This window comes from Equus caballus, chromosome 4, assembly GCF_041296265.1.
Source record: "Equus caballus isolate H_3958 breed thoroughbred chromosome 4, TB-T2T, whole genome shotgun sequence".
NCBI lineage: Eukaryota > Metazoa > Chordata > Mammalia > Perissodactyla > Equidae > Equus > Equus caballus.
Genome location: NC_091687.1, coordinates 34,942,336 through 35,061,980, shown reverse-complemented (window position 1 = coordinate 35,061,980; position 119,645 = coordinate 34,942,336). Strand labels below are relative to the sequence as shown.

Here is a 119,645-nt window from a genome sequence, read left to right as displayed (position 1 = left end):
GAAAAACCTGCTAGGAATTTGATTAAGATTACATTAAATCTATATTAAATTATAATTAGTTAAGGGAGAATCGGTATCTTAATATTATCAATTTTTCTAATTATTTTAAAATGTTTGGATACTTTTATAAAGTGTATTTTTTATTTACTTTTTCAACTTTTTGTTGTTAATATTTTGAAATACATTTAACTTTTGGTTGCTGCTCTTGTATCCTATAACTTGTAAAAATCACTGACTGGTTGTAGTAACTGTTTTGTAGATTCCTTAGGATTTTCTATATACATGAGATTTTCCATCTTTCTTTCCATCTCCATGTCTTTTATTTCTTTTTATTGCCTTGGTGCACTGTATAGGACTTCCATTACCATGTGTAATAGCAATGGTGAGAATGATATGCTTTCATTTTTCCCTGATCTTAATGGGAAAACATTCAGTTTTTCACCATTAATTTTTTTCACAGATATCCTTTATCAGGTTGAGGAAGTTTCTTTATATTCCCAGTGTCTATTATTCTATTCTATTCTAGGGAATACAAATTTTCTTTCCATTCCTAGTATTTATTGCTATAAAAACACTTGTCTGTAGTTTGCTTTCTTGTAATATCTTTGTATGTTTTTAATTTCAGGGTGATGCTGGCCTCACAAAATGAATTGTGAAGTTTTTTTCTACTCCAACATTTCTGAGACATTTTTGTATTGTTTCTTCCTTAAATACTTAATAGAATTCACCAGTGAGGCCTATAGATACTGTTACAGCTGTACTCTGCAAATGTTGATATGTTATGTTTTCATTATTATTCAATTCAATATATCTACCGATTTTCTGCTGTGAATTCTCAGACACAATGGTATTATTTAAAAGTGTGAGACTCAATTTCCAACTATCTGAGGATTTTCTGTATTTCTCAGTGATTTATACTTTAATTCAGTTGTTGGAAGATTTAATTCATTTTCAATATATTAAGACATTTAAAGCCCAATCAATGGTCTATCTCCATGACTATTCCATGTAAACTTGAAAAGAATGTGTATTCTGCTGTGGTGTAGTGAGGTGTTTTATCAGTGTTAATTAGGTTAACTTGGTTGGCAGTTTTGCCCAAGTCTTATACATCATTACTAATTTTATGTTTACTTGTATTATTAATTACTGACAGTGGAACATTGACATCTCTGACTTACAATTTTGGGTTTGTCTACTTACATTTCATTTTTTCAGTTATTGCTTCACATATTTTGAAGCTATTATTAGTGGCATATGAATGTAGAATTTTTATATCTTCTTGATGAATTTAACTTTTATCATTATAAAACATCTTTCTTTATTCCTGGTGGTATTCTTCTTCTGAAGTATATTTTTTTCTGATATTATATAGCCACTCCAGCTTTCTTATAATTAGGGTCTGTGTGGTAAGTCTCTTTAACCCGTGTCTCTATTTTTAAAATAGGTTTCTTTTTTTTTTTAAGATTTTATTTTTTTTCCTTTTTTTTCCCCAAAGCCCCCCGGTACATAGTTGTATATTCTTCGTTGTGGGTCCTTCTAGTTGTGGCATGTGGGACGCTGCCTTAGCGTGGTTTGATGAGCAGTGTCATGTCCGCGCCCAGGATTAGAACCAACGAAACACTGGGCTGCCTGCAGCACAGCACGCGAACTTAACCACTCAGCCACGAGGCCAGCCCCTAAAATAGGTTTCTTATAGACAAGATACAATGGGTATTTATTTTTTTATCCAGTCTGAAAATTTCTGCTTTTTAATTGGAATTAGACTATTTACATTTAATATGATTATTGCTATGATTATGTCTAAGTCTATAACATTGCAAGTTATTTTTCATTTGTCTTGTCTGTTCTTTGTTCCATTTTTTTCTCTTTTCATGCCTTGTGTTGGATAAAGTATTTTTTTAGTATTCTATTTTATCTGCAGAAATAGTTGAATCTCTCTCTCTTTTTTTTAATTTTATTTTTCCTTTTTCTCCCCAAAGCCCCCTGGTACATAGTTGTGTATTTTCTGTTGTGGGTCCTTCTAGTTGTGGCATGTGGGATGCCGCCTCAGCATGGCCTGACAAGCAGTGCCATTTCTGTGCCCAGGATTCAAACCGGCGAAACCCTGGGCTGCTGAAGCAGAGCGCACGAACTTAACCATTCCACCATGGGGCTGGCCCCGAATCTCTCTTTTTAAAAAAAAATTTTAGTGGTTATATTAGGGTTTACAATATGAACTTACCACACTCTACTTTTGAATAGTATTATACCACTTCACATATAATGAAAGAAAAATAACAGTATAGTCCAATTTTTCCACCTTGTCTTTGAGCTATTGCTGTCATAGTTTTATTTCCACATAAGCTGTAATTTCCACATTGTGAGGTTTTTGCTATCACCAATTATCTTCTAAAGAAATTTAAAAATGAGAATTTTTTTTAATATTCACATACATTTTCATCGTTCTCTTGCTCTTCATTCCTTTGTATAGAACGAAGTATGCATCTGGCATCAACTTTTCTCTTCAACTTTCTTTGATATCTGGTCTCCCCCGCCCCCTCCCATTGATTCCTCTTTTATTAATTTCCAAACTTTCATTGAGTATGAAGTATTCTGAATTATTATTTTGTAGATGAAATTATGTGGGATGTATTAACAAGTATGTGCAATCCACAAACAACAGTTTACTAGTATTCTAAATGCCAAAGCCTTTTATGTATGAATTTAGATTCATAACTTGGGAAGAAACTGAAAGACAAGTTATGTTTTGCTGAGGTTGTGAGTTAAATAACCATTTTCTATACTGCCTAAAATAGGATGTGAAATCTTTCTGGAAAAAATGAGCCTTTATTGAACTTACTTGAAGCTTGTTAAAAGGATTTAAGGAATAGACTTTTTAAAAATCTCTGAAGTACATGCTGAGGAGAGGTTTCCTCCATTTAGATAGCTAGTAATGCTCTAGTCGTTTTTCATGATGTAGATTTGAGTTTACCTAGTAAGGCTGTTAATTCATGAACTATTTTTTCTCTTCCTATTTGGTACTACTGTATGTGTCCCTTTGGTTTCTATGCAGGAAAAATCATAACAGAGGCCCAGTTCTCAATAGGAATATATTGATGCAAAAGTGCTTCATATCGTATTACTCTCAGGAAATAGAAATAATCATTTTAGATGAATTTGGGGTAACTTTTCATGGGGAGAGAAAATACACAGACTAAAAAAATACGTTTGAGAATTCCTGAGCCAGTTTATTGACGTCGAGAATCTAGTTTCCTTTCTCGTTCGTTAAACAGCCTCAGTTTATTTTATTTGCTTAGTAATACCTAACAGTTAAGAAAAAGGAAGAAAAATATGCTAGACATTTTATGTTCTCTTATGAAATTCTCTAAACAACCTCTTAATAAATAGATGATATGTACTTTTTGAGACATGTAAACTGGAGGTCAGCAAGTTAAATGATTTCCCTAATAAATGGAAAAACTAGTATTCACATTCAGCTCTTTCTTTCCACTTATACCACTCAGTAGTGAAAATGTATAATGTTCAATTTTTTCATCTAATTTTCCTTTTTTTCTTCTTTTGTCTTTGTCTCCATCTTTCTGTCTCTGTCTCTGTTTCTCTCTTTCTTTCCATGTACTTATAATGATGGTTAATGAATACAATCAATAATTTCTCATGTGTAGAACCTTACAGCCTTCCTTTCCTCTTCATCTTAGTCACCCCACAGCTGTCTGGTTTGGAAATCCTGTTGGTTCTTACTGCAAAATATCTTCATTTTATGACCATTTCTTATCACTTCTGCTGAAATAGTTCAACCACTTGATCTGAGCGCCCATTAGCTCTTCCCTAGATTATTGCGGTAACCTCTTATTTGTAGTCCCTACTTCTGCATCCTACTTTCAAAACAGGAACTTGAAAACTTAAGATGGATCAGGTCAATAGTATTGGCTTCCGTTGTTTCAGAGTAGAAGCCACATTCCTTTCAGCGGCCTCTAAGGTCTTACATGATCTGACTCACCTCTCTAGCCTTCTTCATCTTATTTACTCTCTCCAAGCTTAAGGACCTTCTTTATCCTCTTAGAGCTTGTTAGATTTATTTCTGCCTTAGGCCTTTGTGCTGGCTGCTACCTCTGCATGGCAGTTTCTTCCCCGAGCTATCTGTAGGGATAATCACCTCACTTCATTTAAGATTTATTTGTGTCTTTTTTCAACCAGGCCTACGCTGACTACTGTATTTAAAATTAAAATCCACATTCCCAAACTTCCTTATCCTTTGTTTTATTTCCATAATACACATTACTTTCTAATATACTATATAATTTAATTTTTAACCCTCTTATTTATCGCTGTACACCCCCTTCAGAATATAAGCTTGAAAAGGGGAGAGATCTTTGTTTTAATCATTGATCTCTCCCATATCCAGGAATGGCTTGGGACAGTTCACACTCAAGTAATGAATGAACAAATAAGTGCTAGAACAGAGCGAGTTGTTGGAATAGGGAGTTGTTTTAGGTAGGGGTGTGGGGACTGTAAGCAGGGCAGAGTGAGTTTAAATCCTGAAATGGGTGGCATAGTTCCAAATCATATCTGTGTAATTTAGATCTGAAGGGATGTAACTAAAAACGCTGAAATGCTTAGGTCTTTGCAGGTCCCTGATATAATAATGATTTGGAGAGGTGTCTTCTTTTCGAGATGGTCAGTTACATATTAGATCTAAAAGAAGTACTCAATTCTTCCTGGCCTTTATTGAACCAGCAGAAGGAGGGAGTGAAATCCCCCCAAATCTCCTGATGTTTAGCTTGGATTATGGCTGACAGCACATCTTATTTCCTAGATTCTTTACTATTTAAAGAAAAGGAAGAAAAAGCTTTCTTTATAGGGTCCAGAAAGAAGAATTTTGTTGTTTTAGGACTTTTGAGTGATGAAGTTGTAGAACACAAGCACTCCTCTGACAACCCAATAGATTTTGTAGAGGGGAAAAAACCACATATAAATAACAACAGTTTATCCTGCACCGTCACAGGATGCAGTTTTAGAGACTCACCGGGAGTCAAGAGGTCGAGACTGTGTTCCTGGAGGGAAACTGATATTACTTTATGTGCCTGGGCAATAGCTATTCAACTCAGCAAAACTACCATTTAGCAAATCAACCAGGGGAAAAAAGCCAGACGTGTTTCCTTTTCTAATTCAAAAGTTGCCCTATTTGAAAAGAAATGTTTAGTGAAGATGTATTAAATTGAATTGGCTCAAAAATGGCCATCTTAAAACATGGCCCTTAAATCAGCCATAAATATCACTATTTTTTACCTTGTGGAGGTTGGTACTAAATCTGTCTTTAACAATGAAAAAAATTAGACTATCTTTATAATTAAAATACCCTCAGAAAAATCTAGTGCAATATTATTGAAATTGCACTTTCACTCACTTTTATTATATGTATTTACAAAGCTGACAAAACATTACTCTCATTTACTATGTATTGCAGCAACATTTAGATACTTATTCCAATAATTTGCATCTGAATTTCATATATTAGTAGGAATCAATTTCTGAACTTACAAATGGGAAATATTTCCTCCTTTATCTCAACCTCTGATTTTCCACAACCTAAGGCATCTCACGGGTAAAATATCCCCATCATTCCATCTTAACTTTACAGAATTTCTAAGACATAAAAATTTATAAAATTCTTTACCTTTCAACCTGTCTTGATTGACTATATGCACAGATTATTCCACTTCTAGAGCTTGAACTTCTGTATGTATTTGTTCCTGAAGTTGATCTTCAAATTGTCTGAAGAGCAACTGTGTTCAGAATAACTTGACGCCCATTTTCTAGAAGAGAAGCAGATTCCTCATCCACCCCAAGTCCTGCTAATGGACAGTGCTCAGCGTTTTAAAATCGAAACACCACCAAACCAAGAAAATACTTTTTAAAATCTCTCTCTCCCTGCTGTATATATTTCTGTTAAGTGTGAAGACCCACTTTAAAAACAGGGTTTTGGAGCATGTAGTGTGTGTCTGAATTCAAATATATGGTACAGAGGGGTGATAGAGTTCATGAAAATTTTTAATTAGCAGCTTTGCTTGATGGAAATGTCAAAAAAGGTCTAGCTTTGGAGCAAAGCAAAACAATGATAAGAAGTGGTGAATACAAAGAGCGTTCCTTTACGTATATTTAAATATAACTAATACTTGCAAGTTCTCAATATTAACTCCTAAAAATATTGTAGATTAGCGATGCTAACTCTCTCAAATGTAAGTAGGATGATTTTGTAAATCTCAAAATTTTCACAGCACTTTGGACAAAACACAGGCAAAATTTTGTGTGCTTTCTTTCACAAAATATTTTATTAAGCATGTGATCAAATATTAATGCAAATTTAGTCAATTCTCTTTTTAAGTTATCTCAAGATATTTAATATTTTCTAACTCCTATTAACAAAACTTAAAATTTATGCTAGCTGCCAGACTGTTTAGTTTTTAGCTACACATATCTTTTTCCTTCACTAAATAAAAAAGCAACATTTGTTATTGATACAGATAAAAACTAACATAGTTATTTCTGCATTTTGTTCTTGCTTCACATTGAAGTAATTCCCAAAGGTAAATGATAGAGTTCCATACACACAGTGACATCTCATTATGGTATTAATTTGCATTTCCATGATGACTAATACCTTTGAACAACATTTCCTATTTTTTTGGTTATTTGGATATCCTCTTTCATAAAGTGCCTATTCAAGTATTTTTCCCATTTTTCAATTGAGTTGTTTTTTCTTATTGGTTTGTAGAAATGCTTTATATATTCTAAATATTAGTCCTTCTTTTGATACGTGTACTGAATATTTTCTCCCAACCTGTAGTTTATCTTTTCACTCTCCTAGTGGAGTCTTTTAACAGACAAAAATACTTGATTTTAACATGGTCCAATTAATTATCTTTTTCCTTCATTGTTAGCGTTTTTTTGTATCCTATTAAAGAAATATTTGCATTACCTAATGTAAACTGATATTAAGAGTATTTATTATTTTATCTTTCACATTTGGGCCTGTGGTCCATCGTGAACTAATTTTTATGCATGGTGTGAGAAAAGAGTCAGGATTCATTTATTTATCTTTTATCTATCCATTGTTCCAATATCATTCATTGAAAGTACCATCCTTTCCCGACTGAACTGTGCTAGTTCCTTTTCTATAACTCAAGTGACTGTGTGTATGTGAGTCTACTGCTGATCTTTCTACTCTACATCAATATTTGAAAAATTCTGAACACTTAAAAGTAGGTGTATTAAAGCGCACATTATTTAACTTTAAATATTTTATTCATATCCAATACAGAATATTATAATTTTATTTTCCTGGATTTAATCTGAGTAAACTAATCAATAATATTTTCAAAGTTTATTTTTTTGCTTATCTCATTTTTGGTTTTGAGTTATTTGTTAAAATAAACAAAAATAACTTGTTTGATGAATGTAAACTTTATCAAGACAATGGATATACCTCCTGGATATTTAAACTTAAAATAGTATTGTGAGTTTTAATGTAAACACTTTCAATTTTTCGGTATTTTTTCAAATACTCCACTATTCTGGAAAAAAACTATTAAAGAAATACATAAAAACATATATATGGGGCTCACATTTTTCCTTTTGCCTCAGACTCCAGTATGGTTTGGCAAAGCATCTTTGAATGTTTCCTTTAAAATTTTGTATTATGTTAATCATGAATTTTTTTGCATAATTATGATTTTTTTAAAATATTGCATTAAAATGTTATTTATCTTGATATTGAGTTTTTTGCACCCCCTTAAATTTTGCATCTGAGGCAGTGCCTATCCAGGCCCTAACTTTGACGTTGTAGTTTTGATCTCTAGGAGTTCAGTTTGTCTTGTTTGTATCTTCCATGTCACTAACACTTTTTAAATAAACTTCTTATTTTAGAATACTTTTAGATTTACAAAACGCTTTGAAGATAGCATAATTCCCATATACTCCACTCTCAGTTTCCCCATTGTTAACATCTTATATTAGTATGGTACATTTGTTACAATTAATAAATCAATAGTGATAGATATTAAAATAAAGTTCAGACTTTATTAAGATTCCTTGCTTTTTACCTATTATCTTTTATCTGTTCCATCATCCCATCCAGGTTATCACATTACATTTAGTCTTTGTGTCTCCTTAGGCTCCTCAGACTTCCCATATTTTGGCGACATTTTTTGCGTACTGGTCAGGTATTTATAGACTGTCCCTCAATTGTCATTTGTCTGATATTTTTCTCATGGATAGACTGGGGTTCTGTAAGGAGGCCCACATAGGTAAAGTGCCATTTTCCTCAAAATGAAGAAGAGTATGAAGAGTCCATACTGTTCACCTGCCATATCACTATCGGTGTTAGCTTCAATCATCCGGCTGAGGTAACGTTTGTCAGATTGCTCCCCTGTGAAGTTACTCTTTCTTCCTTTTTTTCTACACTATACTCTTTGGAAGGAAATCACTATATGCAGCTCACACTTAAGGAGTGGCGAATTATGCTTTTGCCCTTGAAGGTGGGGTGTCTACACAAATTATGTGGAATTCTTCTGCACAGGAGACGTGTCTATTCTCTCCTATTTATTTATTGAAACACTTATTCATATCAGTATGGACTCATGGATATTTATTTTATACGTTGTGTTATAATCCAATGCTACTTTATTAATTGTTGCTCAAATTGTTTCAGCCTTGGCTGTTGAGAACTCTTTTAAGTTAGATCTTGTGTCCTTTAACATATCCCCATCATTGTGAGGGGTTTTGGGGGATGTTCTTTATCTGATAATTTTCTTACTTTCTGGCACTAAAAGATGCTCCAGAATCATTTTGTGTATTCTTTCCTTGAGCTCTAGTGTCAGACACTTCTCCAAGAAGTTCTTATCCCTCTTAAAGGAGAATATTATTAGAAACCAAGATGTGGGCATTAATTGTACTTGTTGATACTGCAGTGTCATTGCTTCTAGGGCCTCAGGTGACAGAGCAAGGAAATTTATGTGTGTATACTAACTTGTGTATACACACACACATGTATTCATATATGCATCCATTTGTATCTATATTAAGATAATCATGAGTTAATATTGAGTTGTCTGACTTTAATCATTGACCACATGAATCATTCTAACCTCACCCCTTTGCTTATCTGTAAATTCACACTCCAACCGTGAGAAAGCTAGCTCCTTCCTCCATTCACGTACTTAGTTGTGCAGCTTTAGTATACATGTATAGTAATTTCAGAATTGTTAACCTGTACTCCCACTATAAAGAAATACGTGAGCTAGAATAGTGTCCTATGTACAGTTTCCTTTGCCTTTTGTCTTACAGTCAGACTCTTTTTCCTTTGTCCTTTCAGTTAGGTGATTTCATAGTTTTGTAATAGAGTTAGATTGTGTTGTCCCAGTGTGTATCATTTTATGAGATCCCTTGACCTCTTAAATATATTTTAAAAATTTTTCATACATTAAATTTCACTCTTTTTGCTGTGAATTTTTATGGGTTTTGACAAATATATAGTGTCATATATCTACCATTACTGTATCATACGGAATAGTTTCACCACCCTAAAACTCCACTATGCTTCACTGTTTCTTCCTTCCCTCCATCTCCCTGAACACCTGCAACCACTGATCTTTTTGCTATGTCTCTAGTTTAGCCTTTTCCAGGATGTCATATGATTGGAATCATTCAGTATGCAACATCTATGTCATGTCTGAATCTGGTTCTGTTGATTACTTTGTCTCTTCAGAGTATGTTTTCCCCCTTGCTTTTGTCATACTTTGCAATTTTTTGTTGAAAGCCAGACATGTTATGTTGGGTAATAGGAACTGAGGTAAATAAACTTTTAGTTTAAGGATTTATGTTAATACGGCTAGGAATAGGGCTGTGAATATTGGTTGTAGCTATAGGTTCCTGAGGCTTCAATTCCTGTAGTGTTCTTGTTTTTCCTTCCCTCTTGGTTTTGGGTTTTCTTATGTACTCCTCATCAGAGAGAGTCTGGGTCTTGCAGGTTTCAGCTGTAATCCATTGTTATTATACTGGAGCCTGTGGATGTGGTAATAAGATGTGTCTGTGTGTGGGAAGCAGTGTATAATCTTCCAATTAAGCCTGCCTTTTGATAAACCTGTGTCTCAAGGTTATGATCTTCACAACTGTTTCTTCAGCGGTATAGCTTCCCCCCCCACTATACCCTACTCCTTTCCTTGGCTGCAGTGTTCACAAACTATATCCTTGAAGCTCCGATGTGTGTTGATTACGTTTCCCACTGATCCTCTTAGATGAAACAGGAAGGCTGGAGAGGGCTGGAGAGGGCAGAAATTCCCTACCCCTTTCTTAACCTGGCATAAAAGTTTAAAATTGTGCTCTAGTAAAGTTCTCACTCTTGGAGAGAAGGCCTTTGTTGTGGAGAAGACTCTGTATGTATTTCACAGTGTTTACTTTCTCCCATTCCCTACTAGAGCCACCAGGAGATCTTTCTCTAATCCTCAAAGTGAGACTTGGCGAGGTTTCTGGAGAAAAAGCCCTAAAAAGTGTGGGGCTTCCTAGAATTACCCCCAAGGAGCTTCTGGGTCTCATACTAGTTCTCCTTCAGTCTCCAGCAATTCATCAAAATTACCATTTATGTGTACCTACAAGTTTATAGCTCTGGCAGCTTCTTCTCCGTTAGGTAGATCTCAAGTGTTGTGTCTCTGGTTGCACCTCTCTCTGCAGATTTCAGGGTGGTGGTTTGTCTGTGACTTCAGTTCCTTGATGTGTGCCAGACAAGTCACTGACTTTCAACTTGTCCCATGTTTTCTTATTGTTTTCAGTACAGGAGTGACAACTTCTAAGCTTTTTGCTTTTTGGATCTGAAATTAGAACTTGCATTTTGAACTTATAGAATATAGTTACAACTGCTCTAATGTTCTTGTCTGACAATTCCAATATTGGTGTCCATTCTGGATTGGTGTCAGTGGACTAATTTTTTCCTCATTATTGGGTGTACTTTCTTGCTTATTAGCAAGCCCTGTAAGTTTTGATTGGAGGCCAGACATGAATTGTACCAATTTGCTGGATGTTTTTGTAGTCCAATAAATATTCTTGAGTTTTATTCTAAGAAGCAGTTAAGTCATTTGGAAATAGTTTGATCCCTTTGGGTCTTGCTTTTTACATTTTTTAGGCAAGACCACCGCAGCGTCTATTCTAGATCTAATTATTACCCACTACTGAAGCAAGACACTTTAGTGTGTTCTCCCCAGTGCCCATTATATCTTGAAATTTTCCAATCTGTCTGGTGGGAATGAACACTATTCCTGGATTTACCTTAGTGTGTATTTCCTCTCATCCTTCCATGTGATTATTTGTCTGACTTAGCTAGCTTCCTTACACATGTGTGACGAGCCTTTGAAGATCTTAGAGTACTCTTTCTGTGCAGCATTCTCCTTTTTGGTTCTCTTTCCTGAGAACTGTGTCTGCCTTGGTCTTCTTGGACTCTCAGGCCTTCTCCTCAAATCAGGAAATCCGCTAAATTCCTCTTGGATTCCCTTGTGCAGCATCCTAGAAACTCTTTCAAGGTAGTAAGCTGGGGCAATCATAGGGATGACCTCATTTGTTTCCCATCTCTAAGGGATCCCTGTCCTTTGTTCCCTAATAGGCAGTGTCTTGAAAACCATTATTTCCCATATTTTGTCCAGTTTTTTGGTTGACAGGAGGGTAATTCTGGTCCCTGGAACTCCATCTTGGCAAAAGTCTAAGTTCACACATAGCTAGTGAGCACCTGAAATGTGGCCAGTGCAAACCGAAATGCGCTATTTGTATAAAAAACATTCTTGATTTTCATCTTAGTACCAAAGAATAATGTAAAATATCTCTAATTAGTATTTTCACAGTGATTGCATTTGGAAATAAGAGTTTGGCTATTGGGTTAAATAATATATATTTTTAAAACTCATTTCACCTGTTCCTGCTTTTGAAATGTGACTGTTGGAAAATTTAAAATTACTTTTTATTCCCATTATATTTCTTTTGGACAGTACTGATTTAGACATTCCATAGAACATGATGTTGTCACTGTAATTAAGTACTGGGGGAGCAGGAAGTGGAAACTGCTCTGGACATTGTAGTAAAATACTTGTGCTCCAGAGAGTGAAACATACTGTAGTAGGATATAAGAACCTGCTACAATGATGAATTTTTTAGGTGTCCAACATTTTGTGTATGCTCACACCTTGTGATGGGTTTCTATGACCAGAAGATATAGGTGGAAAATACCTGAGCCTGGATCATGGCTGGGTTAGCTTGATAAATTGGTATGAGCCAAAAATGGACTGCTGCTGCCTTACAGCAGATGTGGCCCTTAAAGTGTTGAAGGAAAATTCTTCTACTTGGGATATCCTTTAGCAATACACTTGGTCTTTTACTTTATGTGGAGAAAGAATTAGTTTGAAGTAAAAATATATGTGGAATCCTTGGCTATGACAAATAGCATGGCTAGTTAGTCAGGAGCCTGGAACGAAAAATATTGAGACATTTGAGATGAAGAGCTTTGTGGAAGGATAGGCTTATGAGAGTGGGCTCAAAAAGCTTGCAGATTTTTGTATCCACAGCAATGCCTAAAGTACAGCATTACTACAGAGGTGGCATTGAACAACCAACCAGCTGGATGTAATGATTTGTCCAGCCTCTATCCTTATATACGCCAGTGCTTGTATTATAGGACCATATAGAGTAATTATGGTTGCAGAGTGGAGACTTTGCTTAAGCCCAAAGCATGATTTTCCTATCATAGGTTCATTTAGCATTTGCTGCAGCTGTGTGTTTGACCTGTCAACAGCAGAGACCGGTACTGAGCCATTGAAACCAGCCAGCCCCTGTGGCATGTAGGTTCTATTGGATCCCTTCTACATTAGAGGGGGAAAATATTTGTCTTTTTGTTATTTTTTTTTTTTTTTTTTTAAAGATTTTATTTTTTCCTTTTTCTCCCCAAAGCCCCCTGGTACATAGTTGTGTATTCTTCGTTGTGGGTTCTTCTAGTTGTGGCATGTGGGACGCTGCCTCAGCGTGGTCTGATGAGCAGTGCCACGTCCGCGCCCAGGATTCGAACCGACGAAACACTGGGCCGCCTGCAGCGGAGCGCGCGAACTTAACCACTCGGCCACGGGGCCAGCCCCCTATCTTTTTGTTATTGACGTGTATTTGGATATGAGTTTACTTTCCTTGCCTGCAGTGCCTCAACTGGCGCCACTATCTGAGGGCTCAGACATTCTGAATGCTTACTTTATCGTTATGGGTTCCTATAAAACATTGCATAAGATCAAGTGATCTACTTTGTAATGAGGGTCTGACGGTGGCACGTGATGGAGAAATAGAAGATTTCCCAGATAAGCAAAAGCTGAGGGAGTTCATTGCCACTAGACATCCCTTCCAAGAAATGTTGAAGGAAGCCCTCATACATGAAAAAAAAAAAGGGCAAAGGTTTACAAAGCTTTGAGGAAGGAGATATAGTCAGACAAAAACCAGAAAATTGCAGCTCGACATAAGAACAGATTAGCAAACAATTATAACATAAAAGATAAAGGGAAGGAAAGCATTGAATATAACTATAAACACTTTGATTTAGTCACAAACACAACAGAAAACAGAATAATTTTTGACAACAATAACTCAGGAACAAGACAAGTGGGCCCACTCTCACCACTCCTATTCAACATAGTACTGGAGGTTTTGGCAGGAGCAATTAGGCGAAGAAGTAAAACGTATCCAAATTGGAAAGGAAGAAGTGAAACTCTCTGTGTGTGCAGGCATGATTCTATATGTAGAAAACCCTAAAGCACCCCTGGAAAGCTATTAGAAATAGTCAATAACTACAGAAAAGTTGCAAGTAAAACATCAGCTTACAAAAATTAGTTGCATTTCTATACATTAATAACGAAGTAGAAGAAATAGAAGTCAAGAATACAATCCCATTTATAATTGCAACAAAAGAATAAAATATCTAAGAATAAATTTAACCAAGGAAGTGAAATATCTATACACCAAAAACTATAAGACATTATTGAAAGAAATTGAAGAAGACATAAAGAAATGGAAGGATATTCCATGCTCATAGATTAGAAGAATAAACATAGTTAAAATGTTCATACTACCTACAGCAATCTACAGATTCAATGCAATCCCAATCAGAATCCCAATGACATTCTTCATGGAATAAATCCTAAAATTATATGAAACAACAAAAGACCCAGAATAGCCAAAGAAATCCCAAGAAAAAAAGAACAAAGCTGGAAGAATCACAATCCCTGACTTCAAAATATACTACAAAGCTATAGTAATCAAAACAGCATGGTACTGGCACAAAAACAGACACATAGATCCATGGAACAGAATTGAAAGCCCATAAATAAAACCACACATCTGTGGACAGCTAATCTTTCACAAAGGCACCAAGAACATACAATGGAGAAATGAAAGTCTCTTTCAATAAATGGTGTTGGGAAAACTGGACAGTCACGTGCAAAGAAATGAAAGTAGACCATTATCTTACCATACACATAAATGAATTCAATATGGATTAAAGGTTTGAATGTAAGATGTGAAACCCTAAAAATCCTAGAAGAATATATAGGTAGTACTCTTTGACATTGGTCTTAGAAGCATCTTTTCAAATACCATGTCTACTCAGACAAGGGAAACAGAAGAAAAAATAAACAAATGGGAATTTGTCAGACTACAGAGCTTCTGCAAGGCAAAGGAAACCAAGAACAAAATGAAAAGGCAACCTACCAACTGAGAGAAAATATTTGTAAATCATATATCCAACAAGGGGTAATCTCCAAAATATACAAAGAACTTACACAACTCAACAACAAGAAAACAAACACCTGATCAAAAAATGGGCCAAGGATATGAACAGACATTTTTCCAAAGAAGATATGCAGATGGCCAATAGGCACAGGAAAAGATGTTCCACATCACTAACTATTAGGGAAATGTAAATCAAAACTACAATGAGATATCACCTTACACCTGTCAGAATAGCTATAATTAACAAGACCAAAAAATAACAAATGTTGGAGAGGACATGGAGAAAAGGGAACCCTCATACACTGCTTTTGGGAATGCACACTGGTACAGCCACTGTGGAAAACTGTACGGAGATTTCTCAAAAATTAAAAATAGAAATACCATATTATCCAGTTTTCCCACTACTGAGTATTTATCCAAAGAACTTAAAATCAACAATTCAGAGATTTATGCACCCCTATGTTCATTGCAGCATTATTCACAATGGGAAGCAACCCAAGTGCCCATCAATCAATGACTGGATAAAGAGGATGTATTATATATGCACAATGGGATGCTACTCAGCCACAATAAAAGACAAAAGCATCCCATTTGCAACAACATGGATGGACCTTGAGGGTATGATGTTAAGCAAAATAAGCCAGACAGAGAAAGACAATCACCACATGATTTCACTCATATGTGGAAGATAAACACATGAGTAAAGAGAACAGATTAGTGGTTATCAGAGGGGAACAGTGTAGAGGAATAGGCAAAAGGGTGTATGGTGACAGATAAAAATTAGACTATTGGCAGTGAGCATGATGCAGTCTATACAAACTGATTACTATAACGTACACCTGAAATTACCCAATGTTATAAACCATATGAGCTCAATAAAACAATTGACTAAAAAAAAAGAAAAAGGAAAGAAATAGCCAAATATGGTGCTGTGCCTCTGATAGATAGAATACATGGGTCCAGGTGTCAGGTTACTCTTGGTGATTCACTAGGAATTTGCATTCCATACCCCTGAAAATTTAGTCTCGGGATTATAAGTCTTGGTTCTCAGGGAAAGGATGCTTTTGCGAGCAGATATAATAAAGTTACATTTGTGCCTTCTAGGGAACATAGGTAAGGAAATGAGGCAAAAAGACTATTCCATAATATTAATGGTTGCAATTCAAAATTAAGATAAACCTATGTAATTAAAAATGTAGCAAAACTATTCATAAAATATAATTTATTGGAAAATGTAGTTTATAAAGCTGACTCTAGAAGAGATAGAAAATATACACTTATTATCATAGAAGAAAAAAAGTTTTAATTTTTATGTAAAAAATATTGAGTCTGATTTCTCTGATTGATTTGAAAATGGAAATTAAGTTTACCTCTTAGTTTATATGGAAGACACTTTCCAAAAATTGAATCAGATAATTTTGCAGTTCTGAAGTTTTCACAAAAATATATTTAAATCATATGAAATAAAATTATTTTTATAAAAACTGTTGTATTTGCAAAGGAGTAATGAAGCATACAATATTTTGATTTTCCTAATCTTTCCTATGTCAAGTTAAATTAGCTGCCTCTAAAAGAATGTATGACAAGTATGATTAACTCTAATTTGATAATCCTTATTACAACATACTCCTCAGAAATTGAGATAGTGAAGGAGTTGTGCCTGGTCAACAATCCTTTCACTCCACTTGTACTTTGTGTATATAGTCCACGAGTAGAGGACTTCTCTCAGTCTTGGATAGTCTATGGAAAGCTAGTTAGTCTATTGGATGACAATCATGCAAAATATAAGGTTTAAACTTATGATTGGAAGGGAACAATCAGAGTCAAACGTGTTTTTTCTTTTCACTCCCCCTGCTCATAGAATTAGTAGTAGAATCAAGTTACTGAGACTCATTTTTAAAAATACTCAATGGAAGTTCAATTTGAAATAAATCTAAACTGCTTTTTTGAGAAAAATGTATGACTTTTAAACTGCTTTTTGAGAATATGTATGAAAATATAGTAACACTTTAATACTTCAAATCCTCATTTTTAAAGATTTTAATGAATATGGTATAATTTAAGATAACCATAATTCACAAGAAAATTTTATAATCAAGTATGTAGAAAGGGCCATTTTTGAATTAAGGAGATTATTTTTCAGGCTAGCAAAATGTTACAATTACAAATCCTTTAATTTTGTAGGTATGTCTCCTATATATGACTTTATAGCTATTATTTTGTCAAATAAAATTATTCCTTTAACCCATGTGAATTTTAAAATAATCCCATATGAACTAAGGGCAGATTTCTTGCTAATTACGTCATAAGGTAGTTGTTTTCTGGGATTTCTATATAGGTATACTCACATATGTCACTCTTCTGAGATTGAGTTTTGAAAGAAATACTAAAATAGATAATAAATTAAAAAAAAAAAACTAACCAACCATTTCAATTCAGAATCTTTAGAAAGAAGATAGCATTTTCTGTTTAGTACGGAAGCAAGAAAACTTATTCTCCACTTCTCACGCTTCCAAAGGGAAGGAGAAGGAATTTCCTTTTCTCTCCTCAGGACAGATATGTGTGGAGAAAACAATTCCAGTTTCTTGCAGCTCCTTCTGTTATTTTCTCTTCGGGACAGGGAGTCATATTTTTGGCTGCCGAGTTGGGAAAAGGAACTGAGATGCTTAGAGTGTCCATTTCTAGTCATCTTTGTATCTCTCTTCTTTTTGATAATATATTCTGGTCAGCTGTCTGCTTTGTAATAAATTGCCTTCTTCCACGGGGTGATCTGGGTCGTCTTAGCTTGTTCCAGGAACTGATTGTGTGAATCGAGGGGGAAGCATCAGCAAGTCTGTTGCAACCACCACACATCCCTGCCATTTTCCTCTCTGTCTGACTACTATATTTCTCATTGTTTCCAAACTTGGAAGAGAAGTAGAGTATTACTTACTGAGCCCGAATCCTTCAGTATGAACTATACTGTCCCATTGAGAATATTAAATCTTCACCACCAAATAAGTGAAGCCTATAACTTAGACACCGTATATGTGGCTACATTACCAGGTCACTGTTCTAATGTGATTTGGGGTTTGATTTTATGTTTGTTCTCCACTAAGATGGTCAGTTGATTTCAGTGCATTTTGAGAACTTTAATCCCATCCAGTAAATCAATGTCTGGTAAAAAGGAGTAAAATAGGGAAAAAAAATCCTCACCACTGATGGAAAAATACTGCAATGACTCACTCATAATGGATTACAGTATCATATTCAGAATTAGGACAGTGCATTTCTATGGTATTTGTAGACTTCCTCAGTGTAGAGAAATAGACGGCCTGTTTTCTTGAGATTCCTCTTAGCCCTTGATCAGGGGAAGAATGACATTCATATTCATTTCATATCCAAATAATTGACTGTATGACCTTGGATTTTCTTGTTTCCACAGTTTATGACTGAGATTTCAGGCCACAAAATGAGAACCTAATAACAAATTATTAAATATTAATTGTGCAGTTTCAACTATCTAAAAGGTATACTCTAGTCCAATAGCTGAACTTTATTTTTAGGCTAAATTAAATCATCACTGTTACAGTCATGATTTTAACATTTACCTTTATCTTGTGCAGATTTATTTTTCAAGCAATTTACAGAGAGAAGAGCTTGTGATTCTGCAAGGCTCTGAATCAAGTAGTGTGCAATGTATCGTAATTATTTTCCAGGCAAATATATGTTCCAGAGAGTGTGTTAGAAAATATGATAGTGTCATGGAAGTGGTAAGTGTGAGGTTGACCTTACACAATGTTTAATGTTATCCCTACAGAGTGTCATAGTTGTGGATGGATGAAGATATGCTGAGTACTGGGCTTCAACAATTTGGGCTGCATCACTTCCAATATTAGTTAAAAAGAAAATATTCAATCCAAATTTCTCATATTATAGAGTGGTAATCTAAATTTTGATTTTTTTCGTATATTATCTACAGAGTTTAGGCATTTCTAGTTATGTCTATAGCAATGATGGAGTGGGGCTTACTTAGGACTTATTTTAATAGATCTTAAAGATCTTACAGTGAGCTCATTCTGAAGGAATAGACATGAAACACACACACTAGATCTTAGCACTAACTTTCAGAATTAGAGGAGAGAGACAGTGAAATATATTGCACAATATATAAGAATCAGATCATTGCTAAAACTATTCCGGTGAACTACAATCTAAATCCTTAGAGGAAGATGCAAAGAACATATAAAAGGAGCATATAATTTCTGAAAGAGAGGATCTCAACATCAATACTGTCTTATAATTTTAAGAGTTTTAAGAGTTCAGCCTGTTGGTGCTGAGAAAAGGGGGTGAAAATTTAAAGGTATTTCCCTCCTCTGGGATCACTGCTAAAACCCAGGATGGATATTAATTGCTTGAGCATAAGGCTGCACCCAAATATTTAGACATTATAAATAGTAGTAGGATTAATAGCAGTAGTAGTAGCAGAGGTAGCAGCAGCTACCTCTTCTATTACACTTTGTATATACCATATACAACTCTAAGCTTTTTGGTAAACCATATTTTCATGGACAAGCATCAGAGCATCAGAAAGAGATAGTGTTGGCAAGCTTAAAGACCAACTGGTGCCTCTAAGTCACTCTGGAGGCATTTAAACCTTAGCAGAAGCTATGGATTAAATAGAAGGAAAATGACGGAATCATAATATAGCTGAGAAAGCTATGTGCATGAGCACACTTGAAACTTTAGGACTTTAGAAAGAGTCACTGGTGGTCATCCTAAAGAGAGAGGTCAAAGTTTCTATCACGGTGAGTGGGCATTATTTACTCTTAGGTTGGCAAGATGGGAGATTAACGTTATGTGAAGGAAAATGCTGGAAAAGTCTTCTGAGCCAGGAACCAGCTCCCTATTACGCTTGCCTGAAATGTTCACTTCTCCACCCGTGATCTGGATCTGGGGACGTTACAGCAGGGACTCAGGCTGCCGTCTAGTTTGCTCCAGCCTTTCGGTTTCCTAGCTCTCTACTTTATGTCTCTTCTTAGTAAAAACAGTACTATTGTTGTGATAAAGGCAAAAAATAGATCATATATATTCTCATTTATAGTAAATATTCATTAAAGGGTGTCAAATACCTATACTGCTAGTTAGTGTTTTTGCAACTCACTGCAGTCAGCTGCTCTGGAAGATGTCTGCTATCTTTGGCGTACTCTCCAGACTCTCCCAAAGTATTATTTCAGCGTACTACATAGTTTACATTTAAGACAAAATATCTGAAACTTAAACTCAATTTAGTATAATCTGACCCACTATTTTTTGGTGATAGTGTAATGAATGGATAAATAAACAGGGACTTAATTTTCATATTTATTATGTGTAGTACATTGTATAATCAGATGACTGAATTTCACAGAAGAATTAGATTCAGTGTGATGAAGTAGGTATTAGAAAATTCCCTTGTTCTTTGGAAACTTTTACTAAACTTGCATAAGAGGAAAGACAGTGGGTGCAAATATTTTTAGAATTATAATTCTGAAACTTAACAGAAGCTTTCTAACACAATAAACAACTCCAAAGCTAAACTTGGGCAAATTGCTCTTCTCATTTGCCTCTTAGATTAAGAAAATGATTCTTACAAAAATATAGAGAAATGATGAATGGGGATGGTGTACTACACTGGAGAGAAAGTGAATTAACCACAATAAAATTACAGTCTTATATTACGGTACATCTTTAATGAATGTTTACTTTACAAAATCGTAATGTTAATGACCTTCCCACTCAGAGGATAGTTAAGCCCGCAATGAACACTATATTTCCTATCGCCCTCACAAAGAAAAGTTATTCTTAAGGGTATTTACACATTCTAATGATATTTTCTGCTTATGCTGAAAGATTCCTCAGGAAATACTCTTGTTTGCAGTGTCATTGGCTCAATCATTACACAGGTTAATTTGCTTTGCTTATATATGAACTTGTCCCCAGACACAAGCTGTACCCTTAATCCTCAAAGTCTTTGCTCTTCTTGCTTTCTCTCTTTGAAATGCTCTTTCCCTAAATCTTCCAAAGGCTGGCTCTATCTCATCCATGTCTCAACTCAAATGTCAGCTTCCCTGTAAGGCCTCTACTAACTCCTCCATCTAAAGTAACAATTCTAGTCACTCAGTTACATTATGTTGTCTTGATTTTCTTCATTTCACTAGCTTCTACTTATTTATTCATCAAATATTTTTTGAGTACCTTCAATCGATCAGGCACTATCGAAGGGTTTGGGGATAATGCAACAGTGAAAGGGGGTAAATTCCTGCTGTCCTGGAACTTACATTCAGAAATCTTTTTAAATTTGTTTACTTTTTACTATATTCCCACAAGAATGTAAGCTACATGACAGCCAGGACTTTGTCTTATTCTCCATTATGCAGCCAGTTTCTAGGATTGTGCCAATTAACAGGTGCTCAACACACTGTTGAATGAATGAGCCAAATTTGTAAGAGTGTTTGAAACTTTCAATATGCCTCTACTTCACTGACTTACCAGAATCCAATGCTATCCATTCCTTCTGCAAAAAATGCTGACTGAAGATCTGAAAGCGCCACGATGGTGGATTATTCCCTAGTACATCTGATTACTTTGCTCTTTTTATTTGAGCATATCTAGAATTAGTTTTGATTTTTCTCAAACTTCTTTATGACAGATGTACTACATTTTTGTTGGTGTATAACAAGTCACCATAAGCTTAATGACTTAAAACAATAAGCATTTATTATCCGATAGCTTCAGTGGGCACAGCTTAGCCTGATCTCTTTCTGGCACTCTCACAAGGCTACAATTAAGATGTTAGCCAGGGTTGCAGTCTCATGTGAAGGCTGTGCTTCAAACTCATGTGGTTTTTGTAAGGATTTACTTCCTCAAGTGTTATTGGAATGAGGGCCTCAGTTCCTAGCTGGCTACTGGTTGGAGCCCACCCTTAGTTCGTTGCCGTGTTGGCTTCTGCAACATGGCACCTTGTTTCATCAAAGCATGTAAGCCAACAAGGCAATAGAGTCTGATAGCAAGAAAGAAGTCACAATTTTATGTAGATTAATCATAGAAGTGACATCTCATCTCCTTTGCCATCTTATCTTGACTAGAAGCAAGTTGCTAGATAGCCCACATTCAAGGGGAAGGAATTAAATAACACTGTGAATTTTAGAAGGTTGGGATCGTTGAGGGCATCATAGAGTCTGCCTGCCACAACAATTTTACATGTACTATCTTAATCATTTCATTTAATTAATAATAGATGCCAATGATATATGACTGGGAAAAGAGTTTTTGGCAGAAAAACTGTTATATGTTTTGAGGAGACATAATAAAGTCAATTTGTGAAATAAAGAGATTTGAATTATGTGTGGGCTAGACCGTTGTGCAAAAACAATAACAATCTGTAATTTTGTATACAGGTTTTTTCAGAAGTGTCTCATTTCTAGTCCTATTTCAGAAATGCAAATTATAACTGGTCCATATGGATGCTTCTTATGCAACAGAGACAAATTCCATCAACCACACTCAAAAAGGTCCTGCCATTGCATCAGAAATATGAGTAGCCCACATGTTTTTAACAAACTGACTTTGGTGTAGATATTGGAAAAAAAATTCGTGGGATCCATATATTGAACAGCAACTGGGAGAAATTACCTGCTGATATGCATGCTACTCAAAGACTTACAGAAGAGTTAAAGTCATTTATCAACAGAGAAAATTGGATTAGAGAGCATCTCTACAAAATTGGAGAAATAGGCCTAAATGAGAATATGTCACATTTGCTTACAAAAGTAATGGCATCAAGGGGCTGGCCCCGTGGCCGAGTGGTTAAGTTCGCGCGCTCCGCTGCAGGCGGCCCAGTGTTTCATCGGTTCGAATCCTGGGCGCGGACATGGCACTGCTCGTCAGACCACGCTGAGGCAGCGTCCCACATGCCACAACTAGAGGAACCCACAACAAAGAATACACAACTACGTACCGGGGGGCTTTGGGGAGAAAAAGGAAAAAAATAAAATCTTTAAAAAAAAAAAAAAGTAGTGGCATCAAAATCAGAGCATGCAGCATCTAGGATCAGAAGTTCAAAGAAGAAATCACAGCAACTACTTGCAGCCACGCAGCTTGTTTCCAAAATGGCTGGTTTTGAAATCAGCAAATCCTCGAGCTCTAAAAACATAAATCTTTCATCTTTAACAGTTTAGTGCAGCTCACAAAAATTAGCATGGATATGTGATGAATTATTCAAAGAAATATATAAAAAAAACTTACATGAAAAGTGAAATTCCTTTTAGATAACATACTTTCGCAATTCATCACAATACCTTTTTATTTTTCTCTTCGACATTTTTTCAAATTGAAGTATAGTTGACATACAATAGTATACTAGTTTTAAGTGCACAACATAGTGATTCAACATTTATTTACATTACAAAGTAATTACCGTGGTAAGCCTAGTAACCATCTGTCCCACACAAAGTTATTACAGTATTATTGGCTCTATTCCCTATGCTGTGATTACAGCCTCATGATTTACTTATTTTACAACTGGAAGTTTGTACCTCTTAATCACTTTGACCTATTTTGCCCATCCACCATCTTTTTCCCCTCCGGCAACTACCAGTTTGTTCTCTATATCTATGAGTCTGTTTCTGGTTTGTTTTGTTTGTTCATTTGTTTTGTCTTTTAGATTCTACTTATAAGTGAAATCATATAGTATTTGTCTTTCTCTCTCTGACTTACTTCACTTAATGTAATACTGTCTAGGTCCATCCATGTTGGCACAAATGGCAAGATTTCATTCTTTTTTATGGCTAAGTAATATTCCATTGTATATTTATACCACATCTTCTTTACCCATTTATCTACTTATGGACATTTAGGTTGCTTCAATATCTTAGCTATTGTAAATAACTCTTCAATGAGCAGAGGCATCCATATATCTTTTCAAGTTAGTGTTTTTGTTTTCTTTGGGTAAATACCAAGAAGTGGAATTGCTAGATTGTATGGCACTTCTATTTTTAGTTTTCTGAGGAATCTCCATAGTTTTTCATAGTGGCTGCACCAATTTACCTTCCCGGCAACAGTGTACAAGGCTTACTTTTTCTCCACATCCTCATCAACACTTGTTATTTGTTGTCTTTTTGATGATATCCATTCTGACAGACGTGAGGTGATATCTCATTATGATTTTGATTTGTATTTCCCTGATGATTAGTGATGTTGAGCATCTTTTCATGTGTTCGTTGGCCATCTGTACATCTTCTTTGGAAAAATGTCTATTTAAGTCCTCTACCCATTTTTTAATCAGATTGTCTTTTTGTTTTTGTTTTTTGGTGAGGAAGATTGGCCATGAGCTAACATCCACTGTCAATCGTCCTCTTTTTGCTTGATTTCCTTTTTGTTTCAGATTTCCCTGAGCTAAAATCTCTGCCAGTCTTCCTCTATTTTGTATGGGGGATGCTGCCACAGCATAGCTTGATGAGTGGTATGTAGGTCCAGGCCTGGGATCTGAACCTACAAACCCTGAGCCACCAAAGCAGAGTGTGCGAACTTGACCACTATGCCACCGGACCAGCACCTAGATTGTTTGTCTTTTTGATATTGAGTTATATGAATTCTTTATGTATTTTGGAGTATTAACCCCTTATCCAAAATGTCTTTGCAAACATGTTCTCCTATTCAGTAGGTTGTCTTTTCATTTTGTTGATGGTTTCCTTTGCTGTGCAAAAACCTTTTAGTTTGATGTAGACACTTTTGTTTATTTTTGCTTTTGTTGCCCTTGTCTGAGGAGATACATCCAAAAAAATATTAAGACCTATGTCAAAGAGTTTACTGCCTGGGTTTTCTTCTAGAGTTTTATGGTTTCAGGTCTTACATTTAAGTCTTTAATCTGTTTTGAGTTTAGTTTTGTATATCATGTAAAAAAGTGGTTCCATTTCATTCTTTTGCATGTATCTGTCCAGATTTCTGAACACCATTTATTGAAGAGTCTGTCTTTTGTCCACTGTATATTCTTGACTACTTAGTTGTAGATTTGATGATATAAGCATAGTTTTGTTTCTGGGTTCTCTATTCTGTTCCGTTGATCTATGTGTCTGTTTTTGCTCCAGTACCATACTATTTTGATTACTATATCTTTGTAGTACAGTTTGAAATCAGGGAGCATGATATCTCCAGCTTTGTTCTGCTGTCTCAAGATTGCTTTGGCTCAATGTGATGTTCCTGATTTAGCCTATACAGTAAGGAATTCTAGAATATTCTTAAAAGATGATGCAGGCAGGGGCTGGCCCCATGGCTGAGTGGTTAAGTTCGTATGCTCCGCTGCAGGTGGCCCAGTGTTTCGTTGGTTCGAATCCTGGGCATGGACATGGCACTGCTCATCAAACCACGCTGAGGCAATGTCCCACATGCCACAACTAGAAGGACTCACAACGAAGAATATACAACTATGTACTGGGGGGCTTTGGGGAGAAAAAGGAAAAAAAATAAAATCTTAAAAAAAAAAAAAAGATGATGCAGGCAAACATTTTCCCGTTTTAGGGGAAAATATACGGGATGATATTATGTCTTATGGACTCATTAGCATTCATTAAACAAAGACTTTTACAATGCATCATTATTATAGATGTAAATTTTTTCTCAGCCTTTGATAAGTATAGGTGAAAAATATCACCTGACAGTTATAGTGCTATAATAAACTCCAAACTACAAGAAATAATTAAAACTGTAGAGTATTAGCCGACTTGGGGCCAGTTAATGAGTGCAAAGATTTACTGGACAATAGTACACAGCAGAGGGTTTGTGGTAAATGTTCTGGCAAATTAAATTACTGAAAATGAAGAATTATCTAGCTGTATTAACATAAAAAAAAAGTTAAATATGAAGGAGTTATAAAATTGAATCCAGAACCAAAAACTGTTCATGCATTACTCAAAAATGTCATAGATATAATTATATATTATATTTATAGTTGAATGAACCAACAATATTCTGGTAAAATGTTGGAGGTAAACTCCTGGAAAAGTGTATTCCTTCTTCAAAATAACTAAACATTGTTAAATAAATGTTAAGTTAAATAAGTATTAGGTTAAAATAATAAATCTTAAATTCTCTTTTTAATGTACCCTTTTAACCAACACTTTCCATTATTTGAACAAATACTAACCCATATAGCACTAGATATGAGAACTTCTGCTCATACAGCTTATAATCAAATTGGACAGCTGAATCAGCTGGAGCCTTAATGATATTTGTGAAAACAATGTCGCTGTGTTTATCCTACTGATGGTGGTTTAGCTGCTGAAGATACAAGGAAATGATGCTTTTGATGGGAACAAGAACCTCACACCTGACTCCATGATAGCGGCTAAGAGAAAAACAGCAATGTTGAAGTAATCCTTTTCATTGATCAGTGGAGAAAACATATTTTGGGGAGCACTAATATCTAATTTACAGTAATTGGTTAAAATCTGAAATCACAATAGACTTGAAATACTTGTTTTGTATATAATACCAAGCACAGAAATGTAAACTCTACTAAACTGTGGAAATGGTATCACTCACTTAAAAAAAAAGAATTTATTCCCTCTTCATCATCCATTTTGCCTTTGTCCGACTCTGTAGGACCCACAACCACTCAGCAAAAACGCATCCCTCTTGCAGAGTAATTGATCAGGGGTGGACCTGTGACCTAATTTGATCCTAACTGAGTGGAGCTCAGAGCTTTGATCCATGGTTGCGGAAGAGAAACTACTTGTCTTTTGGAAGATGTGTTATGTGGCAGGTGGAACCTAATACGGTTTCAGCTAATTTGCTACATGATAGACACCAGGCTGAAAATGAAATGCAATGGATGAGACTGGAGCGAGAACCAAAGATAAATGGAGCTAAAGGTGTGGTAAAACATCTGAAGCCAATCCTCCCTCTGAATGTTTCAGTAACCAGAACCAAAGCATGTGTAAAACAGTGTAAGTTGTATTTTCTGTTACTTGCAGCAAAAAAATCCTTGTATTGTCAAGAAGTCAAGACACAAAGAACCGTGCAGGATGACTTTAGGCTGTGTGTAGTGAGCTTCTGAGCAAGTGAACGCTATCACCGTGAGTGCCTGGTAATGACCACGCTGACTGAACCGTATCTGTGGTGGTGCTGCGGCAATGGAATGCTGATTGCCTTTGATATGTAATGGCCAGTTCTGCTGGAGACATGCAGAGTTTTTCCCTTCAAAATAATCTGTACTTCTATTTGTCAATGCTATTTTCTTCTCTACCTTGATAATTTTTTGCTAAAATGTTAAATATTTATTGAAGCTACACATAAGTGAGAATTATTGGTGATTGACCACAGCTATAACCCATAAAACATTCATCATCTTTAAATTATTGATTGATATTACAAATGTACAAGCATCATAATAGAATGAAAGTTTAGCATGTTTTTCTACTGATAAGGATTATATAGAAATTCTTCACCCACTTTTTTTCTTACTATAGGAAGCTGACAATATTAGTAAACTATATAGTTTTATTTCTTTTGATAATGTCTTGCCAGATATCAAGAAACATAAATGAGAGACTGATGGATAGGTAAAATAACGCTAATAACAACAAATATTAAAAATAATAGCTAACGCCTATGTGGCACATACCATGAGACAGGTACCATGTCAGCACTTTCCATGTTTCAGCTCATATAATCCTTATGACAACAACAAGAAATTAATATTATTATCTCCTCTTTCGAGCTGGGAAAGTTGAGACAGAAAGAGTCGAGTCACTTGCCCAAGAATACAATGCTTGAAAGTGACAGAGCTGGGAGTTGAACCCAGGCAGTCTAGTTCTAAAGCCCATGCACATAACCACTGCTCACTCTACCTGTAATCCTAGAGATTACTAGATATAGGAGAGCAGACACCTGCTGATCCACATGACTGTGAATCATGGAAAATGAAACTGACATTGTGATTTTGTAGCTAGAGAGCACATAAACTTTGTATTCTTCACTTTGGCTTACAGGAAGTTTGTGATGTGGCAGTGAGTGGAAGTTCAAAGGGAAGTAACCAAGTCATTTGTAAGATTATAATAGACAAAGAAGTTAAATTTTGGAATATTCAGATGTGGACACAGTTTTCATTAAAGTAGGTCTTCTCCTGAACGGAGGCTCTGAGGGGGTAGAAGTCTGACACTCAGTTTCCAATGATGCCAGTGAGAAAGCAGATGGGAAGGCTTTAACAGCACCAATTTGACTTCATGGAAGCCATCCATCTTCAGCTTTTACAAGATCATGTGGTTTCAACTGCCAATTTACATAATTTTAGGAACTGTGAGTGAATTTCTCGTCGAAATTTCCCTTCCAAGCCCTGGCTTATATATCCAGCTGCATGTTAGATATCTACATGTGATGGTGTAAATCTCTCTTGGTAAATGATATCACATATATCAATTTCTACTTAAAATTTTTAAAGCTTTAACTGGCTTTATAAATTAAAATGAGTTTATCTTTTCTTTTAAATGTATAAGCATTTTATAATTTTGTATAAATATCTATTTTAAGTGTTTTGCTTTCAGTAAAATGCTTTCTAACTCTGTCTAGATTATTGATATTGTCTATATTGATATCTGTCTATATTGATTACCAGTGGATTAACAGAATTGCTTTTTATTGACTAGTAAAACTTATTGCCTATGCTGTTTACCTCAGGCTTGCAAAATTAGATAAAAATTACTAGCCATGCCCTCCCCTCCAAAAAATGTGAGATGAAGCCTGGCATGATCCTTGTTGCCTCTTCCTCTCTTACTTACCACATCAAATTTGACTCAAATTCTGTCTATATCTCAATTCTGGCCTTTCTCTACAAGTTTACCACATTAGATTACAACATCACCATTTTTCTCATAGATGATTGTAACAGTCTCTCAGTATATACTCTTGCCTCTTCTTTTGTTATCATTCAAGCCATATCTTTCCCAGTCATCAGAGTGATGCTTATATGCACCAATCTTTATTTGCATTCTATAGGCAATGAACAGAGTCAGTACTCCTGAGGATGACACATAGGATGCTTTGATTTGACTCTTGTTCAGTAACCAGACTTATCTGTTATCATCCTGCATTGCCATGTTTTCTTTCTGAAAGCCATCCTCCAGATATTTGCTGAATACTTATTCCTGTAACTTCTCTCTCTCTTATTCTATCATAGTGAGTGTGTACGTGTACGTGTGGGTGTGTGCACATGAACTCAATGATGCATTGAGTGTTTTATTGTGACAATTATATGCTATGGTGAAATTTGTGGAGATATAGGATACATTTTCTTAGAAAGCTCCCCTTCTGGTTAGACTATATCTGAAGCAGTCTTTAGTATTTGGTGCCAAATTTTAAGGAATATATCAACAAGTAAGAGCATGAAAAAAATGAGAAGTCTAAAAAAGATTAGCCTGGTTGTGCTCACAATAACTCCCATGCAGTGGTTGAAGACCTGTTTTGTAGACGAAAGCCTTGGCTAAATTTGTGTAGCTTCTTGTATAACTTGGGAGAAGTCATTAGGGACATTGTAAATGTAAAAACACATTTTGATTTAGTAGGCTGCCTTGTGAGGAAGAGTTTAAATGGAAATTCACCTTAGAAGAGAGAGAGGTGGGATGAAAGAAATCCCCACACCTCCTTTCAGTCTGAATATTCTTTTAATATTTAATCCATTTTTCATTTTAAAATGACTGCCTCAGTGCATCAGTCAGAGCCTCCATTCTGGAACCATCAACAATCGGTTACAAACAAGTAAGTGCATCTTTACTTACTTTCTCTGAGAAGCGGTGCCTGTAGACCTTACTCAATTTCTTATTTTCTATGTGTTCAGATTGTGATCTCACAAGTTCTGTTGTTTTCTCTCATATCATGTGACTAATAGTATATATATAGAAAGGTGATTGATTAAAAAAGTGAAGCAAATGTCTCCTTTAAATTCTAATATTCCCCACTGACTGTTTCATTTGTTTTAAAATAGTATTGCTCCTTAAGCTTGAAGTTCAGCATGTCTAAGTTTTTTTGGTTATTTGGCCTTGGGCTGTCAGCTTAACTTTTCCTCATTTCAAATTATTTAGCTTTATTTTACATTCTAACTGTATATTCTTTTGGGATTACTATATTTTAATGAACAGGTAATTTTTTGAAATAAACATTTTGTAAAGTAGGAAGTAATGCAGAAGTAACTTAAAAAATCATTCTTAATTCTTGCACTCAGAGACAAGTATTCACAACCACTAATTTTGGTATATTTATTTTCAGTAAGTTTTCCTAGGCATATGTGTTTATTTTGAGATAGTTACTATCTTACTTTATTTATAAGTTTGTATCCCACTGTTTTAGTTAACATTATGTACTGTACATTATTACATGTAATTAGAAAATCTTCCTAAATGATTTTATCAATCCAAAATTATTAAGGATGAGATTTCTGAGCAAATTGGTTTTTAATACTTATACATAAATGCCTTTTATCCAGAAGAATGGATGGAAAATGGCTGCTCTGCGACTACCATTCTAACTAACCTGGATAAACTTAATTAGAGAAAGAGAAATTTAGGACAGAAAGTGTAAGTCAGCTCTGAACCATGCAGGATGTCTCTGATGAAATGTCCGACATCCACTAATTTCTTCTACTTCTTTTGCATCAATTTTTGTCCTGTTTCTCACCTTTAAACCTCCTTTGTCATTAACTTGCAGCTCTTTCTCAAAAATAAAATCACTTGAGCTGTCTTTGGTTCTAAATGCTACTTATATTTCATATTAATAAACAGAAGTTTCCTTAATTATGAGGTCCTAAATTAAGGATAATTATTGGACACCAAATCTTTTCTGTTGCTCTATAAAAACAGAGAAATCAGTGGAGATGTGAAAGTTGCCTCATTCTTGCCTGGGTACAGGCTCTGGAAGAGGAAGGGCCGCACACTTTGTTTCATAAACGTTAGCAGCTTAGTGCGTTGCCGGCACCCAATGGCGTTTAACAAAAGACCATAATTAAATTTGTTTATTTGGCTAAATTACTATTAAAAATGAAAGATGAGCACAGAAGAAAAAAAGAGGAGAAAAATTAGAAACTGAGTAGATAAAATGGAAGTTGGCATGTGGATGCTTTGCTGCATCTTCTTGAACATATTTGCCTTCCTGGGCTCTGTGAATGTGTGAATCCAACTCACGAAGATGCATAAACCAAATTAATGCGGCTTAGATCATTTCTGCTAAGGGAAAAAGAGGCAAACCAGTCCTCCTTTAATTTAACAATTCAACAATTAGAAAATTGTGGGTAAAATAAGTAGTTTTACATCATTTTAAAATAAAAATAATACATAGTGTTTTTAAAAAAACAAACCTAATGTAAAAATTTTTTATAAATCATTTTGACTTACAAAGCCCATTTGGAAGTAATCTAGCATCCTAATGAATGCAACATCCACTGAGGGAAAATCTGGAAAGTACAGAAAATAAGATCACTTGCACTCGTCACCTAGCAGTAAGCAATGTTAACATTTTTTTACGTCCTTTGTCTTTTTCCCATTTTTCCCAATAAAACTGAGATTATATCACACATATATTTCAATGAGAATTTCACACTTTTTAAATAGTCTTCCATATTATTTCTAAAATAATCTTGATTTGATATGTTAAAAGCAAGATATGCCAGCCTGGAAATTATTTTTATTTTTATTTAAAGTGTGTTATGCCTTTAAGTTTTAAGATATTTCAGATAATATATTCAAAAACTGGGCTTTTTCTAAAGGTTGGCACTGAGCTAACATCTGTTGCCAATCTTCTTTTTTTCTTCTTCTTCTCCCCAAAGCCCCTCAGTACATAGTTGTATATTCTACTTGTGAGTGCCTCTGGTTGTGCTGTGTGGGACACTGCCTCAGCATGGCCTGATGAACAGTGCCATGTCTGCGCCCAGGATCCGAACCAATGAAACCCCCAGCTGCCAAAGTGGAGCATGAGAACTTAACCACTCAGCCACGGGACGACCCCATGAAAACCACTTAAGATAAATTTTATGATACCTAACAAGTCAAGGGCTATCGCCAGCTGATTTTCTTACTAATATTTGGTGGTAGAGACAATTTGGACATGTAAGGGGAAATTTGACTTTTACTGTAACGTCTAGTCAGGCCTAAGATAGACGGGTATGAAGAACGAAACATTCAGAAATGGGTATATATTTCTTTTTATTTTTTATTGCAATAACATTGGATTATAACATTATATAACTTCAGCTATATGTCGTAATATATTTTGAATTCTGTGTGGATTACATCCTGTTCACCACCCAAAGACTAATTACAATCCATCACACACGTGAGCCTCATCACCTCTTTTGCCCTTCTCCCTGCCCCCTTCCCCTCTGGTAACTACCAGTCCAATCTCTGCCTCTATGTGTTTGTTTGTCATTGTTTTTATCTTTTACTTATGAGTGAAATCATATGGTATTTGACTTTCTTCCTCCGACTTATTTCACTTAGCATAATTCCTTCAGGGTCCATCCACGTTGTCACAAATGGCTGGATTTCATCCTTTCTTATGGCTGAATAGTATTCCATTGTGTATATATACCACATCTTCTTCGTCCATTTGTCCCTTGCTGGGCACCTAGGTTGTTTCCAAGTCTTGGCTATTGTGAATAATGCTGCAATGAACATAGGGGTGCATGTATCTTTATGCATTTGTATTTTAAAGTTCTTTGGATAAATACCTAGCAGTGGAATAGCTGGATCATATGGTACATCTATTCTTGATTTCCTGAGGAAACTCCACACTGCTTTCCATAGTGCTGTACCAGTTTACACCACCAACAGCAGTGTATAAGGGTTCCCTTCTCTCCACGTCCTCTCCAACACTTGTTGTTTCCTGTCTTGTTGATTATAGCCATTCTGACTGGAATGAGGAAATATCTAATTGTAGTTTTGATTTGCATTTCCCTGATACCTAATGATGTTGAACATATTTCATGTGCTTGTTGGGCATCCATATATCTTCTTTGGAGAAATCTCTGTCCAGATATTTTGCCGATTTTTTAATTGGGTTGTTGATTTTTTTGTTGTTGAGCTGCTGCATGAATTCTTTGTATATTTTGGATATTAACCCCTTATCTGATATATGGTTTGCAAATATCTTCTCCCAATTGTTAGGTTGTGTCTTTGTTTTGTTGATGGTTTCCTTTGCTGTGCAGAAGCTTTTTAGTTTGATGTAGTCTCATTTCTTTATTTTTTTTTTGTTTCCCTTGCCTGCTCAGACATGATACTTGAAAATATGCTGATAAGACCAATGTTAAAGAGTGCACAGCCTATGTTTTCTTCTAGAAGTTTCATGGTTTCAGGTCTTACATTCAAGTATTTAATCCATTTTGAGTTGATTTTAGTGCTTGGTGTAAGATAATGGCCTACTTTCTTTCATTCTTTTGAATGTGGCTGTCCAGTTTTTCCACCACCACTTGTGGAAGATACTCTCCTTTCTCCAATGGATGCTCTTGGCTCCTTTGTCAGAAATTAGCTTTCCATAACTGTGTGTGTTTATTTCTGAGCTCTTGATTCTGTTCCATTGATCTGTGTGTCTGTTTTTGTGCCAATACCATGCTGTTTTGGTTACTATGGCTTTGTAGTATATTTTGAAATCAGAGTGTGTGATACCTCCAGCTTTGTTCTTTTTTTCTGAGGATTGCTTTGGATATTTGGGGTCTTTTGTTGTTCCATATAAATTTTAAGATCCTTGGTTCTATTTCAGTGAAAAACGTTGTTGGAACTTTGATAGGGATTGCATTGCATCTATAGATTGCTTTAGGAAGTATGGGCATTTTAACTATGTTACTTCTTCCAATCCAAGAGCACAGAATATCTTTCCACTTCTTTGTGTCTTCTTCGATTTCTTTCAACAATGTTTTATAGTTTTCAGTGTACAGATGTTTCACCTCTTTGGTTTAGTTTATTCCTAGATATTTTATTCCTTTTGTTGCAGTTGCAAATGGGGTTGCATTGTTAATTTCTCTTTCTGCTACATCACTGTTAGTGTATAGAAATGGAACTGATTTTTGTATATTGATTTTGTACCCTGTGACTTTACTGTATTCATTTATTATTTCTAAAAGTTTTAGTGAATTTGTTAGTGTTTTCTATATATAAAATCAAGTCATCTGCAAAGAGTGACAGTTTCACTTCTTTTCCAATTTGGATGCATTTTATTTCTTTTTCTTGCCTGATTGCTCTGGCTAGGACCACCAATACTGTGTTAAATAATAGTGGTAACAGTGGGCATCCTTGTCTGGTTTCTGTTTTTAGAGGGATAGCTTTCAGTTTTTCTCCATTGAGAATGATATTAGCAGTGGGTTTGTCATATATGGGCTTTATTATGTTGAGGTATTTTCCTTCTATACCCATTTTATTTAGAGTTTTTATCATAAATGGATGCTGTATCTTGTCAAATGCTTTCTTTGCTTCTATTGAGATGATCATGTGATTTTTATTCTTCATTTTTTTAATGTGGTGTATGATGTTGATTGATTTGCAGATGTTGAACCATCCCTGCATTCCTGGAATAAAACCCACTTGGTCATGATTTTTGATCTTCTTAATGTATGCTGTATTCAATTTGCTAGTATTTTGTTGAGGATTTTTTCATCCCCGTTCATCTGTGATATTGTCCTATAATGTTCTTTTTTGTGTTGTCCTTGTCTGGTTTTGGTCTCAGGATGATGTTGGCTTCATAGAATGAGTTAGGAAGCTTCATCTCCTCTTCAATTTTTTGCAACACTTTGAGAAGGATAGATATTAACTCTTCTTTGAATGTTTGGTAGAATTCACCAGGGAAACCATCTGGTCCTGGACTTTTTTTTGGGAGGTTTTTGATTACTGTTTCGATAGCCTTGCTGTTGATCAGTCTATTCAAATTCCCTACTCCTTGGTTAAGTTTCAGAAGGTTGTACGATTCTAAGAATTTATCCATTTCTTCTAGATTATCCAGTTTGTTGGCATATAGCTTTTCATAGTATTCTCTTAAAATCTTTTGTGTTTCTGAGGTGTCTGTTGTAATTTCTCCTCTTTCATTTCTGATTTTATTTATTTGAGCCTTCTCTCTTTTGTGCTTGGTGAGTCTAGCTAAGGGTTTGTCAATTTTATTTATCTTTTCCAAGAATCAGCTCTTGGTTTAATTAATTTTTTTCTTGTCATTTTAGTCTCTATTTCATTTATTTCTTCTCTGATTTTTATTATTTCATTCCTTCTGCTGATTTTGGGCTTTGTTTCTTCTTCTTTTTCCAGTTCCTTTGTGTGCACTGTCAGATTGTTTATTTGGGATTTTTCTTGTTTGCTGAGGTAGGCCTGAATTGCTATAAACTTCCTTCTTAGAACCACTTTTGCTTTATACCATAGATTTTGGCATGTTGTATTTTCATTTTCATTTTTCTCCAGGAATTTTGTGATTTCTCCTTTGAATTTTTCATTGACCCAATCTTTGTTTAGTAGCATTTTGTTTAATTCCACATTTTTGTGGCTTTTATGATTTTCTTCCTGTAGTTGATTTCTACTTTCGTAACTTTGTGGTAAGAAACATGGTTGGTATTATTTTGATCTTCTTAAATTTACTGAGACTGGTTTTATAGCTTAATGTGTGATCAATCCTGGAGAATGTTCCATGTGCATTTGAAAAGAATGTGTATTATGTAGTTTTCAGATGGAAAGTTCTATATATATCTATTAACTCCATCTGGTCTAAGGTGTTGTTTAATGTTGGCATTTCCTTATTGATCTTCTGTTTGGATGAACTATCCATTGGTGTAAGTGGAATGTTAAAGTTCCCTACTATTATTGTGTCACTGTCTATTAGTCCTTTCATGTCTGTTAATAATTGATTTACATATTTAGGTGCTCTTATGTGAGGTGCATAGATATTTACAAGTGTTATATCTTCTTGTTGGATTGTTCCTTTATCATTATGGAGTGCCCTTCTTTGTCTCTTGTGATAGTTTTTGTTTTAAAGTCTATTTTGTCTGATATAAGGATTGTTACCCCCACTTTCTTTTTTCTTTGCCACTGGCATGGAGTATCTTTTTCCATCCTTTCACTTTCAGTTTGTGAGTGTCTTTAGGTCTGAAATGTGCCTCTTGTATGCAGCATATGTATGGGTCTTGTTTTTCATCCAATCAACCACCATATGGCTTTTGATTGGAACATTTATTCTGTTGACGTTTAAAGTAGCTATCAATAAATATGTATTTATTGCCATTTTGTTACCTTTTTTCCGGGTGTTTTAGTAGTTCTTCTCTGTTCCTTTCTTCTTCTCTTGCTCTCCTCCCTTGTGGTTTGATGGCTTTCTTTAGTAATATGCTTGATTTCTTTCCTCTTACTTATTTGTTTACTTATTATAGGTTTCTGGTTTGTGATTACCGTGAGGTTCCTATATAATATTCTACATATATAGCAATCTATATTGAGTTGATAGTCTCTTTAGGTTGACCTCTTTCTAAAAGCTCTACTCCTTTACTCCCCTCTTTCCACTTTTTATGTTTTTGAAATTATATCTTATCTCTTGTTTTGTGTGTCTCTATCCATTACCATCATCATTGAATAGGTAATTTTAGTATTTTTGTTTTTTAACCATCATATTATCCTCATAGGTGGTTGATCTGTTATCTTTACTAAATTTTTGCCTTTAACATTGATTTTATTGCCTTTTTTGGGTAATTTTCTCATGCCTATTTGTGGTCTTCTCTTTCCCACTTACATAAATCCCTTCAGCATTTCTTGTAGAACTGGTTTCTTGATGATAAACTCCTTTAGTTTTTGCTTGTCTGGGAAGCTCTTTATCTCTCCTTCCATTCTGAATGACATCCTTGCTGGATAGAGTATTCTTGGCTGTAGTTTTTTTTTCCATTCTGCACTTTAAATATGTCATGCCACTCTCTTCTAGCCTGTAGGGTTTCAGTTGATAAGTCCGCCAATACCCTTATCGGCTTTCCTTTGTATGTCTCTTGTGGCCTTTCTCTTGACACTTTTAGGATTCTCTGTTTATTTTTAATTTTGGACATTTTAATTATAAAGTGTCTTCATGCAGGCCTCTTTGGGCTTCTCTTGTTTGGTGCTCTCTGTGCTTCCTTTACTTTGATGTCTGTTTCTTTCCTTATGTTAGGAAAGTTTTCAGCTACTATTTCAACAAATAGATTCTCTGCCCCTTTGTCTCTCTCATATCCTTCTGGGACACCCATAAAATGAACATTAGTGTACTTGATATTGTCCCAGAGTTCCCTTAGACTGTTCTCATTCTTTTTAATTCCTTTTACTTTTATCTCTTTAGCTTGGGTGATTTCTGCTAGTCTTTCTTCCAGCTCGCTGATCCATTCTTCTGTATCATCTCCTCTGCTATTGTGTCCCTCTAGTGAATTTTTCATTTCTAGTATTGTATTATTCATTTCTGATTGGTTCTTTTTTATATTTTCCAATTCTTTGTTGACATTCTCACTGTGTTCATCCAGTCTCCTCCCAATATTAGTGAGCATCCTTATGAGTTTTGTTTGAACTCTTTGTCATGTAGATGGCTTATTTCTGTTTCATTTACTTCTTTTTCTGGGGTGTTGTCCTGTTCCCTTGCTTGGAATGTATTCCTTTGCTTCCTCATAATGACTTTTTTTCCTGTGCTTATGCTTATGTATTAGGTGAGTCAGCTATGTCTCCTGATCTTTGAGAAGTGGCCTTATATAAGAGCTGCCTTTTGAGGACCAGCACTGTGCTTCCCTCTTGTCACCAGTCTAAATGTTCCGGGAATGCCCCTGTGTGGCCTACTTGTGTCCTTCTGCTGTGGCAGGGTTACTCTTACTGCAGGTACCCAGGGAGTCTAGTCTTTCCTTCCCTGTCCAGCTCCTTGTAAATTGAGTTTGGGAGCCCCAGCACTGTTGGCTATGAGATCTAATAGCATATTCCTGTTGCAGTTTTCCTGTTAATTGGGTAGGTCCTAGTGTAACTGGTTGTTAGGCTCAGAGGCTTACAGTTGCTGTAGGCCTCAGGCCTGCAAGGCCATTGTCAGCTCTCTTAGGATTGCAGCTGAGTGGGGCTGGCCCTAGGCATGGGAGCACCCAATTGTTTCAGGCTTTGGTAGGTGGGGCTGATACTCTTTGTGGTTGTTGGTGAAGCACAGGTCTTCTGCCACTGATAAGCCCCACCCCCCACAGATCCACACACACTGTCAATACAGTACTGGCCTGTGCACACTTTCTGACCCCCTAGAGCATGTCCAATTGCCCCACTGCAGAGTCCCCCACCTCTCCACCAACAGCCCCCATAATTCACCTGGTCCTCTCACAAGCCCTGCCCCACAGAAGTGGACACACTTGCCTGCCTGTAGAGGATCAAAGTGCCCAGTCTATGCAGGCTGACAAGTAGTGGGGCAGGTCCCTAGGGTGAGCTGCCTGCCCTGGCCAAACTGGATTAAATCTGTGCTCTAGTGGGTGTGGCAGACCCCTGGGCTAAGAGGCCAGGGGAAGAGCTTCAATGGCATCTGCCAATGTCTGTGTCAGCACGGCTGAAATAGGTCACAACAATGGCTGCCAAGACTGTATTAGCCTCTGGAGAGGTCTCACCTGTCACCGAGATGCACCCAGAGCCTACCAGGTGAGTCTTTTTACAGGAAGGACTGTGCAGCCTTATTTCTGGTGATTTTAGGTTGCTCTCTGAGACAGGTGAAAGTGTGCATGGGTCATTTAAGAGCTGAGTCTTTTTGGCTTTTTTCTGATAGCTTTTCTGGGAGTATTCTCTGCTGCAGTTAATAACCAGTGAAGCCTGATAGTAGGACACTCGTCTCAGTTGTGCTGAGTCTGAAGGATGCTTAGAGTGGTAACGGGTCCCCACTCAGGACCCCACTCCTCCAGGGAGGGCTGCATACCTTAGAGTGCTCCCGCATGGCCAGCTGTGAATCTCTGTGGCTCACAAAGGTGGCTTTTTTTCTCTCCAGAAGGAATTTCTGCCTCTTCTGCCTCAGTCAGGACTGTCCCTTGTTGGAGGAATTCTTCTCATCTAGTTTTCAGTTTTCTCTTCAGGTTAATTTTTCCAAAAATAGTTGTAACCTGGCTGTGTTTGTGGGAGGAGGTGAGTTCGGTCTGCCTATGCTACCTTCTTGATGAGATCTCTGTGAAATGTGTCCAATGCTAAAAACAAGCAAATGAACAAATCCCAACACATACATGCACATACACATACATACACAAACAAATAATACCAGTAAGCAAGTGTCAGTAGCTTACACAGTTTGAGTGAATTGATGGAAGTTACTCATGTGGTAAGTCAATCTAGCAACAGCAGAGTCTTCTGCACATAAAGAACTGATGTCTTTTTTCTCTAAACCAGATATCTCAACCTTGGCCAGACGTTAGAATTACCCAACGAGTTTCTAAAATACATAGTAGTCAGAAAAGTTGCATGGTATTATTTCGATGTTCTTAAATTTATTGAGACTTGTTTTGTGGCCTAATATGTGATTAATCCTGGAGAATGTTCCATGGGCATTTACAAAGAATGTGTATTCTGTGGTTTTTGGATGGATGTTCTGTATCTATCTACTAAGTCCATCTGGTCCTTTAAGGCGAGTGTTTCCTTATTGATCTTCTGTTTGGATGATTTATTCATTGGTGTAAGTGGAGTGTTAAAGTCCTCTACTATTATTGTGTTACTGTCTATTTCTCCTCTTATGTCTGTTAATAATTGCTTTATATATTTAGGTGCTCCTATGTTGGGTGCATAGGTATTTATAAGTGTTATATCTTCTTGTTGGATTGTTCCTTTTATCATTATGTAGTGCCCATCTTTGTCCCTTTATCATTATGTAGTGCCCATCTTTGTCTCTTATTACAGTTTTTGATTTAAAGTCTATTTTCTCTGATATAAGTATTGCTACCCCTGCTTTCTTTTCTTTGCCATTGGCATGGAATATCTTTTTCCATCCTTTCACTTTCAGTTTGTGAGTTTCTGTAGGTCTGAAGTGTGTCTCTTGTATGCAGCATATACATGGATCTTGTTTTTTTTTTATCCTGTTGGCCACCCTATGGCATTTGATTGGAGCATTTAGTCCATTGACATTTAAAGTAGCTATTGATAAATATGCATTTATTGCCATTTTGTCACTTTTTCTTTTTTTGGGTGTTTTAGTAGTTCTTCTCAGTTCCTTTCTTTTGCTCTTGATCTCTTCACTTGTGGTTTGATGGCTACCATGCATCTTTTCTGACCACAAAGGTATGAAACTGGAAATCAACTACAGAGAGAAAACCAGAAAAGCCACAAAAATGTGGAGATTGAACAAAATGCTACTGAACAATGATTGGGTCAATGAAGAAATCAAAGAAAAAAATAAAAAAAATTCCTGGAGACAAATGAAAATGAAAACATGACGTGCCAAAATATGTGGGATACAGCAAAAGCAGTTCTACAAGGGAAGTTTATAGCAACTCAGGCCTACAGCAACAAAGAAGAAAAACCCCAAATAGATAATCTAAAAGTGCACCTAAAGGTACTGGAAAAAGAACAACAAACAAAGCCCAAAATCAGCAGAAGGAAGGAAATAATAAAAATCAGAGCAGAAATAAATGAAATAGAGACTTAAAAAACAATAGAAAAAATTAATGAAACCAAGTGCTGGTTCTTTGAAAAGATAAACAAAATTGACAAACCCTTAGCTAGACTCACCAAGAAAAAAAGAGAGAAGGCTCAAATAAATAAAATCAGAAGTGAAAGAGGAGAGATTACAATGGACGCCTCAGAAATACAAAAGATAATAAGAGAATACTATGAAAAGCTATACGCCAACAAATTGGATAATCTAGAAGAAATGGATAAATTCTTAGAAACATACAACCTTCCAAAACTGGACCAAGAAGATATAGAAAATTTGAATAGACTGATCACCAGTAGGGAGATTGAAACAGCAATTAAAAACCTCCCAAAAAATAAAAGTCCAGGACCAGATGGCTTCCCTGGTGAATTCTACCAAACATTCAAAGAAGACTTAATACCTATCCTTCTGAAACTCTTCCAAAAAATTGAAGAGGAGGGGAGGCTTCCTAACTCCTTCTACAAAGCAAACATTATCCTGATACTGAAACCAGACAAGGGCAACACAAAAAAGAAAATGACAGGCCAATATCACTGATGAACATCGATGCAAAAATCCTCAACAAAATTCTAGCAAATCAATTACAACAATACATTAAAAAGATCACACATCATGATCAAGTGGGTTTCATTCCTGGGATGCAGGGATGGTTCAACATCTGCAAATCAATCAACATCATACACCACATTAACAAAATGAAGAATAAAAATCACATGATCATCTCAATAGATGCAGAGAAAGCATTTGACAAGATACAGCATGCATTTATGATAAAAACTCTAAATAAAATGGGTATAGAAGGAAAATACCTCAACATAATAAAGCCCATATATGACAAACCATCAGCAAATATCATTTTCAACAGAGAAAAACTGAAAGCTATCCCTCTAAGAACAGGAACCAGACAAGGATGCCCACTGTCACCACTCTTATTTAACATAGTATTGGAAGTCCTAGCCACAGCAATCAGGCAAGAAAAAGAAATAAAAGGGATCCACATTGGAAAAGAAGAAGTGAAACTGTCACTCTTTGCAGATGACATGATTTTATATCTAGAAAACTCTAAAGAGTCCACTAAAAAACTTTTAGAAATAATAAAGGAATACAGTCAAGTTGCGGGATACAAAATCAATGTACAAAAATTGGTTGGGTTTCTATACACTAACAACGAAGTAGCAGAAAGAGAAATTAAGAAGACAATCACATTTACAATTGCAACAAAAAGAATAAAATACCTAGGAATAAACTTAACCAAAGAAGTGAAAGATCTGTACACCGAAAACTATAAAACATTGTTGAAAGAAATCGAAGAAGACACAAAGAAATGGAAAGATATTCCATGCTCTTGGATTGGAAGAATTAACATTGTTAAAATGTCCATTCTTCCTAAAGCAATCTATAGATTCAACGCAATCCCTATCAAAGTTCCAACAACATTTTTTACAGAAATAGAACAAAGAATCCTAAAATTTATCTGGAATAACAAAAGACCCTGAATAGCCAAAGGATTCCTGAGAAAAAGAACAAAGCTGGAGGTATCACAGTCCCCGATTTCAAATTATACTACAAAGCCATAGTCACCAAAACAGCATGGTACTGGCACAAAAACAGACACACAGATCAATGGAACAAAATTGAGAGCCCAGAAGTAAACCCACACGTTTATGGACAGCTAATATTTGACAAGAGAGCCAAGAGCATACAATGGAGAAAGGGGAGTCTCTTCAATATATGGTGTTGGGAAAATTGGACAGCCACATGCAAAAGAATGAAAGTAGACCATTCCCTTACACCATGCACAAAAATCAACTCAAAATGGATTAAAGACTTGAATGTAAGACCCGAAACCATGAGACTTCTAGAAGAAAACATAGGCAGTACACTCTTTGACATGGGTCTTAGCAGCATATTTTCCAGTCCCATGTCTGACCGGGCAAGGGAAACAAAAGAAAAAATGAACAAATGGGACTACATCAAACTAAAAAGTTTCTGCACAGCAAAGGAAACCATCAACAAAACGGAAAGACAACCTAACAATTGGGAGAAGATATTTGCAAACCACATATCAGATAAGGGGTTAATATCCAAAATATACAAAGAATTCATACAGCTCAACAAGAAAAAAACCAACAATCCAATTAGGAAATGGGCAAAAGATCTGAACAGAGATTTCTCAAAAGAAGATATACAGATGGCCAACAGGCATATGAAAAGATGCTCAACATCATTAGCTATCAGGGAAATGCAAATCAAAACTACAATGAGGTATCACCTCACTCCAGTCAGAATGGCTATAATTAACAAGACAAGTAACAACAAATGTTGCAGAGGGTGTGGAGAGAAGGGAACACTTGTTCACTGCTGGTGGCAGTGCAAACTGGTGCAGCCACTATGGAAAGCAGATTGGAGTATCCTCAGAAAATTAAGGATAGATATACCATATGATCCAGCTATTTCACTGCTAGGTATTTATCCAAAGAACTTGAAAACACAAAGGCATAAAGATACTTGCACCCCTATGTTCATTGCAGCCTTGTACACAATAGCCAAGACTTGGAAGCAACCTAGGTGTCCATCAAGGGACGAATGGATAAAGAAGATGTAGTATTTATACATGATGGACTACTACTCACCCATAAGAAATGACAAAATCTGGCCATTTGTGACAACATGGATGGACCTTGGGGGTATTATGCTGAGTGAAATAAGCCAGAGGGAGAAAGTCAAATACCATATGATCTCACTCATAAGCAGAAGATAAAAAAGACAAAAAAAAAACAAACCACATAGCATTGGAGATTGGACTATTCGTTACCATTGGGGAAGGGGGGAGGGGGGAGGGCAAAAAGGGTGATTAGGGTCACATGTGAGGGGATGAACTATAATTAGTGTTCGGGTGGTGAACACGATGTAATGTATCCAGAATTTGAAATATGATGTACATCTGAAAAAAATAAAAATTAAAAAAAAATTTTAAAAAATAAATAAATAAAATAAAATACATAGTAGTCTATCTCTACCCCTCAAATTGGCCTGTGGTGGAGGTTGAGCATTAGTTCATTTTAAGAAGTTCCCTGATGATCTTTATTTTTAGACAGGGATAGATGTGTTGCTTAAATGAATACTAGATTGCAAAAGTGAGTTTTCAGTCAGTAAAATATAGTTTTCTTTTTCTAATCAGAGGATAAACAAAAGGAATAAAGTGAAGGCAATTAACAGGGTAAAAATATACTTTTAATTTTTCATGTTCACCTGGGCTGATAACATGTATACAACATTTATTTATGAATTGATTTTTCAAGATTAGCCCTGAGCTAATATCTGTTGCCAATATTCTTTTTTCTTCTTCTTCTTCTCCCCAAAGGCCCCCAGTACATACTAGTATATTCTAGTTGTAGGTCCTTCAGTCTGCTACGTGGGATGCCACCTCAGCATGGCTTGATGAGCAGTGCTAAGTCCATGCCCAGGTCCGAACTGGTGAAATCCTGGGCCAGTGCAGCAGAGCTTTCGAACTTAACCACTCAGCCACAGGGGCGGCCCCTACACAACATTTGAAATGAACACAGAACACTTTTCTCTAGAAAAGTTTAAATTCAACTCACAACCTATTTCTAAATAACTTTACATATATGTTGATATCTGTTCTTTATTAATGGAAAAATCCAAAATGCAAATAATTTGTTTTTTATATTAAAAAATAAATCTATGTGCCACTTGTGACAACATGGATGGACCTTGAGAGTTTTATGCTAAGTTAAATAAATCAGATGAAGAAAGAAAATTACCATATGGCTTCACTCATATGTGGTAAAAAAATAAAAACATAGGTATGAAGAAGAGATTGGTGATTACCCTAGGGGAAGGGGGTGGGAGAAGGGTAAAAGGGGTAAATGGGTACATATGTGTAGTGACAGATAAAAACTAGGCTTTTGGTGGTAAACACAATGCAGTCTATACAAAAGCCGAAATATAATGATGTACACCTGAAATTTACATAATGTTATAAACCAATGTGATGTTGATAAAATAAAAATAAATAAATAAATTGATGTTTTTATAATGGAGACGGTAAGGTGATGTAACCTCAATAAGATAAAAATAAAAATAAATCTATGTATTTATAATGGAGAGGGTTAACTCACAGAGTCTCATATTTATCTACCAATGGCAAACAAAATGATCATTCATTTGGTGATGTTGAGAAAGTACTTAAAAATAATTATTTTAAAATTTACATTTTTTATGTTTCACAAAATAATCTTCATCTATTTCAGATTTGTGAACAACGAACAGAGGCAATGTCAAATAATTGGATACTTTTTTGGTTAAAATTTGATTAAATTGACTAGCTATTTTAAATTGGAATGATTCAAATTAAATCCTTTCTTAAATCAAGATAATAAAAATGTTCCAAGCTGATTCTAAATCAATTTTGAAAAATACTGGTAAAGCCTTCCATAATTAACTTACCCAACAAGTTTAGAGTCAAATTTGCTTTCTTGCTTCCCTATTATTGCCAACAAAAATAGTCCCAAATCCAATAAACCAAATCTTATTTCCCTATATTTTATATTAAGCCTTCTACCTAATATAATTTCCATATGTTTTATTTAGCCAATAGTTCTTGAATATTAGTGTTCATAAGGCATTCTTTAGGGGGTGTTGGTTAAAAATTTGGATTCATGGTCTCCAACCTAGAGGTTCCTAGGGATGGAGTCTAAGAATCTGTGTGTTTTAAACAAACTTCTCTGTTTATCCTGATGTAAATAATTGTGGCTGACACTTGAGGTAATGTTCATCCATTGTCCTTATCCCCAAAAAATGTTTTGGGAAGATGGTGTTGTGACGTGTACTCCAGAGTTGTTTGGAGCAAAGTTGACTGGCTGTTACTTTTATTCCCCCTGGCAAGTTCAGAGTGAAGCTTAACAAGGAATGGGGCGTCACCTGTGCCCTGTGATTTTTTTAGGGCAATTCCAACTTTTTGTTTTTCACTAAGCATTTATACTGCTTCCCTTTGTTGATGTACTTTATATCTAAAAGGCAGAGCCTTTAATGTGTATAAGAGCTAAGTCTTAAATTAGAAATATCCAGGTGAAAAATGCATGTATTTAAATTCACATTTAGATGTAAATGAATGGAATATTTTCTGGAAAAACAAGTGCAATGGAAAAAGGAATGTCAGGGTGCTGATGTAGAACATTGAGAGAGTGGGCTCCACAGGGACAGGAAAAATGGGTCAGCAAGCAAAGTCCGTGAAGACTGAAGAAGCCAGGCCTCGAAAAGACTTGCTCTGTTTTCGGTTTGGCATTCCTACCTATTGATAAGTTACTGGGGACAGTGTTTCTCTCATACTTTGAATTTTTCTGAAACGTTTTTGTGTTTGACAGCTAAAAGGAAGACAACTACCTGATTTTAAGTGATAATACCACTGAGTCACTTTAAACTTTCTCTCCCTCTTACTCCACCTTCAATCAAACACGGTGTCCTGTTGCTTCTCCCTACTAATGACTTTATTATTGACATCTCACTACCATTTCCTTACTTAGCAGTCTAGACATTTCCTTCCTGGTCTCCCTGACTGAGTCCTTTTTCTTCTGAAATTTGTCTTCCATATCAAAAGGAAAGGTACCCTCTATTGTCTACAACAGCTTTCTCTGAACTGTGTTCCTGGGGACACATTTCCACCAAATGGAATTCCATTTGAATTTGCCTATTCAAATAAGTTAGAAAAATAGTTCCTTTTCTTTGTGACTTCTTAGAGCTTTTATGTACAATATACTCTAAAGGAGATGTGCTATTCAGCGTTTCTGAAGCTTATTGACCACGAGTCCATCTTTTGGTGGAGCATTTCTTGGCCTTTAAGAAGAGTATGCATTTTTTCACCATGGCACACAAACCCTTTCAAGACCCTCCCACTGCCTATGTATCTGTGTTCTTTTTCACCACTTTCTCCCATATAGTCCACAAACAGCAATACTGAGATTATTTTAATTTCTGAGACATGCTATACTCATGTGCTTGTCCATGTTTTGCAGAGTCTGATTGCTCTGCTGGGAATGTCACCCGCCTTTAGCTATCACTCCAACCTTTACTGTGCTTTTGTGTCTTTATGGTTTTACTTCTTTTGAGAAGCGTACATTTGTTATCTCGTCCATATTATCCTCCTCTTCTCACTACATTGTCATTACATCTGCTATGTGTCTCCATTAGAGCATACAACACAATCTGTTTTTATGAATACTTGCCCTTTCTCTAGAGTTAAGCTTCCTAAAGCCAGTAACTATTCATCTTGCTCTCCCAAGAAATTTGGTCCTCAATATAGGCGAGATTTATGAATAAATGTACAAATAAATTTTCACCTCAGCTGATATTTGCTTACTGGCCAGAAATCCTAAATTAAAGTAAAAATTCCACTTGCATTCACGTTAGTGTGATTAGAGCATAGTATATTTGATTCCAAATTATTCACATCATCCAATCAAGTACCCACTTGTTTCAACCACTGGTGTCTCCTGGGCAGTCCTGGAGTGTCTACTGTATATCTGTTGGGCTTACATATTCTTGGAAGAGTGTGCTGTGTTTGAGAGCAGATCAGTCATTCTTTATAGGACCCTGAGATGGAACACAAGATTATCAAGAAGCTCTCCTTTCTCTTTTATGGTCTGGTTTCTTTAAATAAAATCTATCTCAGAGAGCTCTAAATCTCACTCTTTATTTTCTACTTGTCTAACACACACATGTGAGATATATACCATGTACCAGATTTTAAGCAACTTGATATTAACATTTAATCATTATAAAAACTTTACCAGGCAGATACTCTGTTACCCATATTTCGCAGATGAGGAAAAGCAGGCACGAGAGATGAAGTAAATTGCCAAGGTAGTGCTATTAAGAAATAAGAATAGAATTTTATTCCAAGGTTTGGCAGGTTTGGCACTCTGGCACCCAGCCATGCCACTTCTCACTGCGATCTAAGTTTGTAATATTTTTCAACTCTGTGCAAAAACCACTGAACAATTCTTAGGAGTACATATCACTTCACTGAAATTGCTTAAATGCTCTATGAAAAAGATTTGTTTTCAGTTTAACTAGTTGGTAAAAAAAGGAGATAAATCCATAAAGAAATTTAAAGGTTATTAATAGGATAAGATCTATGTTTCCAAATGTAATCATATGGACTTCTAATGTCAAGAAAGTAAACAGATTTTAAAATGAGTGCGAACATTTCGTCAGTTATAAAATACTAAAACCTTTTAAAAAATATATCTGGACTGGGCTTTGACTGAGCCTCAGTGATCTTAAAGATATTAAGCCAATGCCAGAAACTCTTACATGAGGAAGATGAATGTGTCTGTTGGCGACAGACTATTTCTATGCCCGATAAATCTTTTTAATGATAAAATAATCAAGGCAATGTGGCTTCAAAAATACAGGGTGCAGCGGTGATGAGGAAGAATGGCAGAAAGCAAAACATGAGAGGGAGGGCAGAGAATTAGAAGCCTTAAGAGGGCTGGGCTCCATTCAGCTATTGTCTATATAACGGTAGTCTTTATAAGAGCAAGTCATGGGAGTTCAGTAAATATTTCTTGAAAAATACTTAAAGGCAGGGGAAAATGAGATAAATAGATGTAAAACAGAGGAGAAAAGGAGAACTGAGGTGAAGAATATAAACATAGGGAGGTAAAGAAGGCATAATCAAAGCAGCTACAATCCCAGAACACAAAGGATCAATGAGGAAATTTAGAGTTTCATCTCTTTTAATGGGATAGGTGCTATTACCGCCCTGTTTTCAGTTCTAAGAGTCAGAGCAACGCTTCACACTCAGATGTCGTGCCTCAGAGTCAGTGCTCTTAACCACTATGGCATCCTACCTCAGAGGAGAGGGAGCCTAGAGGCGACCCTGTGAGAGTAGAAGTCAAATAAATAATGGCATCTTTCTTGGAGTTTATTGTTGTACTAGTTAGAAATTACTCCAAAATTTAGCAACTTAAAGTATCAAATATTAATTCTCTCTCAGATTCTGTGGATTAGGAATTGAGGTGTGGCTTAGTGAGGCACTTCTGGCCCAGGGTGTCACATGAGGCTGCAGACAAGTTGTCGGTCAGGACTGAAGCTGTCTCAATGCTCAGCTGGAGCTGTAGGATCCTCTTCTATGCTGGCTTACACAGCTACTGCAGGCCTCCTCCAGGTCCTGTCCCAGCTCACTCATGTGGGCCCTGGCAGACTTGTACACCAAGCTTAGCATGTGGGCCTCTATTAGGCTGCCTGAGTGTCTCTACAGCAGGGCAACTGGCAACACTAAAGAGAGACAGAGTGTGCCCAAGATGAAAGCCATAGTCTTTCTCTAACCTATTCTTGGAAGTAACATTTCATCACCTGTGCATATTTTGTTTGTTAGAGTGAATTGATAGGCTGAGCCCATGGTCACGGCAAAGAGATTACACGTGAGAGAGAATACTAGGAGGTGGGGATCTGTGGGGGCCACTTTAGAGTTTGCTGGCCAAAATTGTCACGGGTTTGTTAGATACTGTTCATTCTGCCTGAATCATATTTCTGATATCTTCAGGATTCTAATGGAGGATACTTGGAGTTGAAAGAGTTAATGTTCATTAAGTCTAACTTAATTACTTTTAAAACTAGAGTATCAGAGACATATTCAGTTTGATTTTCTCTGTGGTGTCATTTTTAACTTTTGTCACAATGAAAGATGTAAGAACTTGTCAGATATCTCAAGACTAAAATTACAATAAGAGGATTATAAATATCTGGATGTATTACCCGGTGAGGTTCACAGGTTTAAAAATAAAAAATTTTGTCTGTCCCTTCGTTAGTATCAAGAAGCATCTTGCACCAAATAATTATCTGAATCATTTTTACATAGAAAATTTAGAGTAAAATCAACGCTGAAAACATAGTCACATTTAATGGTAGCTTGTGGAGAAATTTATTGGAATGAAACAATCATTTCCTTTTGACAGATATAATAATAATATCTAATTAATATTCATGTAAGATGAGTCATATAGTTTGGAAATTGGGTGAATGTGGAAAATATCATTGATCTCAGGGGATCATCGATCAATAATTATTTTAAGCCCCTTTTGTGTGTAAGGCATCATGGAAATGTGAACGTGATCTCTGACCTCTCATGAGTTGCAGTTCCTTCATTCATATACTTATTTATCAGGATGTTAGTAGACACACTATTATCTATACAATATATACTACTATATATCTGCTGGAATTTAATAGTAGGGTGGAAAAAAGATTTTAAAAATCCACCTATCTGATTTCTGCCTTCCAGGATGTCATTCTCTTGGATTTCAACCTGAGTCGTCTTTGTGTATTTTATAGCTCAATTATAGCACTTGGTTCCTAGTGGAAATTTAGTAGACCCATGCTGAATTATCTATGAAGCTTCTTTCACTTTGTCAGTGTGCTATACTCTGAGCACTTTCTACCACCTGTCTGCTGGAAGATGTCTACTCATTTCAGCTCTTAGTTTAGAATCATTTCCTCTAGGAAGTCTTCTCTGAGCACTGCAGGATGGGTCTCTTGCACTTCCTTTGAGCTCTCTTAGACATACTGATTGTTCTTCTTATATTATTTTGTGCCCTTTTCCTTTTTATTTTTTATTTATTTATTTTTTGCTGAGGAAGATTGGCCCTGAGCTAACATCTGTGCCAATCTTCCTCCACTTTATTTGTGGGTTGTCACCACAGCATGGCTGATGAGTAGTGCAGGTCTATGCCAGGGATCTGCACCCACGAACCTGGGCCACCAAAGTGGAGTGTGCTGAATTTAACCACTACATCATGAGGCTGGCCCTTCCATTTCCCTTTTAAATCTTTGAATCCCATTCAAAGGTAAGGTGGCATGAGACAAGAAGGCATGCTCATCTCGTTATCATTATATCCTCATCTGTTCAACAATGTTTATTTAGTGTCTATTATATGCCAAAAATGTCTCCAGCCATTGGGAATATAACAGAGAACAAAACATAGACTCTACTTTCATGGGATTTATGTTCAGTGGGATGAGACAGACAATAAATAAACAAATGTGTACTAACTCAGGTAGTACTAAGCACTATGAAGACAGAAAAATAAGGATGAGGGGATAAAGTGAGTGGACTGGAGGTAAGGCAGGGCTCTTTTAAATAAAGGGCAGGAGAAGTTCTCTTTGAAATGATGCTATTGGAGCTGAGAATTAGAGGAAGGAAAGAAGGAAGGAAGCTTTGGGGCAGAATGTTCCTGGAAGAGGGAGGGATAGTGAGTGCAGTGGCCCTGATTTGGAAGTAGACTTGATCTTGACATACTGAAGGAATAGAAGGAGGGCTTTTGACGCTGGAGCAGAGTGTTAGTAGGCAGGTCAGGCAGAGAGTGTTAAGATGTGAAGTCAGAAAGATTTCCAGGGATAAGATCACATAGGACTTTGCAGGCCAGGGTACTGTTAGCACCTACCACACATGATTGGTGTTTAATGAATGTACATTAAATATTGTTAGATTAAGGTTGGGAGTGTAAGAGCAGTGTTGTCCAATTATATATTATTAGTATCATCATCATTCAAGTACTTTGAGTGTTGGACCAAAAACTTTGCTGCATCTAGGGATCTTTTAAAAAGACTGATTTTAGATCACATGGCAGACACATGACATCAGGATCTCTGTGGGTGGCATCCATATTTTTTAAGCTCCTTAAGAGATTTCAGACAAGCATGAGACATTAACTTAGATCAATGGTTCCCAAAGTGTGCCCACCAACCAGCAGCATTGGAGATAATTAGAAATACAAATTCTTCAGCCCCATCTCACACCTACTGAATCAGAAACTCTGGGGGTGGTGCTAAGCAATCTGTTTTAAGAAGTCCTCCAGGTGCTTCTGACGCATGCTAAAATTGGGGGACCACAGTCTTAGAGGAACGAGCCACATGCTGGCAAAACAGATGATATGCTTTTTGATATTAATTGTAGAGGGTCATGTTTCTATAATATGTGTGCACTGGCAAGAATACCTACAATTTTATCATTTGAGAGTTATTTCTTTGGATTAAACTTTCTCTCTCATAGTCCCTTGTTTAAATAAAACATTCCTCTGGGTAAAATATCAAGCCTTTGTTACTTAGTAGCACTTTAAAGAAAATGAGCTCATTAGAATGATTTAGCTGACAGAATGGGCCATTTTGAAGGTAAGAATGGCTGAAGATAGAAAAGGTTTCTAGAGAAGGATGGAGATGGGATGATGGCACAATTTCCTATAGTCTCAAAAGTATGATTAGTAATCATTAGTATTTAATAGGATTCAGAAAGTATTCAATCACATTTAAAATAATCTAATTTTTTTTTGTATTTTTTAGGGATGTTTTGAGAAATGCCTTTCCTTTGCTTTTAGTTAATTGTGTGCCTGATTCTATATTACGTAAGTCTGGAAATTATGATTTAGACAGCTACAAATCTGAAGTAACAACAATATTTGCAACGATTTAAGTATGGAAGATTTGTCCAGATGCCTTTTTTTTCTTTTAAGAAATCAAAGCCTTGCTGCTTAAGTTTCTATCTAAATCACTTGTCTAGAGATTTCCATATGGAAAATCTCATCAACATTCATCCTCCTAGAGAAAGATACATTTCCTTTCACAATACTCCAATATTAATATGTACATTGGAGTTTCTTTTTCCTTTCTCCTTATCTGAGAACAATACTGAATAAGAGAAAGTGAGTTATATAGCTCAGGGGCACTGCTGAAAGGCCAGAGTTTGAGCCATATGCTAATTCTGGTTTTAGTGTTCTTATCAAGTCAGCAGGTTCATGCAGATTTAAGAAGGCAGTGTGAAAGTCTTTTGTTGTCCTGCTACATAAGTTTTCTCTTAGATAGAAAAATCAGCTTTTTTCATAAAGCCTTAACCAGAGGCAATACGCAATATTGTCTGCAAAGTGCAAGCAATATAGCTTTGAAGCACTTGAACAATATTTGTATCTCGGCTGAGAGTAGGAGGAAAAATAATCTATAAATATAAGGATATACATTTTTAAAAGGCAACCTTCACATACCAGAGGATTTCATTCAGCTTGGTGACAAAGGACTCCAGATATAAGTAGTGCTTGAGATGCAGAAAATGTAATTGCAGAAAGTATATCTTGATATCTCCAGTTTGTATGCACTTATGTTCCTGATATATCTGACTGAGCAAAGCTTTGCTGAGATCTGTAACCATGCATCAAAAGCTGTCTGCAGGATTTTTAAATAAACAATTTCCCTCTGTATCATTCAACCAAGCAATACACTTTCTTAATTTTCCCTTATATTATTTCTTTCAGGATAAATCCACACCCTTGCTGGGGAGGTGAATGTAACCTTTTCAATGTTATATTGCCTTCCTGGTGTATGGGAGGAAGACATTTCCTCTACCCACTCCAGGTCCTTCTGGCTAGGCTATGAATTAAATTCACATGAGACAGAGTAACAGGAGAAAATCAACCAAGCTTTATAACATGTCCACAAGGGAGAGACTCAGGAAAACTGAGCAACTCGCCAAAATGGTGAGGCTTTCATCTTAAATACCATCCTCAGGTAAACACAAACGAGGATGTTGGGGCTGGGGGGAGTCAGTTATGGGACATGACCAGAAAAACACAGTAAACACGAGTAAGGTTATTATGCAGATTTAAGTCCTTGTCTTCTGCATCGATAAGAGTTTCTAGAGATAAGGTCATCCCTCCTTCTTCCTGGCACAGAGAGGGAGACATTTTCGATGGAAATTTCCCTTACAAATGTAAATGTCTCTTCCAAAGGGTTAAGTTCCACTTTTCAGAGCTTCTCCAATGTCTGCAATTTTTAAAAGTAACCAGCCCAAAATAATCATCATGCCAAAAAGACACATTTTGGGGTGGCCAATTCAGATCCCCCACACTGGGAATCCTTCTTTTGAAAAAATGATGCTTCCTTAAATGTCAAATTCCCCTCATCTACTATTTTTGCATCAGAAACTTTCCAATTTTGCTAAAGTCTTTTTTTTTCTTCCTTTATTTCTTTTCAATCCACCTAAAGCAGTGTCATTTAATGTAGCACTACATAGTTTGGTGTCTGACTTCTCCAAATATAAGTAGCATAAAGCTGTCAATTGTCTTTTCTCCTTTGCATATTTGAATGCCTTATTATATTTTATTACTCCTCGGCATCTATTAGAAACCATTAGGAGCCTAGCACTGTTTATCATTGGATCACAATGGACAAGTGTAAATGCTCCAAAAGCTAATAACTCTCCCAAAAGCTAATGTAGGTTACCCCAAAAACCAATATAAAGGTAATTTTTATATAATAAAAAGTAAAATCATTGTACAACTGACTTGAACTACAGAGTTAATGAAATAGTGAAACAACTGTATTAATTCATAATTCAAAATTATGTATCTGTGCTTTCTATGAAAAATGAGACTACACATTCTCACACTTAACGGAACCTATGTAACAGACCTATGTAAGTTTCTTGGTGACGGAAGACAAAGACTTAGACAAAAACTGTGAGAACACACATACCAAAGATAGGTTTGGAAGATAGAACAAGATTAGCTATTCACAGTTGCCATACTGATTTACTTAACTACTCTTCTTAGACAATCTTAACAGTACAAAGGATATTCCTTTTGAATATCTAAAATATTACCTTGGAACAAAGATTACTAACTCTCAAGGAAATCTTTTGGATAAAATTAGTTATTTAATAAAAATAGTGGCAAATGGATAAAATAGCCTTAATTTAAGACCCAGTATTCCAATATATGCATCTTAAGTTTAGTTCTCTATATCATGGTAGAGTTGAACTATTGCAGCAGGAAAGATATAACTTTATACGCATGCACACACATACACACACAGACACACACTCGTGTTTTATATTCACCATATCTTCAGGAAGGAGGCATCATCACCTGACATTTAGGCAATTTCAGAAAGTGCCGTATTTGCCTCTGTTGTGGACTAAACATTTGTGTCCCCTCAAAATTCACGCTGAAATCCTAACTCACAAGGTGACGGTATTAGGAAATGAAGCCTTTGGAAGCTGATTAGTGCCCTATAAAAGAGGCCCAAGAGAGATCCCTTGCTGCTTAAGCCACATGAGGTTACAGCGAGAAGACAGCCATTAAATATCAGCAAATTAGAAATTGTGGTTTCAACTTTTGATGGTCGTTGAAAACAGCACATCTAGACTAACTCAGAGATGTGAGAAAAATCATACATATCTTCATCTGGAATGCGGCATCACTGTCCAAGAGCTACAGGTAGGCTTACAATACATGCAGATGGTCTCCTGGGAACATTAGTTCAGACTGATGATCCAAGAAGAACTATATGATGCAAAAATGGAAGCAACACAACTAGAGGTATTAATTTGATAAATAAAAATATGACTGCGAAGAGAGAAGGGACCATGTGCAGTGAAGAAGAGCCTGAGTTTTATGTATATCTCTACAACCTGCCTGTTTCTGTGTGAGATTAGGCAGGTTGCTTTACCTCTGTGAGCTGGGGTTACTTATGTGTATCATGAAGGTAACAATCCCCAAAGGCTATGAAGGAAAAAGGGATAAAACAACATACAGAAATTGTTTAGCAAAGGTCAGATGAAGGTCTCCCCAGTGACCTTACTTAGAATTGTAATTCCTCTACCTCTCCCAGTACTCATTTGTTTTTTCTTTTGGATATAAGCTTATCTTTCTTTTGATTTGTTTTTATTCCTGTTAGGGTGTGCTTTTCCCATCTTTTGTAGTTTATTTTTTTCATTTTATTTATTTATTTTATTTTATTGCAATAACATTGGATTATAACATTATACAGCTTTCAGATGTACATCGTAATATATTTTCAAATTTTGTGTAGATTACATCTTGTTCACCACACAAAAATTGACTATAGTCTATCACCTCGCATGTGAGCCTAATCTCCTCTTTTGCCCTCCCCTCTCCCCCCTTTCCCTATGGTAACCACCAATCCAATCTCCGTTGCTGTGTGTTTGTCTGTCATTGTTTTTATCTTCTACTTATGAGTGAGATCATATGGTATTTGACTTTCTCCCTCTGACTTATTTCACTTAGCATAACACCCTCAAGCTCCATCCATGTTGTCACAAATGGCCGGATTTCATCATTTCTGTGCCTGAGTAGTATTCCATTGTGTATATATACCACATCTTCTTTATCCATTCGTCCCTTGATGGGCACCTAGGTTGCTTCCAAGTCTTGCCTATTGTGGATAATGCTGTGATGAACATAGGGGTGCAAGTATCTGTATGCATTTGTGTTTTCAACTTCTTTGGTTAAATAACCAGAAGTGGGATAGCTGGATCATAGTGTAGCTCTATTCTTAATTTTCTGAGGATACTCCATACCGCTTTCCATAGTGGCTGCACCAGTTTGCACTCCCACCAGCAGTGGACAAGTGTTCCCTTTTCTCCATATCCTCTCCAACACTTTGTTGTTTGCTGTCTTGTTAATTATTGCCATTCTGACCAGAGTGAGGTGATAATTTATAGTAGTTTTGATTTGCATTTCCCTGATAGCTAATGATGTTGAGCATCTTTTCATATGCATGTTGGCCATCCGTACACCTTCTTTGGAGAAATCTCTGTTGAGATCTTTTGCCCATTTTTTAACTGCATGGTTGGGTTTTTTGTTGAGATGTATGAGCTCTTTGTATATTTTGGATATTAACCCCTTATCTGATATATAGTTTGCAAATATCTTCTTCCAATTGTTAGGTTGTCTTTTCGTTTTGTCGATGGTTTCCTTTGCTGTGCAGAAGGTTTTTAGTTTGATGTAGTCCCATTTGCTCATTTTTTCTTTTGTTTCCCTTGCCCGGTCAGACATGGTAACAAAAATACGCTGCTCAGACCAATGTCAAAGAGTGTCCTGCTTATGTTTTCTTCTAGAAGTCTCATGGTTTCGGGTCTTACATTCAAGTCTTTAATCCATTTTGAGTTGATTTTTGTGCATGGTGTAAGGGAATGGTCTACTTTCATTCTTTTGCATGTGGCTGTCTATTTTTCCCAACACCATTTATTGAAGAGATTCTCCTTTCTCCATTGTATGCTCTTGGCTCTCTTGTCGAATATTAGCTGTCCATAACTGTGTGAGTTTTTTTCTGGGCTCTCAATTCTGTTCCGTTGATCTGTGTGTCTGTTTTTGTGCCAGTACCATGCTGTTTTGGTTACTATGGCTTTGTAGTATATTTTGAAATCAGGGAGTGTGATACTTCCAGCTTTATTCTTTTTTCTCAGGATTCCTTTGGCTATTCAGGGTCTTTTGTTGTTCCATGTAAATTTTAGGATTCTTTGTTCTATTTCTGTGAAAAATGTTTTGAAACTTTGATAGAGATTGCCTTGAATCTGTAGATTGCTTTAGGAAGTATGGACATTTTAAATACATCAATTCTTCCAATGCAAGAGCATGGAATATCTTTCCATTTCTTTGTGTATTCTTCGATTTCTTTCAACAATATTTTATAATTTTCGGTGTACAGATCTTTCACCTCTTTGGTTAAGTTTATTTCTAGGTATGCTATTCTTTTTGTTGCAGTTGTAAATGGGATTGCATTCTTAATTTCTCTTTCTGCTCTTCGTTGTTAGTGTATAGAAATGCAACCCATTTTTGTATGTTGATTTTGTATCCTGTGGCTTTACTGTATTATTATTTCTAAAAGTTTTTTAGTGTATTCATTAGGGTTTTCTAGATATAAAATCATGTCATCTGCAAAGAGTGACAGTTTCATTTCTTCTTTTCCAATATGGATCCCTTTTATTTCTTTTTCTTGCCTGATTGCTCTGACTAGGACTTCCACTACTATGTTAAATAAGAGTGGTGACAGTGGGCATCCTTGTCTGGTTCCGGTCCTTAGAGGAATAGCTTTAAGTTTTTCTCTGTTGAGAATGATATTTGTTGTGGGTTTGTCATATATGGGCTTTATTATGTTGAGGTATTTTCCTTCTAGTCCATCTGGTCAAATGTGTTGTTTAAGGCCAGTGTTTCCTTATTGATTTTCTGTTTGGATGATCTATCCATTGGTGTAAGCGGAGTGTTAAAGTCCCCTACTATTATTGTATTACTGTCTATTTCTCCTTTTATGTCTGTTAATAACTGCTTTATATATTTAGGTGCTCCTATGTTGGATGCATAGATATTTACAAGTGTTATATCGTCTTGTTGGATTGTTCCCTTTATCTTTATGGAGTGTTCTTCTTTGTCTCTTGTTACAGTTTTTGTTTTAAAGTCTATTTTTTCTGATATAATTATTGCTACCCCCGCTTTCTCTTCTTTGCCATTGGCATGGAATATCTTTTTCCATCCTTTCACTTTCTGTTTGTGAGTGTCTTTAGGTCTGAAGTGTGTCTCTGGTGTGCAGCATACATATGAGTCTTGTTTTTTTATCCAATCGACCACTCTATGGCTTTTGATTGGAGCATTTAGTCCATTGACATTTAAAGTAGCTATTCATAAATATGTGTTTATTACCATTTTGTTGCTTTTTTTTTCTAGGTGTTTTAGTAGTTCTTCTCTGTTCCTTTCTTTTTCTCTTGCTCTCTTCCCTTGTGCTTTGATGGCTTTCTTTAGTAATATGTTTGATTTCTTTTATCTTACTTATTTGCTTTCGTATTATAGGTTTCTGATTTTTGATTACCATGAGGAACCTATATAATATTCTATGTATATAATAGTCTCTATCAAGTTGATATGCTCTTTAGCTTAACCTCATTCTAAAAGCTTTACTTTTTTCATTCCCCTCCTCTCACATTTTACGTCTTTGAAATCATACATAACCTCTTGTTTTGTGTATGTCTATCCATTACCCACTTATCATTGAAATAGCTAATTTTAGTACTTTTGTCTTTTAACCTTCTTCTTATCTTCACAGGTGGTTGATCCACTACCTTTACTATATTTTTACTTTTACCAGTGATTTTACTGCAAGGCTTTTTTGGGGAGCTTTTTTTTTTTTTGATAATTTTTTTATCCCTATTTGTGGTCACTGCTATCCCACTTAAATAAGTTCCTTCAGCATTTTGTAGAACTGGTTTCTTGGTGATAAGCTCCTTTAATTTTTGCTTGTCTGGGAAGCTCTTTATCCCTCCTTCCATTCTGAATGACTTCCTTGTTGGATAGAGTATTCTTGGCTGTAGATTTTTTCCTTTTAGCACTTTAACTAGGTCATACCATTCTCGTCTCGCCTGTAGAGTCTCGACTGAGAAGTCTGCTGATAGCCTGATGGGCTTTCCTTTGTCTGTCACTTGTGGCCTTTCTCTTGCTGCTTTTAGAATTCTCTCTTTATCTCTAAGTTTGGGCATTTTAATTATAATGTATCTTGGTGTGGGCCTCTTTCGGCTTATCTTATTTGGATCTCTCTGCTTCCTGTGCTTGAATGTCTGTTTCCTTCCTTAGATTAGGAAAATTTTCATCTATTATTTCTTCAAATAAATTTTCTGCCTCTTTGTCTCTCTCTTCTCCTTCTGTGCCACCGATAATGCAAATGTTAGTGCACTTGATACTGTCCCAGAGTTCCCTTACACTGTTCTCATTCTGTCTAATCTAATTCTTTTTACTTTTTTCTGTTGTGCTTGGGTGATGTCCTCTAGTCTTTCATCTAGCTCGCTGATCTGTTCTTCTGTATCCTCTACTCTGTTATCAAGCCCCTCTACTGCATTTTTCATTTCCAGTTTGTATTCTTCATTTCTGATTGGTTCTTTTTTGTGTTTTCCAGTTCTTTGTTGATGAGCTCACTGTGTTCATCCATTCTTCTCCTAATATCTGTGAACACCCTCATGAGATTTTGTTTGAACTCTTTGTTGGATAGGTCACTTATTTCTGTTTCATTTAGTCCTGTTCCCTTACTTGGAATGTATTCCTTTGTCTCCTTATTATGCCTGTCTCTCTGTGCTTATTTCTATGTATTAGGTGAGTTGGCTATGTCTCCTGATCTTGGAGAAGTGGGCTTATGTACGAAATGCCTTTTGAGGCCCAGTAGTGTCCTTCCCTCTCATCACCAGTCCAGAAGATCTAGGAGTGACCCCTGTGTGGGCTACTTGTGTCCTTCTGCTGTGGCAGGGTTGTTCTTCATGCAGGAACCCAGGGAGTCTAGTCTTTCCTTCCCTGGTCAGCTGTTTGTAAATCCAGTTTAGGGAGCCTCAGCACTGTTGGTTACAAAGTCTATCAGCACACTGTTATTGCAGTTTTCCTCTTAATTTGGTTGGTACCCAGTGTAGCTGGTTGCTAGGCTCAAGGGCTTACAGTTGCTATAGGCCTCAGGCTTACAAAGTTGTTGTTAGTTCTCTTAGGAGTGCAGCTGAGTGGGGCTGGCCCTAGGCACGGGAGCACTCAATTGTTTCAGGTTTTGGAAGGTGGGGCTGATCCTTGTTATGGCTATTTGTGAAGCACAGTTCCTCTGCTGCTGAAAAGCCTCACCCCCCCACAGGACCACACACACTGTCAACACAGTCCTGGTCCGTGCACACTTCCCAAACCCCCTGGAGCATACCCCCATGCTGCACTGCAGAGGCTGCCACCTCTTCATCAATGCCTCCCACAGTTCACCTGGTCCTCACACAGCCTCTGCCCCACTGAGGTGGACACACTCGCCTGCCTATAGAGGATCAAGGCACAGAGCCAATGCAGGCCAACAAGTAGCCTGAGGCCTTGCTGTTGTGTGGGGTGTGTCCCAAGGGCAGGCTGCCTGCCTTGGCTGAACTGGATTAAATCTGAGCTCTAGTGGGTGTGGCAGCCCCCTGGGCTAACAGGCCAGGGGAAGAACCTCGATGGCACCTGCTATAGTCTGTGTCATCACACCTGGACCAGGTCAGAGCAATGTCCCCCACCAATGTCTCAGTCTCTGGAGAGGTCCCTCCTCTCACTGAGATACCCCCAGAGCCCACCAGGTGAGTCTCTTTTCACCATAGGACTGTCAGCCTTCTCTCTTGTGATTTTAGTTTGCTGAGATGGATGAGTTTGTGCGTGGGCCCTTTAAGACCTGGGTCTTTTTGGCTTTTGGCTGATGGCTTTTCTGGGGGTATCCCTCTAACAGTTAATAGCCAGTGAAGCCATATAGTAAGACCCTCATTTCAGTTGTGCTGAGTCTGAAGGGTGCTTATAGCAGTATCAGGCCCCGCTTTTTGGACCTCACCCCTCCAGGGAGGGCTGTATACCTTAGGGTGGCCCCCGCCTGGCCAGCTGATAAACTCCACTGCTCCTGAAGTTGACTTTTTTCCTCTCCAGCAGGAATTTCTACCCCGCCCACCTTTGTCAGGACTGTCTCTCATTGTGGGGGTTCTTTTTATCCAGTTTTCAGCTTTCTATCCAGGGTAGTTTTTTCAAAAATAGTTGTAATCTGGTTGTGTTCATGGGAGGAGGTGAGTTCAGAGTCTGCTTATGCTGCCATCTTGACAAGATCCGTCTCTTTCGTAATTTAATTATGTGTTTTGGAATAAGTAGAATAGTTACAGGTTTCAAAAGTTAAAACTATATAAAATGGTACATTCAGAGATGATCCATTTCACCCTATCCCCTTCACCCTATGCCCCCACATATTGGAAGTAACTGTTTTTGTTAGTTTCTGGTTTTCACAATGAAAAAATATGTGAGAAATAAGTAAACATATACATGATCTTATTTAGCTACTTTCTTAGAACAAGCAACACATTATATGTATTGTTCTGCATCTTGCTATCCATCTTTCTAGTTTTCTGTTGCTCCTGTAACAAATAACCACAAACAGTGTTGAAAACAACATATTCATGACCCTACAGTCTATAACTTAGAAGTCTGACATAGGTCCCATTCGGCTAAATTCAAGGTGTCTGCAGAGCTGGGTTCTTTCTCGGATGCTCCAGGAGTGAATCCATCCCCCTGCCTTTTCCAATGTCTACAGTTCACCCACATTCCTCAGCTCGGGGCCTTTCCTCCATCTTCAAAGCCAACTAAGGGGGCAAAGTTCTCATGCTGCTTCTCGCTGACCCCGTTTCCATCATCACGTCTTTTCTCTGACCCTCGCCTCCTGCTTCCCTCTTCCACTTTCAAGGACTGTTGTGATTACATTAGGGCTCCCCCGGTGAATCCAAGGTCTTCTCTCCATCTCAACGTCCTTAATTCAGTCACATCTGCCAAGTCTCTTTTGCCAGGTTAGTAAATTACTCACAGACTCTGGCCTCTCCCAGTACTCTTGATCCCCCTTACCTTGGTTTATTTTTCCTTTTTTATATAGCACTGTATCACCATTTAATATACAATGACTTTTATTTGTTGATTTTATTAATTGTTTATTTTGTCTCTCCTGGCTAATGTAAGCTTCACAAGAGAAGAGGCTTTTGTTTGTTTGTTCACTGTGTATTTCAAGACTCTAGAACAATGCTTGACACATCATAAACACGAATGGATATATTCAATGAACATAATAAAGTCCAGCTAATAAGTAATAATCAGTGTTGACTCTTAATTCTAACCCCCTGAATTCTCACTCACCTCTTGAAGAGGGTCCAACTCCCTGGACAATAGAAAGAGAGCAAGGAGAAATAGCCAAACTCATGGTGCTCAGCCTCAGCTGCACATGAGAATCACCTAGGGAGCTTTTGAAAAATATAGATTTTTTTTTACAATTATTTTATTGAGATCATAATGGTTTATGACTGTGTAATTTCAGGTGTTCATTATTATTTATCACTTCCTGAATAGACTTCATCATGCTTACCACCAGTAGTCTAATTTTTATCCATCACCGTACATATGTACCCCTTTACACCTTTCACGCACCCCCAGCCCACTTCCTCTCTGGTCACTACTAATTTGTTCTCCTTATCCATGTATTTGTTTATCTTCCACGAATGAGTGAAATCATGCAGCATTTGTCTTTTTCTGTATGGTTTATTTCACTTTACATCATACCCTCAAGGACCATCCGTGTTGTTGCAAATGGGACGATTTTGTCTTTTTTGTGGCTAAGTAATATTCCACAATGCATACCACATCTTCTTTATCCATTCATCCAGAGAAGGGCACTTGGGTTGCTTCCACGTCTTGGCTATTATGAATAATACTGCAATGAACATAGGGATGCATACCTCTCTTTGGATCATTGATTTCAAGTTCTTTGGATAAATACCCAGTAGTGGGATAGCAAGATAGTATGATATTTCTATTTTTAATTTTTTGAGAAAGCTCCATACCATTTTACATAGTGGCTATACCAGTTTGCACTCCTACCAGCAGTGTATGAGGGTTCCCTTTTCTCCACATCCTCTCCAACATTTGTTGTTTTTTGTCTTGGTAATTACAGCCATTCTAACAGGTGTAAGGTGATATCTCATTGTAGTTTTGATCTGTATTTCATTAATAATGAGTGATGTGGAACATCTTTTCATGTGCCTATTGGCCATCTGTTTATCTTCTTTGGAAAAATGTCTGTTCATATCCTCTGCCTACTTTTTGATTGGTTTGTTTGTTTTTTGTTGTTGAATTGTATGAATTCTTTATATGTTTTGGAAATTAACCCGTTGTCAGATACATGATTTCCAAATATTTTCTCCCAGTTGGTGTGTTGTCTTTTCATTTTGTTCATGATTTCCTTTGCCTTGCAGAAGCTTTTTAGTCTAATGTAGTCCAGAAAAATCAGAATTGACAGGGATGGGAATCAGGCATCAGTATTTACATTTTTTCCCTATATTTCAATATGTAGACAAGCTTGAGAATCACTAGTTTAGATAGGCTGCTGCAACTGCAACAACTCCCATCTGAGTTATGCTGGTCAGTGAGACCTATTATTTCCCACGCCAGCTCTTTCTTCTTGGCAGCAAACAGTGAAAGGGCGATGGTACGATGGTGTAAGCATGAAATCTCCTGACGTTTTCATACTACTTTTAAGCAAGTTGATGGGAGAAACAATAACTATGTTCAGGACCCAGAAGCTGAGAGCCTGCTAACTCAATTTTAATCCTTTTTAATTCAAATTTTTTCCTTTCATTCTCTCATACCCTCTTAAAAGACACATTGTACTAGACTTCTCTTCAGATGTTCCCCCAAGTAAGACACTCATTTCTCTGATTCGAATGACTTTTTGCTTCCTCTGCATGTGATTTGTCTCATTTCAATGCTATTATGCTTAACGTGTGGCCTCATTGCTAGGACGACCAGGAGTGGTGCTTGTTCACCTTTACCTGAAACTCTAATTCTCCCGGGTCAGCTGTTTGTTGTTTATTCTCACTCAAGTAGTCCAAAGAATGTGAAATACTCTGTGATGTTTCTAGCTTTCTTCCTTGTTTTGCCTGTTTTGCCACAAAGAATGAGCGAATGGTACATTGGTTCATTTAACTTATTATATTTCTACCAAACACAATATAACAAATTGCATTTCTGTTAAATATTACTCACAAATGTTTTTAATATAATATTTATTCTATCACCAGTATTATTATAATTATTAATAAGGGAAATGTGATTTGGTGAACTTCATATACTCAGTGGCAGGATTAAAGCTAGAATGTAAGCATTTTGATGAAAAGTGAAAAAAATAATTCCACATCCATATGAGTACCATAAAAAATTAAATGTTGAAATTTTATCTGGTTCCCATCCCTTCATAATTATCATCGTTAATCCCCAGATTATCTAACTAGCTGCCCACAGAACCAGATTCTTCTTCTTCCTGAGCCTATGGATTATATATCCCAAATATGCTTGCAGATAAGCCCACATGACTGAGTTCTAGCCAATAGGATGTGAGGAAAAGTCACACACACTCACACACACATACACACCGTTTCCAGGTTTGGCCCATAAAACCTCCAACATAAACTTTATTCTCTTCTCCCATCTATTGGCCTAATGCAGGGGAGTCTGAAGCTCTAGAAGAGAGAGAAACCACAAGATAAACGGTTCCAGGACATGACCACTTGGAACGCTGACCACCAATCAAGGAATATCTGTTTTGGACTTCCTGAGAGCAAGAAATATGCTTCTCTTAGGTAAGGCCCATGGGATTTGGAGGTTATTTATTTATTTATTTATTTTGAGGAAGATTAGCCCTGAGCTAACTGCTGCCAATCCACCTCTTTTTGCTGAGCAAGTCTGGCCCTGAGCTAACCTCCGTGCCCATCTTCCTTTACTTTATGTGTGGGACGCCTACCACAGTATGGCCTGCCAAGCCGTGTCATGTCCGCACCTGGGATCCAAACCGGCAAACCCTGGGCTTCCGAGAAGCGGAACGTGTGAACTTAACTGCTGTGCCACCAGACCGCCCCCTGCAGGTTATTTTTTATAGCTACTCATCAAAAAATTTCTCTCTTTATAAAAATATATTTTATTCCAAAAAGGGATAGTGCATTTTATTTTATTTTTTTCTTTTCCGAGGAAGATTAGCCCTGAGCTAACTACTGCCAGTCCTCCTCTCTTTGCTGAGGAAGCCTGGCCCTGAGCTAACATCTGTGCCTATCTTGCTCTACTTTCTATGTGGGATACCTACCACAGCATAGTGTGCCAAGCAGTGCCATGTCTGCACCTGGGATCTGAACCGGTGAACCCCGGGCCGCTGGGAAGTGGAACATGCGCACTTACCCACTGTGCCATGGGGCTGCCCCAGGGATAGTGCATTTTAAAAATGTCCAATAGAGCTTAAGGCTAAAGTGGCCCCTTCTCTAGATTTCTTTTACACTACACGATTCTCTGCCTTCCACTATTCCATTCTTTCTTTCTTTTCCTACTCCTCTGTTCTCTATGGAGACAACCTCCAAGGTAATCCATGGCTAGCTGTTCTTCTCTATTTTGGGCACATCTTCAACCCTCAAGAACTACAGAGTCTTTCTGTTAATGCTTCCCAAAGCTTTGGTATCTAGCAAAACCACTCATCCAAGATTTACTCACACATTTCAAACTGCCTGTAGATAACACCCACTTGGATATTTCTTAATTACATTATATGTCTCCTTTGAACTCTATAATCCACTCCCCAAATTTTTCCACATCCACTCCCCTTCTTATACCACAAATTTACTTAATTGCATTTTTTTTGTATTCTCATAGTCCTGAAAATTTGGATCATACAACTCACATCTTGATCACATATCCAGTTTATTATCAATATATGATCAGATTAAACCATCTCTTCATTTGAAATGCATTTCATATTTGCCTTTGACTCTCAAATCCTATTGCTACCACCTTAATGAAAGCTCCTATTACTGCACAGATGAACACATACTATAGTTTCTTAACTCACTAAGTCTAGTCTTTTCTCCCACCGATTTATTACTAGATTGGTATGCCGTTGAGTTTTTCACCTACTCTACTCAAGAACTGTCTCACTTACTAGCTTTATATTAATTTTAGAATTTATCTGCTTGAAATAATTCTTACTTAGCTTTACAATAAAGCTAAGTTCTAGGTGTCCTGGCCACTGCATTTTCATGTTTCTCCTTTGTCTCTCCTTTTCTGCATCTGTACAAAATTTATTTTATTAATAGAGATACAAATTTTACACATTCTTCTACATTTTAAGTCATGTTCAAATTTCTCTCAGTACTTTTCTTCAGTGTATTCAGTATTTACTGTGAATAAGTCTTGGAATTTGCTCCGTCTAGACAGCTCTCTGAGGTCAGGAGCTCAGTATTACATTTCTTTCATCATAAGAAGTATATATGCACACATAATAGAAGCAAGAATACCAAAAGTCACCAACTCCAGTTTATGTATTAAAACACTTTAATTAATAAGGAGACACTTACTGAGGTTGGAAAAATATTTATCACATTCAAATTCATCACAAAATCTAGAAAAACAAATGAAGTATCCTCAGTGTCCAGCACAGTACCTGTCATTTTAGAAGCCCTCAATATGCTCTATTGAATGAGAATTCATTATAGAATGTTAGCAGCTTAATCACTTCAAATAAAAAATAGCTTAAGGTAGGAAACATTATCTGAATAAAATCTCTCTTTATTAGTGGATTAAAACAAGTTGTTTTAGCAAATTTGGAAACTAGATGCAGAGACTCACATTAAGTAAATGGGTATGCATAAGGATCTTTTTAAAATTGAGCTTCCTCTTACACTATTATACTATTTATTTGCTTACATATTCTTTCACCAAGAATGGATGCTGAAATAATGCTGTGTCAGACTGAGTGCTAGACAAATAATTGGGTGAGCCTCATGATTGGAACACCACCTTGTAATGACATCGAAGCCTCAGACTGAGGTCACTGCACAGCTATTTGATAGGAATTACATGCCAGTGACTCGGGAGGGCTTTGCTGGGTCGCTTATTACTGGAGCAGTGGGGAGAAATAATGAGAAGATAAAGGGAAGTAAACTAAGAGAAAGACAGTCATATTGAGAAAAAAATAATTTATGGAAGGGTGAAATTGATGTGCAGTTTTAGAGACACTGCCAATTTGGCATTTTTTTTAATTGGTGTGAAACATCTACGCAATATATACCAGAGAGTTTGTCACATCGTTGCCTAGGCTGACTCTCTCATTCAAGTTTAACTCCAGAGCATATTTCAATTGTATCTGAACAACATCATCATTTTCTATTCTAACAAAAAATATCCAAAGGAAACACATCTAAAACATAAAAACACTAGCTTAAAAATACTTGTATATTTTGCTCCTCAGTGTGTTTAAAATTGTTGATTTATGAGTAATTAGAACTGACCTCCACTTTCTCTTTTACAGGACATTGACCCTTGCATATTGAAGACAGAATTCTTCATTTTTCCTCAACAAATGTTGAGCAAAGCACTTATCAGAATCTGTGGGAACTGAAAAGATAAGTGAGACACACGTTGTATCCTCTAAGTGCTCACAGTTTAGTGGGGGCTAAAAATCACTCCTCAAATTAATATACACTGTAAGTGTCAAAACGGAGATAGTACAAGGTTTTATGGATGAGAGAGATTGTATTTAGCTGATCCCGGAACAGGCCATGCTTGAACGGAGCAGCAGCATTTAATGTACATCCTGAAAGAGTAAGTGTTGGGCAAATCAAAACAAAGCAGGGGGCATTGAAAGGTGAAGGCAAACGTGTCTTAGTAAACACAAAGCATATCTAAGAAATTGTAAGTGGTTCTGTTTTGGAGGGTATGCTGAACTAGAATACAGAGTTTCATGTGTATTTTGAAAATGTGAGGGAATCCACTTACAGATTTTACTTTCTTTTTTAAAATTTTAGATGTTGAAGTAATTATGGACTCTTAGGAAACACATAGTTTAAAGAGTCTCATGTAGCCATCACTCAGCTTCCCACAATGGCGGCATCGTACACAGCTATAGTATAGCACCAAAACCAGGAAATTGACATTGATACGTCACTGTTAGCTAGAATGCATTCAGTTTTCACTATTTTTTTAACCTGTATTAATCTGTATGTTTGTGTATGTGTGGAATTTTTAATTTTTAATCAGGGGAATAATATAATTGGCATTGGGCCTTCAGAAGATTATCTGGCAACAGTATACAGGCAAGACTGGAAGCAGGAAAACCAAATCAAAAATTACTGCAACAGTACAGGAGAGGGAAAATGAGAGCCTGTAATAGATAATGCCCAGTGCAGGGCTGTATATAGGTAAACAGTGTGGTGAGTGAATTGGGGTTTATATTTTCACACTACGTTTTTTTGAATGTAAAAATAATATGATCCTTTTTCAGTTTGGCAATGTGTGTACACTGGCAGGAGTCAGAAGGATAACATAGAACCCAGCGAGTTTCTGTATGGCACATTCAACAGTGTACTGGAAGATGTCCAATATAAGGAGACTGGAGAAACAAGACAATTCTCATTTGGAGTGAGGTAAATAGCTCAGGTCAGAGAAGATTAGATCAAGAATCCCAGGCCATAAATCAGCAATCAGAGTGATACTGTGAGAAAAGTGAAGAGGCAGGTGCTTCTTGCCCTAACTGCTGGTAGACAGCTTATTGTTCTTTCTACATTAGCTTGCTAATAGCTAATTGTAATTTCAAAATAAAAAATCTTCTTTTTAAATTCAAGACCTTTTAAAATCTGATATCCCATGAGAGTTCAGAAATGGGTTCCTTACTATTTTTTAATTGAAATAAATGCTAAGAAAATTCTCCGATACTACATTTCTCCTCCTTTACTCACATAAGATTGAGATGACCTTGCTTCCCTTGTGTCTCAACATGTCCTGTGAAGGTCAATATTTGATGGGTAGGTAAACTGGGAGTTGTAGAACTTAAATATGTCATTTCCTGGCTGAGGAATTATGAGCAAGTTATTTAAATATTTTCTAAAACTTGATGACCTTGTCAGTAATATAAAAACGTGGGAGTTAAAGGACCCTTTCCATTCTAACACTCAAAAAAATCTCGATTTATTAATTCCCATATACCTTTTTATCACTGTTCAATTTTGTTCATCATTTAGTACGGTGACTAATGATGCACACAGCAAATATTCAGTGCATGTTTTCTGAATATATTATTTAGAGAATCTTAAGTAAAAAAGCCTCTTTCAAGAATTTTAAGTAGCTTTTAGATCTTAGAGTAAAATTGCTTAAGTGTGAAATCTTTGCAACTGTGCCTTTTTGTCCTTTATTTTTTATGTGTTTAAAAAATATGAAAGTCACTTAACCTCTTTTGGACTCAATGTTTTGATCTGTGAATATGGAAACTGAGCTTTTAAAATTGCTTCTAAAAATCAATGGCAATAATTAATAGAAAAATTATGCATATCTCATGTAGCAGTATTTCAGATTAAATTCCACTCAGTTCCTTAACTTCTTATATAAGTTGCAAACATACTTTTAATAAAATTTGCAAAACCACATTTAAATTCAATTTGTCTAAGCATTTAATCATCTTACTTTTATGGTAAGTGTAAATACAATGAACTAAAAATAAGAGCTAACATTTAGTGAGTCTTCTATTAAGTTACGTGCATGGAGGTATCACTATTTTACACAGGAAATCCAAGTCCATAGAGGTTAGATAACCTACCCAAGGTCACACATCCAGTAAGAGGTATGGTCAGGGTTTTAACATGAGTATCTGGGCTCCAGAGCTGTGTACTTAACCACCTCTGTACATTATATGTCACTGTGTGCCACTTCCAAGAGAGGAAATAAGCCCTGGACAGTGTTTTTTGAGTTAGGCAGCAGCGCAGTGGTTGAACATTTTCTTGGTAACCTTGAACAATAGCTTGAACTCTGAACTTTCGCAGACAGTCTCTATTACTACCCATAGAACCTCTGCTGAACTGTAAATCCAGTTTGCATCTGAGGACAGTGCAACCCTGGGATGTAGATAATTCAGTAACCAGAAATAATCATTTGCCTTAGTTTATTCAAAGGGAGAATCTTTCATGAGTAGCCTGCTTGCTCTTTTACCACCCAAACTGCTTATTCAGTCTCTCTGATCATTTGTTCTGAATTATCCCTCTTCTGAAAGATGAGACTACCACTGGAACATTACTTCAGTTATTAATCATGAGTCTCTTTTCAAGGGATACAAAATTTTCCAAACACTATGTCCTCCACGTTTACTGCTACTCAAAGAGGTAGATTTCTGCTGAGAAGTTCAAAGAAAATAGATAATACCTTATATACTTGTGAGTCTTCTGGAAAATATGGACCTAATTTTCACAGTTTTTTAGGTATGGCTTAACTGTCTTCACAGTATATACATAGAAAATAGAGTGACTCACTTTTCTTTATGGAGTTGTCATTATATGATTTTGTGTAAACAAATCAGTCCTCAGATGTTAGACGGGGAAAGCAATTTTTTATTTAATAAAACAGCTCTATTTTGGGGTCTGTCTAACTCTCTCTTTCTCTCCCTCCTCAAAGGATAATTAAATTATACCATATTGACCGTTTGCTTCTTATTAACGTGTGCGGTAATACAATACTGAATAGATAGTCTTGAATTTGAATTTTAAGCTCTTGACATGTCCTGAATTCAACAGATAGTTTAATAGCAAAACGAAAAAATTTTTAAAAAGCATCTGAGTAAAGAAAACAAAATAAAATAAGTGCTATTAACACTAATTTTTCTCCCTAGAACATTAGATCTCAAAAGACATAGTAAAATAATTCCTCTTAATAGGAGTTACTCCAAAAAGTTTGAGATACTGGTTAAATAGGGGCAGGCAAATTTCTCTCTTATAGAAATTCTTACTGTTTTTAACATTTAATTTATTTAATTAAATACTTTCCAAATCTAATTTGAGCATTATTGAACATTTCATGGACATAATGTTTCATGGATCCCTGATAATATTTAGATCAGCAGTTCTCAAGTGAAGCTGGACATTAAAATCACTTAGTGAGTTTGTGAAGCTTATCTGTGCCGAGAGCAATGAAATTTGAGTCTTTGGAGGATGGGAGCCTGCAGTAAGCAGAATAACAGCCTCCCAAAGATGTTTATGTCCTAGTTCCTGGAATCTGTGAATTCATTACAGGGCAAAGGAGAATTAAGGTAACAGATGGGTTAAGGTTGTTAATCAGCTGACCTTAAATTACATTATTCTGGAAATCCAGGTGCACTTAATGTAATCACAGGGGTCTTTAAATGTGGTAGAGAGAAGGAAGCAGATGAGTCAGAGTCAGAGGGATGAAGTGTGAGAAAGATTTAACCAGACATTGCAGGCTTGGAAGATGGAAGAAGGGGGCCACTGGCCAAAGAATGCAGGCAGCCGGAAAAAGTAAGAGAGTGGATTCTCCCCTCTAGAACCTCTAGAAAGGAACTCAGCCCTGCTGACATCTTGAGGTTCATCCAGTGAGACTCATTTTGAACTTCTGACCTCCAAAACTGTAAGTTAATAAATTTGTGTTGTTTTGACTACTGTTTGTGGTAATTTACTACAGAAGCAATGGTAAATAATCCAGGGCCTAACTGTTGGTCATTTTTAAGAGATACCAGGTGATCCTAATGTGTACCCAGGCTGAGAACCACTGATTTAGACTAATCGCTGCTCATTGGAATCACCTACGAAATTTTTTATTGAACGCTAATATCTGGCACCCACCACTGGGGATTCAAATTCACAATCAAAATATTGACTTATTTAACCCTCATAACAACTTCATAAAATGAGGATTGCTATTATCAGAAGCACAAATTCTTTTTTAAGTAAGTTGTCCAATGTTCCCCAGCTACTAAGTGGTAAGCTTCAAAGCCACGCCGGCTGGCTCCCGTAACCTCCATCACGTTAACTTGACTCTTGTGTAGAGCCTGGTTAGTCCTATTTTAAACATCATACTTAGAACTATTGGCTATTTTCTGAGTCCCCTCTTCACAGAAAAGCATGAAGTTAGAAATGAAAGGTTCTGGTAAGAATTAAAATATTGATGGCAGTAAACTTATGATTGGCAAACTGATGGTGAGACCTAAGAATAAAGAATATAAAATCCTTCAATGTTTAAAAACTGGAAATTTGAGCGTTTTCTTGGGTGTAAATGTTATTAAATATAGTAATATTTAGTCTCATTGAGAGTATTACTGTATATCGTCTTAATTCCAATCAAGAAAGATTCATTTTTGTTCTGTATACCTCATTCAAAAGAGGAGGTATATTTTTCTAATTTCCTAGTAGTAACAAAATAAATGTTAATACTGTAAGAGATAAGCATCAATTGTCTGAGTATTTAATAGGCGGGCCAGGACTTTTCAGAAAATTCAATAAATGTAGTATATACATATGTTATGTACCATATAAAAAACCTGTCTGTTTGCATATTGAACCTATTCAATTTTTAAAACCTCAATGATCACTCAAAACCAACTGAAATGTCAACATACTTTGACATTTTGGTGACATACTTGGAAGCACAAAGATACCAAAACAAAGCTATAAAATCCAGCAGAAGATTTATATATGAAGCATTCAGATTTTAAGAGCTAGGAAGGCAAAGATAAATAGCAAAACCAATTCCCTTGTGTTCAGGTACTTGCCGCTTCTATTCATCCACATTAAAGACTAATCCTAGTATATGTTAAAACTTTCAAATTTGCAGGCTTCTATTCCTCGGAGTGTCATAATGAAAGGAGCACTGAACTCAACACAAAATGCTAGCTGGTTGTGTGACACTGAGTATAAACCATAAAACCACAGCAATTTCTCCTGCTTTATAAAATGAGTATTTCACTTGCCTTTTCTGCCTCAAAGGATTGTTAACAATCAAATGATAATGCATGGGAAAGTGCTTCTGAAAATGGTAAAGCACCATGTAAATAATTATTCCATGCAATAATCTATAGTCAATCTGGACTGCAAAAGTTGTCTATGCCTGCATAAAATATTACCTCAAAACTTAGAGGCTTAAAACAACAGTTATCTCATGGTATCTTAGAATAGAAATCTGCAAGTAGCTAAATTGAATCCTCTGCTACAGGGTCTCTCAAAGGTTGCAATCAAGGTGTCTGCTGTGGCTATCACTCTCAAGGTTCAACCGGAGAAGGATCTGCTTCCAAACTCACTCACATTGTTGTTGACAGGATTCCATTCCTCGCAGGTTATTGGACTGAGGACCTAGTCTCTAACTCACTGTTGGCTGGAGACTGCCTTCAGTTCCTTGACACATGGGCCTCTCCATTATAGCATCTTGCTTCCTCACGTTTGCAAGCCAAGAAGGCAAAAGAAGGAATACAGCAAGATGGAAGTTAAAGTCACTTGTAACCTAACCGAGGAAATGACCTCCCATCACTTTTGCCTTATTCTATTCAGTAAAAACAAGTTACTGGGTCCATCTCACACTCAAAGGGCGGGGGTGAGAATATGATGATGTGAATATTAGGAGGTGGAGATCACTGAGGGTCATCTTGAAAGCTGCCTTTCACATGAACCATCCCTTATCTCCTAGACTTATCCTGGACTTGGCTCTCTCTGTGTTATTGTTTGAGGATTTCTTTCTTTAAACGTTCCCGCAAACAGCTCATGCTTCAAGGTCCAACTCAATTATGATCTCTTTTTTTTGGGGTGAATTACCTTGAAATCTTCAGTTGGATGGGATCCTCCCAACATCTAAATTCCCAAAGTATTTGGCACACATTTCTGCTTACGTCACATACAGTCTCCTGATTTTTATAATAGTAGTCATAGTTTCAGACCTATCCATTTATAAGAGCCCTAAAGGCAGGAATTGGATCTTATACCTCTTCATATTCTCCCATGGGGCAAAGGACAATAAAGACTACAAAATGAGCTATCTATACATATTTATTGAATTGAGCGAGTTTTTTTAATGCAAATGGTAAAATCTTTTGATCTTCTTTCTGCTAAAAGGCTTATTACTTGAAGCCACCAAGAATCAATCAATAATGTCAGTTCTAAAATAGTCTCATTTCAGGGATTCCTGCCAGTTTCTTGTTTTTCAAAGGGCATCTGTGGTCTGCTCTTCTAGTGGCTTGATTCACTGATAGCATGAACCTGCAGAAAATAATGGAACCATTTGACCTAACAGTAAGGTCCTAGATTTTCTGGTGCCTATGCATGATAAGTGCACACGTTTGTTCCAAGAATTTTTCTAGAGCTATACATTTCCATTTTTCAAAATATTCTAGAGCAAGCTCAATTTTAAGGCAATGTTTCCCTTGAGTATGAAGGTTTAATAAGAAATCTTTCATTTACATTAACTTATTAAAAAAACATTATATGGCCGATTATGTTTTAGCCATACCCTGTTTGTGTGTAAATAGACCTATACGCCAAAGAAATCACTTAGATAATAGCCTGTATGAAAGAGTATCTGGGGATCTATAAAATTATATCGGCATAAGAGAGCCTGAGGCAAGATTTCTACTTCTTTGGGGTATTTATTTTTATGAAGGTTGGCCTGACATTCTTAATATTACTATCTTAGAAGCTAATGAAAGATTAATTTATTTCAGTTCAAAGGATTTCAAAGGTTTCACTGGCCTTTACTCAAGAACACTTGTATGGCTTGCTAATCTGTTGAAACTGGCCCCCAGGGGTTTTGGTTTAGACTCAATCTACTTTTAGTTCTCTTTACTAAACTTAATCCAAAGAAAACTTGGGGAGAGTTTATTTCAGGGAAGCTCACTATTAAGTTCTTTACAAATCTTTTCTCCAACCTCTTCCACTCCCCACTTTCTACTTGTTATTCCTATTTATTCTGGGGAGAATTTCAGGTGGACTGGGCTGAGTTTGGCTTCTCCTCGAGGCTCTCCTCCATGGTCAATGTTCAAAGTTAAACTTTTGGCTAGGCAAATGGAGCTTAATCCATTTGTTCAGTGGTCCATGTACTCCAAAGCATCATGGGGTTTGATTCAGTGTGCTGAGTGCCAAGTCACAGGAAATAGTTCTCTCTCTTGTGATAGTTCATTGCGTTTTATGCTTCAGTGTGTGAGAGAGAAGAATTGTGAACTGACGGAAAAATAAAATTGGGCAAAAAATTGGGAGATACGATTTTAGTCCAGGCTGCCTTGATAGCTTTCATTATATTGTTGGTTATTATGCTTTCATTTATTTGATGAAAAATATTTGAGCATTACTGAGTTTACTACTGTTGCACGAAGTGGGCTCAAGCAGTGAACCAAAAAAGTTCCAGCTCTCATGAATCTTACATTCAGTCAAGAAATAGATAATGACAAATAATCAAGTAGACCTATGCTATGCCAGATGGTGATAAGTGCCATGGGAAAAAAAAATTACATCTTGTAAAGCAACAGAGAGTAACAGTTGGAGGTGAGGGTATGTGCTATTATAGACAGGACAGTATTTGAGCAATGACCTGAAGAAAGTGAGAGAGTGATTTTATATGACTATTTGGGAAGGGAAAAGTTCTGAAAGGAGCAGAAAGTATGTAGACACTAAAGTGGGGAAATTTTTCTTTTTAAAGTTTGGCACCTGAGCTAACATCTGTTGCCAATCTCTTTTTTTCTTCTTTTTCTTCCCAAAGCCCCCAAGTACGTAGTTATATACTCTAGTTGTGAGTGCCTCTGATTGTGCCATGTGGGATGCCGCCTCAGCATGGCCTGTCACGCGTCGCCATGCCCATGCCCAGGATCCGAACTGTCGACACCCTGGGCCGCTGATGTGGAGCGCGCGAACTTAACCACTTGGCCATGGGGCTGGCCTCTAAAGTGGGGAAATTTTGAATGTTTAAAGAATATCAAAGAAGCTGTATTGGAGAGAAGGAGTGAAGGATAAGAAATGAAATCAGAATAGTGGAGGTTGGGTGTGGATCATATTGGGACAGGTAGGTCATTGTAAGGACTTCAAATTTGACTCTGAATGAGATACTAAGCCATTAGAAGGTTTTAAGTAAAGAAGTGATTTGTCTTATATTTCAAAAGGATCAATTTGCCTGTCTATGGAGAATAGACTTCAGGAGAATAGAGATGGAAGAAAACAGGAAGCTATAGTAATAATGTAGGTGCAATAATAATGACTATTGGAGCAGGGTAGTAGCAATTGGGATGGGAGAGTCAGATTATTGATCTGGTTCATGTTTCCTGATGGATTGGTCTTTGGGTGTTAGAGAAAATGAAGTGTCAAGGATGACCCCAGTGAAGTTGCCATTAGTGTAGATGTATGACTGTGGGAGGAACATATTGTAGGGGCTCAGTTTTATACATTTTAATTGTGAGATATATTATTAAATAAAGTGATGTTAAATTCAAAGTTGAATATATGAGTCTGAGTATATGAATCTCAGACTGAAGAAATAAATATAACTGTCCTCAGCATTTAGATAGTATTTAGAGTCAAGGGACTGGTTGAAATCATCTAAGAAGCAAGTATATAAATCAAAAAATAAAAGAATACAAATAAAGAAATTCAAGGACTGAGCTCTGGGGCATGCTAACATTTAGAGATAAGGTAGTTATGGAGGGCACCATGAAATAGGGGAAATGAAATAATGATTAAAAGATTTTGAAAGATTTATTGAAACCCTTATATATAGTGGGCATAACGATTCAGTGATGAATAAAATAGTGTCTGCCCTTGAGGATTTCACAATTTACTGGTGCTTTAATACTTACTTATATAAAGAGTTATACAGAATATGTCTGGGCTCAGGGAAGACAAAGCTGCTATCTCTGCGTTTGGACATCAAAAATCCTTCAGAAAAGAGGTGACATTTGAGCTGGCAGAGAGTGAGTTTTCCATGTAGGTCAGGGAGTGAAGGGTATTCCAGGTGTGAGGAATGTCGTGTACAGAACAGGAACACTTATGTGTTGTCGAGAGTGCGAGAAGGCAGCATAGTCAAAGGAATAAACACAGACTTTGGAGTCACAGTGAACTGGCGTCTGCCACTTAGTGGCTGTCATTTGGGGCAACCTGGTAACCTGCATTGACCCTTTGGTTCCTTATTTATAGATCATGGTAATAATATCTTCCTTTCACGATTGCTATGAGGATTAAGAGCAACTATCTCTAGTACTGGTCTCCATGATTACAGTACAGTAGCTGCACAGTACAGGGTAGTTTTGCTGATACTGTTATTACTGCATCTAGCATGCTCCAGAAGAGTTACATTGAGAGCCAGGAGTGAAGGAGTTGGATATTTATCTTTACTTCACTGGGGAGAATTTGAAAAATTTAAACCAGGAGTATTATGATCAGACCTTCATTATATTAGAGTACTTATCACAATTGCAAAGGAGGAATTAGAAGGGGAAGGAATGAGGAATGAGGAGAGGAATGGAGGAAGGGAGAGAGGGCATATATGCATAGTCAAGGAAAGGAGGGAATACAGTCACATGTCATTAAACCACGGGGATGTGTTCTGAGAAATATGTCATTATGTGATCATCACAGAGTGTACTTAAAGAAACCTAGATCGTATAGCCTACTACACACCTAAGCTATATGGTATAGCCTATTGCTCTTGGGCTACAAACCTGTACAGCATGTTATTGTGCTGAATACCATAGGCAATTGTAACACAATGATAAGTATTTGTGTATCTAAACATATCTAAACATAAAAAAGGTACAGTAAAACTACGGTACAAAAGATAAAAAATGGTACACCTGCATAGGTTGCTTACCATGAATGGAGCTTGCAGGACTGGCAGATGCTCTGGGTGAGTCAGTGAGCGGGTGGTGAGTGGATGAGAAGGCCAGGACTTCACTGTACACCACCGCAGCCTTTGTAAACGCTGTACACTCAGGCTACACTCGATTTATAAAAAGTATTTTTCTTGATATAAATTAAATTTGACTTACTTTAACTTTTTTACTTTATGTACTTTTTCTTGGCTTTTTGACACTTTCAATAATGCTAAGCTTAAAACACAAAAATATTGTAGAGCTATAAAATACAGAATGTTTTTCTTTTCAATTTACTTATAACCAAAAGATTCCAAGCCCTGGGAGTGTATTTAAAACTTTGAAATCTCTCAGCATTAGTTTTTAAAAGCAAGTAGTCACCCCTCCCGCCACATGCACAAAGATGAAAGCTGTACCCGGAGGTAGTTCTCTCCTGGAAAAGAGGGCACAGGAATTTAAATTCTGGGGATTAGTAGGATGCAAGGAAAGACAAGGCTTTAGCAATAAAAGAGATTAAAATAATTACAATAAAAACGCAATTTAAAGTTTCTGATGCTTGAAGCTGGAAATTTTGATACAAAGCTGAAGTTTTAATGCTCAGACTTCTCTCCTGAGTTCCAGACTTAAATATCTTCCCTCTGGGAACCTATCTGTGAATGGTCCCCAGAAAGCTTGAATGTCTCTGAGGTATTGGACTCAACATGTCCAAAACTGAATTCGCTATAGTTTTTGTAAGATTTCTTTCTCTTTTTTATCTAAAAGGTCAAGTCTTAGGGAAGGTGGAAACGTCGAAGCAGTCAAAACACTTCAATTGTTCCTTGACTCCTTCATTCTCTTTAACTTCTTTGTTCTCCAAATTCACTTAGCTATCCAGTGCAGGAGCCAGTTTTCCTAGTGCATGCTCAACTTTCTTAGTTTACCCAGACCAGGGTGAACCCCTGTGCTCAACCCTTACCTTCAGAGTGCTTGTCATATGAAGTGTCCAGGATTGAGGTGTGGCGTCTATATGATGTGTGTGGGTGGTGGACTCATACATATATTTTTTGTACCTTACTCATGAGAAGAGACATCTCTGAAGATAAATAGGTCTCCTGTAAATCCACTTTGGTTTTTCCATGAGCTTCTCTATGGGAAAAAGTTGAGGTGATCTTTAAGGTTAATTAGGAAAAAAAATGATAGAAGTCTCTTAGATGCTTTTGTAATTCTTCTAGGGTACAAAGAGTTTATGAGAGATTAAATGACTTATATGCACAGTGATATATTAAAATATTGTATTTGGCATTTCATGTTTAACTGATTATTATTAGTAGTAGTAATATTTGCTATAGACTCACCAGAGTGGCCAGAATTTTATATATATATATATATATATATATATATATATTTTGGGGGGAGATTTTAAAGGAAAATTTTAATTCTTTGCTCTATATCCATCTATACTAATTTTTTTAAAATGATACATATGTATTCATACATTACTAATAAGACTTTTTAGTTACGCTGTTAAACTTTAGTATGTAAATGGACATCATAAAATTTAACAACTACCACCTAGGGTAAATTTTGACAGCAGATACAGTAGACAAATGATGTAATAATGTTTAAAGAGCTCTTATAAATTAATAAGAAAACCTGTAACTCTCCATTTTTTCATATTAGTTAGACACCCAACTACAAAAAGCTAATAAATATATGAAAAGTATTCAATTTCACTAATCATCAAAGAAACAAAAATTTAATTATTCTGATACTGTTTTAACCTCTCAGATTGGCTGTGATGTTTTAATAACAGAGTAGTGCTTGTTGAGATGTGGTGAGATGCTGATTCTCATACCTCATAGATCTTTCTCAGAGATGAGTTTGGGAGTATGTATCCAAAACCTTGTAATTTATAATATTGTAGAAATGTTAACCTAAACAAATACCCAACGGTAGGAGAATGGTCCTTAAAATGAAATGGTCCTTAAAAATGGTCCTTAAAAAAGCACCTTAAAATGGTGCTTTCAAGCAAATGTTTGATGATGTAAGAAAATGCTCATATTGTGTTATTCAGTGAAAATGTCATAAAAGTGTATATGATTCTAGCTTTTTCTCTATGTATATAACTGAAGATAATTGAAGACTATACACTAAAATGAACTTTATTTTCTTCTGTTTTTGCTTTCCCCTATTTTCCAAGTACATTAAAGTAAGCAATATTTTATAATCAAACAAGATCAGTGAATGCAATGAAAAAGTTTATGTCTATATAAGACACGATAATGTTATTTGAGAAAATATTATGCAAATGTAAGATCTTATTATTCCCACATTTATACATATAAAAGATCTTGTGAAACTTAATTCTAATTTCCTTTTTAACATAAAAAACAACTTTATTATTTATACTTTGAGACTTATTATGAAGATTTATGTAAACCAGAGGAGTTATTTGTGCTTGAAGAGATGCTTTCCCAATAATGAAAATACTAAATTCCTCTCTCAGAACCTTGGTGCCATGATGGCTGGGAAATAAAATTAATAATTATGAAGTATCTAGACAACCTTGGTCTCAAGAAGAAAGAAAAAAAGCTGTGTACTTTACTGAGCCCGTGGTGAGGCCAGGAGGAGGATCGCGACTTGTGTGCGGGTTGCACCAGGGTGTGTTGTCCGTCTCACATGGTGCTGTTCAGTGGCTGCCGGTGCCTGTCCCGTCTGCTTTTCCTGAACTCCACTAGCACCGTCCTTGGAGCAGGACTGCAGGTTTCGGCTTATTTAGAGTTCTGGTGGGCTCTAGGGGCTCCTTGGTGAGAGGAGGGACCTCTCTGGAGACTGAAACATTGGTGGGGCCCTTTGTTCTGAACTGGTCCAGGGGTGCTGACACGGACCCAGTGGGTGCCATGGAGGTTCATCCCTTGGCCCGATGTCCAGGGATCTGCCATGCCCACTAGCCAGAATTATATTTTTGATGTCTGGGTTCTCCTTGCTCCAAGGGGAGTAAATGGCCTTTTGGAATTTTAGAGAAAGAAAAGTTTTCCATACAATGTGAGGGAAAATTAAGCAATACCTAATCTATGTGTTCTTTGGTTTAGAAGGTGTAAGTTTTGGTCCATTAAGCAGATTTGTTGGATGTTGAGAGAGAGAGACTGAGAGAGGAGGGGAGGAGAGATACTATTGTGCTTTGAGGTTTGGGGAGAAAAGTAGCCTGTCACAAACAATTGGAATTCCTGAGATGGGAACACCTAAAACAGGAGGGGTGGAACCTTCTGAAATTTTGAGAATTGGTTCTTGAATCATTGAAACATCGCTGGAGTGACAGAGCCTTGAAAGTGACAGCTGTATGGGTCCCTGAGGAGACTTGTGTGTTGATAGCCATAACTCAGGGGTCTTTGAAAAGGTTCCACGGCCTGATCTGGAACTGACCCGAGGAATGCAGAGGGCTATCTCTAATTAACACATAGGCCTGAGCAAGGGCCAACAGTTCCAGTGACCAACATGAAGAAGCATGGGTAGGGGGTGGGAGGCAGAGCTTCATTAATTGAACTATGTAAATTTCAGTGTTGTCATCTGATCGATAGTGGGGAATGAGACTTGAAAATGGATTGATATTGACTTTGTCAACTATGTTGATGGTAGCTGGAATCCAGCTTTGATTCGATTGAAAATAAAGAAAGGTGATATGTCCGGCATTCTGAATATTGTGGAGCAATTCATACTTATTACACAAAATTCATAGTAATCAATAGTTCAGCTGAAATCTGATGTCCAGAAAAATAAATGACTCATTTTAAATGTTGATGGAGTATTTAAGAACATGAGCTCTTGAGATGGTGTTAGCACTAATTTGTTTTATAGCCGGAGGAATAGTGAATTCAAGCTTTTGATGCTGAAAAACAATTAACTCTGGATATTGTCCAGGCACCTCACTGAATTCTTTCCAATTTTACTTCATTTGTGAACCTCCATCAATCAGTGTCCTCAATGAAGTTGAATTGGTTTTCTTACTTTATGCTCAGGGCTGGAAATTCCAAGTGCTATTTCTTAAGATATCTCTTTCCAAAGGGAATTAGTAAAATAGAAAATCAATGACTTGCTTTTCCTTACCTTGGAAATGAAGCTATCTTTCCAGTTCAATTACACAAATATATATTGAGCGCATACTATGTACATTCAGCAGAGTAGGCATTGGGATCAAATGTAAAGAGCATGGGATTGGAATTTGTAGTATCTGGTGGTGCAATCTAAGCCCAAATATTTACCAGATGAGTGTCTATCAGAAAATCATTTAATTTTATTTCCTACATTTATGCTGTTATAAGAGTAATGCCTGTCTCACAATGATATGACAAACAAGATAATATTTGAAAAATCTTTGTGACTATTTTGGGCTCTGTTGTTACCATGTGCAAGACTTTATGCTCAATTTTCAAAGTGTAATTTTTCTTATTTGTTCAGTTTATAAAATGAGGCAAAATTATTACCCCACTAGTCCTACATTCTGTGATTCCCACAAAAAGAAGAAATTTTCAAAATTCACAAAAGGAGTATTTCTGAGGACAATTTATTCAGGAGATAGAGTCCTTGCAATGAAAATGTGCTTAAGCTTAACCCATTGCATTTGGGGTCTATAATGATAATCTAGAGAAAATAAATAATGGTTACAAATGGAGATATTAACAAGTAAATAACTTGTTTAAGATCATAGAAAAGACCACAAAGGCATAATAGAATTGGTTATATTGTGCCCTCCATAGGGTTAAGGATCATTTATTTGTTTACATTTTCTAAAAATAGTGAGTATTTGATAAATCTTACTGAATTAAATGAACCCTCGATTTTCAAATTATTTTTTGGAACCAAACATTACCTTCGGTGTGATTCAGCATCACCTGGAGCACTTGTTAAAATGCAGATTTCCGGGCCCTGCCTGCAGACTTTCTGATTCAGTTGGTCTGAATGAGGTCTGGTAATTTGCATTTCCAAAAAGTTCCCAGGTGATGTTGAAACAGCTGCTCTGAGGATCACACTTGGAGAACCAATTCTTCTCAAACACGAGTTTACTCACTTGTCTAAAATGAAAAAGGTAGGAATCATCTGGAAAGCTTTTAAAATAGATTGCAGGGGGTCAGCCCCATGGCTGAGTGGTTGGGGTTCCATGCTCTGCATCAATGGCCCAGGTTCACGAGTTTGGATCTAGGGTGCGGACCTGCTCCACTCATCTGCTGTGCTGTCGAGGCATCCCACATATAAAGTAGAGGAGGATTGGTGCAGGTGTTGGCTCAGGGCTTATCTTCCTCAAGCAGAAAAAAAAGAGAACGATTGGCAATCAATTTTTGATCAGGGCAAATCTTCCTTACACACACACACAAGGTAGGTTCCAGGCCTTGCTCTCAGAGATTTATTTCTATAGATCTTGGCTGGGACCAAGGCATCTATGTATTTTAAGAGCTCCTAGAACATATTAATAATCAAGGTTTGGAAACTACTTCTCTATACAGAGCTAAAGGCTTGCTGGGTGTGTATGATAACACTGGGCTTTTCTTAGATTTGAAAGTTCAGTATAAACCTAGCAATAAAAAATAATAAAATATCTTTCTGATATAAAGGCAGAGAGCGATAAATAGAGCTAGTTCCTATTTAGGGAAATATTGGTTTATTTGATTTTGATTAAATTTAAGACAACTTTGCATTTATTTTTAATATAAATTCCTTTCCAAAGGAAGATTACATTGCTTTGGATTTTAAGTCCTTAAAAGCATGTGGAAGCCACTATGCTAAGATTTCACATAAATGTTGTGATATACATGGTACTTTATAGTAATTCATATGATCCTTTTCTTTATCTCTCTTAAAACTTATCAAACAAATTATCACAGAAGGTATTTTGTTTATTCTAAACAATCAAGGTTATCTGCCAAACAGTCATCCAAGACATGAGAAATGAGGTAGGTGAGCTCTCACATAAGAACATTTTGATGATGGATTGTATTTAACTATTTGCCAAAGAGTGTCACACTTAATCATTTATTACAGCCCTTTAAGCTTTTGCTATTTATACTTCTCCATATCAAATGTCCCATCTACGTGCAAAGGTAGTTTTGTTTCATAGCCAATAGTTTTTCAAACTCCACATGACAACTTCAAACATCGAACTTTATCTTAGCTATAGCATATCTCTGGACAACATAAATTCTAAACTGGGATTTAGCTGTAAGCTCAGCAGATAATGAAAGAATAATCTGAGCTGACTCTTCCATAATTATTTCAGTTATGCAGTACCGAAATGAGTAAATGTTTATTTTGGTCAATACAGCAAGCAGGTGTGGCATGAAGATAGGCCAGGAGGAGCTAAATTACAAGATGGCATTTTTATATAATTACTTTTCTGACAACCATGGTACTGTACATTGCACATTTGAGATTAAAGATTTTTTTACAAATTGAAGACTAATCTAGGGACTTTTATTTTCCAAATAAAATATATATACTTTCTAGTTTTATTTTTCACTTCACCCACTGACAGAATGAAACTTGAAATGTTTACAATTTCTGTAGATTTTCTTTTACAATCAATTTTTTAAAAAAATTTCTAGCACTGCTCAAGATTCCATTGCTTGTAGGGCCAAGGATCCAAAGTTGCCTTATGTTTGACATGAATGCACTTAAATCATGTGAAAACACTGAGAAGTCCAAATTGTGAAGCCTTAGAAGACCCTGCTTGGAAAATAGTTTTCAGTAAATGTTTGCTTCATTCATGTATAACAATAATTGTGCTAAAGTGAGAACTAAACACTCCTTCCAAAGGGTCACACACATCCAAACATAGATACAATGTATGGGCCAGAGGCACAGGAAGTACTGAGGCAATCCAAAGATGTAAAGGTAAAATCCTTGCCTTCAAAGGACCATACCTGCTAGAAGACAGCTATGCAAAGGATAGTCAGAATGGCATCAGTTCTACGACAAAGTAACACATGGCAAATTGACTAAGAGTCACTGCAGGTTCATGGGGACATAATCATCAAGTTAAAAGATGTAGGAATGTTCAGAGCAGCCAAGATGAGTGAGGGAATTATGCACCCAGAGAAGCAGCTCATGAGAGAATATGGTACGTTTGGGTGACAGCAGGTTGATCTTTTTGGAGGGATGTGGCAGGGGATAAGTTGGGCAGTGCACAGAGAGATCAGATCATGAAGGGCCTCACCTGTCTTACATATTAAATATAAATTTGTGTTTATCTTTTTAAACCTGGGTAATTTCTTTATTCACATGGTGGAAAGTGATTTGCCCAGCTTTTGCTGGCCATTCCCAGCATTACTGTTTTCATTGCACATGTAGCCAGAACATACTCAAGTGTAAATGCTGCCATGTCACGTGTGAGAAAGCAACCACTAGGTGGTAGAACTGTATCACATTCTGTGGCTAGGGCCAAAAAGCTGATCTCTTGAAACACGCTACTCTGTTCAAAGCCAGGGAGGCTCTAGGCTGATGCTAGGAGTCTAGGTTTGTCCAGAAGCTTTGTGGAAGAGTAAACAGCAAGTTATAAGGACCGCTTTCACTGCAGACAACCTGCAGCCACCAGCCCTGCTCGATTTCCCTCCCCACAGTGGACATAAGTTACTGGATGAATGTGGCATGGAAATATATCTTAAATTATTTCTTTGATTAAAAACATAATCAAGGCTTATACATCAACAGACACACACCATATTTCACATATAATTAGCTCATAACTAAACTTAGCAGTGTGCAAAGATTAAAAAAAAGTCAATTTAACTTATCTTCTGTAAAATTTTCCTGCTGCCACCAAGAATAAATCCAGAACCATATGGCCCATCAATGCGCAGAAAACATGTGGTCTAATGGCATTTTGTTAGCAAACTTTTGTAGTTGATTTATTTTCCTAAGTTACCGGCTGGATTGTTATTGTGTGTTTTGGGTTATACTATCAGTAGCTATATTTAACTACTTTTTTTGTCGGTGTTCCTATTTTAAAGAGCATACAATCAAAGTTCAAGAATTCTACAGTAGTTTCAGATTTGCCTATTTACAATGGGAAAGTGTAGAGAACAGGTTGATGATATCGAGTATTTCAATGTTTCTCTTCAATATAATGTAAACATATGTCTAAATTTAGGCAGCTTCTAGGTTTAGGCAACAATTAGTCATGGATGATCCGTTATTTGGACTATCTGTTAGTTGATGATGCATTAATTAACTTAATTCATGCTTTAAATCCATTAATCAAATTGTTAATTTGGTTAGTTGTTCCATGAGCATGCTCCTTTGGTGATAGTCATGATCTTAGCATGGTTTTTATTAACTGATTAATCTGAAGGTAATTAACACCTTGAAGAGGTAATTAAGATCTTGCTATTCCAGGTAACATTCCAAATAGTTTTATATCTAAACTATAGGACTTTTTATAGGCATATCCAACATAGAAAAAAGATACAGGAATGTGAGCTTATTTTACATGTGTATATAGGCATACAGGTGTGAGACTTCCAAAAATTCTTCTTAAGCGAGACACATGGTAGTATTTTAAATATAGCTTTTTCTTTTTTAACTATAAATTCTGTAAAAACTATACTGTAATTAGACTTTTCTGTAGGGAGAGACTTTCAGACTCTCCAAAAGTCAGTTAATTTGTAGTGCTAGCTGAGATACACATATGTGCTTGAGAGTGTACGTGCACACACACACAAACACACCCACACACATACACATGCCACCCATTTTAAGTATAATAATCCCACTATCTTTATGACCAACCAGAAATTAAAAGTGTGGGCTTTCAAATTACACATTACTAAAAAGAACTAGAATATATCATTGAAATCTAAAACTGTTTTTGTTATATATAAACTCTTTAGGTTGTATCTATATCTATATCTATGTTTTATTGTTGCCTACTATATCGAGTCTCAATTTTTTTAGGAAATCATTATGTCTTGTTGGAAATACATAATTATACAAAGCTTAGATTTCTCTCTACTCAAGAAAGAATTACTCAAGGTGAAATGGAAGAGCTATAGGTCAGCATATTCTCCTATTATAATCTGTTTCTTTCCTTCTTTCTTTCCCTTTTGCTATTCCTTTTCCCATCCCTTTCATCTTCTTTTTTTCTTTTGCTTTCTACAATCAAGACAAAAAATTTAAGAACTGGAATGAGAAAAATATCTTATCCAGGATAAATATAATACGCTGAAAGCTTTATAAGTTATTAACAAGCAAACTAGGTATATAAAATTTAATTAATGCTATGTGAAAAACAAATAAAAATCTTTTAAGGCCATAAAATCATACAACTTTCTGAATTCAGAGTCTTTATGGCTGGAATTTTAGTCTTCTGAATAAAACTAAAGTCTATATGATTTTAACAATAATGTGTTTCTAGTCTGCGAAATCTCTATTTCACCTCATTTATCATATACGAAGTAACTCGAACTAACCTTTGGCTGTCTTAAGGAAGACAGAAACATTTGTACACATATCCAAGTGACTTTCAAATAAAGTGAAGCACAATGCAAATTACCTTGTATTGACCCTGCTTCTAATTTCTCTAAATTGCTTTAGGCAAAAAGAAAGCTACATGCTATGTATTTCAGGAGCATACAACGCAGTGTAACTGTGGACACTATTAAGTTGCTCAATGATACAGTTCCGAATGGAAACATTTGAATTTCAGCTTTATAAGTGGTATAAATTATTCTCCATCCAGCATTCTTGATGGGTACATCCTGATTTCATATCTCTCCACCCATAGACAAGGTCATGTATAATGTCTTTGTCTGGTTAGACCCTCACCCTATTTTTAAACGCTTCCAGTACATACAAGTCTTCCATTCTCCCACTCCTACGCAACAACACATGCCATAATTTCTCAGCCAACTTTCACTATCCCTGCAGTCAAAACAATAGATTTAGGTTTGAAGGATAAAACCCATGTGTGAGATAGATAGGAAAGAATTTTTCTGTTCTAGAGGACCTTGCAGAACTGTCAATATTTTAGCCATTCTGTGTATATGTATATACTTTTGGAAGATACATACTTTTAAAACTTCTCATTATATGAAATATATACCATACACAGATGTAGAAGGATTAATGTCATGAACCCAACCACCCAGGTTTAAAAATAAGCTCAAGCCTCACCTATTTCCTGAGACTCAGATCATTTTAAAGCAAATCTGAGACACTTTTCCATTTTATCTATAAATATTTTAGTATGTATCCCTAAATGATGTTTTAAAAATAACCATAATGTCATTACCATACCTAAAAACTGATAAGAATTACTTAATATTATCAAATCTATAGTCATTGTCTAAAATTTTCCGATTGTTTAATAAATACTTTTTACAGTTTATTTGTGCAAATGGGATATCAGAATAGGTCTATATATTCAACTGGTTAAGTCTTAAGTATTTTCCTTTTACCTTTACTTGTTGAATAGACCTGTAAATGTATCTTGTGGAGTTTCTCACAGTCTATGTTTTACTAATTACATTCTTCTTGTGTCATGTAAAGTATTACACTGTCCCCGGTTATTTCTTGTGAATTGGTAGGTAGAGCCAAAAGCTCAGTCAGATTTGGGTGTGAATATTTTTGGCAAATATATTTCATATGCAATGTTTTGTTTTAAACATATAATTCCTATTTATACCATTTTTTATATTTTTAACAGTCATTAATGATCATGGCTTAGATCCATTATTTCCTTTGGGGTTGTATAATAGTGTCATTTTACTTCAATCTTTCCTTTTTTGTTAGCAAGAATACCTCTACAGAGAGGAAATTTGCTTCATATTTTGTTGATATATGGTTACCTCAAGGAATGGATGAATACTTGATGGCTTCCCTTTATTGACTAGTTTTAAAAATAGCATCTGCCAATAGTGGCTAGTCCTCCAATGGTTGCTACGAGTTCATGCATTTAAACATTAAAGTCTATAAAACAATACGTGTTTAGAGAAGTCTAGCTTTTGTTACTATAGGGGGAATTTCTTCCCTCTTTTTAATTCAAAAGTATGACTTAACCTTCTGTTTTAGTTAAAAGCATATACCTTTGTAACTTATTTTTTTAGATACCCATTTTTCTCCATCTTTTTTTCACATAAAAATACATCTTGGAGATCTTTCAATCATAAAGCAGGTGTTCCTTTACCTTTTTTTTTTTACAGCTGCATAGTATTCCACTCTGAGGACAAACTATAGTTCAGCCAGCAAGTCCCCTATTGTTGGACATTTGCTGTGTGAAGATCCTTAGACATATGCCTCTTTAAAATTTTTGGCAGTATACCTTTGGGGTTGATCACTAGAAGTACCATTCTGGGTCAAAGGGCAAATGCTTACATGTTGTGCCAGGTGTTGCTTCATCAATTTCCTTATCACATGGGTTCTACTGCTTTGTGTCCCTACTACAAATACCTGAGAATGACCATTTACCCAACCAAGTGTGTCAAAAGTTTTGATATTTTCTAATCTATAGGTGAGAAATGAAAACTCAATTTCATTTTAATTTGCATTCGGTTATAATGAACCAGGTTGAGCATCTTCTCATATGGTTAAGAGACATTTATATCTTTATCTGTGAAGCTTCCATTTTTATATCTCGCCAGTTTTTCTATTGTATTTTTAGAAGTTCATATATTCTGGTGAGATTGGTATTTTGTCTATAAGTTGGATATATATAATTATATATAAAACACCACTATCGTGTTTTATTTCATACATCACGATGGTGGTTATTTGTTTGCCATGAAACATATTTTTATTTTTGTATAATCTGTCAAATTTACCCATCTTTTCTCTTTGCATCTGCATTTGAGTTATAGTTAGGGAGGTTTTTCCCAACAGTAAATTTCTAGGAGAATTTGCCCATGTTTTTGTCTAATGTTTATATGGTTTCACTTTTTACTATTTAAATTTCTGATCTCTTTGGAATTTATACTAGTGAATGGTATAAGGAATGGATTGTGTTTATCTTTTCATGACTATAATGATATTAATTACACTTGTACACAAAATTTATAGAGAAAATTGGATCAATTTTGAGCCTTTTTTTCAGCTTTATTGATGTATAATTGACAAAATTGTAAGATACTTGAAGTGAACACTGTGATGATTTGATAGACACATACATTACATGTGGAAGGATTCCTCCCATCTAGTTAATTAACACAGTCATCACCTCATATACTTCCCTTGTGTGTATGGATGTGATATTTATGTGCTAATAGCATGCAGTTTCAATTATGGTAGATTTATAATGTTTATGAACATCTGGTGGAGCTATTTCTCTGTTTATTGGGGTCGGGGTAGGGGTCAGGTTTTCCTGGATATTATTGCCTGATTGTCTTTTAGATGAACTTTGTAATAGACCCACCTAGCTCCTGAATATTTATTTTTATTGGGATTATAAATTAACTCAGGGAGAACAGATACCTTAACAATGTTGAGTCTCTTGTCCAAGATCATAGTGTATTTTAAATCTATTTTTCTCAATTTAGTTTTATGTCAGGAAGATACATATTTGAATTTTAAACATTTTTAATCCCTGTTAAGTATATTCCACTCCAAATCCTAGGTACTCTTAACACAGAATGAAATACTTTAATGTAAATATCTGTAGGTCAAAGTTGTAAACTCTAGCAGTTTTTCTTTTTGTTTTTGAGGAAGATTAGCCCTGAGCTAATATCTGCTGCCAATCCTCCTCTTTTTGCTGAGGAAGACTGGCCCTGAGCTAATAACTGTGCCCATATTCTATTTCATGTGGGATGCCTGCCACAGCATGGTGTGACAAGCAGCACATAGGTCCACACCCAGGATCTAAACCAGGGAACCCAGGCCGCTGAAGTGGAATATTCGAACTTCACCACTGTGCCACTGGGCCAGCCCCTCTAGCAGTTTTTTTTAACCTTTTCTAAACTTGTAGGGTTGAAGAAATAAATTTGTCTTACCAGTTCTCTCCTATAGGGTTTTTCATATATTGGAAAATCTTGCATGGCATGGAGAGTTGAGAGACTGGCTTTCGGAACTGGGTCACTAATTAAAAGTAGAGGAAGAACTTAGTGAGGGAAGCCGCTCAACTTCCTTTACCTCCATTTTCTTCTCTGTAAAAAGAGGTTTTGTGGAGGCATTGCCTGTATCATGTAGGAGTAAGTTTGGTGACATATAAAATTCACCTTAATCAAATGAGGTGATTTGTTTTGTTTTTCACATAACAAGCAGTTCAGATTTAGGAAATACAGGGTTGGCTTGGTAGCTCCAGGAAGCCATCAGGGCTCAGGCTCCACCTAGCTTTCTGCTCCACCAACCTTAGCGTTGTTCTCATGCTTTTGTTATTATGCTTATAACCTGTGGTTGCAAAATGGCTACTCTGACTCCAGCACTGTGTCTATATTCAAGGAAAGCATAGCATAAAAATCATAGCCAGATTGCATCAGCTTCTTATTAAGATTTTCCCATAAGCTCTGTCCAGCCATTCTGCTTATATCTCATTGACCAGAACTGTGCCATGTGGCCACTCCTCATGGCAAAGGAGGTTGAAGAATAAAGTAGAGTTATTGTATTTGTTGGATTTTCAGCTGAAAGTAATGCCATACCAAGCAAAATTATGATTCTATTAACAGAGAAAGAGGGGAAAGATGGATCTAACAGTTTACCACAGTGCTATAAAATATCTAAAGTCCCTTCTATCAATATCAAAATAAAAATAAAGAAAATATTGACCTCTTTTCCTTTCTCCCTAATATTTCCTTACTCATTTATAAAAGGTATTTCCTACAAAGAACCCCATTTTTTTAAATGCATTAAACTTCTAAACTGTTAAACTAACTTTCAGGTGATAAGCATTTTTAAATGTCAGAAGCTTGAGGAGAGAGTAGGAGTGGGGACAGGAAGAATGCTGTACGCAAATGAAGGAGAAACGGAGAAGGCAAGAACTGTTCAAATATCAAATAGAAGACATGTTTTTTAGTCACAAGTATTTCTGAGTTTGCTATTTTAAAAGAGCTGGATTATGTAAATAATTTTTTAAAGGCATATGAAAAACTACTTTTGAATCACTCCAATGAACTACGTTATCGTCTACTTTCTGATATCCATTTTAGAGAGGCATAGTCTGTAATACAGTAAACTGCGCCATGTTAAGTGTGCAGTTTGATGAGTTCTGACAAATGTACATACACCTGTATAACAACCACTCCACTCAGAATACAGATCAATTCTATCACCCAAAAAGTTTTCTCATTTCCCTTTGCAGTCTGCCTCTCCCAACCCGGGAAATTACTGATCTGCTTTCTGTCACTATAGATTAGTTTGTGTTTTCTAGAATTTCATACAAAAGTGATAATACAGTATTAGTGTCCTGTATCTAGCTTCTTTAACTCAGCTTAATGACTTTGAAATGTATCCATGTTGTTGTTCTATCAGCTGTTCAATCATTTTATATTGTTTAGTAGTATTCCACTGTACAAAAAATACCACAACAGGTTTTATCCGTTCACTTATTGATGGACATTTGGATTATCTCCAGTTTTGAGCTATTATGATTAGTTGCTATGAACATTCATATACAGACCTTTGTGTGGACATGCGTTTTCATTCTTGGGTGAATATCTACGAATGTGATGGATAGGTCATAGGTAATTGCACATTTCCATTTCTCATATAGCCAAATTCTTTTATAAAGTAACAGGACAAATTTCTATTCCCAACAGCAATGTGTGAGTGTTCTAGTTGCACTACATTCTCACTAGTTCATAGTATTGTCAGTTTTTAAAACTTTAACTATCTACTATTTACTGGATGCTCTGAGTTGTAAAAGCACCAAACTCACAGCTCTCTCCTCAGTTCTGCCTTTAAAGAGTAGATTCCGCTGGTCTCTGTCTAATCTCCCACTCTGCTGCAGGAGCTCTGCCCCATTCACGAGTAATTTAACTATCAGCCAGGGATTTTGGCAGAGTTTATGCTTAGATTTGGGGCCTCATTACTTCAGTTCTCTTTCTGCCAGGATTTCTTCTTTAAATTTCCAGCTGTTTCCCCAGCCCTGAACTCGATGTTCTCTGGCACCTTGAGTTGGTAAGGCTGAGGTTTTCCACACCTCCTCTTCCTACCCCTGTAGCTGTGGTGGCTGAGAAGCCCCGTTTTCTTTATAATGGCTTGAACCTTTATGCATTTAGCCACTGTTCTCTGAACTGTGCTCATTTTTCTCCATTCCAGTTGCTTTTTGTAAGCTCTTCTCTAGCTTTTGTCAATTAAAACCTTTTTTTCCTAATGACTTTAAATAGATATTGGATACACAGTCCCCCAAAATGGAGACATAATTAGGTTCAAAACGAGTGTTCAGAAGCCTGTTAACTAATCATGAAAGTAACTGAAACAAAGTATTCATTTAAAAATCTAATCCAGGTTCTGGGGGACACACAGTTTAGAATGGAATCATAAAGAGAAGAGTTTCTTTACTTTCTTGGGTCAGGGATGGTCCAAAGGAAATGTTAAAATTTAGGCAAAATTTAACAGTGATTCTCCTCTATTTCCCTTTCTGCTTCTTTCTTCGCTTCCTTATGTACCCAGTGGATGCTATTCTGTCAGTCAATGTGCTCACGGCAACCCATATTGAGGTCTGACTTGACTCCTTGAATTTTTCTTAATTCCGAGTTTTTACCCGCATTCTGCTTTGATGAGCACTCCAATTCTCCAATGGAGTTCATCTCTGCCAAATATTTGGGAGGCAAGTTAATTCACATTCTGAGAGGCATTTTTAATTTTAGAAGTAGATATTTAATATCTCAAATTTCTAATTGAGAAAATTCAGCTAATGGAATAGATCATATTGAATTGTTCGGTTCATATGTTCAGAAAATGTATTTTGCCTCAGAGGGCAAAATTGCAGGCAGTCCCTGAATGTGGATCCTTACTAATGGTCAGCTCTCTTGGGACATTCCTGATTGTTATGTGTTCTTACCTATTTTCACTTTTAAATCTAGAGATTTGTTGAAAGCTTCATTGTTTGGTTTGTATGTCTGATTGATTGATTTCAAATTTCAGCCCATGGCAGTGGCTCTGGGGGTTCGTGGATGGCGGATGGCGGGTAGTAGCAGTAATAGTGAAAGACGTTTTTTGCAGTAGATGTACTTGTTTCTGGAACTTTCCTATATTCTATGCTGCTTTTCTCTACTTTCCATACCTCTCTTTCCAGGCTCTTAATGTGTGAATTTCTCCTCACTGAAAATAAGAGTGTTATCAACTATAATTCTATTTGATCATGTCTCAACATTTCGGGAGAAAGGATCTCTTCCAAAATTAGTTTGGTCCTTCAAAATTTTACTCTCAGCAGTGCATTGTGCACTTAAACCAATTTAAAATAGAGTTCTCTGCTTAACCATAATTCTTCCTTCATCTATAATATTCCTAACTTTTGCCTTAATTACTCTTGCTTTTAAGGCAGCTGCTGGATTATTGTATTTTATCATTGCAACTCATTGTTTCTAATCCATTTAGCAATCTTTTTTTATTGTTATTATTTTCTTCTGTAAGGTCTCATGGAATTTTATCCTCTCTGATTCTGAGGAGTCATTTTGAATTCTCAAGATTTCCTTAGTGTTCCAGCCTTCTCTTTTCTCTTGTCTCTCACTTTATGCAGTTGGTGAACACTGCCTGGTTTGACCACTACCTACTTGGTTATGCAAGGAATGAATGCAATATCAAACACATGGCCCTTCTACTAGCCTCATATGAATCCTATTTTCTCATGTCTTAAAGAATATGACAAGGAATCTCTTCTTGGCACATATGATGCAACACAATAACATCAAATGTTTCAGAAGTGCAGCTGAATCCCGACTTACAGTGTGGTTCAACTCACCATTTTTCAGCTTTATGATGGTGCAAAAGCAATACACATTCAGTAGAAACCGTACTTCAAATTTTGAATTTTTGCCTTTTCCCTGGTTAGTGATATGGTACAATAGTCTCATGATGCTGGGTAGTGGCAGCAAGTTTCAGCTCCCAGTGAGCCATGTGATGACGAGGGTAAACAACCAGTACACTTACAATCATTCTGTATCTAGACAACTATTCTGTTTTCACTTTCAATACAGTTTCATGTTACATAAGATATTCAACAGTTTATTATAAAATAAGCTATGTTTTAGATGATTTTATCCAACTGTATGCTAATGTCAGTGTTCTGAGCACATTTGGGGTAGGCTAGGCTGGGGTATGGTGTTTGGGAGGTTAGGTGTATCAGATGCATTTCCGACTGAAGATATTTTTAACTTATGATGGGTTTATTGGCATGTAACCCCATCGTAAGTTGAGGAAGATCTGTGCTAAGTGAATTACAAAGCAATTTCATCTACAAAACTGAATGTGTCAGGCATTCTTTTATATACTTAATATGCATTGCTCATTTAATCATATGAGCAGTTAGGTAGGTACTGTAATTATTCTCTTCTTGCTCCGTAGAAACCTAAGCAAGAGAAGCAAAGTGGGTTAATGTAGTCCACAAAGCTACAAGTTAACAGAGCAAGGTCCAGGCTTCAGAAGTGTGGCTTTGGAGCTGGACCTCTACCTCTTACACTCTTTAGCGTATGTGAAGCTGAGTGCTCTAGACAATGGCCCAGTGAGCTGCTAGTGTTATCATTTGGAATTGAGGAAGTAGCTACAAAGTGAGGTTAATTTATTACTCCCAGTTGCATGACTAAAGCTGTTCAAATAACTCTAGAATATGATGCATTAATACCTTTAGAAAAGCCTGTTACTGCCAAGAATTCACGTTGCTTCTCTCTCCCTAGATATCCTAGAGGAGACAAGAAAGACAATAACAGCTTCAAATTGAGGTTATCTTCATTTCAGCCTTGGAAGCAACAGCATTTGAATAGTACAGAAAGAAGATTAGAAACATGACAAATGCATTTATTAAGAACTGAATGAAATTCCCCCAGCAAACAATGTTCTCCCAAATGTTATAGCAACTGCTTCAAAGCATGCCAGTAATAATCACTGGGAAAAAAAATACCGTGTAGCACAATGCTTAGTTGTCTCTTTGGACTAAATATATTTGACTATTTGAGAGCCATGACCTGCTGAATGAAGCAAGCAGAGCCTTCAGCCCCAATGTCACTCTACCAGAAAAATGATGCTTAGCCCAGAAATTTTAGCTTAGGAAATCCTTCATTAGTTAAGGCTGTTTTCTCCTCTGTAAATATGTGTACTCCTTGGAGGGAAAGCATATTAAGTCTCACTCATTATTCAGGCTCTGGTGGAACTACTTAATTCAATCCAATTGTTGGCCAACTGAGAATAAGTCTGGACAGGAAAGCAGAGGGAGAGACAGGACAGTGCATGGAAAAGACGCGGGGTTTTCAGGTCAGATAAAACTAGACCTCTCTCCCCTCTCATCCGTCACTTGTTTTCCTTTGTACAACTCTCTCTTTATTTAACAATATTACATTATAGATTCAGGATCCCCATAAAATAATCCTCAAAAGTCCAATTCCTTATTTTTTTGCACTGCTAATACATTTCTATTGTAGAGACACAGTTATTCATGAAGTTACATTTTCAGGACTGGTTAGTTTAGACACAATGCTGGGATGTGAAAGGAAAAAAACATCTTGTGGGGGGGAGACAGAAACCATCTACTTTACATAACAATATGCTAGGTTTAGTGGTATTTTTTTCAAGCTCTGGGAATGATTCAAGGCTATGCATATTGTAATTGTATTGTCATTTTTATTTGCAGTGAAATTCTTGCATCTATCGCATTTTAAAACAGACCTGAATGTTGTAGAGAACAAAACAAATGAAAAAGCCTAAAGCATACCTAGTACTTTCTTTCTTTCTTTTCTTTTTTTTTAGGTAACATTGGTTTATAGCATTCTATTCATTTCAGGTGTGCATCATTATATTTCAATTTCTGTGTAGACTAATCACATTCACCACCCAAACACTAACTACCATATGCATGTTCCCAGTCGCCCCTTTTACTCCTTCCCTCTCCTCTCTTCCCCTCTGGTACCACCAATCTAATCTCTGTGTCTATGTGTTTGTGTGCTGTTGTTATCATTTTTATCTTCTATTTATGAGTGAAATTATTTAGTATTTAACTTTCTCCATCTGACATACTTCTCTTGGTATAATACCCTCAAAGTCCATCCATGGTGTTACAAATAGCAAGATTTCATCCTTTTTTATGTCTGAGTAGTATTCCATTGTGTATCTATACCACATCTTCTTTATCCATTCATCCATTGATGGACACTTAGGTTGTTTCCAAGTCTTGGCTATTGTGAATAATGCTTCAATGAACATAGGGGTGCAAATACATTTTCGCATTCATGTTTTTGTGTTCTTTGGATAAATATCCAGAAGTGGAATAGCTGGATCATATGTTAGTTGAATAACTTTGAGGAATCTTTGTACTGGTTTCCATAGTGGCTGCACCAGTTTCCATTCCCACCAGCAGTGTATGAGTGTTCCCTTTTCTCCACATTTGTCATTGCTTGACTTTAGAGAAAGGAAAGAGAGGAGAGTGACAAATGGAAATGGCAAGCAATAGGATATATTGGAGTATATCAGGAAGCCATTTGTTGTAAACCTAATTTGGCTTCACTTTGTTTTTCCAAAAGGGCCTGACATGGCCATTGAGCATGCGTTGTATATCTGCTTTAAACATTTCCTATGGCAATAACAAATTGCCTTAAGATAAAGGTGCAACTTCCCCCCCAAATTGGCATTTCCTTAAGGATAAGCATCTTTCCTTAGGCTAGGAACTGATTGCTATGCTCACCTTTGACCACCCAGCTCACCTGTGACCACCAGCTTGAGATAGACCTACCTGCTGTGTCCATCAATCGCCATGTTGACAGAGCAGTCTCGTGACTATCGTAAAAGGGACATTTCAATCATATGTGAAACATCTTCTTTGAGGGTACATAACCACTCTGTACAGCCTACTTCTTTGGTGTCCTTTCTTCCTTCGGGAAGAAAGGCCCCAGGCCATGGTCCTCACATTTTAGCTCAGAATAAACTCACCCAAATTTTCATTTATAGATTGGTTATGGATTATTTTTGTCAACAAGAGTAAAAGTTAACACATTGTGGTATATGAAATACTCTTTTAAGTTTCACTAGTCACTGTATTTTAAATGCAGCCCTTCTGGTTTTTCTTTTATATTCCTCCCTCTTCCATAAATAAGGTTAATCAGTCAAATTAAGGTCAAAATTCCTCCAGGATCTGTGTTTGGATCATGGCCTTCTATGAAATCACCCTCACAAAGGCAGTAATCATTTCCACCTGTGTGTGCTTTGTGACTGGGTCTAGCTAAGTGTTGCCTCCATTTCTACCTTTTTCTCTCTTTGATGCTTTCATATCTTCTCTCCCTTAGGAAGGTGAGCAATTAATTGCATAGAAGACCCAGGTCTTCCCAGAGGCTTTCTCGAAGGTAAAACTTATGTTTATATTTGGGAATTTAAATGTTAATTGACATAAATGACATCTTAAATGCTTTTTTTTTGTTTTTGACTTTAATATATTTATGACTTCAGTTGTATATTTGACAAAATTTAGGGAGATTTCTGATGCTAAGCTTCATTTAAACTGAAGAAAGCCACTAGGTGAGTTCTATACAGAAACCAGCAATGCAGATTAGAAGAGCTTTATATCATGAGCTCCTCAGGAGATCAAGAGGAGGTTTCATCTGTTACCAATTCTTTCCTTCCCTTACGTGCTGTTGCATGTTGGTGCTATTGTGAAGACATTTACCATCGTGAATATGTTCTAACGTTTTAAGATAATATTCAGTATTGGAGAAGATAACCTCCTGGATGAGGCCAGTGCTAGATAATAACTTTCTCCCCACATCCACAAATGCATATCAGAAGCAGACATTATGTGCCTTGTTCTCTGGAGAGATGGGTCAACTCAAAGACATTAAAGATTGAACAGAGAAGGAATGTTTTATTGAGGAGATAGTGATAAATTTGTGTACTTTAGCTCTTTTTTTTATTATAATGACTCAAATGTTTTTTTTGAGGAGGAAGTAAGAATAAGATTTTCCAAAGCAGCTGAAAAGCATACATTTTAAAAATTCTGACTGAAATGTGATACACTTATATGAAAGTAACCAGCTGTGATCATTCATTCAACAACCACATGAGCATCTTTTGTGTGGCAGACGTTCTTCTGGGGACTGGGGTACAGGGATGAATAAAGCAGATGTTGTCTCAGTCCCCATTAGCTTAAATTATTAGGAGGAGAGAAGCACAGAGTAACCTAGTAGACGAATACACAGATAACATTCTTTCAGATAAGAAAAAACTATGAAGAAATAAAGCAATGTAAAGGATGAAGTAACTTCTCCATAGAGAGGGGCTACGCTTTTAAATTGGGCAGTTAGAAAATGCTTCTTTGAGAGGGTAAATGTTGAGAAGCCACATAAATGTAAAGTATCATAAAGAATTGTATTTAACTATACAAAATACAGTGCAATGTTGTGATGATTTGTATATAATTATTTTGGCTTGATCTTAATACATAAAGACGATAAATTGTCTTTTCCAGTTTTAATGAATTACTTAGGTGTTTGCCTGCAGTCTAAATTTATAAACAGCTGTTATGTGCAGTGCTTTTTGGCCTTCCTTCATGCAGACCTCAGATTTTCCTCAGTGTCCCAAGTATACATGGTGAGAAATATTGCTTTGGTTGCCAAATTTTTAGCCTTCTAGGGTGTCTACAAGTCATAGCTGTGTCTTTATTGAGTATTAAAATATAAAAGCAAGCCTAGCGATTTAGAACTTAGTTTTTCTATAACATTACCAAATAGATTCTGCATCTGGGATATGATTTTCTTACTAATACTACTTCTTTCCTTGTAGTAGGTAATAACTTTTTTTACACCACTTTGTACTCTCTGATTTTTCTTGAGTCAATATCCAAAAAATGACTGATCTTTCACGTGATTTTCTCAACTGACATAACCATTAAAATGCTTGTCTTAAAACAGCTATCTGGTCTCTACCCACATTAGTTATTGCAATAACTGGATTATAATTTTCACAATATATAAAAGATATTGTGTGATGGTGTGGCTGAAGGTATTTACAAAGAGAATTTAGCACAGCGTTGTCACTGTGGGTGATAAAAGACAATGAACAGAAATTTCTCATTCAAGTTAAATTCCTCTGAGACTTATTAGCATCCATTGTAATGGTGCATTTTCTTGATGTGGATACTTGCTATTCTAGAGGGAGGCTACGGATGCATTTCACACAGGCTGCCAGAGGGCTGTGTGTAAGTGCTTCCCCTCCCTGCCAACTAGTAATTGGTCAAATGGTTCCTGCAAGGCCAAAGCTGTTTGGTCTGTTGCTGGGCTTAGTAACAGGATAAATTAAAGTGATGCAGCATGAATAAAGGAAAAATCAGACTTGTAAAGGCTATGAAAACTAGAAGTTAAAACATCAAAAGCCGTACCTTTGTGCAGTGTTTGAAGTGTTTTAATATTAATTAGAGCATAAAAATGTTATTTGCTCTTTCCTAATGGCAGGAACATAGGTTTTTCTGATATAAATCAGTGATTTAAAAAGACAAAGAAAATACGATAAAATTGTTTAGCTACCTGATTGTGTAAATCCTTTGAACATTCACATATCATGTGGATTGTTGATGTTGTAAGCACATACACATGTAGTTTTAATGACAATATATGCAGAAGTGTTGCCAGAGCAACAGACTATATAGCTATCCAGATCCATTTTTATTACATTTCTTAGAAAATAAAGTCAAAATTGTGTAGAAAAATTCAATAAAATAAAGTATTTCAAAGACATTATATCATTAACCCTAAGAGCTTATAACAAAGCATGCTCCAATCTAAAAGTGGAAGGTGAGAGGCACTCTGCCAAAACACAGAGGTTTAAATATATCTTAGGTGAAAGAAACCTTCTGAATCTTTAGGAACTTGGTTTTAGGAAAGAAAGTTTTTGTTTTTGAGGAAGATTAGCCCTGAGCTAACTACTGCCAGTCCTCGTCTTTTTGCTGAGGAAGCCTGGCCTTGAGCTAACATCCGTGCCCATCTTCCTCTACTTTATATGTGGGACGCCCACCACAGCATGGCGTGCCAAGTGATGCCATGTTCACACCCCGGATCCGAACCGGCAAACACCGGGCTGCCAAGAAGTGGAATGTGCAAACTTAACCGCTGCACCATGGGGCCGGCCCTGGAAAAAAAGTTTTAATTAGAAACAATGCCAAGCTCTTAGAAGTAAAAACCCCCCAATGCAATATATTATAGCTAGCATTTAATTTTATTTTCCTGTGTTTATTACAGATTTATAATTTAGACATAAAGCATAACTTTTGCTAAGGTGATCATTTGCTTTATAAGCAACTTCTAACTAATCTTTAAAACATCCGAATTGGGGATGAGATGCTGAAATTGTTAGGTCAGATAATGAAGGGAAAGTTAATTTTAAAGGAATTAGGTGACTCCAGTAAGGAAAGATCATTCTACATTCCCTAAATAAGGCTGTTTTTTAGTAAAAATAAAAAATACGTTACAACGATCTCTTTCTCTTTTTGTCTCTTTCAAGGATTTATTGTGGCTCTTCTTTTCTTTATATTTATATTTGAACATTTATACATTGTCCAGCTTTTCACATCATTCCAATATGGTTTTTTTAAATCTCATTCACTCTTTTAAAGACAGAAAATTAATTTCATGTTGTTAAATGGTTTTGTCAAGGATTCTGGGTGAAATCATATTAAAAATACTATTTTGAAAAATAGGTTGGAACATGATAAATGCAACTCAGTGCTTCATCCCTCTGAGAAAAAACTGATAGTTTCTCAGTCTTATTTTCTTGGGAAATCAATGGATGTGAATTACAAAAGGTCAACCGTGACCTTTCATCTGCCATCACACCAATATTTTCAAATCTGTAGGATATTTCTACTTCACAGTACTACTCTAACTTTAAACTTGTCATAACTAAACATAAACTTCTCTCCTCTCCTCCTCCTCCTCCCCTGGAAAAACAACCTAAGTTTCTCAACAACTCCATTTCGATCTATTTTTCCACTGTCTCAGACTCTAACTGCTCTAAAAGGAATTAGCTTTGACTCTCATTCTCCCCTAGCAGCTCTAACTAATGTCTCAAACTTTATTCTGATATCCCATCCTGAGGAAATTCTCTCTTCCTATTATGTCTCCTCTACATATTTCATGATGTGTCTCCATCTTGACCAATCCACACTAATTAGGAGAGTTGTTTGCACACGATGTCTCAAGGTTCCACCTTTGATTTACTTCTTAACTTACTGCAAACTGGCTTCTGTATCTACCATCCCATGGAATAGCTCAATCTAATAGAAAAATTTTCATTCTTATTCAACTGGATCTTTTGGCTTAACACTTTTAATTAGTCCTTCCTTTTAAAGATTGTGTACTTCATTTGTTTTCATGACCTATTAGGCTTCAGTTCTATTTGTATCACTCTGACCATTCTTTTTCTTACATGATATACATGAATTGGATAGGGTCCGAGAGGGCCAATTTATATCTGCTTACTGCTTTTGGTGATCCCCAGAGCTGTGACTTTGGCTCACAGGGGTGAAGAGAGTTAGCCAGCTAGTTGTTGAGAACAAAGCAACGTTGATAAACAAAAACATATGAACAGTTACACAGGTTTTAGACAATATGGTACCTTCAAAAGAAATTTGGCAAATTGGAAGATGAATGTGGGGGTATAGCTGTGGGTAAAACTAAAGTGGTGGGTCGAAGTCAGATCATGAGGAATCTCAAATGCTATCCTAAAGGTTTGGACTTTGTACAGGTGTGTGGGGTACCATTGGTAGATTCTAGTGAAGTGATAGTGTAGTTAAGTGATAAAGTCACATTTGAATTTTAGAAAGACCAGGCTGGTGAAAATTTGGAGAATAAATTGAAATTGTGCAAGATTGGAAGTAGAGACAATTTCATGGGTTATTTTAAAATCCTAAGAGATTAATGATGAGAGTCTAAACCAGAATTTTAACAATAAGATAAAAAGAATGGAATAGATCCATTAGTTGTTTGGGTTGCAGAATTGACACAACTTGACAAGCAATTGGATATGGTGTGGGGTTGAGAGAGACAGCAGGTGAGGAAGATTCACAGGTGAGTAATATTGGAGTAAAGGAAAGTAGATAACGTTTTGGAAAGAAAGGTGATGAATTTACTTTTGGTCATGATTGTCGACTGCCTGAATGGCACCGAGATGAAACTGTTCAGGAGACATGTAGAAAATGCATATAGTGATTAGGTGATTGTTTCTGATCGAGATGAAGATTTTTGGTGGAAATAATTAGTATATAGGTTGCAGCTAAAGCTATAATTGTAGAGTGAGAGAGCAGCAATAGATGAGAAAATAAGATAACTCCTTCAGGTAGATGTATTTATGCTACAGTAACAACTCCCTCAATGACCTACAAAACAAAGATTTACTTCTCTCTTTTGCTACATGTCTATCATGGCTGGGCTTTGACTCTGTTCTTGTCTCTAGGACACAGCCTTCCTGAACGACTTCTATATGAAACATCATTTATCATTACGCAGAGGGAAAAGAATGTGACAAAGCATGAATGGACCCTTACAGCTTCTTCCTGTAACGCACAAAACTTCTGCTCATTTTTCCTGGTCAAATCAAGTCAGAAGACCTAACTTCTGAGGGGTGGGAGGATATAATCTTCTCTCAGGGAGGGAAAACACATATTTGGTAAACAAAAATGAAATTTACCAGGATTACCATGTCAGAACCTAAGAGAACATAAACATTTAACTTGCTCTTAGAAAAAGGAGCACCTTTCAAAAATGCTGAAAGAAGTAGCCAAAAATATAAGTGGAAAACACAGACGAAGAATTTTTTCTGAAAAAGAGAAGGAAAAATATTTTAGTTTAAATTCGTTAATGATTTTTGAAATTTATGTACCATTGGTATATTTGCTATTCATAATCATTTATAACGAGGAGTATGGGGGTAAAACTTGTTACTATCTTAAACACTTCTTGCTGAAGAATTACTCGCAAGAAATACTCTGTAAAGGTAGAAATACTTCCAAATTTCTCTTCATAGTTAAAATATATGTTTTCCTAGAAAATTAAAGTTAGTTTTAAATTTCTCAAACTAGGTCCTTGTTGAAGGCCTTGGAACAAGTATTCGTATTTGCCCCTTCCATTTCAGGCAAAATGGAAGCTCCCGCAGATGGAGGTAACTTTTTATATCTTTTTTAAAATTTTTGTACAAAATGTGATGTTCATTTCTTTAGCATGTGATAAAGTATTAATCATTTTTCTATTGTGAAGAGCTGAGCAAACTTCCAGATCTGAGACTTGAATTTGCTGTTAATAAAGGAACAGTGAAATATCAAGAAGTAGAGGTGGTTCTGTCTTATTCTGAAATTAAATGTGAAATTAAAAATCAAGATTTTAGATTTTAGTAAATTCAAGCTCTCTGAAATACTAATTGGCCTTTGGTAACTCTGTTGAGTCTTAATAAATGAACTTATGAATTAACTATTTGTGCATCAAAAAAATAAATTGGGTCTCTATGGGAATCAACTGAATAAAAGATGCAAGGCACCTCTCCTTATGGAACTTACATTAAACTTGGGGAAACATATATTAATAAATTATACATGTAATAATAGAATTACTTTAGTGCTAAGTGTCAGGAAGGAGAAGTATGATTTCTAAAAGATGATTTTACCTAGTCTGGTTTCTTTGCGAAAGTGATCTAGAGTAGACAGTTGAGGGATGATAGGCATTAGCAGGTCAAAAGGATAGGGGCAATGTGTGGGTTAGGGAGCTTTCCAGACAGAGGGAAGAGCAATTTTTCAAGTGAAGAAAGCACAGTTGCCTGGAGGAGTTGAAAAAGTCCAGTCTATGAGAGAAGTGTGGGGAAGATGTTGACTGTCCTAAATTGTACTTTCCTTTCAGATCCTGGAGGATCTTGTAGTTCATGGTAATGATTTTAGATTTCATTACAGAGACCACGAAAGTCTTTCTTTATAAGACAGAGGAGAGACATATTCACATTTGTGTTTTCAATAGGTTATTCTGGTGGCTGTGGGGAGAATGGATTAACAAGGGGTGGTAGTGGCCATAGCATAATTTACTGCAGTTCAGGTAAGGGATAATGGTGGCTGGGAGTGAGAATGGGAAGATAGGGAGGGAATCCAGAGATATCTCAAAAATAAAGTCCAATGGGAACCATGATTGATTAGATAAATGTGGAAAGTGAAGTTCTAAGAGGGAAAGATCAAGGATAACTAGAAGTTTTCTGGATTATATAATTTTAGGTGCTGGAGTGACCATTTACTAAGGAGGCATGCTGGAGGTGGACTAGGTTTATGAGAGAATATGTTGACTCTGTATAGTTTATATGCAAAGGCATCACTATTGTGGGTACCGGTCTTTGGGTGAATACATGGATCGTTCAGCTCAGAAGAGAGATCTAGAGCCTGTGTCTCTTTTTGCTCCAACGTGAAATTTTGTGAGTCCTAGGGAAAATCAATAAATTTATTCTGAAGGTCCATTTTATAATATCAAGTTAGCCATTCTTGGCCTATTTTAATACAGAGAAGATTTTGAGGAAATATTCAAATTGATTGGGTCATTTGACTTTTGGGAAGAGACTCTTCAGTATTAAGTAGTTTGCTATCTACCAGCTCTAATTTTATCCATGGCACATAGTAATGATGATAATAATGATGATGATGATACTTAGTAGTCATTGAGTCCTTATTATGTGCCAGGCACCATTCTAGGTGCTTTATGTACAGTCATTTGTGGCTTAACTATGGGGATACTTTCTAAAAGTTGAGTTGTTGGGCGACTTCATCATTATACGAACATCATGGAATATACTTGCACAAACCTAGATAGTATAGCCTACTACACACCTAAGGCTATATGGTACTAAACTTATGGGACCTTCATTGTATTTGTGGTCCATTGGTGACCCAAACGTCGTTATGTGTCATGTAACGTCGTTATGTGTCATGTGACCGTATATTAATTCATTTGTCTTCCAACAACCCTAGGTACTATTATTACCACTATTTTATAGATGATGCAAATGAGGCATATAATTCTTCCATACTTGCCCAAGGGTACATACCTAGTAAATGAAAGAAACAGTATTCGAATACAGATAAGATAGCTGTGGATTGTAAGCTCTTATGCACTTTTCTATGGAATTGGACTATAGTGAATTATGGTGTGCAGAGGCTAAAAGAATTTGACTAGAAAAAGACAAAGGTCCAGGAATGGGGTTGTGATTTGGGGACAAAATCACAAAAAGCCAGTAGCTGCCTCAAAGTTGAGTCCCAGATCTGTTATTAAGGCTGGTGTTTCCCAGAGTGAGTGGCCCTGAGTGGGAGGTTGGTGATGATTGCTCCCCAGGAGTCCTATAGAGTCAAATCCCTTAGGAATCTCTGGGCTACCTGTTGTGAGATCTCAGCCTGTGGGAACTACATCACATTCGTATTTGTATTTCTAACATCTGAAAGAGGGCTTGATGGATGACAGGTATTGAGTGTCTAATGGATAAATAAATGAATCAATCAGTTGTTCTTATAGTTTATAAATAGTTCCCAGGCGTTTTTCTTCCTGTTAGGTGTTGAGGAAGGAGATGAACTGTGTAAGGCTGAGGACTGAGTCTTTAGTTAGAAATATCTCAAATTATTCAGAACTCTCATCAGGTATAAGGTAAGAAAAAGGCAGAAAAGATGCACAACAATGACAAAGTCTCAGGTTATGAGGAGCTAGCAGTAGATTGCAAATATAGCTACAAATACCTTAATGACGTATAAAGATCAAATTCACTTCAGGAGAATTACAACATTTTGTACTTATTTATAGATATTTTTGCCCTGAATTCATTTAAACCTCATGACATCTGTTGAGATGCACAGGAAGATGAGGTTGTTACCAGTTTATAAAGGAGGTAATGAAAGCAGGCCAAGGGGAGGTGATTGCTTGCTTATGACCTGAATGAAGTCTAGTTGAATTCTTTAATCTCATGAAACCATACCAGGGTTTTCCATTCCTAGCAGACCATACTGATTCTTGAGTAAAGGACACTTCCCGCTGTCATGCACTATAAGAAAGCTATTATAGTGCTCAGTTTGGTGTAACTTATAGCTTTCACTTTTAAGTGCTTCAGGCCTGTTCATTTATCACTTTACTAGCTCTGCCTGATCTGCCGTAGATTCCGGGGACTGTTGGACAGTGACTTCTGGAACAGACACTCTTTGAATTTTGTGAGTTGACCAGCCTTAATGTTAGAGACTATATATTTTGAATTACAATCTTGCAGTACCAGTTTGATTTTTTTAAATATGAGAATTATATGCTACTTATCTAATGTGAGATTATTATTTAATTTCAATTTGTAATAAAAGCAACAGTATAAAAATTTTCCACAAACTCACCTTATCTTGTTGAAAGATTCTGTAGTTCCTCAAAAATTCTACTAAAGTATCTCAAATAAATGAGATTTGTTTTCACGTATTACTCTGCGAGCCTCTAAACACTTTACTTTTTAATGAAGTCACATAATGCAGTTGGTGTGCTTATTTGATCTTGGTTGAGAAATAGATGTGCCTTTCTGCCAATACAGATTTATTGCTATACCTTATTTTAAATTCAATAAATTTTAAATACAACCATTCATTGATTTCCTATTGAAAGCTTTCTATGGGAATTGCATAGTGCTGCGTTCGACGTGCTAAAGGAAACATTACACTGATAGGCAGAAAGAAAGAGAGGAAGAGAGAAGAGAGACTGAAAGGCAAACAGGTAGTAAAGTATTTCTATTTTCCTAAATTTAATTTCCCTAAATACACATTAAATAGTATATTTTATTGGATGTCATGTTATAAATTATAAACTTGTTTTTCTAAAAGTTTAAAGAATGTTTCCTCTCTTCAATCCTGCATGTGTTGGATGTTGATTTGATCTTAAGGCCAATTAAAATGATTAATTTATTATACACTAAAGTTATTTTCATGTCTTTTAAAAATGACATAGCAATTACATCTGTAGTGTCAATAATATATGAAGTATTGGAGAAAAAATGGGAGACAAATTCTGCAGTTAAATTGACTTTAGTATATGCTAACCATTAGGATGAAGGGGCATTAGGGATCAGAGGGGATAAAGGATGAGTTGTAGGGCTAGAGGCTGATTCAAGATGTTGATGTTATAATGTACCATTCACAGTGAAATGGACACTGTGCTCTAATACCTCTTGTTCATAGATCACATATCAGTGTGTCAGGAATTACCTTGGATTCTATGACTTAATATGATATAATTTAATTTATATTAATTAATTATAATTTCTTATCCATAGACCTCAATAGGCATAGAAATTTGTTTGTCTTGTTACCATTTCCAATTTTCCAAAGTACTTTAAAATATGTGATTTAGCAGTCAACCAAACATTACTCCTTTGCTCTGGAATCAATCTTTCTGAAAATAGGAAAAAAAAAATGGAAGGGAAAACAAAACTAGTACCTGAGATCTGTGAATTTTCATAGTGCTAGACAACTTTAAGGAAGAAAAATAAGAGGTTTAGGAAGTGAAAACCAATTTAACAAGAGAAATTTTACCTAGCAGTACTGTTTATCTCACCTATATAATGGCCTGGTTAGAGGTTTTATTTTAACACACTATTTATTTTAGCAGTACTTATATCCTGAATGTATTTGAAAAGTGAGTAGATTTTTCAGAAAGTTCTAAGTAAAAGTACACAAAGAGTCAATGTTGTGTTAAGAACTCCAATAGTCTTTATAATTCACAAAACTGTTTTCACAGTTGGAGAGGGAGGAAGGCCTCAACAACCTATACATTTGTTAAAATTAAAAGAAAACCTGTACATTAATCTTTGGAGCAATTTTAGAGGAAGAAGGAAACTGCTATTTATAGTGATGCAATTATAGACCAAGAGATGGCATGTGGGACTTGGCTAAAAGGTGTGTGGTTTTGTTTTAAATTGAACAGTAGTTTTATGGTTGTTTTCCCTTTGTAGCACTCAGATCTACTAAGTCAGATTTGTTCTTTCTATGGTGAGGTGGTAGGGAAATGGGGTAATTTCATTCAGAACTGGATATTTGCTCCTGATAAAATGGTCATTTTTAGCACATATAAATGCAGTTTTAAAATTGAATGCCAGATTGTATAAACACTGTTCCTAGTACTTAAAAAGAATAGGCACGAATAAAAATATAAAATCTTAGAACTTTGGTATGAAGTGGTCTGAAAAATAAAAGGTGGAGGATTTGGGAGAAGTTTCTGAAGATGAGATTGAGATCGATGGTGTGAGTTTCCCTGGAAGTAGATGCTAAAATGGAGATTCTCAAGCAAGGAGTTTGATAAGAAGTGCTCTTGGGAGCAGCATCTGTGAGGGCGTGAGGGAAGCAGGATTGGGCTGAGGGGAGATGTTGAGCTGTGATATAGTTGAAGCAGAGGCTTCATCTGGCGCAAGAGAAACTGGATCTGGGATAGCCCTTCTGTGGTGTCCCAAATTGAGGTAAGGTGGTCAGGACATTTGATGCAGGCTGTCCCTGGGAAGAGAGTGTCACCTTGGGTGTGGCAGAGATCTTCCTAAAAGGGCAATTCTGCTATGAGCTTTCAGCAGGCAGTAGTCTCCGCAGCCCAGGAGGGGAATGCGAGTTTGCAGTTCAATGCAGCTCTTGCTGAGTCCCTGGTAGAGTGTTTAATTTCTGTGAGAATAAGAATCTAAAACTGCGGAACCTAGAATTTCAGGAACTGGAAGCACTAATTTCCCAAATGGGATACCAGGACTCTGAAAAACTGTGGTCTCTTCTACATCCACCTTCTTGGTTCCATGTATTCAACCTATTAAGGAAACATAACTATAATTGATTTGGGGTATATTCTGAGACCTGGAGGATGATGCCTCATACTCTCAAGATAATCATTTCTAAGCAGGTAACTGTACCTTCAAAAGTCAATTTAATTGTTCTATTAGGCCAGCAGCTTCTGTATGGTATTGTATGTGATAGAACCACTATCCCGTGATCATGTTCTCACAGCCACATTTCCTCTGCTGGGAAGAAGCTCTCTTATGTTCAATATGATGTTATATGGGATCCCATTTCAGGAAATCAAACATTCTGTTAACCTTCAGATAGTAGTGCTTGTTGCAGCCCTGTGGGTAGAAGCAGCAGCTATTAATGGAATTTATATGTCTATCTCAATCACGATGATTCACCGTTCATTCTAGGATGGAAAGTGTCCAATATAATAAACTTGCCACCACATTACTAGTTGGTCTCCCGAAGGGATGGTGCCATATTGGCGATGCTGTGCTATAGCTAGCTTGAGTTGTATCTCCAGAGATGATTGTGAGCATCTCTTCACACCTCTGAGCTCAATAACGTATGGTTGGTAACTTGAAATTCATCATGCTGGGGATATTAGTACCACAGAAATAAGGACTTTTTTTCTTGGATAACCAGTTGTTACACATTTACTAGTGCCTCACTTTATTTTGGGACCTGAGACTTGATTTGTGTTGCTAAAAATTTAGACATTCAGTACAGGTAGTAGCTAAATAATCAGCTTTAGTAAATGGGAGCCTGTGCTATGGGGCCCATGTACAGCCTCCATCCCTTCCATCAAATCTACTCTGTTTGTAAGTCCAGAGCCATCACACAATGGCCAGTGACAGAGGCTGGCTGACGTCAAATGGTTGAATCATTCTGTCTCTGTTATTAGTGCCATTTCTTTGGTGGATTCTCTTGGGTAGGCATTAACATACAATACAAAGCGATTCTCATAGATCTATCTATGTACATTTTCCCCAGACCTCCTAGTCTTCCAATCTTTCTTTCCATGTCCATGACCCAGTAGCCAAGTCATTCACCACTTCTTGTGAGGTTATAAATATTCTTATTTCAGCCCATTTTTCCCACATAAAATCAATGGCTTGCATTCTCCAAAGCTCTGACCATTGCCAGGATTTTCCCTATGGCTGACTTTCATGGCCATCCCTGCAGGGAGATAACCTGCATTAGAAGTAATTTTTTTTTTCAAATTCACATACTGAGTTGATATATCTACAATCCCGGGTTGGCCTTTTTTTTCTCCATCATCTAGTCTTAACTTCCCCTGACATACAGTCATAGTTGTAAGCTGAGAGAGATAGACCAAAATCTGTTTCATCTGTTTGTGAGCAGACCTTTGCACTCTGTACCTACTCATTACCTGATCCCACATGTTCCATTTGATCTTACAAAGGATTGTTGTTGAGTCCAGTGTATATTAAGACAGAGCGCAACTCATTATGGGGTATTCTGGCTGCATGGACATTTGACATATCTCCACCAAGGCCCAGAAAGACAATACAGGTTATTTTTCCAATAATATTTAACTCCCAGCTACAGATGGCATGGCCTTGATCAAGCAACCTAGGAGTCTACGTTGTAATTTTCCTACTGGAGAATTCTACATGTTGTATCTTTTCCTACTTTATATGCCTATAAAACCACAGGGTCTGCTGGATCATTGGCCCAAGAGGCAGGGATGCTTCCACTGAAATCTGGGCCTACTGTAGAGCTCTATTCTTTTCTTGGTCTCACTCAAAGCTGACAGATTTTTGCGTTACCTAGTAAATGTATTTATTGGATTTGGAGCAGTATTCCCAAATCTGGATTATATTGCCTCTAGATCGTAAAGAGTCCAGCTAGGTATTGTTGTTTCCTTAGTGGTGGGAGATGTCATTACAATAATTTGTCCTTTACAAAGGACATGTCCTGGCATGGCCCAGACCATAGGAAATATAAAAACTTAACTGATATAAATCTTCCAGAGTGCATGTACTTTATGAAAGCTTCCAACATATTTAGCACAGCACAGATTTTTGTTTTTGTTAACATACTGTCATTTTCTTTGATTAACCAACTTGTTGAACAAGTAATCTAGTTTGATTAACATGTAGTCATCAATGCATGGACTAATGTAATGTTCTGAAGACTACCTAAATGTTGTAGAGTACTTTAGACAATATGATAACAGAGTATGGGAGGGTTAACCTAGCCCTGGGGGAAAACTTGAAATGTATATTGAGTCATTCCCATGTGAATGTGAACTGCTTCTTGATATCTGTGGGGAAAAAAATGCATTCTTTAAGTTAGTGGTGGTTTACCTCAGGTCTGTTGATCTTCTCTAGCAAAAATAGCACATCAGCCCAGAAGTTGCAACTGGGGCTACTACTTGGTTGAGTTTGCGATAGTCCATTGATATCCTTCAGAATCTGTTTGGTTTGTATGAGGACAAGGATGGAAAAATAAATGGGAATATGATGGAGACCATCAGCCTTTATCTTCTAAACGTTTCAATTATTCTCCTTGAGATAAAATACAGTTACTTATCTTAATATCTTGGCTGAGATTGGGGTCAGTTTCAGAGGTTTCTATGTGGCTTTTTCCATTATGATAGGACTTGCTTCAGAAACCATGGAATCAATATGGGAATTCTGACAACTGTACTATGGATACACTCCAATTATACAATCAGGGACCAGGAAAATTACCATAAGATAGGTTTGTGAACCCAGCAGACATGTTGAAGCCAGACTTTGGCCAGGACACAGATTACTGCCTTGCCTCCACATTCCCTCATTCTAACAGAGGTGAAGTTAGGAACTGGACATACTAATACTTTAGATTTCTGGGTATCTTTGCCAACTGAGACACTGTATCCAAAAGTTATAAAAAATCTGCCTTTTCCTCTTTCCTCAATGTAAAGCTACTTTAGTAAATGGCCATAGATATCTTTGGTAAAATGCTGGAGGAAATTTTACTATATATACTTTCTGCAGCAAAACAGAGTCCCTTCTCCTGGGGACCTGGCCTTTAATCAAGGGCTTCTGGATCTGAAGATTGGCTCAAGTCTGGATACTTTGCAAGAGATTCTGAGTTTTATTGGAGCATCCATCCTTAGTCTCCTGATCATCCAACCTTGATTTCTTTGTGCTGATGGAGCAATACTCTATCTTGTCCCTAGGGACATTATGTTCTATTAACCATTTCCAAGTCTCTCTATGAATCAGGCCACGCTTCCTGCCAGTCCAACCTTGCTATTCTATGGGATAATTGCTCCAACTTTGTCTCTGATGGTTAAGTAACAGCATATGGCCTCTACTATTTTGGGATTATATCATCCCCATTGGTATCAGGGAATCCATTCTGTAAGAGCATCTCCTACTGTTATCCTTGACCCAGAAGACAGCTACCACTGAGCTTCTTAATAATGCTGGTGCCCTTCTCACAAACAAATTTCTTAGCACTTTGGTAAACAGAGGGTCCTCCCGATCTTCTCTGTAGACTCTAGACATTAGGCAGGTTTTCTGACTTTTCCTAATATACCCACTCTAGCATATCCACCTCTGGGAGCCTTTTGAACTCTTTTCTGCTGTTTTCAGTGACATTTTTGCCATTTTTACTTCACTTAGTATGGGCCATTACTTTTCCATGGTTCCAAGAGCCATCCTCATAGAACGTTAGTACTTGTCTCCTAGGTTCTTTGCTAGGATTTTAAATATTGAATTATGGAGAGTTCTCCTATATCAATAAATTCTAACTTTATGTTCTAGCAAGTGGCACGACCACTAGCCATTAACGAAGAACCATTGGCCGCTTTCGCAGGACCAGAGGGTTCTGGAGCACGAGGGGACTTAATATATTTTCATTTATAGATAGAGATTTTGCAAACTTAATCTTAGGTTTTCACTCCTTCCCAATAATGGATCTGACCTCGGCAAAGTAGACTTGGAATTGAGAATTCAGTCTTCTTGGGAGCTTTTCTACTCTTAAGTCCTGGGTCCCATTCTCAGCATTTACTACCTCCAGGATGCAGGAAATAAGATTCTTTTTATATTTTACCAGGGAGGTCTTCTGGATTCCATGCATATCTTGACTTTATAGTTAATCACCCTCCATTTTCCTTTTTAAATTTTTTCTCTAATGCATCAGTAGCATCCAGCATGAGCCATTTGGTTCTAGTCATTACAGTTGCTACTTCCCTGAAGTTCTCAAATGTCTGTGATTGTATACTCACCAGAGCATTCCCTTCCACTGATATCCTATCACAGTTCACCAGTGGAGAAAGCCACATGCCAGAGTCTATCTTTGCCTCATCTAACACCAGTGATGGATGGTACCTGGACAGCAGATACGATGGTTCCAAAATGTCATTTTAGTGCCTGTTTCCCAGTACTAATTTCTATAGGTCATTTTCCCCAGGAAATAGACTCCAAGATAGACAGTTACATGCTGTTGGTATACTGGGGAGTACCAATAATTCATGTAAGGGAGTTGGGGTGATGGGAGTGGGCAGAGGGAGAATTTGAAAAGTGAAGTATTTTCAGCAGAGGCCTCATCGGAACCCAATGGAACTCTGAATCTCAAGTCCTTCAGAGGTATTCAAAATTGTGGCAAGGAGGTTGGATCTCTGTACCCCTACATTATTGGATGTTGGCTATCCCTGTGGAGAGTGTAACCTTGAATGAGGCATCTCTTTTGCAGAGAGCTATTTCTAAAGAGAAGATAATTTGTGATTAACAAAAAGCAGAGTCCTTGCACCTGGGGGGTGAATGCTTCAGCCCTAAAGGGAAGATCTGGGATTTATTATAGGGTCAGAAAAATCCATTCATATTGAGATGCTGGTACATTCGGTAGCATTTTATGTTTTCTAAATCATAAATGAGAGCAAATGCTCTGTCTAATATTGAGCCTCGAAACATTTCATGGCTTAAATTTGAAACTGGTTTTATATTTTTGTACATTGCTATTTTTTAAAGGAAAATATCCAGGGAAGTCATTCTTGTATATGTGTTCAACCTCTCATGAGGTTTTCGTATCTAGAACATTAAAATATCAATGTAACAAAATTTTATGTACCCAAAAATAAAAAGGAAGAAACTCTTCATATGGACTAGTCACATCTATGTAGTAATGTAAACATTTGTGAGAAAGTATCTATTAACATTGTTTAAAGGCAAGACGTACTAATGACAATAACCAATGTGAACAAGATAGGTGAATATTTAAAAATATCAGTTTAATACTATTTACATATATAATTTATTTAATGTTTTACAGTTTCAAGATTTAATGCCAATTTTCCTTCACCTTTAAAATAGAGGTGCCCTGTACCATATAGGGAACACAATAATAGCAAAAAACTGTAATAAACTGGGGCTGGCCTGGTGGTATAGTGGTTAACTTCACATGCTCGGCTTTGGCAGCCTGGGGTTCACAGGTTCAGATCCCAGGCACAAACCTACACACTGTTCATCAAGACATGCTGTAGTGGCTTCCCACATACAAAACAGAGGAAGATGGGACAGATATTGGCTCAGGGACAGTCTTCCTCACGAAAAAAAGAAAAAAATAATAAAGTGCCATGATAACCAAAATATTTCAACAAATAACTGATAATTAAATAGTAAATATACTATATTAAAATTATAGATATAACATTTATCTAAAGAAGATCAAACTTGAATAAAATTAATTATATAAACTCAAATGGATCTTTTTTATATGTACCCATTTTCAATGTGTCAAAATAACTTTCTGTCTGATATGTTCCAATGTGCCTTTTTGATGTTGATTGAGCATCACTAATTTGTTCTGCCAAGTAACATTGTTATCAGACATAACACCTGCCACTAAGAAATTTCAATTTAGGGTAAATACAGACCAATTTTTACGCTTTCAGCAGGTATGGTTGTCCTTTAGCAATAACTATTGTGAATATCACTCTTGCATAAATGCATGGGTGCTCAGGAGCAATTTATTTTTAGTATGAAAACAACCTGAAAAATGTTTTTGTTGTCAGTTATGTAAAAAGGTCACATCTTTTAATGGAAAATTCCAACTAATATTAAAAAAATCTATTTAGGATTTTGGAGCACATGATATGTTTATGACCAAACTAACATACTGACCTGCATTTCTCTTAAGATTCTCGATATAAAAGTAAGAACACAATTTATTTTACTTTCTATTGTGAGAAATATCCCTCTTTTGATGTTACTTTTTTCGTGGAATTACCTTTCTTCCTTTATTCATTCAGTCTTTATACAGCCCTTCATTTAAAACCTTCCAAAATTACAACTTCATCTGACTTACTCAATGTAATGGTTTCATAAATTTTGTTTTCCTGCCACAAAGTGTTCCCTATTAAGTTTCATGAAATGGAGTATAAAGTTGTTTATCGGATATTAACTGAAATGATGAATTTAGGGGTGAGTGTCACTGTGTTATACCTGAAATGTCACGACCTCCACATTTCCATGCAGTGGGCGTTCTGCTGTTGGTTCACACTCAATCTGGAAGTTACTCTTCCCAACAAGAGAAGTAGGATATAAGACTTTTTTTCCATCTCTGCTGTGTAGGCAGAATCCAGAAACAGATGGCTAGAGAACAGAATGTCCTAAGATTAGAGACAGAAAAATTCAGGTCCCCCCAAATAGAAAGAAGTCAGTCCACAGTATCAAGTAATGCAGGCCAGATATTTTGTAGAGCATAACAGAGAGGAACAAAACCAGCTTAACAGTCACTTTCATTTAAAAAAAAAAAAAGTACCTAAGGTGACCTTAAAGCAGAGACTGAAGAATTTCTGCAATGCAAGGATGAAAACACTCAGCACAGAATGGTTTGGCATGAGGACAGTGCGAGATAGACAGCACCGAAGCCCAGAGCAGAGACTGTTCTCTTAGAATATTGACAGATTATTAATGTTAACAATCATTAATGAGGCTTTCATCAATTCCTGATCAAGTGGGAATTGGACATGTATAGAACTCTATTCTTCCTACTGTATGATGCATGAAATTACTTTTGTTGACTTCATATAGTACTTATTATAAAATATGAATTCAGTCATTCTCAACAAATCTATTTGTTATCGATATAAAGTGCTGAAGCAAAGAGAGCTACCTGGATTGGACAGGCTCTACTGATGATTTCAAGTACCCAGAGAGGATAAAGCCAAGTCAGTAGTAGCCATTGCACCATGCTGTCTTAACCATTTTCCTTTCCACCAGCTTCATATTGATTTGGATATGCTCCCTGCTTTCCTCCTCATGCCTCTGCTCAGGGTATGCCATTACCTGAAACAACCTTTCTGCTGTTTGCACAAGTCACGAACTTGCCTATCTTTTTAAAGCCTAGCTCAGATGTCATTTATTTATTCATCTTTCAGATCTACATCAAGTGCCTCTTACATGATTAAGAATCAACTGATAAAAACCACAGAGAAATAAGGGATGTAGATATAGGCAAAGATAACTTTAAAAATAAACTGGAAATGCAGCAATAAAAATGTTAATAGATTTTTATTGCATACGAAACAGAAGAGGAGAGGAAAAGAAATTAGAGGAGAGTTTTGTTTTGTTTTCTGCAGGAGATGACACCTGATCTCTGCCCTAAGAGACAATGTTAAATTAGTTGGAAAGGATGGGAAAGTATAAATGAATAGAGAAACAAGAGAAAAGGCAGAGTAATTGGAAATATCCTGATGTTTGTGGAGAACTACAAACAATTCAGTGTGGGCAAAAACAGTGGGTCAAGAAATGGTGAGAGCTGAAACTGGAGAGATAGACAAGATTTACTGCATGGATGCCCTGGACAGTATTATGAACTTTGAATTCTAACTTGTAAATTACTAGGATTCACTAATGTGTTTCAACAAGAGAATGGCAAGTTTGATTTACCAAGAACAATCAGTCTTGCAGGTAAAGTAGAACAAAAATGACCGTCCTAGATTGCAGTGACCAAGTGGGAGTCAGTTCTATACCTACCTAGGTATGACACAGGAGGAGACAAAAGTTGAGGGAAGAAGATTGTGAGTTCAGGTTGAGCATGTTGAATTTGAATTGTCTATGCCACAAAAAGATGGAAATCTCACACAAGTAGTTAGATACAGACTTATGGAATTTAAGAGGAAATATTTGCTGGGAGATATTTATTTAGGAGTTGTCAACTTATAGAAAGAATTTAAAATAATGAAAGTCAGTATCACCCAAGTAAGGTAAAAAGGATAAAATTTTAAAAGAAAGGTGGAAGAAGTTCTTAACACTACTTAAAAATATTTATTTCAAGAATACCAATAGCATTTTGTCAGGGAGAATAACCTGCCACATGTGGTTGGCAATACCAAAAGTAAAGTTTAAATGCAAGACTTCACACTGCCAGAATTTGTGGTCTTTCCTATGTATATGTGTGCATACTAAAATCACAAGATAATTCAAGTAAAATTCTTTTTAACTAGAACGTTCTTTAGTAAGGAGCAAGTCAAACCTCAGAACTAAGGAGAAAATCCAACATTTTAACCCTGGTTCTGAATTCAGAGCCATAAGTTTTATTTCAGGCTACAAGACATTTTGTTCTTTTCAACTCGCAATAGTCTTTTGGATGACCTTGCAAAGATACTAAACCTTGTTGATTTCAGATTTTCCTAAATGTAAATGAATAATTGTATCACAAGGGTCATATGTGTTAAAAAAAATCAGCAACATGGGGCTGGCCCCGTGGCCTAGTGCTTAAGTTCGCACACTCCGCTGCCGGCGGCCTACTGTTTCGTTGGTTCGAATCTTGGGCACAGACATGGCACTGCTCATCAAAGCAAGCTGAGGCAGCATCCCACATGCCACAACTAGAAAGTCCCACAACAAAGAATATACAACTATGTACTGGGGGGCTTTGGGGAGAAAAGGGAAAAAATAAAATCTTTAAAAAAAAAATCAGCAACATGATAGTAAGATGCATTTGAAAAAAAATACATATAAATACTGGGGAGATGATAGGTTCTTTATGTGCTGATAAGAAGATGTTTATTACTAATGTTTGATTTTGTTTATATTTTATCAAAGTTTGAAGGAATCATGGAATAGAATGAACATATGGCTTGAAGAAAACATATTTCTTATCCACACGCTTTATATATTTATTGGAGTGAAATATGAAAATAATGCCAGTGTGTGTGTGTATGTATGTGTGTGTGTGTTTTCAGTTTAGCTTTAAATTTCTCAGTGATCATTTGTTCATCTATTCAAAAACTTCACGTTGAACACATAAAAATATCATGCCTCATAGTAGGATATATTGAACACCATCTCAAAGAATTTTCCAACTATTTATATACACAAATACAATGTGTTCTTTTAATTCAGACCTAAAATACAATCCAATAGCTTGATTTGGACATCAGAAAAGATAAGGTATTATTATGTGAAATACAGTAATAAAAAAATTCTGCTAAATTAAGACAGTACCAACATATCCTGTACTGCTCAGTCAAGATCTGTAGCATTGGGTTTATTTTAGGCCCAGGTATTATTAGAACAAACAAACAAAAACATTCACATAGCACAAAAGGAAAATGATTGGAATAGTGAAGAATTAAATGAAAGACTGACTCAGCCATTTGAACTTTTGGGAAGGAACTGATGACTTGTGGTTAGAAATGATGAGACTCATTGAAAAGCTGATAGTTCTGTCTTCCAATAACTGAGAGGCTATTGTTCAGAAGAAATTAGGCCTTTTCTTTATCATCCTGGAATCTAGGCCCAAAAGCTTAGAGTATATGAAAAACCTGAAAGCACGCAAAGATCTGCTGGACTCCAACATGGAAATAGATTCAGCTGAGCTGTCCTGGAATAAATTTACCTTTTGCTGTTACCTTTTTTCTACCTGTTCCTATATACATACACATCTGTGGATTTTCTACAGATTCACTTTTGATGTTTTGTCCCTGTAAGTCCACCTCAGTTTCTCTAACTATTTCCCCCTTTCCTTTCTTTCAAGGGTATTTATAGTTAGATTTCCTTTTAGCCCTCTATGGCCTTGAACCATGTTCCTTTAGTTGTTTAATCAAAACCAATGGTTACAGGTCTTTTAGATTTCTATAGAGAGGACTTTGTGGCCACTAGAGATGTATTTTACTTTTCTCTATATCAAATAAATATGTCATGTGACTTTAAGGGGGAGTCAAAGTTGAATTTATGTTCCGTAAATCATTAATAAAAATCTGAGATTATGTTACTTCAAATTCTGTCCCAATAACATTGGTGTCAAATATCTTACGTTCACCCTTAAATAAAATTATAGTTGAAATCAGAAGGCATCAGTGTCAATACTCTACGGGAATGTCTACGTAATCAAT

The 119,645-nt window shown here is 36.4% G+C and overlaps 1 long non-coding RNA gene across 1 annotated transcript; it reads left to right on the top strand.

Moving 5' to 3' along the window:
* Positions 1 to 29,235: 29,235 nt before the first annotated feature.
* On the top strand, positions 29,236 to 103,085 carry LOC138923950 (uncharacterized). Its single transcript, XR_011438329.1, has 6 exons — positions 29,236 to 29,565; positions 64,275 to 64,408; positions 67,117 to 68,230; positions 96,265 to 96,298; positions 97,794 to 97,850; positions 102,946 to 103,085. It is a non-coding gene; the product is annotated as an uncharacterized lncRNA (long non-coding RNA).
* Positions 103,086 to 119,645: the final 16,560 nt, after the last annotated feature.